Source organism: Lissotriton helveticus, chromosome 12, assembly GCF_964261635.1.
Source record: "Lissotriton helveticus chromosome 12, aLisHel1.1, whole genome shotgun sequence".
Taxonomy (NCBI): domain Eukaryota; kingdom Metazoa; phylum Chordata; class Amphibia; order Caudata; family Salamandridae; genus Lissotriton; species Lissotriton helveticus.
This window is the reverse complement of record NC_136073.1, coordinates 828,017,678-828,161,856: the sequence shown is the minus strand read 5'-3', so window position 1 is coordinate 828,161,856 and position 144,179 is coordinate 828,017,678. Positions and strand designations below refer to the sequence as shown.

General features: G+C 43.9%; 1 protein-coding gene across 4 annotated transcripts; it reads right to left on the bottom strand.

Moving 5' to 3' along the window:
* Positions 1-46,587: 46,587 nt before the first annotated feature.
* On the bottom strand, positions 46,588-140,795 carry ELAVL1 (ELAV like RNA binding protein 1). Of its 4 annotated transcripts, none has more exons than XM_078670415.1 (8): positions 140,635-140,766; positions 133,565-133,662; positions 118,164-118,347; positions 101,107-101,154; positions 75,832-75,950; positions 67,252-67,405; positions 61,648-61,873; positions 46,588-48,068 (listed from the first exon to the last, which is right to left on the bottom strand). In XM_078670415.1, exons 3-8 carry the CDS (start codon positions 118,333-118,335, stop codon positions 47,747-47,749), a joined length of 1,041 nt encoding a protein of 346 aa, XP_078526541.1. In that variant the 5' UTR covers positions 118,336-118,347; positions 133,565-133,662; positions 140,635-140,766; the 3' UTR covers positions 46,588-47,746. The 4 variants fall into 4 exon arrangements, with proteins under 4 accessions (XP_078526541.1, XP_078526543.1, XP_078526545.1 ...); XM_078670417.1 differs by having other exon boundaries at positions 75,832-75,935; XM_078670419.1 differs by lacking the exon at positions 101,107-101,154 and having other exon boundaries at positions 75,832-75,935; positions 140,635-140,795.
* Positions 140,796-144,179: the final 3,384 nt, after the last annotated feature.

Sequence of the window (144,179 nt, the reverse complement as noted above, 5' to 3'; positions counted from 1 at the left end):
CTTATTTGTGGCTTAGACCGTGTTGTAAAGTTACGCATTGGCCCGTCATACATCCAACACTATCCGTATCAGTATCATGAAACAATGAGTCCTGCACTGGGTCTGAATCGGAGTTAAAAAAGAGCCTAAACTCTCTAAGGATACTATCGTTGAAGCAGAGGGCTGGGTATGAAATCTGGTAGTATAACCAATGGTTGCACTGTTGTGATTTCATAGCAAGACTATGAGAAAGAGCCTCTTTTTGTAAGGTTAGCTCCCACTTTATGCCTGGTTTTGATGTGGTTTCAATTGTAGTGCACAGGGTTACTGCCAACCAGGTCCACTGTGCCAGTGATTCTTCCCTAAAACCATCCATTATTGGTACTTCTGCCCCCTGTAAGTCCAGAGTAAGTGGTACCCTGGGTACCTAGGGCCTGGGAGCTGAAGAGGGTCTCTTGGGACCCCCCCTCGCTGGGATCATGCTACTGCCCTTGCGTGCCCGTGAGGGAGAAAACGATAAAGTCAACATGGCACCCTACCTGGGTGCCATGCCAGCCAGCAATGCCTGAAGGTATAGGTTGAGTCACCCCTCTAGCAGGCCTTACAGCCCTAAGGCAGGGTTCACTATACAACCAGTGAGGACATATCTGCATGAGCAGATATGCCCCTACAATATTAGGGTCCATTCCTTAATATTGTAAGTGCTGGTGAAGCATTACAGAAGAGTACATGGGCTGGAAACTGGACAACTCGAGTTGCCCAGGACCATGAAGGCTGCACTGAACACAAGTGTTTGGTACCAAACTACTACTTTCAATAAATACACAGTTACCAGTGTGATATATTGTATCATTTACTCAGAGGGCACCTCAAAGCTGCCCCCTGAAAACCTATCAATCCTGGTGTGGTCTCTGACCGTCGGTAGAAAGCCAGCCACTACCAGACATGTTTTGGACCCCTGGATAGAGAGCCCCTGCTCTCTGTGACCAGAAACAATGCACATCCTGGGCAGAGGTGTCACAAATCCTACCCAGAATTGGCCAGTCCTCGAAGAGGGAAGCTTCAAAGTCCTGCCAGCTTTGTAATGTAAGCCCAGCCTCAGGTGGGAAACTTAGACTAGGAGGTGTGCCCATCTCTGCCAACTCCACCCCTAAGATGGGGGAGGCGATGTGAAGCACATCTTTCAATCACTGCCATCTTTAAAATGGGGAGACCCCTCCAATGAGGGCTAGGTCTATGCCACTCCCACAGGTGTGTGGCATAATAGAGGGTGTGTAACGCCAGGTAAGGTGCCCATTGGCCCTACCCGATACTCCCCTAAAACACCCCTACATTTAGCATTTCGGTGTCTCCCCAGACCTAGAAAGTAGATCTGCAATGACCTAAGAAAAAAGACGACATCCCAGCAGAGACGACTGAAAATGACTGCATTGGCCCCAGTCCCACCGGCCTATCTGTGAACCTCTGACCTGTCTTGCAGCCAGCAACCTCAAACCCTGGGAGAACTACTGCCTTAGAAAAAGACTCCAATTTACTGTGGACAGCAGACCTGTCCAGAAGAAACCAACTCCAAGGACTCCAGATCCAGGTGGATCAGAGTCTCCTGCTCACTCTGCGCCCAAAGCCCATGGCACCAGTCTGAGTGGATCACCTGCGCAGTGAAGTCTCCCCAGTGGTCCTTACCTCATGTCCAGCGTTAGCTGACCTCTCCTGATCTACACAGCGGCACGTACACTGTGAATCCAGAGGCAACCCCTGAACACGACTGGCTGCGACGTCGAAAGACGCCCCTGGGTCTTGGTGAGATGAACTGATGGTGCCCCTACATCTCTACTTCCTTCTGGAGTCATTGGTCTCCCTCCTGCAATCTCTGGTGAAACGCCTGCAGGATGTTTGCCAAAAGAAGAATCTCCATTGAAAAGCATTAGGTGCCCTACGTCAAATTGCACCCTGCAGCCCCTGAAGGTCTATATATGGTGCTGCTTTGTGGTCCCCCCTTGCTTAACCTATCCCCCAAAGCTTGGCACCTGCATCCGATATACTTATCTGCGAACAGTGTGGCTTTGAGCACCCCCAATCTCCACTGAAAAGCATTGGGCCGCCCCTGTGCTGCTGGGGGTGCAGTTTTGGTACTCACCTGACCCTTGCTCCAGCCTGATCTTTGATCCCAAAAAACTGTAAGTGCATTACTTACCCGTTTATCTGTAATATTGTTTTCCCCATGGGATAACATTGAACTATATTTTTATTCAAAAACGTAATTACCCGTTTGCAAAGATTTTGGTATTAAAATAAAATACAAAGTATATTTTTCTAAAATTGGTCTGGACCTCCTTCTTGAGTTGTGTGTCCATTATTGGTCAATGTTGTGCAATAAAGGTCTTACACCAATATTGGTCAATGTTGTGCAATAAATGTCTTACACCCCTCTGTGTTACACCAAAGGGCGCTTGCCCAAACTACCACCAATAGAGCACTTTGGGTTTTACATTGAGCTCTGTACACTTTAGGGGAACCCGTGGACTCTGTGCACGCTGTAACCACCTAGTGGAAATACCATATACAGAGCCAGCTTCTTACAGTGAATAAACCTGGGGTCGGCAGATGTCCGTTTCGGGCCAAAGACCAGCATTGAGATCAGATCGTCAAATGACGCCTGGGGTCGGCATCAGTACAGAAGGAACCGGCGAGAACCTTGGTAACAGAAGTTAAGCCAGTTCCAGATTTACACCCTGCAGCCCCTGAAGGTCTATATATGGTGCTGCTTTGTGGTCCCCCCTTGCTTAACCTATCCCCCGTAGCTTGGCACCTGCAACCGATACACTTATCTGTGTTCTCATGAACCTTTTGACGCCGTATGTCCCTGCAAGTTCCTTGAGATCTTTAGGTCAGGATCTAGCAGTGGTCCCTCGGTTTAAGCTCAGCCGAGCTGGAGGCCGTTCATTTCGAGTTCGGGCTGCGGCCCTGTGGAATTCTCTTCCTTTAAAGATTCGTGCGCTTGATAATCTCTTTTTATTCCGTAGGGCTATCAAGACTTTTTCATTTCTTTAGCCTGTCTGCCTCCTAGTCTGTTGTTTTCTTAGTTGTGTTGTGTTAGTTACCTTGTCAAGCGCCAGGACGCTCCTTCGCTGGAGCAGCTGTGCGCGTAATAAATTTTCATAACATAACCTAACAGTGTGGCTTTGAGCACCCCCAATCTCCACTGAAAAGCCAGTTCCAGATTTGAAACCGGCCCAGGCATTGGCTCTAGGGGCATCAGGGGTGGACTCGCTAGAAGCAGTGTAAATGGAGACTCCGCAGAAGAGACATCAGGAAAGTGCCATCTTAAATCAGGACACCCTCACATCTCACTAATTCAACTTATTTGTATGGCTCCTGGCCATGTTCCAGTAACTCGTGGTTGTTGGCTCACTGAGTGCAGTCCTATCTTGCGAACGAACAATACAATTAACATTGGAAACATGAATCCCTGAAAGGGTGGCTGTAACAAACAAGTAAATTACCTTCGGTAACGATATATCTGTAAGAAACATTAGTTAGTGGTAGATTCCTTACCTTAGAATAATCCCCCAGGCGTCAGACTGCATCCGGAAAGCTTTCGTCAGCAGTACCCCTGCGCTTCAGTAGGAGTCGTAGTACGGCTCCGCATACGTTACTGGCGGAGTCACAGAGAAGATGTCGCTGGAGCTACTTAGACGCACCCACGCGAGCCCGTCCTTTCTTGGTGCCCACATAGCCAACAAAGAGCTGGTCATTCACCCGGAACGGTTGTGTGTGATTCAGATAAAAGGAGAGCACACGTTTTGGGTCCAGACGGTGGAGCCTCTCTTCCTCTCTGGAAGGGTGCGAAGGCAGAAAGAAAGTGGGCAAGGTGATAGTTTGCCTGATGTGGAAGGCAGTGACAACCTTTGGCAAGGAGGAAGGATGAGTGCGAAGCACAACCTTGTCCGGATGGACCGACGGAAAAGGAGGCTTACAGGAAAGAGCCTGGAGCTCACTCACGCGCCTAACAGAGGCGATGGCAACCAGGAAAGCAGTTTTCAAAGTCAATAAACAAAGAGGACAGTTGTGAAGCGGCTCAAAGGGAGCGCACATCAAATAGGTAAGAACCAGATTCAAGTCCCACTGAGGCATAACAAACTGAATAGAACGGAAAAGGTGAGTAACGCCTTTGAGAAATCTACTTACAACAGGGGACTTGAAAAGAGAGGGCTGATCAGGGAGCCTGAGAAAGGCTGAAATTGCAGAAAATAGTCCTTAATAGTGCCCAGAGCAGAGCCCTGTTGGGCCAGAGAAAGAAGGCACAAAAGGACTTCTGATAGAGGGGTAGAAAAGGGATCCACAGCCTTTGCTGTGCACAATGACACAGATTTTTTCCACCTGCAGGCGTATACCGATTTAGTGGAGGGACGCCTGGCTGCCAGAAGGATATCACAGACTTCAGGAGGCAAGTCAAAGGGAATCAACAGTCGCCGCTCAATCCCCACACATGTAGGTGGAGGCTGGACAGGTTTGGGTGGAGGACCGCCACCCGCATCCCCAGTCGTGACTACGTCGGCGACTATGACGCCAGCGACGTACGCGGAGCCGTACTACAACGCCTACCGACGCACAGGGGTACTGCTGATGAAAGCTTTCCGGATCCAGTCTGACACCTGGGGGATTATTCTAAGGTAAGGAATCTATCACTAACGTGCTTCTTTCAGATACAGCTGTCTATTGTTGCCAGCCATTTTACTCTCCCCTTTAGCAAGTTTACCCGATGAGATATGGCCCTCCAGCTTCCTTTTCTGGTTGCTAGTATAAATAAAAGGGCTTGTGCCTCAGGTCTGGTGTCTAGTGCAGCTACGTCATGTCAGTGAAGAATATAGGTCTGGTATCATGTTCATTAGCAAAATTTTGGGGATCATACCCATAGTCCCAAAAGTAATGGCACCCTTTAGGAGAAAAAGAGTACTGCCAGATGTCTCACCTCTCCTATAATTAGGTATCCTCTTGTGGATAAGGAGTTTTGGGAGAATAGAATCTGCTGGTGACAACACATGCAAAGTTTAGTATTTTATCATATTTCTTTTTGTAGTATTTGTCGTCAAGTGTATCAGAACGATTGTGACTTGATAAATAAGATGGTGTAGAAATCCCCTCAACAATCAGTCCATTTGTCCCTCTCTGCCGATGCACTGGTTTCTATATTCCTTTTTATCATCAATGATGAACGTTGTCAGAAGACTACGTTTCTAAACTGAAACCATGGCAATTAGGCAAGGACAGTGTTACCATTCACGCGTTTAGGCCACTCTCAGATATAAGCCTATTACACACCTTCTTCACTATTAAATGCAGTCCTGTTTTACAGCTTGTAACATACATTAGCACAGGATACTCCTATAAGACAAGGAACGAGGCCGCAGACTTGATGAGCAAGGTAAGTCTTTTATTCTCAAGTGCAGAGAAGGGATCCCATGGCTGCGCCCTAGAAGAAATGAACCACTGTTCATCAAGAACATCGACAAAGAAAGCATAACATGGAACATAGATCGTACATAAACAAATCAAAGCTTGTATATGCAAGCGCGACACAAGTATATTACACACCATTACATATTTACTCTTCTGTAAAAACAAGAAATAAAAGACGAAAAAAATCTAATAGTAAAAACAACTAAACATGAATATGAGAACAGAATACATGCACACAACATAACACAAAAAGAATTAATGCAATTAATAATCTCTAGACTTAACAGGTATAGAAACTTTTTGATTAGGCCTCTGAGTAACCTAGATTCCTGCAAACTAGCAAAACTAGTTCTGGGAAAACCCTCCAATGAAGATGAACAGGAGGATGTGTCTTCCAAAACAGTTATCAATGCCAGCAAAGGCTGACCCTGCACTTGTCTGACCACATCTTCCCTCAAAGAAGGTGATCCTTGTTAAATAAAATAAAAAACATGAGTAACAATTGGCGAAGTAGCACGTTGATGGTTAAGATCACCGTTCACACTCCACAAGCCACAAACATGTGAATCACTACTACATCATCCATTTTTCTTCACATGCCAAATTTTCAGAGACTTTTCAGGAGATATTTTAAGGCATGTTCTGCTCCACCACACTTTCAATTCCAAAAACACAGCCCCTTTGGACATTCTGGATAATTTGCCACAGACAACAAGCTTACAGACCCCCCCTCCAGCCCCCCTCCCTTTTTATTTTTACTCAATTCGGCTTCTTTCCAAGACAAGTTCTTTGGCAACGTTTGCTTTTAAAGTACGTTTTTATGGTATTTTGTATGCTTTTGACTAAGTCCAAATCAACGTCTGAACCATCTGAGCTACACTTAATGTCTATAACCCAATCAGGGCAATAAGCACATCTGCCCATTCTATTGGGAAACTACCTGAATGGAGACTAAAATATGGTATTGTGGGGTGGTCACCACATAACACCATCCCTTCTTGCGCAAAAACACTTCCGCAGGTACACCTAAAGACAGAGCAAAACATATTCATGCACTCCACCAATCCATTGGAGGGGGTGGAGGTGGGAGGAATAAAGCAACCTGCGATGCTTAATCTGTAAATCATCCATAAGGTCCTTCTACAGCAAAAATTAACAGAAATATACTCACCTAGAAAAATAGTCTTCAAGGACCAACCTAAACTTTTTATAAGGCAATAAATCAAATTGTCCTGCAAAATCAAGAGCAACTTTTCCCCTCAAGGACCACTGGGTAAAGGAACCATGTACAACAGTGTCTCATAACTCTTCTAGTATTTGTCAGAAACAAGAACATTACTGCAGGAAGACACTCAGCTGTTAACCTCAGCATCTATGCCTGACCACCAATAAAACTACTTGATATTCCCAACTGTTGCAGGAACCCTAGGTGACCTTCGTGGACTTTAATCAAATAATCTCTTAACACGATTTATTTATTTATAGTATTTATAAAGCGCTCTGCAACCCTACGGGCATCCTGGCGCTGAGTGTAGCTCAGATGGTCCAAGTAGAGTAATTTGATACCATTTGCCATTGTGGCTTAATGACTATCACTTGTGGATAGTTTGTGGATAGTTTGTTATTATACTATGATGTCTTAATTCCAACCCATCGTTCAGTTCACTGTAAACCTAATTTGTTCCTGCAGCTTTTCTCAGTAGATGTGGGAAATGAATTTTGACATAAGCTGGCTTACCTCTGAACCCGATGTACTAAGATGTTAAGACAACTTCCAAGGGCTAGAGAAACTTCAAAGAGGCAATCTTTAGGAGAAAAAAAATATTAAAAAAAGAAAAAACATGCACCTCCACAGAGGTCTGGTAGCCATAAAGAACAAGCAAAAGTGATTTGCGCATAAAAGAAAATGTTATGAAGGAAATAGAGCTGAGTGCGATAAAGGAAAAGGATGAGCGGTTTTAAGTGGTGTAGTATCCCCAAGAAACTAAAAGCCATTCAGACTGACATACTAAGGAGTTAGCACAGATTAGGCAAAGGTTACTGTTCTCTAATGCTGCATTACACTGGAAGAGGAACACAGTGTGAGGTGGAAAAACTAACGCACAAGTTGCTAATTGTGTAACGATATATCTGTAAGAGACATTAGTTAGTGATAGATTCCTTACCTTAGAATATCCCCAGGCGTCAGACTGGATCCGGAAAGTTTGCTAGCAGTACCTCTGTGCGTCAGTAGGTGGCGTTGTGCGGCACCACGTCCGTCAATGGAGTCGTAAGCACCGAGATGAAGTTACGGAGACTACTCAAACGACACCCATGCACGCTGACGTCAGTTCTGCACACAACTTTCCGGGCCAGGAACGCAGAGCCATGCAAGAAACTGACCACTGGTGCAAAAAAACTAAGGCCCTGAAAGGGATGTCCTTAACCCTAGAAATCAGTGAGCCGAACAGGGAGGATGGGTGGGGCGGTAAGAAATATATCACTAACTAATGTCTCTTACAGATATATTGTTACACAAGTAGTAACTTGTGCATCTGAAAGAGACACATTAGTGATAGATTCCTTACCTTAGAATAGATACCACAGCGATGCCAACCCCAGTGGTGGGTCTGCAAACAAGATTACACGAAAAAGTCAGAGAACAGATCGGCCAAAGAAGCTGTCTCTCCGGATCGGACTGTCAAGGCAGGAATGCTTGGTAAACGTGTGCAGCGAGGCCCACGTAGCTGCCTGACAAATGTCCTGCAAGGGAATGCCGCATCCCAAGGCAATGGTGGCTGCCGTTGCCCTGGTAGAATGGGCACGCAGCCCCACAGGAGGCTCCTTCTTAGCCAACGAGTAACAGGCCTTGATGTAGAGAACGACCCACCAGGAGATGGTCCGTTTGTGCACAGCCCGACCTTTTGTGGCGCCTATGTAGCCAACAAAGAGCTGGTCATCCACCCCGAACTGTTGTGTGCGCTTCAGATAGAACGAGAGCGCACATTTTGGGTCCAGACGGTGGAGCCTCTCTTCCTCTTTTGAAGGATGCGGAGGCGAAAAGAAGGTGGGCAAAGTGATGGTCTGCCCGATGTGGAAGGGCGTGACAACCTTTGGCAAGAAAGCAGGGCGGGTTCTTAAAACCACATTGTCTGGATGAACAGAAAGGAAAGGAGGTTTAAACAAAAGAGCCTGGAGCTCACTCACTCTTCTGGCAGAGGTGATAGCTACCTGGAAAGCAGTCTTGAGAGTAAGAAGACGCAAAGGACAGTTATGAAGGGGCTCGAAGGGAGCGCACATCAGATATGTCAATACAAGGTATAAGTCCCATTGAGGCATGATGAATGGCACGGGAGGAAATGTGTGCGTAATGCCTTTTAGAAAACTGTTAACAACCGGGGACTTAAAAAGAGAAGGCTGGACTGGAAGCCGTAGAAAGGCGGAGATGGCAGAAAGATAACCTTTGATAGTGCCCAGAGCAGAGACCTGCTGGGCCAAGGAAAGAAGGAACAGAAGAACTTCGGAAAGAGGGGTAGAAAGGGGATCCACAGACTTTGCTGTGCACCACGCCACAAACTTGTTCCACCTGCAGGCGTATACAGTTTTCGTGGAGGGACGCCTGGCTGCCAGAATGACATCACAGACTTCAGGAGGAAGAGCGAAAGCTGTCAACTGTCGCCGCTCAATCTCCACGCATGGAGGTGGAGGTTGGACAGGTTCGGTGGAGGACCGTCCGCTGTTCCTGCGACAGAAGATCTTCCCGAAGAGGCAGTCAGATCAGGGGATTGATCGCCATGCTGAGTAGCTCGGGATACCAGTACCTTCGTGCCCAATCCAGAACCACCAGAATGACTTGGGCCCAGTCACGCCGAATCTTCTTCAGCACTCTGGGCAGAAGTGGTATAGGCGGAAAGACGTCGCAAAGTAAGGGGACCCCTGAAACTAGTAAAAAGTACACCTAGACAGAGAAAATACAATCATGTAAGCATTCTAGGGCTACTTCAAGGTAAACAGACCCCCTATAACATAATTGGGGGAAGCACAATAGTGACACTCAAATCAAGTTTCTTTTTAGAAAAGTACAAAATATTTATTAATCCAATGATATTATCTGATTATTTAATGTGTTAATAAAAAACATACAATTACATTGGAGAACAATTCTTACAGACATTTACTTCAAAGACTTTCACAGGCGCACAACATTCTTACCACTATCATTCAATACCATACATACTAGGCTCACACAAAACTAAATTGTCACAAATTATATAATGTAATTGATATACAGTACATATAAAGACCAAAACAATGATGATTTATTTGGATGAAGTTATTAGGTCTTTTAGTTGAAACGGGTGCAAGGCTGACTCTACGCGCGTTTCGACAAACACTGTCTTCATCAGGAGTTTCACCTCTGAACGTTGTGCTCTGGAAAGGATGATAATACATAAAAAAAACAATAATCAAATATACTCATAAAAAACGTGTCACTATTGTGTTACAAATACAATTGCATATATACAGATAAACCATGATATAAGGTTTATTACACCTTGGAACTGATTTGTTCTTATGCTGCAAATAATCATTTGGAAAGGTGCTCAAGATTCTTCTCTCTAGCTATGTTTTATTGTGTTTGTAATACAGGCCTGCAGAACACATTGCATTGTTCTTGTTCAAATAATAAAAAAGCTTTGCAGGGGGCTGAAGATTCTTCTCTGCAGCAACTTTAATCTTGGTTTTAATAATGAAACAGATTTGTGATTTCACCAGGAACTGTGACTGAACAAGTATTGATTACGACTGCATACAAATAATTTCAGTGAGAGACTTGACACTGCATGATGTCCAGTAATGCTTTATAATCTGGGGTGTAGCTTGAGAGGGCAACTCTTATGGAGTCATTGAAATGTTCGTCAGTCAGACGTGTGCGAAACTTAGATTTTATGAAGTTCATATCGGAAAATGCAGATTCAAAAAGATAGGTAGAGCCAAACAGGGAAAAAAGTTTCAATGCAGCTGCATGGATGTTCTCAATTTTTTCTGCATCTACAAGACTCCAGAAATTAATGTCAGATTGCCTTGATTTCAATTCAATGTCATTTTGAAGTGAGGCAATCTCCATTTCCATGGTGTCAGAGTCAAGGTTCAGAAGCACACTAATTTTCTCTGAAAGGTCACTAACATCCACTTCCATGAAGAGGTTTGAAGTGAACATCACACAGGGCTCCAGTTGCTCAAAATCACTAAACCTGTCACTGAACTTTTGATTAAGCCTCACAAGGAGGTTACTGTATTTTTGTATGTCAAGGATCTCAGCCTCAGTTTTATTTTCTGACAGGATTTGGAGCACAGAGGGAAAGTGCTGCATCTTTCTTTTCTGTACATGCTGTATGAAAAGGTTAAGTTTTGTTTTGAATGTTTTTACAGAACTAATCATGTTGGCTATTGTCTTGTTTTTGCCTTGCAACTCGTAGTTCAATACATTTAATTTCTCAGTGATATCTGTCAAAAAAGCTAACTCGAGCAACCATTAAGTGTTTGACAACTGTGTGGTATCTTCATTTCTAGACTCCATGAAAGCTTTGACTTCTGGCAATAGGGAAAGGAATCTTCGCAGTATTCTTCCCCTGCTAAGCCGTCGGATCTGAGTATGCAGTAAAAGGTCACCATGTTATTATGGTTCTTCTATAGCGCAACAGCTACTCCAAAAGGAGTGTCCCGGCGCTTTGGCGAAGGAAACCCTCAAGGACGACAACACGACACAACCATAGTCAGCTGTTAGTTCTTCAAGGAACAATTTGAAGGTTCGGTGCTGCTTGGCCTTTGCACAAATTGAATTAATAATTTTAACAGGAGTCATCACATGATCAAACCCCATTACCTTGGCACATCTTGCCTGTTGATGTATAATGCAATGGTAGTTTAATAACGGAGGGAAATCTGGATCTGCTTTACAATTGGCAATGAAGTCAAAATGGCGCCCTATCATTGCGGGTGCACCATCAGTTGCTATCGCCACTAACTTTTTCAATGAGACATTTTGTTTCACAAAATAATTTTTCACCTCATTGTGGATGTCAGATCCTGTGGTTGTGGTTTTCAGAGGCAACAGAGTTAAAAAGTTCTCTTTATAAGTGAAATCTTCAAAAACCATTCTAACAAAGATAGCCAACTGGGCAAGATCGCTTGCATCGACAGATTTATCTCATTGCAGAGAAAAATGTTTACAGGTCTTTAAATCCCGCTCCAACTGCTCTATCATGTTGACCGATAATGCAGATACCCTTCTTACCATAGTGTTTAACCCCAACTGCACATCTGAAATGCCAGACATAATTTCAGGGCTATATTTAAAGTCTTTGAATAAGGAGAGGGCTTCGTTCACAATTGCTCCACCTGAAAATATTGCTTTGTGCTTGATCAAGTGATGAGTAACTACGAAGGATGCTTCAGTTGCCGCAGTGGCTTTTTTTGTTGGCTTTCGAAAAAAAATTGTTGTGTCTGCAATGCAGATTTCAGTTCATTTACTTTTTGTGACCTCAGGCTGCTTCCCTTAGGGCACATCCTCTCAAAATGCATGTGCTGTGTTCAAAAATGCCTCTCAACATTGCTCTTTTTCCCCACTGCAACTTTTGCTCCATAGATTAAACACACGCAGTTGTCTTTGATTTGTGTAAATAAAAATGAGTTCTCCCACTCTTGATGGAAGTTGTAAGTCTTCGCCCTTTTGGAGGGACCTGGCTCTTCACCCATCATTGGTTGTTGAGGCTGTAGCAAGAGTAAAAATGTTGATGAAGTCCACATCCAATCCATAAAAGGGAAGAATACCACGTGGACACCTTTAATAATGCTGTAATGCAGACCATTAAATCAAGAAAAAGACTTTCAACCACACACCGAAATGTTGAAATATCACATTCACTATTAATGGTGGACCTGGGAATGCGTAAAAAAAAATGCTATGCCACCCCAGGTGAGGCGAAACAAGAACTACCTTTATTGCTTCTCTTTTAGGAGGTGCCCCTAAGCTGAAAATCTATGCGTAGCTCAGTGTGTCACCAAGTGCTCTTTTTGGCTTTATTACACTACTATTGATGAAGAGATCCCTTTTCAGAGACACTGCTAACAAGTACAAATTACAAAACGATAAAGTAGTACTATCACAAAATTAGCTGCAATACACCATATAATTTGCCTTTTTTGCTGCATGATTTTGTCAAACTTGCTGCATAATTTGGTCCCCCAGTGCAACATTCCAGTGGCCCTGAACCATGACTTAAGTCATGCCCCCTCAATCCCATACCCCTCTACTCCCCCCCCCCCCCCCACCCCCTGCCGCATCATGAGCTTGGCCTTGACTACTGGACACAGATAACTGCAGAGTTGTAAGAGGCAGTGGTACCCAAGGGCTTGTGGAAAGTGAGCAATCAGACAGTAGCACGAAAATCCTACTGCTGATCCTGGCTGCATCTATTTTTACCTGCCTGCCTGCCAAGTAACGGTAACCTATACACATGTGCCTTTCAACGTTTATTGTATTGTCTGTATTATCATTGTTGTGTCTGTGACTGCTGTTGTCTGTCTCCCCCCGCTGCCTGTAAGTGGTATGTGCCCCTTTTTCTTCCCTCACTTCCTCTCACTGTCCCCGTGCTCTCTCTGCCCGGTCTTTCCTTCTGTACCCCTCGCTGACCCGTGTCTCTGCCCCATTTTCCCTTCTGTTCCCCTCGCTGCCCCCATATTTCTGTATTCTGTATTTTGCCTCTGTGCCATTCGTTTTTTGTGCCCGTCTGCTCTCTGTGCCACTCGTTTTTACCTTGTTTTTGTGCCCCTTTTGCCTTCTGTTCCACTTTTTTTTGTGCCTTTCTGCCCTCTGATCCTTGTTTTTTGTGCCTTTCTTCCCTCTGTTCCACTCATTTTTGCTTCATTTGTTTGTGCCCTTCTGCCCTCTGTTCCACTAGTTTTCCCCGTGTTCTTTGTGCCCTTCTGCCCTCTATTCCACTTATTTTTCGAGCCTTTCTGCCCTCTGTTCCACTCATTTTTGCTTCGTTTTTTGTGCCTTTCTGCCTTCTGTTCCACTCGTTTTTTGCGCCTTTCTGCCCTCTGTTCCACTCGGTTTTTTGTGCCCTTCTGCCGTTTCACTCGTTTTCCTTGTTTTTTGTGCCTCTCTGCCCTCTGTTCCACTCATTTTTTGTGCCTTTCTGCCCTCTGTTCCACTCGTTTTTTGTGCCTTTCTGCCCTGTTCCACTCGTTTTCCTCGTTTTTTGTGCCCTTCTTCCCTGTTCCACTCGTTTTTTGTGCCTTTCTGCCCTGTTCCACTATCTTTTTGTGCCTTTCTGCCCTGTTCCACTCATTTTTGTGCCTTTCTGCCCTGTTCCACTTGTTTTTTGTGCCTTTCTGCCCTCTGTTCCACTCATTTTTTGTGCCTTTCTTCCCTGTTCCACTCGTTTTTGCTTTTTTGTGCCCTTCTGCCCTCTGTTCCACTCGTTTTTTGTTCCTTTCTGCCCTCTGTTCCACTAGTTTTTGCTTCGTTTAAAAAAAAAAAAAAATTTTGTCCTCATATGCCGTAAGGATATTCTCAGAATCAGTGATCCTAACCACCCTCTGCAAAAATGCAGAGGGGCCCCTTCTTAGACTCTGACGATCCTTATGGGTGCGCTTTCTGCAGATACCCAAGTGCGTCCATAGCAGAACTGCACTATATCTCTTCAATTCAGTTCTACCGAGTATCGAGGCCCATGAATTGATCTTAGGGTAACTCCGTCTGCAAAAAGGCATAATCATTGGACGAGGTTATTCACATCCTATCCAACCAATTAATTAATACATGGGTTCCAGAAATGCTTCCTTCTTTTCCAAACAACCTTATCTAAATTAAGTGTGTGTCTAACTGCCCTAATCCAATCAATATACAAAAGGTGATTTGCCACTCACCCAAAGTTTACATATTTCTCTGCGAGCAAGAATTATTAAATAAAGACAGTTTGTTGGTATCTTGAGAGAGTTCCTCATAATTACCAAATAATCCAAAGAAAACTAATAATATACTAACCTGTATATCAAAATTGAAAAGTGTTTTCATACCTTCTTCAATCTTGGCCCAAAAAAATCTTTAAATTAGGACAGGTTAAAAACATACGGAGATCGTCCGCCTTCTCCAACTTACACTTTGGACAGCATGGAATAGGGCCTTTAGAAAACTTGGCCAATCTGGCCGGTGACCAATAGACTCTATGGAGGGAAAAGAGATGATTTCGCTTTAAATTGGCAGGTGAGACTGTCAGGTGAAGTAAGTCAAAAGATACTTGCCATATAGTCTGCAAGTCGGCATCTGGGACATGATTTTTCCAAAGATGCTCCGGTAGGCAAAACTCTCCATCCTCTGCTTCTAAGATTGTCCAATAGAGCACCGATGTTTTAATTTTCCTTGCTTTATTCAATGAGAGTTCTTCCAAAGCCGACTTTACACCAATCTGAGCTAACTTATCCTGAGCCCAACTTTTGATTTGTAAGTATTTAAACTTGGATAAGTTATTGTCTGTAAGCGTGAGGATCTCCTCCCAACTCAAAAGAACTCCTTCCGGAATTATCTGGCCCCATGCATTCAAATTTGCTGCCCGTAGAGGCAATGCTAGAGAATCTTTGGTCCATTCTGGCGAGCCTGGTGAATCCCAGATTGGAGCCATCGCAGAGTAATATGAAATATTCAACGCCCTTCTCATTCTTGTCCACACATGGGCCATATCTCTAAGGACTTTTAACCAAACTTTTTTGAAAAAACGGACATCTCCGAACTTAAACAAAAATCCATGAGCTCCTTCCTGGAGCTCAGAAAGCATAATCTGGAACATATTATCTGTTTCTGTCATTGCTGGAGAATCGAATAGCCTGATTCCTGCCTTGATCAGTAAAGTCCAGGAGTACAGTTTCAGATCCGGTGCACATAGCCCACCTTTACATTTACGTCTACGTAACTTCTTCCATGCGATTCTTATGCCCTTTGAGGCCCAAATAAAAGTGTTCCATTTAGCTTGAATTTTATTTAGCCGGGCTTCACTAAAGGCATGTGGAACATTCTGAAAAATAAAGATTAATTTAGGTAACAACATCATTTTGATCATATTAACCCTACCAATCAAGGTCAAAGGAAGAAGTGCCCAGCCTTTCAATGCCTCCTCACTTTCCAGCTCTACTTTCATAAGATTTTTTTCCGCTATTAGATTTATATCCTGCGTAATTTGGATTCCCAAATATCTTATTTTCTGCTTTAAAATTGGAATATTTGGTAACGTTCTAAAATTCCAAATCATGCATTCTGTTTTGGCCTGATTAATTTGCTAGCCTGAAATTTGACCAAAATGAAACGCGGCACTGTAAATAAAGGGAATAGCATTAATTGGATCTGCTGTATATATCATCATGTCGTCAGCATATAAAGAGACTTTTTTTCCCAATTGTTGAATTTAAATGGTAAGATGTGTTGGTCTTGTCTTATATTTTCTTGCCAATGACTCTATATATAGGTCGAAGAGCAAGGGTGAAAGGGGACAACCCTGTCTTGTACCTCTGTTAATTTTTATGGGAGAAGATAGATTTCCATTAATTAATACTCTAGCAGTTGGTGCTTGATAGAATGCTGCGATAGATCTACAAAAATTCCTACCTAAGTTGCACCTTTCTAAGACCCTAGTCAGGAAAACCCAATTAACACGATCAAACGCCTTGGTGGCATCTAATGTTATGACCGCGAGTGGGTTTTTGTGCAGGGTAGCGAGATCGATTGAACCTACTAATGCTTGCGTTAAGTCTTGTATAGACCGCCCTCTAACAAATCCCTTTTGGTCAACGTGTAAGAGGCTACCTGCTACCCCATTTAATCTCTCTGCCAATATTTTCGCCATCAATTTGTAGTCAGAATTGAGCAGAGAGATGGGTCTATATGAATCACACTGTGATGGTACCTTCATTGGTTTGAGAATAAGAACAACTGTAGCCTCATTCCATGAGGGAGGAATTTGACCCCCTTCCTCAAAAATATAAGTAAAAAGCTTTTGTAGAACAGGAGTAATTATAGGAGCCAAAATCTTATATACCTCCACCGGCAATCCATCCGGACCTGGAGCCTTACTTTTTTTGGCGGAATTTATTGCCATCATTATTTCATTTGAGCTGATTCCCCTGTTTAAATTCTCCGATCTCTGATCATCTATCTGACGAAGAGCATATTTATCCATCCATGCCCGAATATTATCATGATCAGGGATTAAATCCTCATTATACACTGTAGAAAAAAGGCATGTTCGATATCTGTGTTGTTTTCTGTGACCTCAGCCATGGTATCTGTCTGAACTCCCTTAATAGTGTTCCTCTTCTGATCTTTCTTAGCTTTCCAAGCAAGCAACTTGCCACTAGTCTCACCATACTCAAAGTGGGCCAGAGAGCTAGCCTGCCAACGTTGTCTAAGCCTCTCATCCAAAACCTGTTCAAGTTGTAATTTACAGGCAATCAACTCTTCCTTAATATTATCTGAAGTTGCTAAGCTTGGATCAAATAGCCCACATTCTAAAGCTTTAATATTAGTCTCAATCTGGGTAATCTTTGCTCTATATATTTTATATTTAGCAGATTGCAGAGCTAATAATAGTCCTCTCAAAAAAGCTTTATATGTGTCCCAAACTATAGGAAGCGTAGCTGTTTCTAAGTTAGTTTTAAAAAACTCGTCTGATTCAAAAAGCAAAGTCGCTACTGTTTCTTTATCCAAAAGAATGCTCCTATCTAAGGTATATCTTCTAACCTTCTGTGTGTCTGGTAATTTAAGAGATAGAGAAACAGCCGAGTGATCTGAGATATGAGCACCTAAGTGCTTAACCTCTTTGACAGACTGACAAAGTTGCTGTGCTACTAAGAAAAAATCTAATCTAGATTTATGTCGAAGCTTCTTGTTATGAAAAGTGAATTCCTTATATTTGCCTGCTCTCTTCCTCCATATATCTTTCCAACCATATTGTTTTATTGCATTTAATAGTAATAGTCTCGTTTTAGGATTATGCAGAAATTTGAGTTTATGAGATTTGTCTAAGTGTGGATCTAAGACTAAATTGAAATCCCCTGCAAAAATTAAAGGATCTTCAAAATCTAGAAGCTCCACCAAGAGTTCTTTCAAAGGGAGTGTGTCATCTAAATTTGGCCCATAATATCCTACAACCGTAAAATTATGTGTGTTATATTTGATCTTAGCTATCACCCACCTCCCTTTACTATCCACTCTTGACTTTATTAAGGATATATCAAGATTCGCCTTGATCAATATAGCAACTCCTTTATTTGAGGTCTGCTGTGTGGTCGTTATCACATGCTGAATCCATTTCCTATTACTACACATATCTCTCAGCTCCTTTTCAGTAGAATGTGTCTCTTGTAAAATAAAGACATGTTCCGGCGCATCCTTTAAATATTGAAAAATCCTCTCCCTTCTATATTTAACTCTTAACCCATTCAGATTCCATGATAAGAACTTAATATATGCTGACGAAGTAACTCTATCCTGAGACATTTTGTCCTAATGAAAATAGACAGTTAATTATCCTATTTGGCATACTTGGAACTTTTTTTGTTTTTTTTTCCCCGAATACTCCCCACCCAGTGCCCCTTCCTCCCCCACCCCTGTCTAGATCCACTCCCTCCCGTGCTCCCCTGGAGAACCCCCCTCCTTTTCCTTGGCTAACTCCTGGCCATTGAGACTCCGTCTCCGATGTCCGAACGTCCGTAGTTTATCGATTTATATCCTCAGGCAGAAGATAATAATTGTTAAGTTTTTAGTTTATTAATTGTTCGCCCAGTGTGCTTTTACTGTCCTGTATAACTAGTTGGAGATACTCTTCAGCCTCCTCAACCCTTTTGAAGATTCTCATTTTGTTTTTATACATCACTTTCAATGACGCAGGAAACTTTAATTGAGCTGTGGCACCTAGCTGCTTAAAAGGATCCAAAAATGTGTCAAGCTCCCACTGTCTAGATGCTGTAATCGAGGACACATCTGATCTAATCTGGAAAGTGCTTCCTTCCGCTGACAATGAATTTGCTTTCAATGCTCTATTAAGGATCTCCTCTTTTATCATGTATGTCAGAAAATGAACTAATATTTTCCTGGGCCTAGTCTTGTTGGGGTTTTGTCTGAAAGGGTCTCTATGTACTCGTTGAATATCTCTTAATAATTCCTCTTCTGAAATCTCAATCTGGGTTGCTTGTTTTATCAATTTAACGACGAACACATTTATGTTTCCCCCTTCTGCCCCTTCGGGAACTTTCAGTAAGCGCAAATTATTTCTTCTTTGCGCATTTTCAAGTGACTCCAATTTATCTTGATATCCTAATTCACCAGGAGTGAGAGCATCAATTTTTCTGGTGTGCTGCACTGCGAGTAATTTAAGATCTGATACAGAGCTCTCCAAATCTGCTGTTCGTGTTGCCAATGCATCAAATTTCCTTTCCAGTTTTTCGAAATATACTTTTATATCTTGCTGATTTTTTTGAGATTCAAGGGAACCGCTTTTAACCTCGTGATTTAAGGCCTGTAGCATCAATAAGACAGACTGATCAGAATTGTCTCATCCCCCTATATCTGGAGGAGTAGCATTTAAGTCCTCCCCGCTGCTACTTCTTGCAATATTAACCGACCCTTCTGTCTCCTTACCGACCTCTTCATCATTTCCCTTGTTAACCACCTTCCCTAGAGTCTCCATCTTGGTCAGCTCTGAGACGTCTGACTGCTCCAGCCCAAGATCCTCTTCTAATTTTTCCAAGGGATGATATCTATTAAATGTCTGGAGGGCTCCTGCAGTTCCCTGTAAAGAGAGCTCACCAGGATACTTAAGTTCCAACACGGTGGGAACCGTCTTAAAGTACGCTTTCAGTGAAGGTGTAGACTTGACCTTTATCACTGCCTTCTGCGCCTTAGAGGTGTTCTTTTTCCCAGCCTTTTTAGAAAGTTTCGCCTTAGACTTTGCCCCTAGCAATGATGAAGTATCTGCGTCCGCAGTTGCAGTAACAGTGGCTGGCTTCCCCCTTTTACTCCTTAAAGTATATCCGGAAGCCAAGCTTCCTTGCGCCTCACTGCTAGACATACGCAGCTCTAGTACCGTAGGTGTTCTCCTAGCATTTACTGAACAAGCCGCTTTATTCTGATGCTGGTACAACACATTTCGCGGCTCAGTGCATTGTGGTTCATGTAGTTTTATGGAAAGCTGATTGTCTGATGCCCTCCAAAAGTTTGGAATCCTGTATCCAAGCCTTCTTCCTCTTTTCACCCCCCAAGCCGCCTTGGTCCAATGAATTAAACCCCCAGAGCTCTTGTAGTTGCTCCCATTTGTATTTGTATCAAAAAAGTACCTTACTGCAGCAACAGCGGTGGCTCCCGCCGTATCTGCTTGATGTAACTTCTCCAGAATGGATACTGCTATGGTTTATACTTCGGGGGAAGAAGACAACACAGCTGTAAAAAAAAAAGACCGAACCAACAGGAGCAGGAGCAGAAATGAAAGGCAAATGTCGTTTCTTTTGAGGCTCTTGCTGCAGTTGAAAACGCATTAACCCAGGTCACAAACTTGCATCCGCTGTTTATAATCCTTTGAATATGAAGGACCCAAGCTGACAAATGTCTAATTAAGCGGTATCTGACCGCACGAGCAGCCTGATTCAGCGCTACCGCTGCGTGATTGAAGCCGCCCCGCCCCGCCTGCTCTCTGAACTCGCACACCGAGTTCAGCCGTGCTCTCGCCGCTTCTCCCGTGTTTCGCCAGACATTTTCCGCCAGTTGAATTTATTGTCCTGAATCCGTCACAAATGCGCCATAGAGCGAGTACACGAAAAATAAAGCTGAAACATCGAGTTAGCGATGTGAAAACCGCCCAAACACCGGAGCTTCCTGGAGCCTACGACTAGCCACGTCCGCTAGCCGCCATGTTCTCTTTTTGTGCCTTTCTTCCCTGTTCCACTCGTTTTTGCTTTTTTGTGCCCTTCTGCCCTCTGTTCCACTCGTTTTTTGTTCCTTTCTGCCTTCTCTGTTCCACTAGTTTTTGCTTCGTTTTTTGTGCCCTTCTGCCATTTCACTCGTTTTCCTTGGTTTTTGTGCCTTTCTGCCCTGTTCCACTCGTTTTTTGTGCCTTTCTGCCCTGTTCCACTCGTTTTTACATCATTTTTTGTGCCTTTCTTCCCGGTTCCACTTGTTTTCGTTTTTTGTGCCCTTCTGCCCTGTTCCACTCGTTTTTTGTGCCTTTCTGCCCTCTGTTCCACTCGTTTTGTGCCCTTCTGCCCTGTTTCATTAGCTTTTTCTGCCCTCTGTTCCACACGTTTTTGCTTCGTTTTCTGTGCCTTTCTGCCCTCTGTTCCACTTGTTTTTGTGCCTTTCTGCCCTCCGTTCCACTCGTTTTTGCTTCGTTTTTTGTGCCCATCTGCCCTCTGTTCCACTCATTTTCCCCTTGTTTTTGTGCCTTTCTGCCCTCTGTTCCACTCGTTTTTGCTTCGTTTTTTTGTGCCCTTCTACCCTGTTCCTCGTTTCCCCTTGTTTTTTGTGCCTTTCTGCCCTGTTCCACTTTTTTTGTGCCTTTCTGCCCTCTGTTCCACTCGTTTTTTTGTGCCTTTCTGCCCTGTTCCACTCGTTTTTGCTTCATTTTTGTGCCCTTCTGCCCTCTGTTCCACTCATTTTCCCCTTGTTTATTGTGCCTTTCTGCCCTGTTGCACTCGTTTTTTGTGCCTTTCTGCCCTGTTGCACTCGTTTTTGGTGCACATTCATAAAAAAACCAGAATCCAACGTCACTAAACTATCTATCTGCTTACCTGCAGTGGAAGGCACGTCCCCTGGCTGTGGAAGTCACGTCTCCTACTGCTCCGCTCTGGCACCCGTCACACAATGGCAGACAGTGCGATGCTAGCGCGTTTTCAGTAGACGATGACATCACAAGAGTCAGACTCTCACGAGAGGAGTCTGCAGCTCCAGGAGAGGAGTGTCATCCTCTTCGCCCGCCCCCACCCCATCTTCGCTCCAATCCGAGCAGCGGGTTTGGGTGAGGGCGGGCAAATGGAGCCGGAAAGGCTGAAGGGCTACACGAGCTACTCCCGGGGTCTCCACGATCGACCGGTTGTAGACCACGGGACTAAAGTATTTCTATTGCGCCATATATGTCTAGCTGCAAAGTGATACTCTAAACTACAAGGCAACCTTGATGTACTTCATGCTGTTGTGTGACTTGCATAATTTACTGCAAAGTGGTGCGTTTGGCATACTTATTTGTTGCAAGTGTTGCCTAGCATATGGGCTTCCGGGTTACCTATTTGTTCCGGTGTTCCTTAGGGGCAGAGTCTCTCTTGAATCAGAGGCTTTTACTGCATTAGTTGCAAATTCTCATCCATGTCGGAGGGAGTGCCTGATCCCATACCCAACAGAGTGGATGGTCTATCTTAAACACCTGTAAGATCTCAATGGTCCCGCACCACATACCACTGATATGGTTATATGTCCATGTTACATTTGTACCTCGTCACAAGTCACCTACCTGAGTATAGCCACGCACACCTATTTTTGTAGATGCCCAGGAGTTTAGGCTTAAGCGGTGGGTGACCATGGGTGGCTATGTGTGATGTCATTAGAGTGTGTTTGCCGCATAGTAGTAGCGTGTGCAAGTCTTGTGCAGGATTTTTGCAATTATGCACTACATGCCACCACTGCTCTTGTGCTAATCTCATGAATACGCTTTTGTTTCTGTTGTGTGCAAGTCATGAGTAGACTTCCGACCTAAATGCACCTTTCTGTAGTTATGTCAAACATAATTAGTTAACTTGTGTTTTTAATCTTCTTAAAAAAAGCCACGTGTGTTGTCTTATCACTGGTGCATTCCCTTTAAATGTATCAGTCTCATGTAGTGTTTGATGTCAATGTGAAACGTAGGTTTCTGGAGCCCACTTCTTCAGTTGGGGAGTTCACTAAGGAAAGGGCTAAGCTAGTACCAATGCAGCTTCTGGTATGGTGCAAGGCTTAAGTCAGTTTTCAACCAATCTTCTAGAATCTAGTATGAGCAAGTCCTAGATAAAAGCAAGCTTTTGAGGGGCCAAATCTCAGCCTGCATATACAAAATACTGCTTTGCACCTGTGAGAACACTTCAATTAACATGTCAGCTTTTAGTCTGTATAGCTTTTGGTTTAGGAATCCCTCTGCAACTCCACATCAGAGTTTTGAATGTCTCAAATATCAGCGGGAGTGTAACTTTTCCTTTGCCAGAATGATCTAAAAAAGCATTTTTTTAGTCTATGATATTATATAGCACATCTGCTCTGTCAACATAAGGGCGGTCAGTAAGTTTGCCCCTTTAGGCTAGGTTTCCTTCTCAGGCGCTTGTACCAGTTCCTGAACTTTATGAAGGTAGTATCCAGAGACTTTTTGATAATATAATATCGTCCTGGTAATGTCATCAGACCCTGTAGCTTTGGGAGGGGTTGAATCCTTTGACTTCTTTTTCTGTGTGCTATGACCAAACAAAATGATACAAAAATACATCTGAGCTGAAGTTACATCTCAAATATACAAATAAGTCAGTGGAAACCATTACATTATGATCCATCTTTTAATTGGTAAAAATATGATGACCCTGTGAATATTATTTACATGGGGAAGATTTACTAACTACATGATACCAGAGTGCTTTATAGCAAATTCAGTCTGCAAAACCAAGCTTTAATATGGAAATTGGTATTAAGGAACACATTGACGAGTAGCGGCATGTAAGAAACTAACAGAGTTGTCTTAAAGAAAAGATTTCTATGATGCAAAGGCAAGCCCGTCTGCACCAGTCAGGGCCCAGGGGCCACATCCCCTGGTCAAAATTTAGTACCATATTTTACCTATTCCTCATCCCTACTTCATACTTTGAGACCTAAGATGCACCATGAATGTAACGCTTTACAGGTGGATTCTAACGGCCCTAGCCTTTACAGCCATTGCACCGTCTTTCTGGACTCTCCCCAGCTATGTCGTCACTATGTTCTTAGTGGTAAGTCTTCCCCTTCCTTTAAGTTTCTTAGCTTAAATTGCCAGTCATTACCGAAGCACAAAAGGGAAATTTACGACCTTCTAACAGACAGAACACCTGACGCCTTGTTCGTTACTGAGCCGTGGCTCCATGACGGCTTAGGTCCGGATATTGCCGAAGCACTGCCTTCAAACTATGCCATTGTTAATGTTTACAGACCAAACTAAATTGGAAGGGGGGGGAGCAATCGCTATAATTTTCAAATGTAATTTTCAGTGTATGCTTGAACCCATAACCTTGAGCAATTGCGAGTCTGCCCTTTTTAAACTAGCCCTTCACCCTAATTTCACCCTTACAGGCCTCTTAGTTTACCGACCCCCGGGTCCTGCTAACATATGGGCGACCCAATTCTCGGAGATCATAGCCTTGTTACTGGTGAATTCCAGTAACTTTCTGATTTTGGGTGATCTTAATATACATTTCAATGACTCTCGTAACACTGTGGGCAAAAACCTCATTGTAGATCTTGCGGCTATGAATATCAGATTACACAACCATGGCCCCACGCACAGAGGGACCACTTCTTGACCCAATATTCTCTCATTTCTCCTATATACGCTGCACTCCTGCTCTGCCCCTTCAATGGTCAGATCATTCATTGTCCAAATTCAATCTCACTCACCCTGTCATTTTGACTCCCGCAAGCCTCACAGCAAACATTTGCATTAGAGAATGGAATAAACTAGATATTGACTCCCTCAAACATGTCCTGGAGATGCATCTTCCCTCTGATTTTAGTGCAACCGACGATATGGAAGCTGCATCCATTAAGAATACTTGGCTCACTGAGGCCATGTCTCATAAAAAATTGAAAGCTCATAAATCACCAGCACCCTGGTTCAACGATTTGCTAAAATCGAGAAATCTAAATGCAAAAAGTTGGAGCGCATTTGAAGAAAGGATTATTCCCCAGAAGTGTGTGCTGCCTATAGGATAGAATTGAAGACCTACCATAAGTCCTGTGCCCTGACGAGGGCCAGTTACGTGGCAAGGACTATTGCCGCGGCAACCAAAAAATCTAAAACACTCTTAGGTTCGTTCTCCTGAGGCAAAACAGCCGGGAGTTGTGATTTTTAAAACTGTGATTCTGTGTATTTGTGTATTTTAAAAGCCTACCTTACCTGCCACAAGCACCTTGCACTTTACTCTTGGAGGGCGCCGTGTAGCGGATCCAGCGCTCACGTGACACCCTCCACTCGGCTTCCTTCGCGGCTGGCCACGCCCATCTAGAGGCCACGCCCCTTTTCCGCCCTACTTAAGCGCTGACCTACAAGCGCCCAGTTGGTTCGTTCTCCTGAGGCAAAACAGCCGGGAGTTGTGATTTTTAAAACTGTGATTCTGTGTATTTGTGTATTTTAAAAGCCTACCTTACCTGCCACAAGCACCTTGCACTTTACTCTTGGAGGGCGCCGTGTAGCGGATCCAGCGCTCACGTGACACCCTCCACTCGGCTTCCTTCGCGGCTGGCCACGCCCATCTAGAGGCCACGCCCCTTTCCCACCCTACTTAAGCGCTGACCTACAAGCGCCCAGTTGGTTCGTTCTCCTGAGGCAAAACAGCCGGGAGTTGTGATTTTTAAAACTGTGATTCTGTGTATTTGTGTATTTTAAAAGCCTACCTTACCGGCCACAAGCACCTTGCACTTTACTCTTGGAGGGCACCGTGTAGCGGATCCAGCGCTCACGTGACACCCTCCACTCGGCTTCCTTCGCGGCTGGCCACGCCCATCTAGAGGCCACACCCCTTTCCCGCCTCAAAGATTCTCTATATCAATGTGCAACCCCAGAACGCGCAGCGGACGTGCGCAGCGGGCGCGCCGTTTGCACGCCGAAGGCGCGCCCAAGGCAAGCCCGTCTGCGCCCATCCGCGGCCGGACGGGGCCAGGGGCACGTCCCCGCGCCAAATTTATTTGTTACTCCTCGTCGGAGATTACTTCTCTCCAGAACCAATGGCCACTTTCCGAATCCATCTGCAGGCACATTGCATCGTTAGATCTTACCCCCTCTCCTACCCCTATACTGGCGCCGCCATTGCCGGCCCCACCGTTGCTCTGCCCTTCCTTACCTGACCCCCCCCCCCTCTACCCCTCCATTATCTATCATCTTACTCAATACCAGATCCGCGGTCAAACACCATCATGAGCTGTCTGTTCTCCTCAACTTGGAGAAACCGGATATATTGCTCTTGACAGAGACCTGGTTTTGTGACTCGTCCCTCCCCGTCCTCCTGGCCACCCTCCCCCCTTCCTATGTTGCCCTACGCATTGACCGACCGGCGGGCAGGACAGGCGGTGGTGTGGCATTGATTGCTCGTGCGGACTTGAATTTTCAAACCCTTTCATTTCCCTCTATCCCCCCCTCTGAATTCCTTGTTGCCCGTTCCCTCTACTTCTCTCCCCCTATCACATGTCTCCTGATGTATCGTCCGCCCCAACCTTCGCCCCAATTTCTACCCGCGTTTCAGGACTTACTGGCCACCCTGGTGGTTAATTATGCCTCGCTCCTGGTTCTTGGTGATTTTAATTACTGGCCCTCTGACCCTTCCGAGTGTGCTACCTCAAAAGAATTCACTGAATCTTTTCTCTCCCTGAACTTCGTGTCGCATAATTCGGTTCCCACCCATTCTCATGGTCACATTCTCGACCAGGTGTGGTCCCTTAACCTCCCACTCTCCTCGGTGACTGTTTCGCCCTGTCCCTGGTCGGATCATGCCCTCATTTCCTTTTTCATCTCTATTGAACCGGTGCCTAAAATCCCACACGCCAAAAACACATGGGCCCGAAATTGGAATAGAGTTGACTTTCCCGCTTTGGCCTCTCTGCTCCGAAACTCCGCCCCGATCCTTGCTGGCCTCCCCTCTAACTCTCAAGCCGAGGCAATTAATGCCTGAAGCCCCCTTGCGCCGTATTTCCACCCGTCGACTCAAGGATTCCAATAGGTGGTTTGATGACAACCTAAAAAAACTTAAATTGACGGTTCGACAAGCAGAGAGACATTGGAGGAAAGACTAATGTCCTTCATTAAAAATCCTCTATCTCTCTGCACTTGCCAAGTATAAAAAGGCAATTCTTGATGCCAAAACCGCCTACTTTTCTACCAAAATCACATCAGCTGAAAACAAACCCAGGGAGATCTTCAGCATAGTGAATGATCTAGCTTTCTCTGACAGAGCCTCCCCCCAGATTCCTCCATCCCAGTCTTTATGTACTCAGCTTAACTCTTATTTCTTGGAAAAAATTGTTGCCAACATCCCCCCCCCCCCTTCCTCGGCTTTCATCGACCCTTCCCCGCCGACCGCCCCATGCTGTCTCACCTCTATCCCCCCCCTTACCCAGGAAGCCTTCCTGGAGATTCTCCCCAAAGTTAAATCGGGCTCTCCCGCAGATGTCTGTCCTGCACGCATCCTGCAACAAATTTATTCTTTCTGCCCTGAACCCCCCATCACTTTCCTTAACAACTCTCTGTCCCAGGGAGTCGTGACGCCTGCACTCAAATCTGCCACCATAGTGCCCATACTGAAGAAGCCTGGCGCGGACCTATCCATCTCAGCCAATTATCGCCCCATTTCCCTACTGCCCTATCTGGCCAAGGTGCTAGAGCGCCATGTCACCACGGTACTCAGCACACATGTAGAGGCAAATGGGGGACTGGCTTCCCGCCAGGCTGGCTTTCGTCCCAGACACTCGACCGAATCAGTCGTAGTATCGGTCCTAGATAAACTCAGGAAGGGAATGGATCACAACCAATATCAGGCGCTGGTGCTCCTGGATCTCTCCGCCGCTTTTGACACGGTGGACCATAACATCCTTTTGTCCCGTGTCAGGGCGGCTGGAATCCAGGGAACAGCCCTGGTTTGGCTTTCCTCCTTCCTCAGGGACCGTACCCAGGCGGTTCGGCTAGGAGACTTCACGACCACCTCACTCCACGTCACCTGTGGTGTCCCCCAGGGTTCTTCCCTTTCTCCTCTATTATTCAACCTGTATATCTCCCCTCTTATTTTTGCCATTCGACAGCTGGAGGTCACTGTATTTAACTATGCAGATGATCTCCAGCTTATCTTTGATCTTTCTTCCTCTTCTCTCTCTGTTTCTAACTTTCAGTCCATTATGATTTTTATCAGGGACTGGATGAACCATAACCATCTTAAATTGAACCCGGAGAAAACCGAGCTGGTCCTCACGGGCGGTCCATCCAGTCCCTGGAACCCCCTCTTTTGGCCCCCCACTCTTGGTCCCGCCCCTACCCCTTCAGTCACAGTGAAAACATTGGGCGTGAAAATGAAGTCATCTTACCCTTCACCCTCAAATCAGCTCCGTGGTCTCCTCTTGTTTCCTCACCCTTCAAACAATCCGTACCGTTTCCCGCTTCTTTTCTCCCCAGGTTCTTAAACTGATTATGGCCGCACTGGTAATCTCACGGCTAGACTACGCCAATGCCCTCTACAATGGCATCCCGGCATACAGTCTGCGGAGGCTCCAGATGGTGCAGAACCACGCGGCCCGGCTAATTTATGGCCTCCCACGCTACCATCATTCCTCACCCCTTCTCAGGGAGCTCCACTGGCTGCCTGTCAGGGAGCGCTCCCTTTTCAAGACCGCCTGTATGACCTTCCAGGCCCGGCAAGGCACTGCCCCGGCCTTCATTTCCTCGCTGATAAGCGAATATGTTCCCTCCAGAGAGCTTCGTTCCTCCTCTAAGTCTCTCCTCCAAATCCCACGTTTTAGGCGTAAAAAGTGGGGTGGCGCCAATTTTTCTACCTTGGCCCCCACTTTTTGGAACTCTCTGCCTGATCACCTACGTTTTGCTACCCACTAGGTCTCTTTTCGAAGAGACCTCAAAACGTTCCTGTTTAAACAGGCTCTTTCGGTATAAATTCACTCAACCCTGTAATCCTCAGAAATCGGACCTTCCTGCTAGCTCCAAGAAACCGTACGGTGGACGATGCGCTCTATAAATGTTTTAAATTAGAAATTAGGCCTAGTGAAAGATTTAGCAGGCTCACAGTCCACAGCCAAACCCCTCCCCTTGAATAACAACCAATGTGAAGAGTTAGCTCAGTTTTTTACAAACAAAATTGAAAATATCTATCAGGACATAGCGAAACATAACAGCAATGATCCTCTATTGCCACAAGACTCATGCCCGGAAAACACGCATCACAGTGCTGCCGACCATTCGCCTCTTACTTATGATCCTTTAATCTCCTGGCCAGACATTAACCCAGAAGTAATTGTGGAGATTCTGGGTAAAGTAAAATCGGGCTCACCGGCAGACCCTCTTCCAATCTCTATACTTAAATTATTGGATACTTCACAGCTTTCTATAATCTGCAAAGCCCTTAATCTCTCCATAAGAAGTGCTTCTGTCCAGGCTAGCTGGAAACATGCTATGGTGACTCCCCTTTTAAATAAAAAAAAAAAAGCCCACTGCTGACCCTAAAGTTCTCTCCAACTTTCGTCCCATTTCCCTGCTGCCGGCCTTCTCCAAATGTTTAGAGAGACACATTCATTTCCATTTCGCACAATTTGTCACGGCCAATGATTTACTCCATCCTTCTCAATCTGGTTTTCGTCAGGGGTGCTCCATGGAAACTACCCTGCTAGGTGTCACAGAATACCTCCAGCATCTCCTGGATAGAGGAGATACAGTGGCACTGATTCTGCTTGATCTCAGCGCAGATTTCGACTCCATTTCTCACACCATACTTATAAAATCTCTTGCTGCTATGGGCATTGGCGGCCTGGCTGACATCCTTTCTTGCCCACAGAACTTTCCAAATTTTCTCTTACTCTGCCACTTCTAACATTCATGTTTCCCCATATGGTGTCCCCCCCAGGGCTCTATTCTTAGTCCGCTTTTATTTAATTTATATGTCACGCCTCTAGCCTATATTGCGGAACAAAATGGTCTCAATCTATTTACATATGCCGATGATGCACAGATTGTCTTTTCTCTATCTCATTCAGATCAAGCCTCCACTTCCCTCCTCCGGTCAGGTCTTAAGAATATATCTCACTGGATGAACCAAAACCTGCTTAAATTGAATGGAGGAAAAACTGAAGTTATAGCGCTGGGCCAAAAACAAGACCTTTGGAGCACAAAGCACTGGCCTTCAGAGATGGGTGCCATCCCCCCTCCTTCTGAATATGTGCGTAATCTGGGGGGCCATCAACGATAACGGCCTAACCATGCAGTGCCAAGTCAACAAAGTGGCTTTACCATTCTGTGTTGGTTAAAAAGAATTATCTGGATGCTGACACCCAAAAGTCAGTTGTTAAGGCGCTGATAACATCTAGGCTACACTACGGAAACGTTCTTTATTTAGGGGCCAAGAAGGCGCCTCTAACTTGGCCAAAATGCTGCTGCGAGACTGCTTTGTAAAAGCCACAGAACTGACCACATCACAGGGCACCTTCGTGATCTCCACTGGCTGAGAGTGGAGAGCCGGGTCAAATTCAAAACTTTGAATTACATGCACAAAATGAAGTGGGGGACTGCCCCCCGGTATCTTCAATCTTTGGCCCACTCTTACACTGCTGCACGCTGCATTCGTTCTTAATCCCAAGGCTTTTCTCATGTGCCTAGGTATAGACTCGCTAAAATGGGCGGTAGGTCTTTCTCTTTTTTTAGGTCCAAAACTCTGGAATTCTCTCCCCTGCAACATTCGTGCAGAAAGCAACTATTTCCGTTTCCGTAGGGCCATCAAGACCTGGCTCTTTAATCAATACATTTTCCAGTATGTGAGTCACCTGCCCACTGTCTCCTCAGCACCGGGAAACCCAATGGGTAGCTGTCGCGCTCTACAAATTCAATAAATAAAATAAATGCACTAAAAATTGACATCTAGAATGAGAGTAAGTAACTAAAAAAAAATTCCATCCCCTATACCGTGACACACCCCAAATCATGGCTGGGGCATGGGCCATTAAGATTCTACTTAAAATTATCTGGGTCAATGACTAGCTACATAAATTAAGTATTGGCAAAGCAGTTTGATTTGGCCTTGGAAAGCTTTCAACGATTTTTTTTCCCTTTTTGGTAACTGTACAAAACCAAATGTAAAAAAAGTGGCAAAAGTACTGCCTTCTTAAGATGCTATGCATGTTTGAAAAAAATATAAATATCAACCATTGGAAGACTAAAAACATGAACTTAGAGCAGAAATTAGCTTACGTGCCAAGGCACTAAAGTGGATTACTATTTAGGAGCATGGTAAATGTATGAAGACAAATTCCTGTTATTCACCTTGAATAGAGCTTATGGTTGAGTTTGCTGAACCATTGCTCGATGCTGTAAACGGGTGTACACAAGAAAAACGTGATTGACACTTGAACAGATCAATGAATGAAGGGGTCTGACTTATCAAAAGCCCCTCTCCGTATATATGTGTATTGTTATTTTTGGAAACCAAGAGGTTAGTGGACATTTAAAGTGGTCTCTAAGCCAGAGGTAAAAACGTCAAGTGCCCTGGCATGCACAAAAAGCGACATCCATGGTAGTACACAAAAAGAATGAAATTAACCCTTTAAACTTCATAAAGTTCTTCAAGGCTGGAGGAAACCAAGTGAAAAGGCGATCATCCAAACAAGAAACGACAATCCTTCAAAATCTGTATGAGATCAGTAACATCTCACTGCAGGGAGAACGAAAAAAGTTTAGATATAGTAGGCTACATTAGTAAGCATCAGATCCCAGGAGGTGGTTATTAATGTCAACCGTTCATGGTCTCTATTGCTTTAATACAAGGCATCACATACACCACATTAGTAGAATTTCTAGCTGTCGCGGAACACAGCACAGAAAATTAGCTGGTCGAGCAATTAACCCTGGAAAAGACAACACACTTCATTTAAATTGAGAATCAGTCTTGAGAAACCCTGTATAAAAAAATGGAACAATTAACAGACATTCCAGATGAATGTAATTGCTTTATATTTAACATTGAAGACAAGTATTCAAAGAATACCACACCTAGATTCTTTTTTTATTTTTAAAATTTGGAAAGCAGTGTTATACTTTATTTAAAGTGAACCAATTTAAAAATTAAGAGAAGATGAAAAACGGTCTGAAAAATAAATTAATTTATATAAAATAAATCAATAACTTAACACATTATACAAAATGATTAACCATATACAATATGGGAAACAACTCATAAAAGTCTTCTGTACCACAGACTACTTTATGAACAAATGTTTACATGAAATAAAGGAAATGGATTCAACAAAATGACAGTTAAAACTGAATGAACAGTGTTTTTAAAGACTGATGAATATCTGTAGTACTTTTTTAGTTTAAAACATTACAACACATCCTTAATGATTAAATGAAAACGGTCTCAGTCAGGATTTTTTGTTGAGGAATGTAAAACAACCAAGAAACAAATAAGAATTACCTGTTATAATACAGGCATATGATAAAGACATCGAATGTATATACCACTATTAGAAAGGGTCAGACAACTCTCAAATGAAATCTGCATTCTTGAAACATACAAATGAATGTGAGATATGCATTATGGAACGTCATTATCGATGTGTGAACGCAATTAATTTGTTCTGTTGGAACTGAACTACACATGTTTCGAAACAGTATTAAAGGATCCTAAATGTAATTTACAGTAATGTCAACCTAGAAAATCGGATTGCATTGAATGCTCTGGAAACCCACATGATCACAACAAATGTTATTTATATTGTTGATGCATACATTCCAAATTGTGTAGTGGGTCACATACTGAAAAACACAGAAGGATAATAAACTGTATCCATATTAAACAGCAAGTGAGTACTAACAAAAAAACCAATAGCAGTGAGGCCCAATAAAGATACATTCTACTAAGCCCGATTCTCAAGACAATTGCTAAAATGCTCCTTTTGATATAGAACATGTTCTCATTCATATATTTCCTTTATAAAATAGTCCAAACAGCATTGAAAATTCGGAATACCAGAGGTATGAAACAGGTGTACTGTGTCCACAACATACAAACTGAGTTTCCGTTCCAGCTGCAGCGAACACTTCCTCAGTCATTGGTTTCATTAGTTATCCTAACACAAGATGTTTTGAGATAAAATGGCACTTATTGCTGGTGATGGAAAACTAACTACCTATGTGGGTGTGTACATACCTTTAAAGCCCCTGTATTAAATTACAATTAAATCGCACAGAAATCATTGTAAAAGCTCAGAATTGTTCAAACATAGCCAAACACTTTTAAAAGCTGTTTCAAGATCATGTTACAGAATAAAAAGAGAATAAGCTGTGATAAATAATTACTGTAATGTTAATTTCAACATGCCTGAAACCTGAGCAGTCAATATACACTACCTATCAAATCTTTGACTTGGCGGTTACAATCCAATATGCACCCATTATTGTTGGGTCAGCAAGAAGTTAACCGGAAACAAGTAAGCCATACTATTGGTTTCAAAACCAGAAAGTAGTGATTAACTCATTTACTTTAAACAAGAAGATCTTGAGTCCTTGGTGAATAAGACACAATGTCCGCAGAAAACAAAGGCAGGCCTTAAGTTTTAGCAACTTCAGATTACATACCACACTTAAATTGTCTTCTTTATCATTTGTATTGTACAAGATGAATAAAGGGCAGATTGACAGGAGAGGAGTGCAGATGAAACAGATGTAGCTTTCAGATTCTCACTGAGATGCAATGTGTCACTCTATTCCATCCAAGTGCATTTAAATTCACGTCTTGTGGTAAACCAGATGACTAAGTGAAAAAGGAAAGACTGATAGTGGTGTATGAAAATTGAAGAACTCAAGGATGAAGCAGCAGATTATCAGCGCGTATATATTGAGAACTGCGATTAAAAAAAAAGCTATTTCAATCTATACAATACAAATTAGATAATTCACTTTACAATCTCACACTGGAAGTAGTTAATTAAATAGTGATGTTACATACTAGCAAAAAGGGCACATAAAATGTTAGCTATTTGTTTTAATGTCCTCCGATATCAACTGACTCTAAAGCAATGTAACAATAAGTAATCTGATGAATAACAGATTCTAGAGCCTAAGGTGCTCAGTAGTTACCGGTCAACAATTTTATAGTAAGAGAGAATATTTATATCTCAGCCTGATAAATAGTTGGCAAGTGCTATTTTAACCCAACGATCAATTAAGTTATTAATAACCTTTTCAAGGCCTAATGAACAAAATGTAATATTACCATATCAAATACAATTTTATAATTTCATACCAGAATCAGAAGGAAAAAAGGGGTTGTAATACTGGCCCTGGATTTCAAAAGTAGCTCACATTCTACTGCATTTAGGTTTTCATGGTTTTAGTTTAGTAGCTTAGCCAAATCTGTTTTATAGCATTTTTTACATTTTGCTTAGGTTTTCTTTTGATGTTTTTACCTATTAATGAAATGCTACTGATGTCAACACAGGCCCAGTATAACTGGCTTGAAAGTGGGATCACATTTACTACTATGAAGTCCCACCACATTAACTGCAGAGGAACCACAAATTCATCAACGAAAAAAAATAAATGAAAATGAGAAATTAAACAAATATAAACTAGAACCCTAGTCAAGTTAAAATTACTGTACATAAAGGCTGCTCTCCTGTTCATCATAAGTGGGAATGAGTGACTCTAAATGTTGGGATGAGCAAGGCTGCAATACATAATTTGTTTTCTAAAGGCTGCACCACTTTCAAAAGTGTAGTGCAAAAAGCTGATCGGAGACAGATTGTGAATATAGTCTGTGTTCCTGAAAGGTTTCGATCAAACCGTCCACCATTTCCTGGTCAAAGACAAAGGCAAGGATATCTTGGAGAAGAAAACTATAGATAGAAACACACTGAAAATAGTTATTAACGATGTTGCATCTATTTGGGCAAATGCTGACACTACTCTCAGAACAGAATTCGGATATTACTGGACTATCTATACATACTAAAAAATGGGCACACCCCGAGCTAAATAGTCCAGCTAGGTCCAAGTCTCACATCTGCCCAAAATAAACCCATTTTCTATGTAAAGGTGGCTTTTTGGATTACTCAAACGAAGAGGGACAGATAGAAAGAAGCTTGCAGACATAAGTCAAGAAAGGCGGAATATTACATTTGGTCCATTTTAGACTGCAGTGCTCAGATACCTGGAATGATTCTGTGATCCACTGCAATTTGTTTTTCATCAAGGTACCTGCCGTAGTTCCAACTGACACAATCAGAATTTGCATGTTCATCTAGACTTTCGTAAATGCAATGAGCATTTTCAACTACAAGGAAAGTAGTAATATTTTCAAACCAAGGTTCCAAATGGCTTTATCCTTAACACAGTAAGGTTACCTTCTTAATCCCACCCCATGTGCCAGATGTACATGTACAATTTGAGTAGAAAGACTTGAGCCAATTGAAGACAGAACCTCAATAGTGAAGTTATAGCTCAGATGAAGATGTTTACCTCTAATGCTCAGAAGGCAAGAGTTTAAGAAAGACAGGTTTAAAAGGAAGCCTTCTCCAGTCACTAGGCCTTACACCATGCAATGTGAGCCACCTTATCAAATGAGATCTTTAAACCAACAGTTCAGTACAATCACATACCACAATTTCATGTCAGCCATTAAACTTCCTCGAGGGTCTAAGACATAACTCTGAAAAAGTACATTTGTTTCCATTCAGTTACTTACTGCTAAAATGTGCTGGGATCTCTTTGGCACCAAGAGGCAATTTAAACAGTCTAAACTCAACTAGCCACAGACAATTCACTAGCAGTCAACTAGCAGACAAGCAGCAGTATAGATTCCTCTGACAATGCCAGACCAATTTTTTCTGCCGACATACCAATTACTCAACTTTCTACAAACAATGAATGATACTACTGCTGCTGAACTTCTTACATGCTTAAATGACCTTGTCTTTGAGTAGTAGGGCACTCTGCTTAATAATCACGCTCGCCTGCGGGTAAATGCTCAGTTCTGAAAGATCCTACCATTTTTGTAAACCAGTTTTATTTTCGTTCCACACCGAGAATATAAAACGACCATAAAAATGACAGTTTCTCAAAAGAGCATGGTCTTAAGAGCAGGCATCCAGCTTGATATGTTATATGTTCTGCAAAACCTCTATTATACTAAGCAGCAAAGGACAAAAAGAGCAGTATATAACCCTGAACTATACAGTGTCAGGGCTTAGGAACACCACTGACACCGCATTTAAGTTCTAAGCAAGTTGTGTAGCTATTGTGCAGCCACACAATGAGCAGAGAAAGCAGGAGAATGTTCATAATCTATTTCCACCCGATGAAAAACAGATTCACCTTTGGCCCAAAAGTTTGCCTATCCTGCCTGAAGCTCTAAAGGGATTATGTTCAAGCTTTTGAAAAGACACAGGATCTCCAGAGGACTGCCTAACCCTCTTAGAAAGATTTCTGCACAGCTGATTCCACCAAGTGAACATTCTTCTCAGCCGCTTCACTCTGTGCCAGTCAAAGCCATCAAACAGTAATAATCTCACTGACGGACTTTCAGAGCCCAACAGGAGCATTTAGGACACTGATTTATTTCAGCCCTTGCAGATTGTAGTGTCCCAATAGACCAAATGAGCTTGAACATGGAAGGGAGATGCACTACTAAACCAACAAGTTATTTTCTAATGTTTCTCTTCTATCGAAAACCTGTATCATGAATCTAGTTATGTGGTAAGGAAAACTCCAAAATCTTTAGTTCTTTCTCCTTTACATTATATTCTGGTACTGCTAAAATACTGTGTCTTTCTACTGTGCCTGAAGCCACAGCTCCAGTATGGCTTTTCCAACTAGACAAACGCCATTGCTCTCAAGGTTTGTTAGTGTGAACTTTAACACACGTAAGCCATCTCAAATATGAAATTTCAGAAAGACTACATAGTGTAAGAGAAAGGGTCAGAAGAAGAGTTTTGACTGCTCTTGTCCAAGCAAGGCTTGGACATGAACAGTTCTATCAACCTTTCCCAGACACTTGGTGTATGCATGACCTTCACTATTAAAAATGAGGTCCACTGTATTACTCTAGTTCAAATGCAGTTGTATGTTGTGTTGAGATGCCGGTTCTTTATTTTATTTTTTAAATGCTAAAATGACAGTTAATCGGGACGTACTCATCCACACTACCAAGGTCCATTATTGCGGACGTACAAATCAATCTCATTCCTTGGAGTATTGGCAGCTTTCAATAGACAGTTCTGATTACATCACACAAAGATTAATGCATGTGGGCATAGAATATAGGACACTGGAACATTCCATCCATTATAGTTTTCTTTGCACTAGTCACTTTAGTGAACTTTTCTCAGTGCACACATTGAACTAGATGCATGTATAAGTTCAGTCCATATTCACTAGAACGTTAAAGTGCTCCTTTCCATGGAAAGAGTACAAAAAACAGTTTTGACAGTTAAATGGCAGTGGTATGAATTATAATTCGTTCAGTGGGGAAAAGGTCGTGAAAAAAAGACCTTTATAGACTTTTCCAGTTAAACTCTACCTCCTAAGGCAACCTTTTCCTCTCTACATTTCAATCCTCTGATATTTTGTCTGGTCTCAGAAATTAACAGAACACAAGCAGCTTTGCTCACAATAGCAGCAATGCCATAAACCATTGCACATTTCCACTGCAAAGGAATGTCCTTCATTTAAGGCAAGGCAGTACAGCGCTATTATTGTCTTTTTATGACATGCAAGAATTAGTACTTTTTGAGATGTCTTTACAATTTTGCCAGCCATGTATTGAATAAATTACTCTGAACTAGTGCCCCTTGAGGATTCAAAAACTGAATATCTAGGAAGTTATTGGGAAATAACTTGATTCAGGCATATTAATAATTTTGAACAGGGGTCTGTATAACCATGCCCTTTCTTGTGGGAGAGGTGTGGCGCCGCGGCCAAGGCGACTGACGCTGGAATCTGGGGACCACGGTTCGATCCCCGGCTCCGGCGGCAGGTTAGCCCAGCACCATGTGACTCTGGGCAATAGCTCGCTTAATCTTCCAGACGGCCCCCCAGCGCCTAGAGACCCTTACGGGTGATTGTGCGCTTTACAAATGTGGACTTTACTTTACTTTTCTTAGTAGAGGAAGGCATTGTTTAGTAGTGGAAAGTTACAAGCCGGGGGAAACAGGCACAAAGAAAGGCTTGCCAAGTTGTGTGAACATAATGGAAGTATCTGAACAGAACTTATTTCAACAAGCACATTTACATTGCAGGGTAGCCTCTGAAAAATAGGACTACATCACTGAAATAATAGCATGAGTTACTCAGCTTTGACACTGGATAAGTATCCTATACCAAACTTCCCCTCCAATCTATCATGAGGAAAATCTAATTATGTAACTATGTGACGAACAGGGAAGCGCTTTACCAGTAGTACTTTTAAAGGGAAATGGCCAGTTGACAACCACTATGGCTACTTGGGCTTAAGATCTTACCACAACCGTGTAAGAAATTTCAATCAATGGCAGAAAAAGTTTTAAAAAACAGTCTGGTCTAACACTTAAGTTCCTAACCTACTGCTTGCGAAAGTTCTACGATGCTGGAGAACAAATACCACAGATAAAGAAACGAATGAAAAGGAAACCAGGAAAGTACTAAGCTTCTTTATTGCAAATCAAATGGCTCCAGCGGTCAAACAGCGGCATGAAAAGTCTTAGTGCCTGAAAATATCAAATAAACCACCCCTTTATACTACAAAAACAAAACATTTGTGAGCTAACCAATGGAGGAAATCTACTGGGTAAAGTACAGTGTCACTAACAGGCAGTTGTTAATAAAGAACTAGATTTAATGGATATTTAGGAATATTCCCTAGGGATTTGTGGGGTCAGAAGAATGATTTACCTGCTTATTATATGAGGGGGAAGATAATACTGCATTTTGTTCCACTTTGGAGAACCATCTTAAATAGGTGGGCTAGCGATAAAATGTTTGGACATGCATGCACCCTGTGGTGAGAAGGATGTCCTACCGTCTATATTAGTTTCATAGGGTTTTGATTCAAGGTGTGCACATTGCCACCTACTAGAACAAAACCCATAGACTGTGGGTCTCTGAAAACACTTACATTTTGTCTTCTGCCATAATAAAAAAGCAAAACAATGCTTTGTTCGGTATGGTAGGCACTTATACAGTACATATTTCACACATGGAATTACAAGAGGGCAGACAGGAGAGAGTAAGTCTATAGAACTGAGGTGAGAACAAAATAGGAAGGCTACATGTGCCAGCCTAGAGTTCCCCATAGTTTGTAGGTATAACTAGGACAATACATCAACACTTTAAATGCTGGAGTCAATCAAATAAGCTCAGGTGTGTATATTTTACATTTTCAACAATGCCAGGTTCTACTTTGCTTACTATATTATTAAGGCGGCTCATGTTGCTGTGTAGCTCAATTTCTATCTTTATTTTGAGTAATAACCAGGAGAAAGCAGTAAAATCAAATAGATGTCCTAGAGAAGGTGGTGTGTGATGTGGGGTACAATTTGTTTACAAATGGACAGAGAAAGCTTTCCCACTCCCTCAGAGAAATGCCTCTGAAGGATGTTGAGAAATGCGGCCTCATTTGTGTTTTTAAAAAGGGCCATCCCTACCTTTAGTAGAGCAGGAACACTGCCACTGGTGCAATGGTATAGGGGTAAGGGCCTACTTTACCTCAATTAAGGGATGTGTTACTAGCACAAAGGAGGGTGGGGAGCACTTTTCCTGGTTAGCACTGGGGCCCAGATCACCCTGCTTCGTAAGGAAAAAGTCCCAGGCAAAAAAGGGGGTTGATGTGGGCATCTTCCTCCTTTCTGACACAAAGGGGCAGACAATCTGTGTTGGGCCTCAGGCACAGGAGTGATGGCCAGTGAAGTGGGCAGAGGAGTAGGTATCATTGGTGCAGCAGGCACAGGGGCCCAGGAGAGTGAGGGCCCAACCAAACCCCTATTATTGCGGCTGTACTACCATTCCTTGCTTGTATTGGGTGGCAGTACACCATTGCTGTGCCAGTGTTGCATTGGGCATCGGACCAGTGGTCCAAGAGAGGGGGAAATTGAAGCAGAGGAGACAAGCTACCTTAGGCTTCAGAAAGGTGGCAGAAAGGAGGACAGAATGGGTTTAACAAGGGGCAGAGGAGACTGCCCGCTTCGCAAGAAGTGGCTTTTATTATTAAGGCTGATGCAGTGACACTGGTACCCTCGAGTCCGAAAGGCCCACTGCATCACCATTATGACTATCTTACTTTACAATAGTGACAAAGGGGAGAGCATTAGTGTTGAGGGGACTCATGTTGAAAAAAGCTGGCAAAAAGAGGTATCTCATTTCTTCTGAAAGGGGCAGAGTCAGTTTCAAGATTGGAGTGATGGCCAGGCTTGGTGAGGGAAGAGTAAAACAGGAAGTCTGCTACTCGGGGCCACATATCATTCCTTCAGAATGTAGAGTTGCATTACGGCCCAGTAGTGTGAAGGCCTCACAAGAACCCAATTAATGAGTAGTGTTTTGTTTTCGTCTATTTCAGTCTTTTATGTATTCACTCTTTTAGAAGTCTCACATTTAGGGTGGGTTATGAGCAACTGAAAAGGTACCCCTGCAATTATCTCACAACTCCCACCTCCTGTGGATCATCCAAAGCACCTAAAGATAACTCGGGTGATGTGTTATACAAGAAAACCATTGTAGTAGGAGAAAGGGTATTTTGCCACTCCATCTCCTTGAACAAAACAAGCTAACAATCCTTGAAGTGAAGCACCAGAAACAATTTGTCTTGGACACTAAAGGCAATACAAAGAACAGCACCTGCCTAAAGGCAATTTGTTGTCAATAGGACGGCAACTGACTAGCAACAACTATCCTTAGTTCCTTAACATCAGCATAACAAGCAACTGTATGTAGGTGTGTGTTATGTCCCGTCTTGTGCGTAGTGCAGGTTAATGTCTGCATCCATTGTGTCTCCGACGTACCAAGGATCAGTGCGAAGGGGATTCCACCAGTCAGTTGCAAGGCTTCATTACTCCTATAGCTTTGCTTGCATCTACATATTCCTAGTGGGACTCTATTCTTTATACCCATTCCTGTAACTATGCAAAAGAAACCTATCTGAACCCACCAACTAAAGTGGACTTTCGTAGTAATAGTGAGAATGGTAAATAACTATTTTCGCCAACTTCAAAAGATCCAGGTAATAGCACCAGAAGCATGCTGAATGCCAACGTCTGAACTACAAGGAGAAGCATAGCAGACAGACAAGCTAAAAAATTGTTCTGAACTTAATTGAGCTTGGAAGCATTAATCAACAGAATTAATTTGTTGGCCCCAACATAAAAAAGCTTCAAGGAGACATGCACCAAGATAAATAGCACATATTGAATCCTAACCAGCCTTATAAGTAAAACACTTAATCACCATAGTATCTAGTATGAGACCTGAACGTCAAAGTAATAAAAAGCCTGAACATTTTTCTTAAAACAGCAATCACTGTTCATTTCTTTTTAATACAGGAAAAAAGAATTCAAATAAACTATACATGCCCCCTAAAACACTGCAAGGACAAATGCTTGCCACCGATTTAGAAAATCTGCATATCTAAGAAGCTGAGGCAGGTACAAGCCACATGATGATCAGAATCCTGCAGAATTGTAACTAGTTTGGAATTCAAGGGTTGTACAAAAACTATCTTCTTTCAACTGAATGCAACAAAGATATTGCAATTATTGATACTGTCTATTACAGTAATTGAGTCCTTTAACATCGAGAAAAAATGACAATCTCAAAGGATTAACGCGTTTCGGTTTCTGGTGAAGCTTTTGTAAATAGTTCAAGTGCGTCAAACACTTTAATTAATTTCAACTCAAAGGTAATAATGGTTATGACCAACAAAGAAGAATTAATGTAAATGGCCTACTGTTTAAAATAAATTAATATACCGTTCTACACAAAGTACTATATAAAATAACACACACAAAAAAAGAGGGGTTGAACTGTTGCAGCCCAGTTAATGAGCCCAGTGCAAACCAACACTCTGCTCCTAAGTTGCAAGGTGGTGTCCATGTTGCATGATGGACTGGAGGTAATAGAAACATTAGATGCACTGAATAGGACATTTAAAAGATTTTTTTCCGAATAACTGCAATTCAATAAACTGCAAATTAATGCTGAAATAAATGGACTCAAATTTAGAACGTGCAAGAAGTTCTCCAAAAGTTGCTATTGACTTCAATTTCAAGAGAGTTCAGGTACAGGAGAGGAAGCATTTTAAATGCTTTAGGCTCAACCAATGGATGGCAGATTGACCTGCTATTTTTTGCCGTTTTCAATCATGTGGAGGAATCTGGCATCCAAATTATAACTCTTATTATTTCGTCACTTTCACATGGCACCCTAAACTTGATTGGAATGCTGCTAACGTTGCGAAAAGGGCAAACAACTTAGAGGCTATTTCACTAGATGATGAATTTAAACCAAGATATTACAATCAGTAACACCTATTTAGGAGAAAGAAATACCCTATTGGGTTTATCCTTGTATTGTATTGCAAATATATTTATCAGCTCCAGAGCACAGACTGCATCATATTAAAACCAAAACAGGTTCTATGTCATGATTTCATAACTACATTTTTAAAACCACAACAAATCTAGAAATAAAAATTTGACTTAAATGGAGTGGTGGCAGACTTTGGTAATCTGTGGACAGAACTACCAAGAAGCAAAATTATCTGTGGAGGAATTTGGTCTATTTAACTGAACATAAACGGTGTGTCCGTTTCGGTGCTCAAGAAACACATTGAATGTGGTAATAATGGGAGCCTGACCTTAAATCATGCTTTAAAATAACAGGGCTAAAAGCATACCATTTTAAGACGTCCAAGCTTAACTCCCAATTAAAAGAGGAGTCGACAGCAGTTGCATCCTTAAACAGCTGGATGACTGCAAATGAAAATTACTAGAAAGATGTTTTGGATAGATCGAGAGGAAAGGAGATTTAGGAGCTAGAAAAACCGCTTTCAATTCCAATTGCAGTATATTAGCATTTTTGTTCAGAAATTCTCAAATCTATCTTGGTAAGTGGTCGACAACAAATACATCTAAAATAAGCTTCTGCAGAGGGGAACCACTTTACAGGTAAAAACGTTGGGCTCATCAAGCTATGGTGCTTTGAAGATGCAGCCATCTCATATCATTGCCAAGCAGTCCATATCCAGGGAATGCCGAATTTGAGATTGTCCTCATTATTGCTTGTAAGAAAGGGTTACATGAATGCAGTTATCAATCCTACAGTTATATGGAAAAACTAGAACTGCTGTCTTACAACCAGCATCAAAACAGTTCTAACCCGATATCTGGACAGGGCACCAGATAATAAGTTTGGCTAAGACCATACGATCATCCAAAAACAAAGGAGCCAATTTCAAAAGGACAAAAATATAGGTCAGTTGTTCCCTTGTGGCAGTTAGCTGCGATCACCCAATGCACCACTGCTATCAATGCGAGAACAGAGATAAATGATTTTTACCGCCCTACAAGTAAATTAGCCTTCTGAGATCTCTGTGCTAAAGCAGTAGAGAAATGGTAAATTGTTATTGATTCAGAGTCCTAAGGCTAGTGAAACCGAAAGAGTAAGGTGTCGTCAACTGTGTTGGAAGTTACTTGAGTCTTTAAAATTATGACAAACTGCCTGTGCAAACTGGAGACCTAGGAATTGTGAGAAAACAGGTTCCAGGCATTAAAATGAATTTCCCAGAAGAATATTAAGATGTTTAAAAAAAGGGAATGTTAAAGTATAGCGGACTGAAACTAAATGATTTTCAAACTGATAATTCCACCATCCCTACTTCATTAACAATTAGCTATCATTCACATTATTTTTGTAACAGCTTAGTGAATGGGTTGGAAAACAAACTCTTCGGCTTGAATGTTAGTTAATGTGATCAAGCTAAATGTTTATAGATCAAAATAGTCGCCTTTTTCCATTCTGTTGTATTTTATACCAAGGAAATAATATTTTGAGGATATATTCAAGAATGCCCTAACCTGCTTTTGATTCTAAAAATAAAAATGAACACAGAATGACACCATGGACATTCCCCTTTACAAGGGGCAGTGGACAATCAAAACATACGAAAGTACATTTTATTCAGAACTCAAACTGGACAGTCTATATACCCTTTCCATGCAATCTCTTTTAGTACCTATTTAATTTATATTAGATAGTGGGTGTTAGGAGGAATTCACATCACACAATATTTTGAAATGTAAACGTGGAACTAAAAGAATTGCACTTTTAACATCAACGCAGAAATCCTAACTTTTTTTTTGCAGGAGGTCCAACAATTTCAACTCCACTCTTTTCAATTGCTATCGGATAATCATCAAATAATGGATTAGGTTAGAAAAATTAACAGTTTATGTTGAAAACTGTAAGATTCAACATAACATGAAACTAAGCATTTAAGAACCAGAGCATAAATGCTACAAGGACTCTGGCAGTAAAGTGGACACGTTTTCTTGGGTCGGCATTTATGAGCCATTAAGTGTCCGATCTTTTATCGTAACAGGTTCCTAATTTTTGACATGTATAAAATTCACATCTAGAAACATTACAATACCATACAGTTATAATAAAACTCTAGATGGCATAACCACCAACCTAAAATGGGCTAGCAAGGCGTTTACTTGTCTTCATCAAACAAAGCCAACAAAAATGGTGCAGAATAGTATACTAATCATCAATTGAAACTGGGTCAAAATCCAAAGGAGAAAGAGTTTCTACCCTTTATTGATGCGACTCTAAACATGTGGGCTTAAAATGGTGAGGTGATAATGGAGATACTCTAGCTCCGTACCAGTATCTTCGCTATGGTTAGAACAAGTTATGGTGAAATTACTTCTTGCAAACTTACTTAAATAATTTTGTCTGCAAATAAAGGAAAATGTTACTTACTCTGTAACTATCATTCTGTAGTTTGTAGGGCATTAGAATAAATTGCTCAGTGGACTCCTGACATATAGTGTTAGGAGTGGATATTTGCAAGCTGTGTTTCTTTGAACTAGGACTTTCAGTTTTGAGAGAACTTTTACTTCTTCTCTGAAATACATATTTCAGAACAAAGACTTAACCTCAGATTATTTTCCCCCGTCATTGGGTTCAGATGCACTTCGAGCTCTGGGACCACTGAGCTACAATATTTAACCCTCGTAGCCAGAATCATTAGATTCGCAAGTTCCAGCACAGAGTCAATTTCAACACTATAGAATTCAAGGTGATTTGGTTTGGAGCGGGAGAGTAGGCATACATTTGGCCAGTTAAGGAGAACATATTATTCCAATTGTGCCCTAAATTCAATTTGAGTTCCCATCATCAGACCATCACAGAGTTTGCAAGGACTTCTTGCTTCAAATTGATTGGTCTACTAGGATTTTAATAATTAAGACCATCTGTTGTAGGAGAGAGCATCCGTGGAAGCATAATAAAATACATTGTTACAACTATATAAAGTCAACGCAGAGCTTCAAACCTGAAGACCTCAAAGGCACTTTGATGAGGAAGGCCAATCTGACCTCCCTACTGGCCAAGAGGAACTAACCCCATAAACCCTCTCCAGAGATATTAAGAAAGAACAAGTTTGGGATTGAACAGATGCAGACTGTGATGGAATTTGTGAATTATGTCTGAACCAGATGGCTGAAAAGGAAAACAATCAGAGATTCAGACTCTGTCTTGGTGCATGTACATTTTTCGAACGGTTCGCAAATAATCTCATAACTAAAACTTGTGTTGACGAGAAATAACTTGCAAACATTCATGCCCAATACTGGAAGGCAGGAGTGTGCAGAGCAGGATTAGCTACAGCAGCACACGCTACAAACTGATGTCTTACTTTAAATCCTTTATAGGATTTAAGATTTTATGCCAAGGTTAACGTAATGCTCAGATATGAATTGGACCACTGTATTAATCAGATTCCCTGGCCACAGCCTTTTCGAAAAATTATTTGAACCACTTGACAAAGCTTCACCTGCTTCACAATTTGTAACAAAAAATATTTCTACCTCAAAAAGATCAAATAGTAAGTCAAATACTGCATGTTGAATTCATTACGTCTATTGACACTGCAAAAGTCAGTGTCGCCATTCAACTGATTACTGTTTTTAGGAATTAAGGTAGTGAACATTTCAACCTGCTTGTGTTACTATCCATAATGGATGCATTTGATAGGAAATGGAAAGGAGGAACCCTGCATATGTATTCACTTTTTTCCATGCATACTGTCCGTTAGCTGTCAGGGACCACTTTAACATGTTTCAGAAGGGTTTGCTTTTACTGAACATAACTTCAATTGAGTGTTGTTGACTGGAGGGTATGGCAGAAGTGTGCCCACTTAAATTTGTTTTCTATGTACAACATTTTATAAACTTCAGATAAACTGCTTTATTGGGAGAGGTAAGCAGGAACATACTAACAAGTGGTCCTGTGTGTCCATAGAGAATAGGAGTTGGAAAAGTATATTTGCTTAATGTGTGAAGTTTTTATGTAAGAAACCTTCATTCATCAAGCACTAGTTTCAATTAATTTGTTTGAAGAAACGTAAAAGTAATTGGGTAAATAGGCCTTGGAACACGCCACAATTTGTCTCTCAACATAATTCAGTAACGTGGTGCAGTGCTTCCTGCTAAAATCTCAATGGCCCTGGTTATAATCAACACAGCTGACCATTTGTTATTAAATTGCACAAAACTGACAATTTGAACTTGTGAACGACTTGAACCAAATCTAAATCCATGTCTACTCCAAAATATGAATTGATAATCTGGAGGTAAAAAGTGAATTTTTTGGGGAAAAATTCATTTGATGTGACACGAGTGACAAACTGATTTTTCTAGATATTGCTGATGTGTATTAAATTGTTTGCGTTACCAGCTGTTTTTAGATGCCTTTGGATAGAAAGGTCATGTCTAACATGCATATTCAGAGCTATCAAGCTGGATAAATCTTAGTTGCTATTCCAGAAAGAAAGTGAATGCAACTCTTCAAGGCAATCAAGTAGTTTTTGGAGAACCTACTAAAAAATAATAATTTAAAATAAAAAACGAAAACAAAATTTGAGCAAAACAAAATCAAATTTAATGGTCTTATATGCAAAAGTAAAACGAACAAAAACAAACACAAAAAAGCAAAAGAAAATTAACAGAAACAGAATAACTCAAAATTCAAGGCAATCTGCAGAAAATTTAGGGGATTATTTTTCATATCTACAAATCAAATATTTTGGTTAATAACTTGAAAGTTCAGAATGTATCATAGGTAAAACATTATCAAAACAAAAAGCTATTAAAATAGAAAACTAGAGCTCACAAGGGATGCGAGTGACACAATGCTCAAATGTTCATGAAGTTTTTTACATTTTACAAAATGGAACTATCTTTATGAATTCAAACTATTTTTTGATCTCTGAAACCGTAAAATATCTTGAAGTGTTGCGTATCTGGTAGAAAACCACTGTTTGTAGCCGCTGGGTAGAGACAGGTCAGTTTGATTAGGAATCAAAATATCACACCTTGTAGTGTTCAAATTGTGATATGGAAACTTAACTGAGTTTCAAAGAAACTTTGGTCCTCCCCTTCCAAAAACTGGGATAATGAAAATATTTTAAAACTTGTAATGACAGGTAGGATGTTTACGCTTAGAGTAACCTACGTCATTCAATGAGTGATTAAGAAAAACTTAAACTGGCATGCTGCTTCTTACATGACCCTTCTTTTAGAAAGCCAAAGCATCTTCTGAGACCAATACTGAGAAAGCAATTAACAGCCAATTGAATTCTTGGTGATGCAAAGACTTTTCAAGGTATAGAGAAGGAAAAACTAGAACTGAGTATGCCAGAATAGCAAGTTCTATTTAAGTAACAAAAACTTTTCTAGTTTCTGAAAAATGCAATGTTCCATGGATCAACCTAAGAAGTCTTATAATTTAAAGCATGCGTATTTTTACCACCATCAATATGGTATAATTTATGTGATCTACTCATTTCATTTTTCATACTTAAAGTAAATAACTTAAGGAAATTAAAATTGGTCTAAAGTTGTGGGATTTCGCAAACATTTGAACATGTAAGTTGCATCCCAGAGTATAAAAAACTTTTCACTTTTCATTTAGACTAAGACAAACACGTGAAAATTGGCGCAAAATGAGTTTTACACTAACAAAAATTATCCAACTTATGTCAATCTTAATTCTTCAGTACAAAATGGACGAGCAGGTTATTTGTGAGATTTGCTGGTTTTGAAGGAAACCTGTAAAATTTTCTCTCCCAGGCGATAGCCATTCAGACTGGCTATTGCCATTGCAGCTTCGTCATAGTTTGTCATGGTCACAAAACCAAAGCCTTTGCACTTGTTGGTGTTGAAATCACGAATAACCTTCACATTGGTGACTGCGCCAAATGGACCAAACATCTGCCATAAGATTCCCTCATCAGCATCTTGGCCAAGGTTGTAGATAAAGATGCACCAGCCAGCGGTACTTCCTGGTACATTTACGTTCGATATTCCACTCATGTGATCTACTCCCATAGGGGAAAACCTATCAAAACAAAAAGATACATTTCACACAATTGAAAATCATATTTAAAAAAAATACCAATGAGTAGAACAGAAAAGAGATCTAAACAACTATTATGGGTGAGGAAGCACAAACAGCAGTATCACAGAGGAGGTAGTATTGGCAATTAGAGGTCCAATGTCAAGTTCTTAGAGAAGTTATTGCCCACCAAAATGCATGTGCGTTATCACAACTTAACCTCTGCTGCTTTAAAGAGCAAGGAAAAAGCTTACAGCATTCAACCTACAGGCGAGTGCCTCACTGTGCATGCACTTCAGCTTCAAAAGAATTAAATAGTTCAGAATTACTTTCAATCAAGGTAGTTAGTGGAACCTCACATTTCTCCCACTGGCTCACAACTCCAATATAATCAATGTAAAAAAGCCTCGCTCAATGCAATGGCATGATTTATCCAGAAAACCACTAAACTGCACAAACGTTCTAGCATTCTGGACTTTGAATTCCTGTCAACCTTCAGTCCCCAGGCACACGAAGATTGGTACTGGGACTATTTTTATGTTGGTGATAAAGGTTAGAATTAACTCAAACTTAATTTGCTGAAGATTGAGGATCACTAAATCTTAGCTACTCAAGTCTTTTCTCCTTCCGATCACTTCTTGTCCATCTCATTCCACCCTTTGTTTCAGTTACCCAGCTGAATAGTCATGGCATTCCTATACATCCACTGCTATCGCTGCACTCAATACAAGACTTAACATAAAGAAAATAATTTATTGGTCATCAAGTACTTTGCAAATGAAGTGAATGTGAGGGTGGAATTGGCTTTATCCACTGCTGCTTTGTTTAAGGCCCTATTAACTAAGCACGACATTGGTGCAAAGCACTTAAATGAGGGTAAGAGTTTGAAGGACATACTTGTGAGCTGGAAGCTTTAATTGCTTTGCTCACAGTGGTTCCAATATGAAAACGAGAACACATTTGCAAAATGTAACAATGTGGGACTCTTCATGATGCTCCTAAAGTGCTCATTTACTATTATCAATTACATGAAGAATCAAAAGGGTTTAAAGGAAACTATGTAAGAAAGCAGTTATGCTCAACTACCATGAAACCTGAGAACGCATCAAAAAACAAAATAAAAATGAACTTGGAGACCTACAAATGTATGGATAGTTGTGCTAAGGATCCTTTAAATACTGGTCTCAAAGGCATCACTGAATAAAACAGGTTTGATGGATGCCAATAGTTAAAATAGCAAATAAACTGACGGATGCCAATAGTTAAAATAGCAAAGAAACTGTCCAATTTTAATAGGCAAAATGCTAAAACTATCGAAAGTCACATAATAAAAAAAGTCACAGAAGTGCACCTGCATGTCTACACATTTACTACTTTCAGAAATACACACGTTAAAAGAAATAAAACTGAACATGCTAGAGTAGCAGTTTAAAAGGTGTGGCCAAAGCAAGCTTTTAATTTATGCATGTGTCATTACAACTGTAGATTTACTCGTTTCAAAATCAATTTAGCAAGTGCAGATTTAATGAATACTTGTTACTTTCCCACACAGAGAACCTTCTTTACCTACATAATTTTACTCACGCCTTTGTAAGGAGTACGTTTCTAACCTTTAACAAACTGGGGAGGAGGTGGAGTGAGCTGGTGAATACTCGTAGATCACAAGTTTGTGGGTGTACACAAACTTATTGGGCATTTCAGTTTTGAAACTACTACTTTACCTGTTTCCAGATCATGAGTAGATTTAAGGACACAACAATCTTGTGAGTAAAGTCTTTTATGAGAGCAAAACCAAATTTTGTGCATGTTAAGCAAAACTGACGCACAAAAAAAACCTTTAACATTTTCGACAAAAACCCTCAGACTCCAACAAGGCCTTGCAGAGCTCATCTTGTTCTAAAATGTAAATTTCTAGTCACTTAACAGCTAGGCAAACAAGAGAATAGAGGCACAGTGAAACCAAGTGATTTGCCCAAGATTTAAACAGTGTAGTTAAATGGAGAAGGTTAGATTGTGAGTGGTGACACTGACCCTCAGTCATCAATCTAGGCCTTGGACCACAAATATAAGGAAACTTGCTTATCCTGTAACAATCAGTTTGTAGCTTGTAGTGCAGGAGAGGACAATGCTCTGCACAAACCTGCCATGTACTGTTCCACTCTACAAGTTTTTTCTTCAAACGTTTTTTGGGCCAAGAAATTGTATGACTCCTCCCTGAAGCCCAAACTACACCAGGACAACTTCTCCACTTCCGATTGTCTCCCCCCCCGCCCCCCATCTACCCACCACCGAACGAGCATGAATCAAGTGGAGTAACACAAAGCAGTATATTAAGTGTGTACAGGTCCATTATGAATGAATTTATAACGTGAGAACGACAGGAACATGAGCCTACAACAGGGGAAGGATCATCTATACAATTACAATCTATGAACCAATATTCACAGATGAACATGTTTGGGTTGTAGCAAGTGCTGCTGTGGAACACATGCTGAGCATACACTAGAAAGCCCTGCATGGTCTTGAATGTGGTGGGTAACACGCAATATGGAAATTAAGCTTTAAGCAGATCCCAATTTGAGCCTTATGCAGAATGCATAACCACTGAATAATACCAATAAATGGCTGTGTTGTTGACCATATACCAGCCTCACATATATAGGTTAATGGTTTGTAGCCTAGGAGCCATTGGGACTCTTTGTCCAGGTAGAATGAGAGCAGCATATGGAATTATTTTTGCCTTGGCTACAACAAATTAATGGATTTAACTAATAACCTCTTATAGCCGGATTTGGAAATTAGGTTTTTAAAGTGAGGTTTTGTGCACATAAAGATGCTTTGTCTAATTAATGTAAAGCAACAGAGCTCTCGCAACATCTTATGTTTGTAAGGAAAATGCTACTTACCAGTATGAATCTGTTCTTGGCATGTAGGGCTGCTGACATTCATCTTAGCATAGATCGCCGCCTAGTGTTGGGACCGGATGATTGCACCTTGTTGTCTTGGAAGAGTCTTCGAAGTATCACGAGATAGGTGACTCGTCCCTTTGACTACAGTGCGCATGGGCATCCACTCCATCCTTAGATTGTTTTTTTCCGCCATTGGGTTCGGATGTTATTTTCTATACTCCAACTTCGGAACCGAAAATAACTACTCTAAGGCCAAAAGGCCTTCGAAATCGACAGTATTGTTCTCGCTCGGTACCCCTCGACTCCATCAAACGTTTCATATTGATCCGGTCGTCGACGCGGGCCGTTTGGCCTTATCAACGCCACGTGCGACTTCCGTCGATGAAAAGGAGTCCATTTAAAAGGTGCCCACAATGCCACTCCAAATTCCCGCATACTGACATGCATACAGTATGCAACAAGTGTTTGTCACCTGAACACAAAGAAGAAAATTGCCCAGCCTGTGCCCAATTCCCATCCAAGAAAACCATCAGGAATCGACGGGCTGCCAGACAAGAGATGCAGAAGTCGGCACCGGAGAATATCTTCGAGGGCGAACAAGATCTCCCAGAAGCTGCCGACTCCGATCTAGAGATCGTCCCCGTCGAACCCTTACAGCAAAGATTTTTCTTGGAGGTCAAGTGACAACTAAGTGCACATTAAATCGAATGCATGCTCCATTTTCCAGCACGGTTGAAGGTCATCTTCCAAAACAAAGTGGCGTTCTTCGAGACACCTGAAGTGGCTTGGTCTTGGCTGAAGAAGCGATCATCCTTCTGGCGGGAGGCACCTTCCTTGCACCCCCATCGAGGTAGGCCAGGGCAGGGGTTGGGGACAGCTGCTGCGCTGGTCCCGGCTGCACAACCATTTACCTACCGATTTGCCTGAACCTCTGGGCCCCCGGTACATGCCGCTCAATCCGAATATATGATTATACCACGATTTCAATTACCACGCATGGCTTTACCACGCGAATTTTACATCGCAAGTGGCTTTACCACGCTGGTATTTACAACGTAGGATTTTACTACGCCTAGAAACGTCTTACCTGCACGTCTTTCTCTACGAGCCCTTACTTCCATCCTCCATTGAAACAAGCGTCAAAACACGTATACCAAAATAAAAAAAGGACTGTTTTTTTGACGTACACGGCACGTCTTTGGGGGAGGCTCTTTCCTTTTTCTTTTAAAATTATGTTCGTTTTTTTTTTTTAAAGTAAACTGCTTGTTATTTTTTGGGGGGGAGACCCCCCCCCAGCCCCCCTCTGCCCACCGCTTGTTATTTTTGGGGGGGGAGACCCCCCCCAGCCCCCCTCTGCCCCCCAAGCCCACGCAGAACGACTCGAAGGAATACCACATCTCCCCCCCAGCCCGTGGTAAAGACGTCGTGGAAGGCACCCTGCGTGGAAGGCACCCTGCGTGGTAAGTGTCACGTGGTAAATGTTAGTAGTGGTAATGCCTTCGTGGTAAATGATGTTTCCCGCTCAATCCAGCTTCATGCCACAGAGGGTCAAAAAGCACAATATCAGGCGTCTGCATAATGCCCAGGCTTCCGCCTGAAGATTTCCAGGTGCCAATGCACTTCTTTTGGTCAATTTCCAAAAGGAGTTTGACTGTGCGGTGGGACTATTTGTTCTGCTTACTGCACAAAACTGTACTTCGTCCCAAATTTGTCAATAGACTACTACTGTGTGTTGATCTCCAGGCGAGGGTTAGGGTGGGAGGCTTGTTGTCCATCCCATTTCAGCTACATAGGGGTACAAGGCTGGGTTTCCAGTCGCGCTGCTGTTCGCAATAGAGATTGAATCTTTGGCAGGATGGCTTCCTGGTCGGGGGATGTGAGTGGGCCCCGGGGTCTCAGACAGGATCGCACAGACGTTGACGATGTCCTCATATTTCTTGATGATCCACAAGAGTCCAGGCCCTTGTGCTCTAGATACTGGGAGCCTTCGGGGCCTGTACGCGGCTTAGTCAAAGCAAAGTCCTCTGTTTAACCGAGAGTGCCCCCACCCGCCTCCATCTGCGCTTAGTTGGGTGGACAGCATACTGTTCCTTCGGGTGGGCTTCCAATATCTGGGAGTGTATGTAACAGATAGCCCTCATTGGGCCTGGGCATGCAATATCCAACCTCACTTGGAAAGAGTGTTATTAGGACTTTGGGTTTTGGGAGACACTGCAGCTCTCCATACTCGGATGCTCAACTACATACAAGATGGTTGTTCTGCCCCACCCGCTATACTAGCTTCAGAAGGAGTAGTTTCTGTTCTGTAACTCCAGTTCTGTAGTAGGGGTATCTCTGTTATAGTCATAATCTAGTGAATAGTCCCGCCCATGTGCGTGGACCCCGGCAATCAAAAATAATCTCTTAAGTTGTCAAAAAATTGCAGAACTGCAAAGACACTTAAGAGAAAATTTAAAGACAAATAATGCAGCCTATATCCACAGGCTACACTGTCCAGTACTTCAACTAGAAATTCCACCAAAAATCCACAAACAGCAAAGCCTGTCCAGATTTCCCTTGCTTTTACTGCAAAAACCCCTCAGAAATGATAGAGAGGAAGGCCTGGACAGACAAGCCCCATAGGCTGCCATTATGTGGCTTAAACAGGATACTGTGCCTTTAAGGAAACCTTCTAGAACCTTCTCCCAGTATCCCAGAATGCATAGCAGGTCCCACTGACTTCAGTTCTTTTTGAAGGCGTAAAAACGCCAGACCTGTAGCATTAATTACATGAACAATTCTCCACCGGGGAGGAGGGCGGGCGCTTATGACTATAACAGAGATACCCCTACTACAGAACTGGAGTTACAGAACAGAAACTACTCCTTCTGTAGTAGGGGATCTCTGTGTATAGTCATAATCTAGTGAATAGAATGGCAAGCCCATCCCCACACCAAAGCGGCGGTGGAGAAAAAACATGATGCCACTACTGTGCGAACAAATTCCGCAGCGAAGCCTGCCCAACCTGAGCGTCTGCCCTGGCATCAGAGTCCAGGCAGTAATGCTTAGCAAAGGTATGGACCGACTTCCAAGTGGCGGCCTTGCAGATTTCTGCAATCGGCACATTACGGAGCAAGGCTGTCGTGGCAGCTTTGCCCCTGGTGGAATGAGCCTTAGGCTTACCTCCTAAGGTCTTATTAGCTTTTTGGTAACACAATTGAATGCAGGACACAATCCACCTAGAAATGGACTGCTTAGAGGTAGCAAGACCCGTCCTGACTGATCCATAATTGACAAACAATTGGTCTGACCTACGAATATCTTTGGTCTTATCCAGATAAAATTTCAACACCCTCCTAACATCCAGGGAATGCAAAGAACGTTCCGCCGGAGAGGAAGGATTCTGAAAAAACGTAGGTAAAGTTATGGTCTGGTTGACATGAAAATCAGAAATAACCTTGGGAAGAAATTCAGGGTGAGTACGCATCACAACCTTAGCAGCATGAAATACAGTATAAGGTTCAGTACAACACAACGCCTGAATTTCACTCACCCTGCGGGCCGATGTAATGGCCACGAGGAACGCCGCCTTCCAGGACAGGTGCTGCAACGAAGCCTTGTGAATGGGTTCAAAAGGCTCCTTCATCAATCTGGACAGCACCACATTCAATTCCCATGAAGGCGAGGGAAGCCTGACAGGAGGGAACACCTTCTTCAATCCTTCCAGAAAGTCTTTGATCACAGGGATCTGGAAAAAAGAAGTCTGTGAAGGGCATTTCCTGTAGGCAGTCAATGCAGCAAGATGAACCCTAATGGAATGAACATTAAGGCCAGACTGCGCCAAATGTAAAAGGTAAGGAAGGATGACATCTTCCTTGCAGGTCGTAGGGTCATGGTTCCTAGACTGGCACCAGATACAAAACCTCTTCCACTTGTAAGCATATGAAGTCCTAGTGGAAGGTCTCTTAGACTCCTTCAGTATGTCCATGCAATCCGCGGGCAGATTCAGATGTCCATACTGCACTATCTCAGGAGCCATGCCGCCAAACTCAAAGACGAGAGGCTGGGGTGCAACATCCGCCCCCCGAACTTCGTGAGAAGGTCCAGCCTGCACGGCAACCGAATGTGAGGAAGGAGAGAACGGTGAAGCAGGTCCGTGAACCACCACTGCCTGGGCCACTCCGGGGCAATGAGAATCATCCGAGCCCTGGACCGGGCCAGCTTGATGAGTACCGCCGGAATCAGGGGAATGGGAGGAAAAGCGTACAGAAAGCTGTTCGACCAGCTGATCCATAGCGCATTCCCCAGCGACCCCGGCTGGTAGTACCTGGAGGCGAAGTCTCGGCATTTGCTGTTTTCGGCGGTGGCGAACAGATCTACGTCTGGAGTTCCCCACCTTGCGAAGACTTCTCCCAGCACTTCGTCGTTTATGACCCATTCGTGGTTTTCCTGAATGAGTCTGCTGAGTTCGTCCGCCTGAACATTCTGCACACCCGGCAGATGGGTAGCCGTGACCGTCAGTCCTCTGGCCAGGAGCCAGTGCCAGATCGTCTGCGCCTCCTGTGACAGAGTGCGGGATCTCGAGCCCCCCTGCTTGTTGAGGTAGTACATCGTGGTAGTGTTGTCCGTTTGCACAAGCAGGGAGCTGGTCTGGAAGGACGGAAGAAAGGCCTTCAGCGCCAAGTGAACAGCTCTGAGTTCCAGGAAGTTGATGTGATACGTGGCCTCCACTGGTGACCACGTTCCCTGAATCTGTAGAGTCCCGGAGTGCGCTCCCCATCCCAGGAGAGAAGCATCCGTCACGACAGTCTGCGTGGGAATGTCCTTGTGAAAAGGAACCCCTCTGAGGAGATTCTCCGCTGAACACCACCACTTCAGAGACTGAAGAGCATGCAGAGACAGTCGTATCCTGTCGTCCCAGGATCCTGTCCTCTGATCCCACTGGTCCTCCAAGCACTCCTGCAGCGGTCTCATGTGCAGTCGTGCGTGCGGCGTCAGGAAGATACAAGAGGCCATCGAACCCAGTAGAGAAGACACCGTCCTCACTGTTGTAGATGGAGTCGACATAAGAGCCTGAGCCTTCCGAAGGAGAGATAATCGTCGCTCTTCCGAAGGAGACACGCTTGCTGACAGCGTATCGATGGAGGCTCCCAAGTACTGTATGCATTGGACCGGAGTCGGGACCGACTTGGCCATGTTGATGTGCAACCCCAGCTTGTCCAAGAGAACGCACGTCTTCTGGAAGTGTGCTCGCGGTTCCCGAGAAGGAGGATGCCTTGATCAACCAATCGTCCAGGTACGGGTAGACAAACACCTTGTTCTTCCGCAGGTGCGCCGCCACCACCGCCATGCACTTCGAGAATGTTCTCGGCGCAGACTTCAGTCCGAATGGGAGTACTGTGTACTGATAATGATTGGTGCCGACTTGGAACCGCAGGAACTTCCTGTGTTTGCGCGCAATGGGCACATGGAAGTATGCATCCTGTAGGTCTATGGCACAGAGCCAGTCCCCTTGTTGCAACTGAGGATAAATCTGATGCAACGACAGCATGCGAAACTTTTCCCTGCGAATCCACTTGTTTGCCTGTCGCAAGTCCAGAATGGGCCTGAACTCGTTCTTGTCCTTCTTGCGAACCAGGAAGAACCAGGAGTACAGGCCTCGTCCCCTCTGGGACAGAGGCACGTCTTCTATCGCCCTTTTCCTTAATAGGGTATCGGCCTCCACCTGGAGCTCGAGCAGCTGAAACCGCGAGCTGACCGGAGGAATCGATGGAGGCGGGCTGGTGAACCGAAGACTGTATCCATTGCAAACAATATTCAGCACCCACTTGTCCTGAGTAATTTTTCTCCACTCTGCCGGAAAAAATTGGATGCTTCCCCCTACCGGAGTGGGTAACGGATCCGGGGGAAGTAAGTTCCTAGGGCCTAGACCCAGCCTGGCCCTTGGGCGTTGGAGCCGACTGCTGGCCTCCCCTGCCCCTCTGGCGTTTCTGGAACGGCTTACGGAACTGTTGTTGCTGTTGCGAATGTCCCGAAGCCTGGCCACGTCCACGGCCTTGTCCGCCGGACCGCCGTTGGAATGAGCGGTACGGCTTCTTCGTCTCCTTAGGCTTCTCGAGGCCCACCGCCATGAGCGTCTCGGCCTCCGCCTTCATGCGGGCCATCTCGTCGTCCGCATGCTGTCCAAAAAGAGACTTGCCGGAGAACGGCAGGTTGGCCACCCTCTGCTGTGCGTCCGGTTTCAGGGACGTCAGACGGAGCCAGGCGTGGCGCCTCTGGTTGACCCCATGGCAAAAACCATGAGCAGCCAACAGGGAAGAGTCCGCTGCCGCACTGATGATCTGGTTGGCCACCAGCATCCCTTCACTCAGCACTTCCTGAAAATCCTCACGCTGTTCACGAGGCAAGTGCTCCGCAAACCGCTCCAGGGAGTCCCAGAGGGAGCGGGCGTACCGACCCAGCAGAGCCGTGGCACTCGCAGCCTTCATGGAGGTGGCGGCAGTTCCACAGACCTTCCTCCCTGCCGAATCCATCCACCTGGACTCCTTATCCGGGGGAACCGTGGATGACGGAGCGGAGGCATGTTGTTTGCGTGCCGCCGTCACAATGACGGAGTCCGGAGGTGGTTCCGCCCTCAGAAAAGCCGGGTCCGAGTCCGGGGCCCGGTACTTCCTCAGCAATCTAGATGGTGCCGCCTTTGTCACCGCTGGGGTGAGGAAAAGGTCCATAGCTGGTTCCTCCAGGCCCGGTACCAGAGGAAGGAGAGGGCGAGACGAGTGTTTTTGGTGCAACGTCTCAAAGATTACGGACGTCTTCGGCGTGGGCACTGTCAGGGGAATGCCCAGCTTCGCAGCGCCCCTCAAGAGGACATCCTGGAACGCCACCAGGTCATCAATCGGGGACACCCTCGTATCCGGTGATCCCGACAGGGTAGGAGAACGATCCCTGGAGCCAGAGGATCCCGTGCGGGAGCGAGACTCGCGCCTCCTATGGCGGCGTCTAGACCGCGAGGACGATCTGTGCCGCGACCTGTCCCGTCTCCCAGAGCGAGAGCGAGAGCGAGACCTGCCAGTCCGTGGCCTCCCCACCGGTTTCCGTGGTGGAGTCTTCCTCGGAGCCTCCTTGGGCGCAGGTTTCGGGGTCCCCTTAGGAGGTACAGGCAAAAACGGCAGCGAAGTGGACCTCGGAGGAGGAACCTCCGGCTGCGGTGCCGGCCCACGCGGAGGAACCGGTGGAGGCGGGTCGTCCGCTGGAAGTGGAGGCAGCGTCGGCGGGTCCTCTCGAGGTAGAGGAGGAGGAGGAGGAGTGACCGCCTTCGGACCAGGTGTATGCGTCGACCGAGGCCGAGAAGGAGTGTACACCGCAGAGTACACCGTGCCCTGTGATCCTTGAGGCGAAGAGGGCTGAGAGCCCGCCCCTTCAGCCGGAGACCGCTTCCTCTTGCGTCCCCCGCTGGAAGCAGTGTGACTCCTGGGACTAGAATCCCTCTTGCGACGCTTCGGAGAGCCTGACCGACTCCTAGACGTCGACCTCCGTCTGCTCGACGTCGAGCGTCGCTTTTCCGGCGTCAAAGGGCGTTTCCTTGACTCCGGCGTCGAACGCCGCCTCCGCGACGTCGACCTCTCCTTCCTCGGCGTCGAACGCCGATCCCTCGACGTCAAGCGCCGATCCCTCGACGTCGACCTCTTTCTTCTCGACGTCGACCTCTTCCTTCTCGACGTCGACCTCTCTCTCCTCGACGTCGCACGTCTCCTCGACGCCGAACGGTCCTTCCTCGACGATGAGCGTCGCCGACGTCGTCTGGATGTTCTCGACGTCGAGGATCCCCTCGACGTCGACCGACGGTGTCGCCTCGACGGCGAGCGCCGATGTCTAAGACGTCGGTAAGAAGCCCTCGACGTCGACGATGAAGACGACGTCGACGGCGGCTTCGTCAGCGGTGGCTTCGACGTCGAGTCGTCCCGATGTCTCGTCCCGGAGCCCCGGGGAGAAGGGGAGCACACCGCCGTCATCCCTCTCGACGTCGTCGTCGAGGCTATCGACGTCGACGGAGACCGGGATCGCTTGCTGGGCTTCCTGCCTCTGGGGAGCCCCCCAGAGGCCTCAGCAGAGGCAGAGGGATCCTTCCCTGACTGCCCAGACCCACCTGCAGCCTGCAGGCGCCTCTCCTCAAGGCCAGACAGCCTGATCTTCGCCCTTTCCTTCAGAGTGCGAGTTGTAAACTGCTGGCAGATGACACACTCCTCAGGGACATGATCTTCAGGGAGGCAGACGATGCAGACATCATGGGGATCACCTCTGGCCTTCTTCCTCTCACATGCTGGACACTTCACAAAGAGTCCAGGCATTTCAGAGCCCTAAAACACCTGAAGCAGCACACAGAAGAGAAGAGAAAGCCAAGAAAGTAAACTGCAACACTTTTAGTATACAAAAAGTGCCAAAACATGCAATAACCCCTTGAAACAAGGGAGAGCTCAATGCCAGGGTCCTGTAAGCAGGAGCCGGAAAAAAGAACTGAAGTCAGTGGGACCTGCTATGCATTCTGGGATACTGGGAGAAGGTTCTAGAAGGTTTCCTTAAAGGCACAGTATCCTGTTTAAGCCACATAATGGCAGCCTATGGGGCTTGTCTGTCCAGGCCTTCCTCTCTATCATTTCTGAGGGGTTTTTGCAGTAAAAGCAAGGGAAATCTGGACAGGCTTTGCTGTTTGTGGATTTTTGGTGGAATTTCTAGTTGAAGTACTGGACAGTGTAGCCTGTGGATATAGGCTGCATTATTTGTCTTTAAATTTTCTCTTAAGTGTCTTTGCAGTTCTGCAATTTTTTGACAACTTAAGAGATTATTTTTGATTGCCGGGGTCCACGCACATGGGCGGGACTATTCACTAGATTATGACTATACACAGAGATCCCCTACTACAGAACTATTCCTTCCCGCTCCATCCCTTTTCTAAAAAAAAAAAAAAAAATGTGATTTATTCCTGCGGAATGTCTTGAAGAGTCACCATACGCCGCAGGTTGCACTCACCAACTGCTACAAATCCCCGTATGATGTTGGAATTGCGACTCCGGATCTACTTTCGTACTGCAGGGCCCCAATTCATCGTAACAAATGAATTGTTGTGTAGCATTGAATCAGACCCCACATACCATACAGAGAGATGGGCTATGCAGGAGATATCCCTCCTATATTTGCTATATGGGGTGGGGAGGGGCCTGATCTCATGTCGGCAACTCAAGTAACCATTTAGATATGGAGAGAGACTCAAGAGGGCTGTCAGGTGGGTGGGACGCATGACAAAAGAAACCCCACTCTGGTACGATACCTCGGTGGCGCAGGTCACAGCTCTGAAGGGCTTCAACTCGTGGGACATCATAGGGCATAGGAGGGAGACCTGGGACCCCACCTCGATGAGGACTGGAGAAAGGCTTAAGCATCCCCCTGCAAAACGTGCATTGCCTCAGTTTCACCCGAGTGGAAATATTTGCACAGGGTCTATTATAAACAGGAGAGGTTGTGGAGAATGGAGTTGGTGACCCTCCAGCGTCTGTGCTGCCTGACGTAACAAGCAAAACACACAAGTTGATGGACGGAATGTTGCACAATGGCAAAACATTCACCCCCAGTCACAGATCTGGGTTTAATCCATCGTTATTTTGCTCACCAAGCCACCCCAGTTCAGACATGGCCATATGCAAATCAGTCTTGCCCCTGTGCCTCATGGGAACAGTCCAGCCCGAACTGCCAAGCCAGGTCTTCCCTGGACCGGAATCAAGCATCCTAGGACCGGTTTCTAGCTATCAGCCGTCTTCAGCCAGGATAGCTTGACTCCAGTGACATAGTGAGCAAGGGACCCACGTCTGGGCATACCCTTCCCACATAGGGTGAACAGCAAAACACACAAGTTGATGGACTGGGGGTGAATGTTTTGCCATTGTGCAACATTCCATCCATCAACTTGTGTGTTTTGCTGTTCATATAACCTGAGGGGTTAGGTTATATCATCACTTAACTGTGCAGCATCACTTTAAAAAAAATGACAGGTCTCATGGGCGGAGATGAAAAAAGCACAATGAAATAGTACCCTAGTGAAAATCAGGCACAACATCATTGAATTCTGTGTCTGAAAAAGGTACACCAACAACAGACCTTCCCTTGAGAAATAACATGTCTTAATACCTAGCTTATGTGCAAAATGACCAATTTTTAATCAGCAGGCTTTAAAATAATTCCCATAGATTTTCAGCCCAGACAGCCCAAGAAATAGTCTTAAAAAAGCAACAAAGGTAGAAGTTGACTTTATGGAGAAAATAAACAGATGCACTAAGGTAGCTGAAGCACTAGTAATCCTGGTGAAACCTTGATAGTAGCATAAAAAAATACTCAATTGCAGATTTCAACCAGAGGTCTTCCTTAAAACAATGTGCTGTGAAAATCTGAAGCCGACTTGCTGGAGTGTGATTTAGGACAGCTCTTCAGTGGCTGGATTTCAATATATGCAAGTAGTGCATACTTAACTTACTGAGCAATTTTGCCACTTAATGTATAAAATGAGAAACTACATAGTTTCGTAAAGACATGCAATAGCTTCATTACAACAGCCACAACTTCACAAGTACAATCTGTGTACACTACTAAAATTCCAAAGCAGCAACATTTCTACCTTGAATACTCTCTTGGGTCTGTAAACATACCTGAACCTTTGGGCCTGGTGGTGAACCGGGCCTCCAAATCTTCTAGCTGGTGACTGGTATAGCTGAGAAAGAAGTGCCATGTTCTTATTCTGATTGGGATTGGCAGCAAACTTCACAGTAATAGGTTCTGATGCGCCAGGTGGCTTATGACCATTGTAAGTCGAAATTGCTTCTTCCGCTTCACCCCTTTTGTCAAATCTGATAAAAGCAACCCCTCTGGATGAACCTGTTAGAGATAAAAGCAGGTAAGGGTCCATGAGCAAAGTAATGTGCTAAAATCAAGCTACATGCATACTGAAACGCCTGCTCTAATATCTAAATATATTGGTTGAAGAACATCTTGAAAACCTCAAAACACACTTTTACATACACACCTCTTTGTAATCAGACCTTACCCTCTTTTTACAATACAAATACTGCCTCTTCAGAGAGTAGACGTTAGATTAGAGCAGAGTACAGAGGTTTGCTAAAATTCTTTTGGGAAAGACTGAGTCAAGACAATGATGAAGGGGCTTTGTAAAGTGTTCCGTACTGAACATGAAGTACTATCAGTATGAAAGGGTAATAAACTTCCATGACAAACAAAATACCAAGAGCACACAAATAAACATAGATGTTGAGTACAGCTCTAGAACACATTTTTGGCATTCATGTTTGAAAGAGCGCCCCAAAAACATCAGCAGTTATGGTATACAACAGACTATTTTTATTGAAGGACCCAAATTAAACAAACTACACAGAGAATTTATGAGTGGATACAGTGACGGGTGATCTTAAAAAAAGACCTCTGGTAAACTTAAATTCAAGTTTACTTCCCAGAGAACATGTAATTTTTTTACAGCAGTGTCGTAGGGTTGGGTGTAAACATTCGTCTTGTATCGAGATGGCTACCTCTAACAAGAGGCGTAGAAACAATGGTTTAAGAGACAGGTGATATGTTCCATGATTACGTCTTGATGCTTCCGTTTTTTTCCACTTATTCTACCAGGTAAAGTCTGCATGGTAGATAAATGTTTTTATGGATGGGCTAATCCGACAAATTCTCTTCTAGCCTAAGGGCAAGATACCAGAAAATTATGCCACGGAAGGCAAACTAGGAACCCAAAAAAAAAAAATGAAGATTTGGTGCAAAAGAACCATGCCTCATGTTATTCACATGGTATACTGCAACCCCTTTTTCATCAGCGTATTTCTATCCAATGAAGAAATGCTAGTCTCTGCAAAACATTCTACATTTGATATCACCTATCTGCACACAATAGAAAATATAGGAGACTTAATTCCAAGTACATTATCAACGTCCTTGTAGAAAAGCAAAACAGTTCTAAAAAAGGACTTCTTTAGGCATGCTTCAGTTAGTATAACTGGGCTGCACCGGGCAACATTGGCAATCATTCACAAAATGCTTCAGAAACTGCATGTTTATTTTAGGTGTTTGAGCATTCCATGCGCAGGTGTCTCTTCAGAAAACCAACAGAAATACAGCTTCAGCATGGTCTCTGTGCTTACGATATGTATAATTTGTTCTGCTGGAGGAAGGATGTGTGCCTGCTAAAAGTTCAATTTGCCAGTCTGTTAGTGGTTGTACCAATCTATTGTATTCCTGTGTTTCATAATGTAGGACTATCTCCTTAATTAAATATGTACAGCTATGACCAATAAGATGCTTTAAGTAGGGGTTTCTAGTGGTGTTGTACTACCGGATAGATGTATTGGCAGTCATGAATTAAACACTTAATCCAACCCTATAAGTAATGCTATTCAATGAATGAGTGTGTCTTTTGTTCCTGAAACATTATAAAAGGTTTTTGGGGGAACAGTCAATTTTTAGTTCATTTTGCTACTACTTGGAGATCAAGGAGCAGTGATTTTCTGGGCTTTTATTTACAGGGACGTTTTTGCCAGACTGCTAGCTAACTCACTTAATTTATTCACTAACTACTTTATTTCTGTCACGATACATTTTTTAAATAAAATATAAGAGGTTAACTTTAGAATCTTACGTGCACGTTTTAATAATAGCCTTGGACTAAGTCTACGAGAGACTAAGTCCCATACATGCCGAATGACCCTTTAATGAACTGTCAACATCCTCAATGCCGAAGAGAGATGGGGAGGCAAAGATGCCATCGTAGGTAGTACGTCCTTTATTACTGACAGAGGGGTAGGTCAAAGATCAAAGCAGTTCAAACTCATCTATTCCAGTTTCTCCTCCATTTGCTTTTTGCTCTGCCAAGATAGTCTTATCTTGTCTTCTCTTAAGGATCTATGAAGACCAAGAACGTCACTATTATAAAGTCTACACTAAAGACTGAGGCCCATACATTAAAATGTGCCCCAACCACTTTTATTGCACATTCATTGTTTGCTTTGTGATAAATATCTGCGTGTTAATTGTGGTCCATGAGGATTTGGAAAGGAGCCACATTTAATTCCCCGAAAGCTAGAGCCCTGCAATAATTACAGCAACCACAGAAAACCGAACACTAAAGAGATGATTGTAATTGGACAAAATAATGGGCAAGTCCTATGGAGAACCTAAGAGGAATATGTCTCTTGGGAGGGAATGGAGGGGAGCACATTTCAACACCTTGCAGTTTAAACGTATAGTTTACCGGTCGGTGTAGTTTTGCAGCTTGGAGGGGAGCACATTTCAACACCTTGCAGTTTAAACGTATAGTTTACCGGTCGGTGTAGTTTTGCAGCTTGAAGACTTTCTGGATTCACTATGCTGTGCATTATTCCACCATCTAGTGGTTGGGTACGGAATTGTAGTTTTTTTTTCCGCAGCCCAGGTGGTACTCTCCACCTTCTGAGATGCGCTGCATCCACGGTCATCACCTACCTGAAGACTTGAGATGTGAAAGTAAGACCAAATGGAAGGACCAGGTTTAGGATCAGACGCTAACAACCGTCCTTTCGTTACCGACCAGTATTTGGCTACCTACATCTGGCCCTTAATCTCCCCGTGCCTAAAATGAAAGTGTGCCCTCATGTAACGTAACTGGTGTATGTAAAGCGCTCTGACAACTGATTCGGTTCTAGTTCGCGCTATATAAAACTGCAAAAAAAAAAAAAAAAAAAAAAAAAAAAAAACAGGACTAGCATCCCTGACCCAGTTTCTGTTCAAATCCACTGAACCCTTTTGAAGCAAGGATTGGACCTCCTGTAGGAGAGGCAGAAGATGGTGTTCGAATAAGAAACCTTGTTCGGGCAGAAAGGGTGGGGGAAATTCCTGGCAGGGTAAGGCGTTCCCCTTTTCTACAGTATTTAATACCCACTGTTCCGATATGGATTTCCACAGTTGAAATTGGCAAACCCATTCTCCCAGTGGTAAAGCATGCACTAGGATGGGAAAACTAACTAGAGCTGCTTTCTTGTGATGTTCGCAGACGAGGAGGAAGATGGTGGAAGGGACACTCCTCTGCTGTCTACTTCTGTAATGCCCTCTATAACTTCTATAGAGGGGATTGGATGATTGCCTGGTATGGCTACTTTCCACAAAAGGAGAAGTTCCTTCCAAAACCACGGAACCTCCTTAACTGTATGTAATACTTGGGCAGAGATGGAATGGCCAAAGAGCTGGTTGTTGCCTTGCTATCTTTATATGTTGTCATTCATCAACGAGAGGGGGAGAATGAAACACCAAGTTCTTGAAACCAGAGTCTCAGGAACATTATCTTGGGAGACCCTCAACCACACATTCACAGTTTGCGGTGTAAATTAGCTCCACAGAATGTGGTTTGGTGGATAGTGTCATCATTGGGTCTGTCACTTGAGTTTCCCGTTTTCCAAGTGACATCATAAACTCCACAAGGAAGGAGACTGGATGTTGACATTGGTGGGCAAATTAAAATCATCTATCCTGTAGGTAAATACTGAGGGAGGAAAATAAGGAGAAGACTAAAAACAGGTCGGTGTTATGTGGATGGGTCAGTGATCCACGGCAACTAGTGGTCAGGTCGACATGCTTCGGCCTGGAACTGCCCATGTGGATCTATGGCCTTCGTCACGACCGGAAGCACGAAGGCCTTACACTTTAGGACTTTGTTAGATGTGCAGATAGATGGGCCAACTCATCACTCTTCCTCAACAGCACACTTTGCTCAAGACAGAACATGGTTATATGGCGCCATCTCTGGCCTAGAACTAGGAGGAAATTAGAAGAAAAAATTAATAGTAACAGTTATATATGGCTGAAAGCCAACTCACCTAGTGAGATACTAATAGAAACTATAAGTAATGATATCACTGTTAATGGTTTAGTGGTACTGGAAAAACATGCATGAGTGGGGAAAAAAGGCTGTTAGCCCAAGGCTAAAGGACACATCGCGACTCCCCTTCTAAACAAACCTCTAGGTTTGGGATCAGTGTATGGTAACATCTCTTATTCTGGACTGCACACACCTTAACCACATTGGTGCTAAGGCAATTCCCGCTGGGTGCTGAAAAGCTTTGAAACCCATTGATCATGACAAGGTCAACTCGTCATTAGCACAGCTCCAGTGTGCCTCATGACGAGCTGACCTTGTCATTAGCATAGAAGGGGTTAAATATCTTATCGGTTAAGGACATTAAACAGAAAGATAGTAAGTTCTTAGGTAAGGTCTCCCCAGACCATTCTAAGATTCGAGTGGAGATAGGCAAGCAGCAGCTCTGTGAAGGACAGTTTTAAGCCAAGTATGTATAACTGACAGGAAGTGTACTTGACACTCAGTGGCTCTTATTTATATATTGCCAAGTTTAACTTTATTCTCCCTAACTTACCTGTAGGCTAATACACATGTCCTTAATCCTCCATTCCATGATTTAATTTGAATGTCTGCGTAAAGTAATAACCCATTTTTTTTACCAGACGTTTTCTATGTTTTTTAAAAACAGACAGTAGTTTCTCTCCTGCCCAAAATAAGACAATGTGCTAGCAGACATGAAAATTCAGTGAGGTCAGAAAAGATATTGAAGTAGTAAGAGCAGGATTTTGATGGGATATAGTTTAGCAAGAGGTGTTTTAGAAAATATGTTGTATTGTGGCATTTGAGAATGTGGTGTTCAGGGTTCTGGATGACAGCTGGCTGATGTTTAGATGTTTCTCACGGAGGATGTTGGATGTTTCTCACGGAGGATGCAGGATACTAAAGTGACATTGTTTATAGGCCTCACAGGTATTTATTACGGCATATTGCTATCTAAAGGTTACTTTGGTACTCCCAGATGTATGACAAGCAATGAGTCAAACAAGTGAATCTTTAAAAGAGCCAATGCAGAGAACGTCCTTCAAAATACTCCTAAAGTGTTAATCAAACTTTTGTTAATTTAATGTTTTGTGTACACATTTTAATCTATATATTAAAAAAATGAATTTAATTCAGGAAAGACCTCATTGCAAGTACAGTTTACTGCTCTTAATAGATCATAAAGCAATTATGTATTGGTAATCTATTACTTTTAATCATGAACATGATGGGAAGCACACTTCAACTCATATATAATATATAAATACAGTACTCTGAAGTGAAGATTTAATAGAGTGACGTGCCAAAAAACTCAACTTCATATTTAAAAACTGCTATGCCATTTTCCAAATTAACAGTTTTATGAGCTTACCTGTGGCTTGATCTACAAGAACACGAGAGTTAATTATACGTCCAAATTGTGAAAACATGTCTTCCACATCCTTCTGTGTCATCGTCCTTGGAAGGCCACTAATGTACAAGTTGGCATCTTTGATATTTTCTGAACTCGGACGGGCAAATGACACCTTGAAAATAAAGTGTCAAATAAAAACTGCAAAACTTGCAAGGATAAAATTACATGCATGATTTGGATTTTATTAATACCATCTTTTTATTTCTACATTTTTCACAATCACTGGGCAATGTGCTCCCTCTCATAGCACACAACTGCCATTTCCCACTTCATTTAGTGAGAGCTTTACATAGAATGTTAAGGAGACATTTCAGTGGGTCAAAAAACAGCAGACACCTTTAAAGTAAAGCAATGCACTGCTGTGGCACATATTCTAAAGATCGGGCTTATGTGTAAGATTTCTGTAACCATGTTTTGATGGGTGTTTTAAAACGGGGTACTTGTGTACCACAGCTATCACCAATGCTTAGCCTTTAAAACCTATATATAAGTCTTTAGTTTCAATTCATCCCAGCAGTTTTCCACTGTGCTATTTTTTTTTCCTAAACATTTTTCCAATTTCATCCTAGAATTTGAGAAAAATAAGAGCAGCAGCTATTGGCAGTCTACAGTGCTTGTGCCACAAACTCTAGCGCCTCATGGACAGGATTCTCTCCATTAGCAAATATGCCAGTTACCTGTAAATATAGTTTTGTGTGTTACTCTTATAGACTGACTTTGTGGCCATAATTCAGCCACTCAGTGGTTGGTTTTGGAAGAGTATGTATTTTTTCCCCTATGGGCAGCAACTTGGGTGGAGTCATATGGTTCATTAAGACTATGACCCAAACAAGACTTCCATTTAAACGTTTTTGCATCTTCTCCTACCATCACCAAGTTGGAGAGTCACATTCAAATCTAGAAGCTTCAAGTTACAAACCATATTCATAAGTAACTGGTGTCGTTTGCAGTATGAAATCTCTTCTAAATTCACATGCTTGCAGAGATTATGTAATAGTATCATCTGCCCTGGCGGAGAGTCTAATAAGTGACTTGTGCTAGATAACTTTACAATGGTCTGGCCTACTATGAAGTTGTTTTTGCTGGAAAGTCTACTCAATGTTTTGAGTTTGGTAGAAGTGTAATTTGTCGAACATGATGCATCATTACGAATGTCTTATTGAAATTGCCAATAAAGGCCAATATCACATCTTTCTTCATGTAGCATAAGCCTTTATTTCAATTTCCATTTTGCAACCGTACCTTTGTCATCTAGAGATCCGAAGTAGGGCCCAGTGGGGAGGGGGCAACAGAAAAACTGCATTTATAAAATGTCCAGCAATGAAGTGCACTACAAGGCTGATGCTTCTAATACACTGAACCAGGGTACACCTTGAAACTATGGTCCTTTGCTTTCAGGATAATCTTTTAGAAAATAATTTCTACAACTTAAGTGCAAAGAACTTGTGCTCTGTTTAGAAGGCTTCTGGAAGAAGTTAGTTGAAGCCAAGCGCCAGTGAACAATAAATTATAAAAGGAGTGCAGCAAACCAGTCCTAGCTAAATGAAACACCTATTGGGCTACAGTTTATTCCTAGCAAGAGACCGAGGTGCCCATGATCATGGCTGCAAATACAAAGCAAGCAGTCCACAATATTGTGCACAACAGGCTTAAAATGCTTTGTTAAAGGATTTCCAGAGCCTGTTCTATAAAGGTGAGTTGGATTCAGATTTAGCATGTTAATTTATGTGCATAGTAGACATGCCTTGAAACAATCTGAGACATGCAACACTGCTTAACTCTAGGTCTGTTCTGCTAAAGGAGTATGACACACCAGCCCTCCAGAATTGCTATTACATACAACCGGTGGTTAAAATGTACAATGATGTGCTGCACTATTTGGATCAGAGAGCAGAGCTGGCTATGTAAGTTCTTAAATCTGAGTGAGCTACAAGTCTCCGAAATATAAAACTGAGGTTGCGATCAGATTCGCATGTCAAATTCAGTATTTTGCTGACACTGGGCCACATGAGGAGATTTTGATCCAGTCCAGTCGAAACTTATGGTTTAGTATGTCTGACATTCATGCAAAGGTTTCTTTACAAGACAATAAAAATCAAGACGCCTAATGGATGGAACAGTGTTTTCAGCATTGAAGAAAACATGGGATACTGAACCTACTTAAGAAATGACTGGCATCAGTCTGCAAATGGGAAAAGCAGAACTTAAGGTGCCTATGCCCAATCCCACAAATTGCACATTGGTCTAGAGATCAATTAACATTGTTTCCCAATTTGTAGAATAACTCAGATGTGACTAACCCAACATCGTCTGAAGGAAAGTCAGGATGTATGTCCTAAAAAAAGTCACCACACATTTAACTGGTTAACTTAAAGCAACTGTAAAACTTCTGAAGATCCTGTGAGATTGTATTAAAGATATGCAGATATGGGTATTATTATCCTTGTTTAAAATGACCAGGAATCTTTTTGACTGACAAAATAATTTTTCCATTTGGATTCATTTGTTCAGATGCCTCAAAAAAGAGATTGTCTTTGAGATCTCATTACTTTTTGCCCCAGTCCTGATAATGCAACACATCTATAAAGCATTTTAACAACATAATTCAAAGTGCTTCTTGCAAAAGTATTACGATGTTATTTTGACCCTTGACCCCAAAGAAAATGCCAATGCTGATAATTATCAAATAAATGAGACAGGCTGAGGTCTGTTTTAACCAGCGATGTGGTGGAGGCAATTGTTGGTCTTCCGGAAGACCATGTACCATCTGTGTTCCAGTAGGGCTACATTCCAACAACATTTTTGAAGCAAGATGGTCTTTAGACCCGAAGAAGTTGCAGTGGTAGTCATTATCCTTAGTATTATTTGTCAAGCGGCATTTGACATTGATGGCTGCTCAGAAAAAGGCTAATTACACATAAAAGCTGGGTCTGTTTCACTGAAGACAGCTTTGCCAATGCATGCCCAAACATTTATTTGTGGCACTATCATGTAGCATACTTGAGTGGTATGATCATATACAATACATGCAGGGACTGCATATAGTTCGTGCTGGAGCAATATAAGCATTAGTCTCAACTCTAATCTTTAGTAAGAACTTTTATCAATTTCTGCAGGTGTTTTGGAAGGTCAAGGTAACCACACCCATGTTGTGAACATTTAAAAGACACTTTCCCTGTACAAATCCGTTAACACTTGAATGAGGGTTTTGTACTGAGCTGGTGCAAACTTGGCAGCAGCACTTCCTTCAACATTTGTGGTTTGTGCCCATGAAATGTATGTCATAGGGAAGTAATGGGTATACTTTTACAGTCATGCTACACACACAAACACACACACATATATATATATATAAATACACACACATATAACACTGACATGGTTACAGAATCATACCGCTAGTGGTTTAGGCACTAAACACTCACACTAGTAAAAGATTAAGATTCAGCAGAATACATTTCTTGTACACAGTGATTAAGGTTAACCTTAGTATGGTCAACTAGGGATCTCTCTTGACAACCTCCTAACCCTTAAGGTACACATCAATAATTCTGCCAAAGGAGCCCTCTTCACTCTCCGCCACCTTAAGAAAATCAAGCCCTTCATCCCGATCGATGATTTCAAACTAGCAGTCCAATCCCTTGTGCTTTCTCGCATCGACTATGGCAATGCCATTCTCACCGGAATTCCCAAGATCCACCTAGCACCTCTTAAATCTGTGCTTAACCTTGCAGCTAGGCTTACCTCAGACTGCAAGCGATTCGACCACATATCCCCTGCCCTTAAAACCCTTAAATGGCTCCCCATTGAAGGTAGATCCACTTACAAAACAGCCTTCATTACACACAAAATTCTCCATCAGAATACACCGACCTACCTCGCTAGCAAACTCACTAAAGCCGGTTGCTCCCGTTCCTTGAGAAGTACTAACACCCTCCTTCTTATCCCCCCCCTTCTAAAAAAGAAAACCACCCAGTCTCGATCCTTTTCCGGCAACGCTCCTTGCATTTGGAATGCCCTTCAAACTGACCTTCGCTGCAACCCTTCCAACTCTAGTTTCAAAAAAGAACTCAAACTACATCTCCTCAATAAATACTGGGGACCCTAATCCATATATGTTCTTTTCCACTGGCTACATCTGTTCGACCCTAGATGCATTCGCCCTCTTTTTTTTTTTAGCCTTACTCGCCCTTCCTCCTCGTCACTTCCCCCTCCCTGTTTACCACCTTCACTCCTCCTTGCTCCCCCCCTTCCCTTGTCCACCCTCAGCCCGCATCCCCTCCAACCCCCCCCTACTTCTGCCCCTCCCGCTTCTCTTCCTTACCAACCTAACGGACCACTAACCTCCCTATCCTGACCCTGCAATTTTTCCGGCTCTTTTCTCAATTTGTGCCTTTTGATATTTTTGATTGATCACATCTTACACATTTTGTTGTGCTTATTTCCCATATTTATCATTTTGAAATGTCAGGCGGAGACTTATATGTTGTTTATATACATTGATGCTATGTATGTCCCCTGTCTTATTGTCTCTAAAATGTAAAGCGCTCTGATACCCCCGGGGTCCAGCCAGCGCTATATAAAACATCTAAAATAAATAAATAAATAACTTGGTCATGGAATGTTAGCTGTCGCCTCATTCCCAGAGAATTTGCCTGGCCTGCTATTGTATACATTTTGCAGAGGTCATGAATAATTTCCCCCATTATCCCAGAGTGCAAAAGGCAAGGATTTGCACTTATACAGAGAACATTAAGGATTAACTTATTTTAAGATGTTGATGTTTCTGCTTTTCTAAGTCTATATCTTCCATGGTTCTGGTATTTGTTGTTTTCAATTTCAAAAACTGCTGGAGAAATTGTGGACACACCGACACAAATACTGGTCTGTCCAAAACGTTAGGCAAAGAAGAGAAGTTAATCAAATTAGCAATAGAGACCACCTAAAAAAAGATCCTGTCCTTATTCAGAAAACAAGCAACGTTAATACACACTCCGAATATTGGTAGCAATGCAGCATTAGCATCTAATAGTGAAAACTCTGTCTCAATATTTTCCCTTGCTGGTTAAAATTGTTGGCAGGGATCAGAGTATGGAGAAAGAAACACCTCTTTTTTAGGTCGAATCCTAGCGTAAGACTGCGCACATGCCCAGTCTCGCTGGCGAGATTTAGTGTCATCAGGAGGGTTCACTAGCGGGCTTTAAGCCCCGCCCCTCTTTCCCATTGGCCGGCGTCACCGTTCATGCTAAACGGTGGCCAGCCATTGGGAAAGAGCGCCCTCTGATGTACACTTTTCTCTTTTTTGCCAGTCCCACTTGGACTGGCTGCCCAGACTTACTGCTGGCGTAAAAGGTTTGTTATCTTCTTTATAGGTCCAAACAGATGGCCGCATAAAGAAGATAATAAACCTTAAACGCCAGCAGGAAGTCTGGCCGAGCCCGTCCAAGTTGGACGACAGAAAAACAGAAAACTCTGGGTCATGGCGAGCGCGAGCAGTTGTTAAAATAACTTGCTCAGCGTACGAAAAAAATCTAACTTCTTATTTTGCATCTAGGAATATACAGAATGTTATTTTAAACGATTCTCTTACCCAGTTCTCTTATAATAACGTAACTATATAACGCAGCAATTACGATGAACCTGAGCGACTGATTTACGACAAAAATAGAGAAATCACATGAATTTCCACTGAAAAACGGCACAAGCCTATGTGTAATACTTCAATGTAGAGCCGTTAACCAGTGGCTAGCAAGTCGATCCTCTTGGTGGCCACCTTCCTGACTGGCTGCCGGCCCATGGGGGCGGAGCACCGGGCGGCGAGTGAGTCCTTTCTCTGCGTCGGCGGCGGGGCTGCCGGGTTCGATGCTCAGACCTACTCGCCCTGAGCTTTCGGGATGGCGGAGGCCGGAGTGGCCTCTATATGGAGAGGAGTGAACCCAGCCGGGCAGAGCGGCGACTACACGCGGGCATTGAAATCCATAAACAAAAGTAAGAGCAATAGCTGTCCAGTCTCCTTCCGCGCACCCTCCCTCCTTAAAGCGACGTGTCCCTGCAGTCCCATACTCTTAGGAGGATTAGCACCATTTGCACCTATCTTATATGAAATCCTTACACAGTCATCATGAGCCCAGGCGCTCATGACGAGGCGCTAACCTTTTAAACAGACACAAGTTTCACCTTATTGTGCCGAGATTCATGTTTTTGCTTGGTTCGTTAATTATGCACAAACGGGGAGACTAAGGCGGCCTTGGCGGGAACTTTATTAAAATCACCGGCGCGGCCGACGTTCTTCAAATATAGTCTTCCTATATTTATCACATGAGGTGATAGAAGGCTCCGTTACTCCGAGAGGACTGGAAGGGCGAGGGACACAGGTGCTTAGAAATGAGAAAGTGGCTAATTATGTTCAGTATTAGATAAAGTGAATTTCATCCGGGATGGATGTCACTTCCTAGTTGTTTAGGTAACGTGGCCTTACCGGTACCAAAAAGCAGCGGAGCTTGAAAGAGCAGTTTCTTCTCTGTCCGGGGCCCTAATACAGAGCTCCACGCAGGCTCGGCGCTGCACCTTCCCGTCCCACCTCCCTCTCTGGACCCCACAGCCCCACGAACCTCCAGCTTCCAACGCATCTGCCCTGCTGCCGGCCTCCCCCGATGGGACGGCGCTGGCCTATGGAAGCCTGATGATCATGGCGCTGCTGCCCATCTTCTACGGAGACATGCGGAGCGTGACCTGCACCAACAGCAAGGTATGGAGCTTAGAGGGGTATGGTGTGGTGGGAAGAGAGTTGCCTAGCCATGTGTGTGCAGGATATAAATAAAGGGGCAGTCCAAAGATTGGGATGTGGGCAGAGTTAGCCAACAGAGAGAGGTTAGGGGGGGAAACCTGTGTGGTTACGGGAGGAATGGTGTGTGGGTTGAATCAGACAGTGCACACAACTGTCCTCCAACATGCAGAAACTCATTCCTCATGTGGCCTTCGATTGGAGGCTATGTGGTGGCGAGCTGCTTGCTGCGCACACCAATAAAAAGAGCTAAAATGCTAAAAGGCAGGTAAGTGGTTAGTCTGATAGACTTCCAGCGATGAGCACAGCCTGCCACAGGAGTATTCAGCAGGTCAGTTTCCTCCATTTGGGAATGACAGCTTGGCAGAAGACCCCAGGAATTCTTTGTGAGCCTCCCAGTCTGAAATTCAAGTTGACAAAGATTTCTATTCGAAAAACTTCCTGACAGATAGGTTTTTGGAATTAAGGGCCAATTCACTAGTCTGAGGTTAACCCCTGGTAAACCCCATACACGACTTTCAACCCCTCGTTCTCTCCTAGATCCTACATCCTCACTTGATCTGCCACGTCGCCCCAAGGTAAATCTTAAAAGCTTCCTAAATTCTAGTTATTGACAATGAATTCAAGGAATTCTCTGAGGAACAAGTTCCAACAGCCACAGAGGAGGACAATACTGCGTAACTAAACCGCAGTGCTAGTTAATTAGCCTCCTTGCTGTCATTAGATTGGAAGAAGGGAACAACATGAGTAGAAAGTATTATTAATAGTCGTCCTTTCCAAGCAGCAAATGAACACAAGGCCTTAGTGTCCTCCGTAACATGGTCACCATAGCTTCCAGAGGGTACGCTTGCCCATTACTGTTCCTCCTTCATGTTGCTGTTCCCAATTTTAAGACCAATCAGAAAGGCTACTATGTAGAAAAAGCATTGAAAATGCAATAGGTCTCACCTTTGATTAAGTTAAAGCCATTTGCTAATGGTATTATATAGCAAAGTAAATGGCTTTAACTTAATGAAAGGCGAGACCTATTGCATTTTTAATGCTTGTTAGATACATTGGATGCCTTCAAACATTGTTACTAATGCTGGGCAGCATATACACCAAAAAAGCATACCCTGCGTCTACATGGAACTCGATACTTTCATAGAAGAGGCTGGATAGCCTTATAAATACACTTCATAATCAAAAGGTTGACAGGAAATACTGTACACAGCCCATGCACTGTGTAAAGTGCATTAGAAGAGCAAGTATGGAAAATGGGGTGTGTAATTCTAATATTTGGGATGACTTCCTGGAAGGGTATACTTAAGAACTAAACAGCACTGCTCATGTGCCAGAGGATGGGTCAGAGTTTGTGCCAAAGACTGAGGACCTCTAAATACCCAAAAGAAGGGGAGTGGAACTGGTGTGAGTGACTCAACTTTCATTTTGTTGTGGATTAAAGATTTTTTTTTTTAACAAGACACTTCCTGTCCTGTCTGCAGATCCAGGTATTTAACCACTGAGTGGATGGTAGAGAATAACAGAGGTCCAGCAGTAGAAGGATGGTTGAGAATACAGCCTATCAAAACGTCACTACTTGCACCACAACGGATGTTAGAAAATAAAATCAGACTCAAGAATGACCACTTACAGTTTTGAAAAATAGAAAAGCACCATGTCAGAAAACTGCATCTACATCCCAAGTTTAAAAAAAATCAGAATGGAACAACGCATTTCCAAATTTTATAAACAAAATTTGCGTCACTGGTTACCTTTATTGTCTTTGACTGAAGTCTCAAGCCATTCAAGGTGTTAATTGCTCTTTCAGCATCTTTTGCATGAAGATAGTTCACAAAGCCATATCCAAGGCTGTGCCCTGTAGGGGGGAAATCTACGAATTAATAGATTAATAGATTGGCAAAGGTTGTCCACCTACGGTTGCAGAATTGTAGGACTAATATGCACATCTTTGCACTTAAGGTGAATGCAGTATAGAGATTCACGGCATAGGTTTGTGTAAATCTATGTATCAAGTAAAGACAAAATGGTACTTAAAGCACAGAAAACGTTACTTTTCCATCTACATATAAATATATGAAAGGTTTAAAAACCCTCTGATGCATGTATGTAGCAGACTGAAAATAAGGGCAGTTTTAAAGCCCCTCAAAGACATGGATTAGGTGGAGCACTCACAACAGTACATGTCCAAGCAAAACAATGCTTACTAAGGGCACAGCAGCCTAAATCTAAAAGTAACCATAACAAAACAAGAAAGAAAAATGTAGTAAAGTAAAATATTAATAATGAGCAAATTTAAGGAGCAGGACATTGTCCAATGTAAACTGACTCCAGACCACAAGAAGATCAATATCTAGTTATGTAAGTGGTGTGTATAGACATGAGGCACTGCTTATACAAATAAGCGCATACCAAATGAAACAAATTAAACACTTGCCTACTTCAGGACACTTACTAAAAAGGTAAAGCCACCTCTAAGAGCAGATGCACCACGTAAAACAAGCAAGAGCGTAGAACAGCAATGCAAAGACAAGCATTGGCATAGCCAATAGGTCTCGCTTTTGAGACCTTACAAGTGTTTAGACAGAGATATTGCCTTTGTTCATTTCTTTAAGCTGTGTTGTATAGCATTGTGAATGTTATGCTGCATGTTAAAAAGTTAAAATAAAAAAGTGTTATAACCTTTTTTGTCACCCTATATATAACCAATAAAACATTACATACAACTGAACTACCCTAATTAAAACAGAGCACAAATAATGTGTTCGTTTTCCCCCCCATGGCAAATGGCTAAATAATAAAGTAATACTATCACAGAATGTGCTGCATTATGCCGCATCATTTGCCTTTTCTTGCCACATAATTTACTTAACCCTGCAGCATAATTTGGCCCTCTCCTGCCGCATAATTCCAGTGGCCCTGCCTAGGAGGTTCTCAGTGTGATAGGCTTCTCAGTCATTTGACAAAGTCTTTGAACAATGAAAACAGAACAGTGAGTCTTGTTAGCTGACCAATGGAAAGAGTAAAAGCCCTCACTCCGGCAAGCAACTCAAAAAAGAGAACGCCATAGGTTTTTGGGGATAATGATACAAATAGTTTATTGCAGTATTCAATTTGCGGTCAATAAATATTTCCTATTTTGCAGAAAAAAAGATGTTGCATGACGTTCCAAATAAAACATGAAATATATAAAAAAAAAAAACACGAGGAACACGTCTTATGGTCCAATAAAGGCATTGCCATGTTCTAGTGATCTAAGTCACAACAAATCTGGCTCCGAGGCCGATAATGAACTAGTGAATGACCAGGTGTCTTCTCACTAGAGAGAGGGTGAGAAAGAGGCGAAAAAGAGGGTGAAGGGGGAGAGAGAGAGAGAGAACAGAAGGCAAGAGACAAGACGGAGGCACAGGCAGCTTGAGAGAGCGAGGAGGAAGAGACCGTGAAAGGGGAAAGAAAGGAAGATGGAGATGAAGAGAGAATTGATTAATTAATATGCAGTCCGGTGGGGAGACGAATAGGTATTTTCCTGCGAGGCGCTCTCATTCGAAGACTCCGAGATCCCTCGACCCCCACGGTCCATGAGGCATATTAATGCTTCATTATAAATACTACGTGATTAAGTCTTGATCGTATGTATGTTTTAATGCATGCTTTATAGTTGCAGTGTTCATTGATTTGTCTAGATTGCCTTATTTAGGCTGATTAGGAGTGGCAAACACAGGGCTGGTCCCTGTGTGGTTCTGACGAAAAGCTTGGGGTAGGCTCGAAACAGGTTGATGCATACCAAGAATCTAATAGTTTCTTACCTGTCGGTGTAGTTTTGCAGCTTGAAGATCTTTCTGGATTCACTATGCAGTGCATTATTCCGCGGTCTAGTGGTTGGGTCCGGAATCGTAGTCTTTTCTTTGTGTTTTTCCCGTAGCCCAGGTGGGCGCCGACGTCCCACCTTTTGGTGTACTTCCTATGACGTCGGCACGCTTCCTGCAGAAGCTCCCACCTTGGGGTGCCATCTTCGGATTCTTTTTTTCTCGTTTTGTGTTCTGTTTGCGAATCTTTTGGCAATGTTCAAGTAAGTGATTTATCCGCTATGTCCTTCAAGGTGTCTGTTTCTGTATTGTCCTTGTATTACCACCTGCTTCTCCAGCCTCATCTTTCTGGCGGAGGTGGGGAATTTCGCTAGTGAATCCAGAAAGATCTTCAAGCTGCAAAACTATACCGACAGGTAAGAAACTATTCGTTTTGCAGCGTGAATCTTTCTGGATTCACTATGCTGTGCATAGACTTTGTAGCGGTTTGTTATGCTTGTGGCGGCTGGGTGGAAGATGACCGTTGGTTGTTGAATATATGTTGAAGCACCTTCTGTCCTACTTGTGCTTCCTTGTTCATTTGTATATCCACACTGTAGTGCTTAGTGAACGTGTGCACTGAAGCCCATGTTGCCGCCAGGCATATGTCTTGAATGGGTGTGTTAGCCAGGAAGGCTATCGCTGCTCCTTTCTTCCTAGTAGAGTGGGCCTGTGCCCCTTCTGCTTGTTCTTGGTCTGCTTGCTTGTGGCAGAATTGTATTGTTTGTGCGATCCATCGTGCGATGGTTCCCTTTGTTACTGGTTTACCCAGGAAACTGGTTGCGAAGGACACAAAGAACTGTTTTGTTTTTCTGTGTTCCTTGGTTCCTTCTATGTAGTGCATTACTGCCCTTCTAGCGTCCAGAGTGTGCAGTGCCCTTTCTGCACTTGCGGTCAGTTTCTAAAAGAAGCTTGGTATTTGCACCGTCTGGTTGATGTGGAACCTAGACCCCACCTTTGGCATAAAGTGTGGGTCAGTTCTCACCACCACCCATCATTGTGTATTTGGATGTAGGGTTCTTGCAGAGTCAGCGCCTACTTAGTTTTGCCTTCAGCAGGTGTGTGAGATACCTTTGCACCGTTGATTCTCTTGTCATCTTTTTGTGTAGCTTCTTCCTGCTGCACAATAGAGTAAACCTCTTCCATTTTGCCACATAGCACCTTTGTGTGCTAGGTCTCCTTGCCTCTCCTAGTAACGGTAGGGTGCTCTCAGGTAATTTCAGGTGCGCAAACTCTGTCTTCAGGAGCCACACCCCTAGGCTGACATTCTCTGGTTCTGGGTGTAGTCCTTCTCCGTTTTGCATGGAGAGCAAGTCTTTCCTTTTCCCGAACTTGTGGGGAGTGCCTTGTGCCATTTCCATTATCTGCGAGTACCAGGTCTGCCTGGCCCACTGTGGTGTCACCAGTATCAGGGTCATGTTGCTGGTTCTGCACTTGTTGAGTACTCTGTGTATCAGGGGTATTGGGGGATAAGCGTAGGCAAATGTCTTTGACCAGCTTATCCATAGGGCATTCCCCAGGGATCCTTCCCCTGGCTGCCTGGATGCGAAGTTTCGGCATTTTGCATTGTGGCGTGTTGCAAACAGGTCTATTGTCGGTGTTCCCCACCTTCTGAATAGCTTTTGCGTTTCCTGTGTATTGAGCTCCCACTCGTGGGATGCCGATGTCTATCTGCTGAGCCAGTCTGCTTCCACATTGTCCTTCCCTGGTAGGTGTATGGCTAGCAGGTCTATTTTTAGTGGGATGGCCCATCTCCATATCTCCTGTACTAGGTTTGATATTGGAGCCGACTGTGTTCCTCCCTGCTTGTTGATGTAGAACATCGTTGTTGTGTTGTCTGTTTGGATCAACACTCTCTGGTTGTACAGTTTTGTCTGGAAGGCTTTCAGGGCGAGGAACACTGTCTTTAGTTCCAAATAGTTGATGTGTTTGACTGCATCCACTGGAGTCCACAGACCCCTCACCCTGAGCTTGCTCATGTGTGCTCCCTATCCCTTCTGGGATGAGTCTGTGGTGATGGTCACCGTTGGGGTTGGTGGTGTTAAAGGTTTCGCCTCAGTTATATTTTCCTTGTTCCACCACGACATCTCCTCCTGCACTGCGTGCGTTACAACCACTAGATCTTCCCAACTTCTTGTAGCTTGTGACCATTGTTCTTGCAGCCATTCCTGGAATGGTCTCATGTGTAGCCGTACATTTGGGACCAGATGTTTGCAGGAGGACATCATGCCCATGACCTTGCTCGCTGTCCTCACTGTCAGAGCTCGCCCCTTCTGGTAGAGGCGCGTCTCCTTCAGCAGGGTCAGTGTCCTCTTCTCGCTGGGGAACACCTTGCTCTGTATGGTGTTGATCTGTGCTCCTAGGAAGATTTTTACTTGTTCTGGTTCCATGGAGGATTTCCCCCAGTGAATGGAGAATCCCAGGTCCACCAGCGTATCTGTCACGCGTTGTGTGTGCTCCATGCATGTCCTGTGCGAACTTGCCCTTATTAGCCAGTCGTAAGGGTATACATGGATCCCTTCCCTCCTTAGGTGCGTCCTCCTCCTCGAAGTTGAAGGCTTCTTCCTCCAGATTTTCCAGAATCTCAGGGCTTTTAGACGGTCCTTCGCCGTCAAAGTCCTCCTCCTCATCTATTTGGACGACCAGCGTCTTCAGTTTCGACTGAATTGAGTATTTCTTAATTTTCTCGTCGAACTCCTTTTTCCTCTGCAGGATGTTATCCATCTCGGCCTCGAGCCGTCTTTTCTTTCTCTCCATTTCAGCAGCCTGCACGGTGTCGAAATGTTCAGCCGTTCTCTTTGATGTATACGTCAAGACGGGCTTCGGGTCTTTTGTCGACAACGAAGCGACCTTCGTGTCCTTCTCTCTCTAAGCCGAACGTTCCTTTTCGGGGACGTGCTTCGACGACCTTGGATTTTCGCCACCTGGGAGTCTTTGTCGAAGGATCCACTGGGCTGTTTGTCCTTGGATGCAGCTGCGGCCGACGTTTTCAGCGCCGGTGCTCCCTTCGAGGAATTAAGACTGATTTTCGAGAGTCTGGCTCAGACCTTCGAGTGTCTGTCAGGGCTTTAGGGGCCGTCGAGCCTCCTACCTCTTTAGAAGTCTTCTTATCGGTCTCTACGACCGTGTAGTCGTCGTCTTCACCTTTGCACTACACAAAGTTTTCCACAAAAGTGCTCCTACGTAAATCTCACAAGTCGCAGCACGCCTCAGTTCGTAGAGAGCCGAGATGGCCCCTATAATGAAGCTCGTCACCGTGGTGAGTGAGGGGACTCAAGAAAGACATTTTTCTTTCCTGTTGGCGTTTCCGGATCTCATTGATTGGAAACCCGATCCTAGCCCAGTGGCTAAGTTCTTTACCCGACACCTCAGGTATTTGTATCCAGAGAGAATTGATTTGGAAGACTGGAACGTGAAAAGTAAAATCAGTGAGTGCACGAGAAACAGCATAAGGCTAGATTTACCATCAGCGCACAGACTAAAGCGCCTCAACACAGATTGGTATCCACAGTACTGTTTGCCTGAAATACCTGTAACAGCGTCCTCAAATGTCATTTGCCGTGAGATAAAACACTTAAATTGTATATGTTATCAAATCCTGTAATGCCTATTCGTTCGACTTAACTAGAGAGCTCTCAGTCGATCTGCATATGCCCTGCCCTTCAAGGGGGGGTTCCAAAATGTAAATATCCATTGACAAGGTCCCTTTAGGACACCTCTTTAAAGTAATCTATTCCTGCGGTCATAAGCAGGGGCGTTGCGACCAGTAGTGCAGCAGGAACAGTGGCACCGAGGCATAATGGGCTTATAGCCCTACCCGGCCCTGATGGTTCCTGAATTTCGCTGCCCAGACTGCAGTCAGAGACCAGTGGTTTCCTTGCTCTTACTACGGCGCTTGACGTGGATTTTTACGGCAGTGGTAGCAAACGCATGTCTGCGTGCACCACACTTACAATGAGACCTCTGGTGGCACATTTTTGGCCGTAGACACGCAGTTCTGTGAAAGGGGAGGGCCCAGGCCTTCGTTTGGCAACACACTGGGGAAGTGTAGGGGGACGGTGAATGCCACTAACAGCCACGAGGTGTTCGGAATACACGCTTGAAAGAGATTAGCAATGGATGCCCCTGGAGGAATGTGTGGCATCGGGTAGTGTATACGTAGCAGCAGGGCGCAAACGAATAGTTTTCTTACCTGTCGGTGTAGTTTTGCAGCTTGAAGATCTTTCTGGATTCACTATCCTGTGCATTATTCCGCGGTCTTGTGGTTGGGTCCGGATTCGTAGTCTTTTCTTTGTTTTTTTTTTTTTTTTTTAGCCCAGGTGGGCGTCGGCGTCACACCCCTTTGGGTGTATTTCCGGTGACGTCGGCATGCTTCCTGCGGAGGCTCCCACTCTTGGGCGCCATCTTCGGGTTCTTTTTTTCCGTGTTTCTTTCGTTTCCGAAGTAATGGTAATGTTCTATTCAGGTGATATTTTACCGCTTTGTACCTTCAAAGTCTTTTCCACTTTTCTATTTCCACCTCTTCTCTCTCCAGCCTCATCTTTCTGGCGGAGGTGGGTGGGTTCGCTAGTGAATCCAGAAAGATCTTCAAGCTGCAAAACTACACCGACAGGTAAGAAAACTATTCGTTTTGCAGCGTGAATCTTTCTGGATTCACTATGCTGTGCATAGATTTTGTAGCGGTTTCTCATCTCTGTGGCGGTTGGGTGGAAGATGAGCGTTGGGTATTGAATATGTGCTGTAGCACCTTCTGTCCAACTTGAGCTTCCTTGTTCATCTGTATGTCCACACAGTAGTGCTTCGTGAACGTGTGCACCGAAGCCCATGTTGCCGCCAGGCATATGTCTTGTATGGGTGTGTTAGCCAGGAAGGCTATTGTAGCCCCCTTTTTCCTAGTGGAGTGGGCACGTGTCCCCTCTGCTAGCTCTTGTCCTGCACGCTTGTGGCAGAGTTGAATTGTCTGTGCGATCCATCGTGCAATGGTCTTTTTGGTTACTGCCTTTCCCATGTAACTGTTGGCGAATGACACAAAGAACTGTTTTGTTTTCCTGTGTCCCTTCGTCCTCTCAATGTAGTGCATGACTGCCCTTCTGGCGTCCAGGGTGTGCAGAGCTCGCTCTGCGGCAGTTGTCGGTTTTTGGAAAAAACTCGGTATCTGTATAGACTGGTTCATGTGAAATTTAGATACCACCTTCGGCATGAAGTGTGGGTCAGTCCTCATCACAACTCTATCATTGTGTATTTGTATGTAGGGCTCTTGTAGCGTCAGAGCCTGAAGCTCGCTTACTCTGCGTAAGGACGTTATTGCAACCAGGAAAGCTGTTTTCATAGTTGGCATCTTTAAGGACGCCTTGTGAATTGGTTCAAAGGGCTCCTTCATGAGTTCCGTTAGGACTACGTTTAAGTTCCATGCAGGTGGCGGCACCCGCTTGGGTGGTGCGATCCTTTTCGCTCCTTCTAGGAATCTCTTCACCACCTGTGATGTGAAGAAACTCCTGCAAGTTTCTCCCCTTGTGTAGGCGACTATCGCTGCCAAGTGAACTCTCAAGGAGGATGAGCTAAGGTTCTTCTCTAGCAAGTGCGTCAGGTACTTTAGCACTGTGGAGTCCTTCATTTTATTGTGAAGTCTTTCTTGTCTGCACCATATTGTGAACCTTTTCCATTTCGCAACATAGCACTTCCGAGTGCTAGGTCTTCTTGCCTCCCGAAGTACCCTCAGGGTACTTTCTGGCAATCTTAAATGTGCGAACTCTATGTCTTCAGGAGCCACGCTACTAGGCTCATGTTCTCTGGCTCTGGGTGGAGCACCTCTCCGTTCTGCATGGAGAGTAAGTCTTTCCTCCTGCTGAATCTGTGGGGTGCACACTGTGTCATCTCCATGATCTGCGAATACCATGTCTGCCTCGCCCACTGTGGTGCGACCAGTATCAGTGTCATGTTGCTCGCTCTGCATTTGCTCAGTACTCTGTGCATCAGTGGTATCGGGGGAAAGGCGTAGGCAAATGTCCTTGACCAATCTATCCATAGGGCATTCCCTAGTGATCCTTCCTCGGGCTGCCTGGATGCGAAGTTTTGGCATTTTGCATTCTGGCGTGTGGCAAACAGGTCCACCGATGGAGTTCCCCACCTGTCGAATAGGCGCCTTGTCTCCTGAGCATTGAGCTCCCACTCGTGGGATGCCGATGTCTGCCTGCTGAGCCAGTCTGCTTGTAAGTTGTCCTTCCCTGGCAGGTGTATGGCTAGCAGGTCTATCTTGAGAGGGATGGCCCATCTCCATATCTCCTGCGCCAGCGTTGAAAGCGGGGCTGACTGTGTGCCCCCCTGCTTGTTGATGTAGAACATCGCAGTGGTATTGTCTGTTTGTATCAACACCTTGTGTTTGTACAGTCTTGTTTGAAAGGCTTTCAGTGCAAGGAAGATTGTCTTCAACTCTAAGTAATTGATGTGCTTTGTCGCATCTGTTGGTGTCCACAGACCCCTCACCTTGAGCTCCTCCATGTGAGTGCCCCATCCCTTCAGGGATGCGTCTGTGGTGATGGTCACTGTTGGCGTTGGGGGCGTTAGAGGCTTTCCCCTTGCTATGTTCTCCATGGTCCACCATGTCATCTCCTTCTGGACTGCGTGCGTTACAACCACTAGATCCTCCCAACTGCCTGTAGCTTGTGACCATTGCTCCTGTAGCCATTCTTGAATGGGTCTCATGTGGAGTCGTACATTCGGTACCAGGTGGATGCATGATGCCATCATCCCCATGATCTTGCTCGCAGTCCTCACTGTCCGAGCTTGTCCCTTCCGGTAGAGGCGAGTTTCCTTCACCAGCGCCCTCGCCCTCTTCTCGCTGGGGAACACCTTGCCCTGTAAGGTGTTGATCTGTGCTCCCAGGAAGATCTTCACTTGTTCTGGCTCCATTGATGATTTCTTCCAATGGATGGAGAACCCCAGGCTTATGAGCGTGCTTGTCACTGTATGTGCAGCTTGCATTTCTGGTATGAGTTTGCTTTCACCAGCCAGTCGTCCAGGTAAGGGTATACGTGTATCCCCTGCCTTCTTAGGTGCGCTGCGACTGCTGCGAGGCACTTTGTGAAAACTCTTGGTGCTGATTTTAGACCGAAGGCCAGTGTCGTGAACTGGTAGTGGCTTTCTCCGACGGTGAACCTGAGCATGTGCTTGTGCTTTCTGTTCATTGGAATGTGCAGGTATGCGTCTTTGAGGTCTATTGTGACCATGAAGTCCCCGATCTGCAATTGTGGGAGCACCTCTTGCAGGGAGGTCATTTTGAATTTTTGCGTTCTTATGAATTTGTTCATGAACCGTAAATCGAGAATGGGTCTCATTGTTTCGTCTACTTTTGGTACCAGGAAGTACGTTGAGTATACTCCTGTGTTTCTTTCCTTGAAGGGTACCCGTTCTATGGCCTGCTTCTGCAGGAGTTCTTTTGCTTCTTCCTGAAGGCACTGCAGCTGCTTGCTTGCTAGTGGCTTTCTTTTTGGTTTTCTGCTTGTTGGCCTCCCCTCCAACTCTATGCAGTATCCGAATTGGATAATGTTGAGGATCCATTTGTCTGATGTGATTTCTCTCCACTCTTGGAGGTGGAATCTTAATCTTCCTCCCACTGGTGTCATGTGGTCGTAGGTGTCTAGTTTGTCTTGACCCATCTGTACGTGCTGCCCCCTGGGGTCTTTTTTGTGGGCGGGCACACAGATTTTTTTGAAGTCACTTGGAGGTGGGCTGCTGCCCCCCTCTTCTATTTTGTCCCCGTCCATTTCTCCCTCGAAAGGACTGGACTCTTTGTTGGTACTGCCAGGACTGCTTCTGATGACCCTGCTGAGTCTGCGAGTCTGCCTGGTGCGTTTGCTGGAAAGCCTGGTGTGATGTACCTGGCTGGTTTCCGCCTCTCCCGCCGGGCCTCCGTGACGGGGTGCCCCTCTTGTTCCCTCTGAACTGCAATGCTCCCATGGATCTTGCTGTTTCGTTATCTTTCTTCAGTTGGCTGAGCGTTTCATCAACTGTTGATCCGAAAAGCGTGCTGCCGTTTAACGGTGTGTTCAGGATGCTGTGTTGCACCTCTGGTTTGAAACCGGATATCCTGAGCCAGGCGTGCCTCCTTTCCGTGACGCCCATCATCATGAGCCTGCTGGCGGTGTCTGCCCCATCCAGGGCCGTCTTAAGGCAAGAGTTTGCCGCGTTTTTTCCCTCTTCAACCAGCTTTTCGGCTTTCTGTCTGGCATCCTGGGGCAAGTCCTTCACCAACTGCCCCAGTCCCTCCATGATTTGGTACATGTGCCTGTTTATCAGGGCGTTGGAATTAGCCATGCGCCAGTGGGTCGCGGCATTCCGTTCGATCCTTCTGCCCACCAGATCCATCCTTTTGCTCTCCTTATCCGGTGGTGGGCCCGAGGTAGTGGGTACGTTAGCCCTCCTCCTTGCTGTGGCCGTGATAATGGAGTCTGCGGAGACCGTGCCCTGAATGTAGGCCGGGTCCTTAGTGGCATGCTTGTACTTCTTCTCAGTTCTGGGAGTTACTGCCTTGCATGTTGCGGGCTCCCTGAAAGCTTCCTTCCCCTGAGCCAAGACGCTCTCGAGCATTGGAAGGAACTGGCTCCTCGTTTGTGTTGGGAGCAATGTTTCTAGAAGGAAGTCTGCTTTCTGCTTCTCTTCGTCGAGCTTGAGCTTGAAAGCTGCTGCGGCAGCCTGTATCACTGAGTTGTAGGCCCCGATGTCGTCCGGCGGCGAGGGCCTCCGGGCTGTCGGTGTCGACATCTATGTAATCTACCTCCTGTAGGTCAGAGGGTGTCGAGTCTGCGTCTGTCCTGCTTTCTTCCTCCCCATAGTTGTAACTATCGTAGGGATTCTCGTACTCCTCCTGGTCGTTGATCACCTCGACGTCCTGGTCTTGTTCCTCGACGACTTCGGCGATCTCTTCCTCGACTGCCTCCACCACCGGTGGCTTGGTCTTGTGAGGGAATGTGAAGGCCTTCATCTTTGCATCAAAATCTTTCTTCCGCTGCATGATGTTCTCTATTTCAGCCTCGAGGCGCCTTCTCTTCTTCTCCATCTCTGCCGCGTGTTCCGCGTCGAATGGGTCGGCCGTTCTTTTCGGCGGATGGTTCGTCGCCGTACCTTTCGGCGTCGAAGTTTTCGACGTCGGACCGGATCTTGGGTCTCTGGTCGTCGTCGTCAAGTTTCGGGTCTTTCTCCCTCGGCGTCGATCGATCCTTTTCGGGGGACGATTTTCAACGTTTTCTGCTGATCAGCAGCCCTCGGCGCCGGGGACTCCTTCTCGGAGGATCCGCTGGGCCTGGGAGTAGTCGCGGACGCCACCTTTTTTGGCGTCGGCGCTTTCGGGGTCTTGCCCTCGATTTTTCTAGACTCAGAGTCTCTCGGGTTCTTGGGGGCCGAAGAGTCTCCTACCTTGTTAGAAGTCTTCGTGTAATCGGTCTCTACGACCGTGTAGCTGTCGTCTTCGGCGGCAGCGTTGTCTTCTTCCTCGGAGGACATCCCCAGCTCGTAGAGGGACGGAGTCGGGGCCTTCCCCTGCAGGGTGGCGTGTGCTACCCTCTGACTCTCTCTCACACGAAGGGTCTTCGGGGCGAAGGCGGAACAGGCGTTGCAGTCTCCGCTTTCGTGGTCCACCGGTAGGCAAAGGTTGCATACCGGGTGCTGGTCCTTCTGCGCGTACTTGTGGTGGCAGTTACGGCAGAACTTGAACGGCGTGTTGTCCATCATCGAGCGTCCAGGGCCTCTCTGGTCGCGTGTTCGTCGACGGTCGTCGATGATCTCGATGAAAAACGCCTTCTCCTCGCCGGCTTTTCGTCGATGAAGTCCCCTGTAGTCTTCAGATTACTTCTCCTCGTCTTTTCTGTATTTTCTTTCTTCTTTCTCCAAAAATGTCTGGAGCCCAAACGGGAACGATCCAGACCCGACCTCGGAAAAAAAGAATCTGAAGATGGCGCCCAAGAGTGGGAGCTTCCGCAGGAAGCATGCCGACGTCACCGGAAATACACCCAAAGGGGTGTGACGCCGACGCCCACCTGGGCTACAAAAAAAAAATAAAATAAAAAAAAAAAAACAAAGAAAAGACTACGAATCCGGACCCAACCACAAGACCGCGGAATAATGCACAGCATAGTGAATCCAGAAAGATTCACGCTGCAAAACTAACCTATTCACAGCTTTTGCTCAAGTTCAAACGGTCGACCTTGTTCCTTTGGATAATGAATATCACAACAGGTGCAGATTGCAGCCACATCAAAGCGTGACAGTGTGGTCATAGTTGGAAACAGATGGTGCCAGGAATGCAGTAGGCACAGTGTGGGCCGCTGCTCGCTTCCGAGCTCCCTAGGCCAGGAGAGAGAAGGCGGGATATGCACCCACCTTTGGCCAATTGCGTGTCGTCTTTCTTAGAAAGGACGCACGCAAAGGCCAATAGCGTTTGAGCAACAAAGAAAAAAAGCACACGCACGAGCGTGTGGTCCGAGTTGAAAGTGATTACTAGAAGCCTCACAGAGCAGCCCATGCGCACTGGCTCAGGCGAGACCTAAAAAATCTAACCAAAGAGATGCATTGAAAAAGTCAGATTTTGTATTCCAGGAAGTCCTCAGGGCAAACGTGGAGAAAGTGACTGACAAACTAGCCTACATAATACCTGAAGATAGGACTGGTGAAAAATCACAAATGTATGGTGTATCCAGACAATGAATGTTAATCGGTAAATAATACCAGGGATTCAGTTATTCGTTGTATCAGAAGTCTTTATAGTTCATTGTAGGCTAAAGTTAGTTTCTCATGTGCAAGACGACGGCTCCGTCTAGCACGTATGCCCTCTTCAGTTTCTCAACCACAGCCTGCAGGATGGAATACTGACTGGACAAGGAATGGGATAGTAGAAAAAACGGTCATACACAGTGTATGTGTCAGAATAAGAGTTTAATGATAAGACTTGGAAGGAAAACATTACTTCTTTGTAACAATCGGTCTGGGGCTTGAAGTGTTGTAGAATAACTTTAAAAAAAGCTCATTAGTAGTTTGCCAGCCCAATAATCATTACATCAACTCACATGTATGCAAGTTCTACATGTTGCATTCCCTTTATTGGGGGTGGATATTGCCTTCCTACACATACGTGTATACATATAACAGTAAATGATGTAAAGCATTTGGTGGTAAGCACCCACAATTGTAGATCTTTTGTCCTCTTTACCAACATAAAATAGAACCAGGTACATGGACAGGTTCATTTACATATGTCCCTAATCACCCTCACCACTGTACTGAGTTATTCTATCATATGCCACACATCACATCTGTCCAGTATTCATTCTTTCAGGCACTACACAACGATTTTTTGGAATGGCGGTAATGGCCACCTTATGTTAACGTACAACGTTACACTCCGCTATTAACAGACATGCCATACAGACCTCCCATTCTACAATAAGTCCCCTCGCAAAAACTCCTCCATATCTGCCAATACCTGCCTTTGTTTCATTCATGCAGGGTTGTTTACCATAGCAGTTGGCTTCAAGTGTCAGTAAATGTGTGTCACATGCCCGTATTGGGGTTCTGCCACCAAGTATTTAATTTAGTTGTAATTTCTGAAATAGGCATTTTCGGCAAATCCTTAATCCACAATTAAATTAGGTGACATGGAGGTCTTCCACAACATGACTATATGCCTTTTAATCGGTACCACCAGTAAATCCACAGACCGGTTTACCGGCTTGTCTTTTTGATTTGGCCATGAATCCTAGCAAACACCAATGGGTCACCCACTATTATTTTCACTTTTACGTTCACTATACCTCTAAAGCACTGTCATAGCATATGATAAAAGTCTTAAGAATTCCAAAAGTTCATACATGCACCTTCAAACATGTGACCTATACGCTTTGGGTAAGATAGGTCTGGTATATATAATTCAACAGAGTACATTAAAGTCTTGGTTTATCTACAACTCCTATATATACACTGTTTGGCAAATGCTTATTGCCCGTCAGTAATTTCTCCACCTACCTTTTCAGATCCTCTAGTCCAAATGCTTATCTTGTTGATATGCTGCTAACAATAATGTCACCGCCTTTTTACCACTGCGACAAGTAAGAGTAGCAGTGTGTGGGCTCTTGCCCCAAAGTTTTATATAGTGTAGCGGTCATAGCATTATACATGAAAATGGCTGGTGGCGAACCCTTAAAACTCTTTAGAAAACTTTTTGGGGAATTGGAGTAGTATTCTGTGTTTATACAAGTTCCCCACTGTCGTCACTCCTACCTCCTCCTAGATTCTCTTGTTTTGTATGGCAACCAGTGTTCTAATGTCTACCAAGGACCACAATGGCATCATTGAAGTCAAACGGCATTGGCGCAATTTTGGCTTAATGTACCACTTTCAACAACACTTGACAATGTCAGCTAACTCGTTCAACATGTAGGATTCAGAATGTACCCCCTCCATCACTGGCGAATGGTGTTGTGCAGCCGCATAGTATAACTCATAACCTGGGGCCGTTATATAGGGGCATGACCCTTTCTCAGAACTTCCCTCTTCCGCCCTGAGCCAGTTATAAATTTGGATAAGGGAATTTTGTTTTTTAATAAGCCTGTATAACATTTCACAGATGGTGAAATGATTGAAGTGTATGATAAGAGTTCGTAGATGCAACAAGGAACAAAAATATCTGGTAATATCGCTTGGAGGGTTTGCTTCCTGAAACAAGAGCAAGTGTGTACAAATTGTTTCCAATTATCCTTATAACATCATAAGCCTGTGGCTTAAAGGCTCCTTATTAATTTGCATGTTCTGTTTCAGGAGCTGAGGATCTCCAGACTCAGACTTCAGGTGCCAATTTGTAAGATTCATTGTCCTGAAGAGAAGGGTGTTACAAAGGACCGTGATATTCTGTGAGGAGGCTTGAGTGTGGAGGCAGACGTCCGTTGAGATGTACAGACTTATTCAGTAGCTTTGAGTACCATATTGCCTCGTCCAAGAGTACTTTGAAAGTGAGTCTCATGGGTGCTCATGTTATTTTGTTCTCTACATAGGGTGTCAGTGAGTGTGGAGGAAAAAGAACTGTCAGACAAGATAATTTACAGGGTATTAACTGCGGATTGCGGGTACCTGGAGGTAGAGCTTCGGCGTTTTGTATTCTCCCCAGTGGCTCCTCAGTTGATAGACCAGTATAGTGTCTCCTAGTTAACAGTATTGCTGAATTACAGGGCATTCCTCTCCCATTCGTGTCTTTGTCGATGTGCCCTACTAAGCAGGTCAACAAGTTTCTTGTCTACGCTCTGTAATACATTGCCCGGGCAAATAAGAACTGTTAATTATTGCACTAATATGCAGACTGTGTTGCATAGGAGAAAATTGGCCCGGGATTGTCAGTTGACCCAAATGTGCTCACACCCACTCAAACAAGACTGTTCACCTACAACTGGTGGTCGAGAAACGGCCTTACCCATCAACTAGGTCCTAATGTTGCGCTATAAGTCTGTACCCAACTATGGTCTTGTGTAAGCATAAGACACAAATTATGGATGGAATGCGGAACAAATCAAACATTCACCCCCAGTCAATTGATCTGGGTTAAATCCATTGTTCTTTTGCACACCATGCCACCCCAGTTTAGACCCAGCCCTATGCAAATCAGTTTTGACCCTGCTCCTCATGGAAACAGTCTAGCCCTTACTGCCAAGCCAAGTCCCCCGACCCAGAAACAAGCATCCTGGGACCGGTTTCGGGGTATCACCCCTCATCAGCCAGGCTAGCTTGAATCCAGAGGCACAATGAACCTGGGACCCACATCTGGGCACATCATGTGCACTTAGGGCGTGTAAGGCGTCACCTCAGAAAGTAGTAAACCTTTAGGCGCTACTAACTCCCACTCAGGGGAGGTATCCAATCCAGACCAACTCCACAATTTCACCGTCATGCTCTTCCTGATCGCTCCGCTTCTAATAGCTTTTGTGCCTCCCTACGGGATCTGATTCTCTACATCGGCGGCTTCAAAGGCGGCCCCTGTGACTTCGGAACTGGCATTACAGGAACATTCAATGGCTGAGTCGATGGAGCCGGTTGTGGATGAACCAGTGCCGGATCGGATCCAGACGGTGCTGGGGATTAATCATTCAACAAAGGATCACGCCCTTTCTGCAAAGGAATCGGCAATCTCTGTGCCGGAGGAGGCAAGGTCAAAGGAGACGTGGGCTTGAATGGCAAGACAGAAGCCTGCTGGAAGTTAGGTGGGAAACCAAGAGAATAAAGTAACAGACCCATGTGGCCTGCGGACACACCAGTCAGGAATGCTTGATAGACCGGATCCTGGTTCAAAGAGTCCAGCACCATACGAGGAAGCACCAAATCTGAACGAGTTCTCGGCTTCGGTGCAAGAGGTGGAGTCACAGACTTTGTAGGTGTGTTAGCTCTCAGAGCCGGAGACTAAGCAGGAGAGATCACCTGAGACGGAGTCAGAGATTTCATCTCTACGATGCAGTCTTGGACTTGGGGCACACCAACTTCAGAGCCCCGCCTTTAGAAGAGTGACGCAGAGACCCATGTTGCCGCTTGTTATGCCTTGAAGTATGAGGCGACAGCGATCCGATTGGGAACTAGATCTTAGATGACCCCTCTTTTGCTTCTTGGCCCTAGCCATAAACGTAGCCTACCTTTCTTTCAAGGCCATAGGATTCATCTGCTTACACAATGAAGAAGCTTCAACGTCGTGGTCTGATAAGCACCAGAGGTAGTCCTCATGCGGGTCTGTAATGGACATTTGTCCACCGCATTCCCTACACGGCTTGAAATGCGACTTCCTTGGAGGAAAGTTTTCGTGGAATGCTGAAAATTGGGATAATTCAAAAAGGTGAGAAATCCACAGGCAGATTTATCCATCAGAATCAGGAGAGATAATAGCCGGTAGGAGCAGACATACAGTGGGTCCCGGCCTGGCTTGGGCAAGACCACGATTAAGGCTTCTTGCAATATGTCGGGGAGTGCCCTATCGTCCTAGCCACGTTGAACATCTCCAATAAATGTAGAGCAATATGGGCTGAGAGAGTGGCATACTACTCGATTGTCAGCTCATCTGTGCCCAGCGTCTTGTTCCGGGCAATTTGGGCCTTTGCAACCCATATTTCTTCCAATTGAAGAGGTTCATCTAGGTCAGCCCTTTGCAGAGGGGGGGGGGGGGGGGGGGGGGGGGTAGAGAGAAGAGACAATTTAGTCAGTGTTAAGTCACGAAGAAACCCATGTGTCTGCTTTGGAGGTGGAGTGTCCATCTTGTACATCGATTGCTAAGAACCACGGAACGGCGTTGATGGTCACCTGCGCTGTGATCAGCGATCCCTCGTCTGTCCTAATTACACATATCGATGACAGTCGTTGATCGAGCTTCACAAGCCAAACTAGTAGCCTCCCCGAGCAGTCTCCCTCTATGTGTGACATGGTTATGCGCAGCTTATAAATCGCGCCTCTGCTTCATCCTGCATCTTAAAACCAAAATAGTCTACTACAGTCCAGCAAAGAACTCAAAACCTGGTTATTCACTCATAGTAAACTGGCTGGTTGAATTCTCGGTTGCCCTCCATGGTAGCAAGCTCTAAGACGCCACGGCATACATGCGCTCTATAAAAACCTACATTTCATTGCTTCGTTTACACATCTGGTGAAACTGCTCTAAGTTGCAGTTCGGTTTGCCACCTGTTTCCAGGGGCCGCAATTCCCGTTTAAGAGCCATCAATTCTCCCTATTGGTGCCCCCACACGGTTGCCACACAGTGACCCCACATGACTTTTACATTCCACTCTAGTGCTCAGTAAATGGGAGCTCTGACAGCGCTTTTATTTGCCTTTTCCTTCTGCATCTTCCAAGTAGTTATCCTCTGCAGCAGCCTACCCCACTCCAGGGTAACCTGTAGGGGGCAGTTATCCAAGAGGGTACGTGGCAAGTACTCCAATAGTAGCATTCAATCTAGCAGATGCCAGTCTCCAAAAACCATGGAGGTATTGCTGTGCCAGCCATTTGTTTAAGTGTTAAGTTGTGCAGATGCATGGAGCATTATGTGGAGCTGTGTTGACCGAGTGCTTATTGGTTATATCCGGACACAGCTGAAGCCAAACATCCCCCTCCCCCCCCCCCACACTCCCCCAACTCCCCGGGAGAGAGAATCTTGGAAAAGTACAGGGGTGAGCATGTCTAGAAAGCCATAATGGTTAACACCATCACCAGTGTGGTCTCCTCAAGGTGTCCTTCCGTTATAACAAAAGACCCACTGAAGTCGTCCCGGTGGTGGTCTACCACATAATGGACCTCTGTGGCATTTCAAATGAGCACTCCATGGACATACGCTGATGCGCATGTGCCATACACTTGCCCCCTCCAGTTCATGCAGAGCTTTGGCAGTTCAGCTAGTGTGAGGAGTGTTTCTTGTAGAATGCAAAATGTGTGTGGCAGCATTATATTGTGGGGTGTGATCATCTATGTTGGTCCCCATGTTACATGGTGATGGTGTGCAATGTATGTGAGGCACCTGTGTGTCTGTGCTCAATTAATACATATCCCTGCATAAGGTGAGCCCTTCCCTCGCAGTCAATTGCTCCCTGTGATGATGCCTCGGAGCTCAATGGCCCCAGAAAGTAATTTCATGAAAGCAAGAACAAGAACGGTAACATCAAAAGGTCTAAGTAGCCATTCCCCTCCCAGGTCAGGAGACTCGTACTCCTCTGTCCCAAAATTCCCAAACTGTATATATTAACTGTGAAAACACAATAGCAAATAAAAAGAGTACTCTTTAGAATCTGTGCGGGGCGTGGGTCCTGTGGAATCAATGACTGCTGTGGGCTGGACCTACTGCCTGGAACAGTGTCCGGCCTGCCAAAGTCACTAGGTAGCAGACGTGGAGCTGTTCTCCCCACGTGCTAAAATTCAGTGGCAATCGTAGGAGGACATTTACACTAAGTCAGTCCCTGCTCATGGTGTAAGCTACGGTCCATCACCAGTGCTTACAGTCGAGATTCCAAAGTTGGCCTTATCTGTCCCCAGAGTTAGAGGCAGTCTGGACCGCAGGAAGGTGAAGAAATGTGGGCTGTGTTGTGAGTACGTTGCTACTGCTCAAGCCCATTCTGCAGCTGCCTGGTCTAGGATGGGTCTTGCTCTGGCGTGCCCAAGTTTCCTGCTGTGTCTTTGGCCGTAAAGTCAGGATAAGCTGCAATCACTACATTTCCATATTGTTGCAGAATTATGTCTTGGGCCCTGTAACGGAGTAGTGGGTAGATGAGTTGTCGAGGAGGTGCTCCGGGTGGTGGCGGTCTGCCAGGGAAACGGTGCACTCGCTCCAAGAAGCACATTTTTGGGGCTTTATTCTCCAGGACCGTGGTTATCAGCCAAGTTTCAAGGTTTAGCTGGACAACTGGGTCCTTCTGAGCACTCCGGGAAGCACTGGAAACTGATATTGTGGCGCCTCAAGCGTCCTATGCCCGACGTTATAACAAGGCCACCTCTTCTTTCATGGTACTCAATTGTGTTTGTAGTTCTCGGACCGTGGGGTGCATGGATGTCAGAGTGGGTTCCGCATTGCCTACGCGGTTCACCAGCTTACAATGGTCCACCCTCAGGAGGTTCATAGAGGAGACAGCATCTATATTTGCCTTTGCCACGTCTTGGTGTCCATGATGGCACAGAGAACCTTCTCTAATAGGGAGCGTGCATTGAGGGCAACTCCTATTTGCTGCAGGGTACCCACTTCAGTGTCTGTGGAACCAGAGGGCGGCGTTGGTTCGCCGTGACCAGGGGTCAATTTTTGTGGATCTAGGCTTCCCCATCATGATCACATTCGATGGAGGAGTGACAGCTAGATCACAGGAGGACTGTCCAATTTTCTGGTCTATTTTTCTGGCATCAGAGGGGCGATCAGTGGAGTCAGAGGAGAGGATGCTGCCCCCAGGGCCTTCCCGCAGGGTTATTGGTCAATGAGAGATCACCTGTCAACTAGTTGCCCAGAGTCAGATGCGTAGCTTGTACATCAACAGTCTTGTAGGGCATTGCCTCTGCCTTGGCCCTGCAGTCCGAGCCACAACTGTGGGGGTTGGTGAGGGGGAAGCTGGACTTTGTTGGTGCAGGCAAATGGCAAGTTCTGGAAAATCGTCCTCCTCGGGCCCTCGCACAGGTAGCACCAAAATGCCAGAACAGGTTGGAGCATACATCTGACCTATCCAAAATGTTCTTGCAGGTGCAGGAGTGCGCAGCTGAGGTCTGATGTTGGAGGGGGAGCGCCCCAACGTGTCTCAGTCCACCACCCCAACCCGGCCACAAAGAGGTATCTGAACGACTTGGGGGGAGGGGTCGCTGTACTTTCATATCTTGATAGCTGGAGGGCCCACTCCGGGTATCATGCGCTGCAGGCATCCCTTCTGCAGGGCTGTCAGTCGTCCCCTGCACAATCTCGAAGACGATCCAGCCGCCACCTGTGCAGCACAGGGCCTTCGCAGCGAAATATTTGGCAGGCCTCGCATGATTATTGCACAACAAATCATGGTGTGCGGGCAAAGTACACCCCTGTGGTCAACACAAGCTCTGCCTGCCCATTGGAAAACCGCCTCAATCAGTCTGGGCCCCAGGGTTCTTCATGGCGCAAAGTCGCAGGCAAACCAGACGTTGCTCCCACTACCAGTAGGTATTGTGGCTCCAACACATCCTCATGGTTAGACCGGTCCTAGGCCCCGGATGTTCATCATTCCGCCAACTGCAGCACTCTGGCACCCACATGTACTCTGTCCTGGGGAGGACTGCTTCAGGCAATTGGCGAAATCGGCAAGCTGGTTGGCCTTGATTCAGCAGGATTATCGGGCCAACTCTGAGCTCACTTAGAGCCTCCGATACGGCCGCCATCTTGGCCACACCCCCATGACTCCTAAGGTATTTATGGCTAAACAAGACTAACTTTTTTTTTATTAGATAAGCAACATACAAACAGCCAATTTTTTAGGGACTTTTTCACAACCGAATGGACATTTACATTAAAGGCAGCATAGTTTTAAATAACCAGTGAGGAGAAACTGCACTAGGGAAATTTACAAGCAAAGCAGACAAAAATGACGTCAAAGAAAGAATTTTTTTTTTCGAAAGAACTCATGCACAGCCATAAACAACTATATACACTGTCCATTATCCTTGCACAAATACAGACGATTTACTGAAGAAAGTAGGAGGACTTGGAAAGCCTTTTTAATCGGACTGAAATTAACTTGGAAAATACCTTGTTTTATGTTTATGCATAGCTGCAATATTTTATGACAAATCTTAATATAGAAATCTAGAATATCATGGTCACGTTTAGTAACCAAGAGGGATACTTCCAGGGGAGGCTTCAAATAAGATTTTTTTACCTCAACTCTAGCTCCAATATGCCTATTCATTAGGATATGCATTTATTACCAACTTCAAAGAATGATTACAACTCATAGGAAATGATCCAGCATTATTTCAACATAACAGGTTGAAAATAACCCAAAATCTTCCATTGTAACTGGAAAATGGACGCAATAGTTGCAGAACAAATGAAAAATGTTTAGAATGTAAATATCTTTGAGGTCAAGCCAATCAAAAAGTACGATACATTTGGGATAAAGAAATTAGCATTGGTAAAGTCAGTTAAAAAAATTCATTCAATAAATTCAAAATACAAGCTGAAAAGCAAAATCATTTTTATGGCATCCTGCAACTCTACGCTAAATTCAAAACTTACCAGAAGGCACAAAACTAAAATAATGAATAAGTGTCAGAATGTAATCCCTTGCGTGCTTATGACGAGCCCAGCGGCCCCGCACCGCGGGGGAATTACAACCGCGGCGAAGGGGTTAAAGGAAAACTGTATCCAAGGTCTAATTTACTTTCCTCATAACTGAAACACATGCTAGCACTGTTTGGCCCTCAGCAGCAGCCAAGTGAACAGATTTACAGCCCTCCAGAAGACACATCTTTGCAGTCATGTTTACTATAACTTTAGCATCAAAGGCCAGTTATTTGAGAGCAGCTGCTCAATTTTCCCCCAGTACCATAAATGCTGCCTTTGTGGTCCAATGAATGAACTTTAATGCAACAGGTGGAATGCAGGGGATAAACTAAAATAACAAGCATTGGCACTGCCAATAGGTCTCGCTTGTGGGACCTTATAAGTACTTAGTTTTGCAGCACAATATCCGATTATGCAACAAGGATATTGTGCTGCAAAACTAAATACTTATAAGGTCCCACAAGCGAGACCTATTGGCAATGCCAATGCTTGTTTCCTTCTGGTAAATGAATCGGTAAAAATCATTATCCAATACTCAACAGCACGAGCAGAATCAATGCTAAAAGCGTGCTTCAAGACACAGAGTGGCCAGAGTAGCCCAACGCTTCTGACATGCTGACTGGCTGCAGAGTGCACGCCCACTTCCTGCCTGCACGTCATCTTCCGCGAGGGAATGCCATTTCAACAGTTTATTAGGCAGTGGAAGCAAGCTGGATAGAACATGGATTTTCTAACGCAAGTAAGAAAATAAATATATGCAGACTTTGCCAGTCCCCACAAAAACGCAATTAAAAGCGGACACGAGAGAGCAACAACAACAAAAATATTAGCAATGTAGGAACATGTAGGAACTTGCTAATATGGTCATTGTTGATATTTGCTTGCGACTGTCATTTTAACACAACGTTTCTTGTCAATGGGATTTTTTGGCGGAAGAAGGCCTATCGTACACACATTTCCTGGAATAATCGAAACACCGCTCGGGGCCATGCAGAACTGACAGTAAATGTGTTGCGGTTTCAATTCGGCCAAAGACAACTTAGTTTGTCACGAATCGGGGACTGAGAGGAGTGGTGGGGGAAAACCAACACGTACATGAAAATGCAGAGCGGGAAACTGAAAGTACGGCCGGCCTGCGGCCGGTCATGATTCAATTAGGGGAGATTCAATTAGGGGAGGAGAAGCCGCAGAGCGCACGCTGGGCGAAGCCCTTTGATGTGCTGTGCGCCAAATGGAGGGAGGCTGATGCGCGTTCATGTTTGAACACGTGGTTCACATGAACTTCATGAAAACGCCAGCAAAAAGCTGGTGACTTCATGAAGATTTTCGCTACTTGAATTCTCGCTCCGCTCGATGCGCGCAGCGCATCGATAGGTCGCGAGACCTAAAAACTATATAATGTGTGCTTTTTTTGTCAAACCCTGGTTAAAATAACCATTTCTGTGCATACGAGTTGGAAGGAATGGAGAACAACAGTGCCTAAGAGGTGGCGATGTGATGGGTGTACCGCACATGCAGAACACTTGCTCTCCCATTAAGAAAAATAAAAAAGTAGTTCCCTGAGAGCCATAGAAGCAGAGCAGGCATCCAATCAAAGGATGATTAAAATGCTATGCTCCAGGGAAGAGACCAACAAGAGGAGGAAGGAAAGCCACTGAATAAGAAGCACACAAATGAGACTGACAAGCCAACTAATTACAAGCAATGGGCTGACTTAACGCGCATTGGTATTGTCCGCAACAGGTCTTTTCAACCAGATGTAGCTAACAACTGTCGACAGGAGATACCTAAAAAGCATAATACATATGGATGCATGGAGTTACAGTAAGTCTTGATTCCTAGGACCTACCCCCCTCCCTCATCAAAAAGGAATTGTCCTTCAAGCTCCTATTTCCCTTATTCCTAGATGATTTTTGAAGCAATAGAATTTGTTGAACTTTCAGCACAAAAACCACCTCGTTCTTGGAAAACGATGCAGTGCAGGAGAAAGACTGGTGCAGCTGCTGCCTTAATGCAAATACAATAGTCTGTAAAAAATAAAAAATGTGCCGACTATGCCTTTAAAAGCTTCGAATAATCAACTTTTTGCTCATGAAATGTTAGAGTTCTTGAAACTTCCAGGTTTGGCTTAGTTTCCACCTTCTGGTTGTTTATGGTAGAAATTTTGGTGCATGAATGTGTCTTTAGAACACTAACATATAATGATATGTTACAATATGTTTAAAAAACATTATTCACACCCCAGCTTTCTAGAGTCAGTTATTTTGTGTTGTATGGTTGGCCTTATGGTAGTGGACAGGGTGTTCAGAATAAACCCACTGGTACAACCTGACTTCTATATAGTGGTCACTGTCAAATCGGCAAAAACGGGTTATTTCAAGCTTTGAAGAGCACAATCGAAGCTGTCCAGGTTCGTGACAGTTTCTCACAGTATACAATCTACATGGAGACAGTGAGAGTGTATTTTAATACACAATTGGTGGACTGAGCACAGATTAATCCTTGGAGTCTGGGAAGAATCTCTTTTACCCATCATAGAAAGCAAGGTATTTCCGACACTGTACTAATAAGTACATTTCTTGTGACATTTCCGGTCGCAGTTCACCACATTCGAAACAGCGCTAGTTCATCCAGGGTGCAATGACCTGGAACGTGCTGTCATCTTGATGTTAAAAATTGACTTTCTATACCTCCAGTGAACATCGCTAAAGTAAGTCGAAGGGCACTGAAGAAAGAAAGGAAAATCAAGTTTCCTCCGATGTGACGGTAGCAAAACCATAAGGTTAGCCAAGTCACAGGCGTTATAATTTGCAATTCCCTGCGAGTTTTTCAGGTTAACAGACTCAACTGTAGCAAGGTGAAATTTCTGTAAGTTTCGTGTAATTTGGTGTTTCAGGCTTCATGAGTTTATCACCAGGTTGAGAACACTACTTCATTTTTTGTGTCTATATACTTAATTCCTGGAACTACTTTTCAGAGTGTTTGTGTAGAGATAGAAGTAAATCGTTAACCCAGTGGTGCATTTAGGTCATAGCGAAGTAACATTTATGAGGCACTTCTTCCTTAAATTTTGACTGAATCACTTTATCAGAAATACTTTTCAAGTGGATAGTTTTAGTAACAATACTGGATATCAGATTATACTATTTGGTGTTTGTCTAGTTTGAAAGCATTATCTGCTTAATTTAAAACTGGCAGATAAGTTCAAAATGGAAAACTATTACAGCACCACGCCCTGTTTTTAACGTCTCCTGGAGAGTCTCCACTCAAATTGAGGAAATGGGAGAATCTTTTTGGTCATCATACCTAGTTGTGGGGAAGAAAGGTAAAGCCAGAGAAAAACAATTTTAAGGACGTTTTGATAGGGAGCAGACAGGTAACTTTGTTTTTGTTTTACAACTTACCCGATCTTTCAACAGATGAAGGTGCAGATGTGAACGAACAATCTTCGACTGCAGTCATTTGAGAATGAGGAGACAAAAGGAGGGTGACAAAAGGAGGGTGAAACTATGAAGGTGTATCCTACAGTTCTCAGGAAATTATGCGCACTTTTGGGTCATCAACCGAGGAACGTATCAGAGATCAATTTATGTTAAAGTAGACTTTGGATAATGTCCATGAACTACAGCTAAAAGATGACCTATCGACAAGGAAAGTTTTAACCACTGTAAAGGGGAAGGGTTTGCTCATTTGCTTATATTCACAAATCAGAGGAACAGACAACAAGGTAAACATAAAATCTGTTTATATTAAAACCAAGGATCTAAAAAAGTAGAGATACTCAATCACACAAATGCACATGCTTTCGTTGTGTTAGTTGGACAATGGGAAAATAGTAAAGAATGGGCAGTTCTGGACTCAATTTATAATGCTTGCAGCAAAAGGTGACATTAGGAGGTTTGTGAAAAGAACATATTGCATGTGGAAAATGGTAAAACATGGGAATCATCCTAACAATTTTATGACAATTGAAATTAGGGAAGTAGAATAAGTTATAGATTTTTTTTGTGGAGTTTTATGTTAAGCTATGTTATATTAAGGTGTCTTATATAGCGCGACAGCTGGCCCAGCAAAGGGGCGTCCCGGCGCTTATGTATCGCAAACTAGACCCGAAGGTATCAGACCGTTTTACATGAGCACCAGTTACTTTACAGACGGACACATTCATTTTAGTTTTAGGCACTGGGAGATTAAGTGATTTGCCCAGAATCACAGAATGTTGAGCGTCCCTGCCGACAGTCGAAGCAGATTGCCCACCTCAGAGGCCGACCACCCTAGCAGTTTGGCCACATTCTCTCCCCGATTATAGAGTCTTGATGACATTTCAAGGGTAAAAGGTCTGTAGAAGATCTGAAACCTAATGTATGTCCTGGGTAAAACCGATAGGATTGCAAGTTTTTTTGTGTGTGCAAACATTGAGTTGAAAGGTTAATGTGAAGAGTGCTAATGTGCTGGGGTGGTCACTTCAAACACCGTTAGGAATGCTAATAGACCATACTACTGATCTGCTGGTTTGAGTATAGGCCAAGATCCAAGGAATAACCAGGTGGAGTTTGGCATTGTTCAATGTAGTAAACTTGTATGCAAGATAGTTCCATGGCATTTTCAGCAAGACTCATTGGTGTTTACATGGGTATGCCCATAAAATAAATTGAAACACGCATCAGTTTCCATTATTAGCAAGATGTGTGCTCTATTTTTGTTGAGGGGGAGCCATGCCTCCAGACCTGAAAAGCCTCTACGATGCTGGGTTTATCGAGGCATGTCAAGATACAGACTTTTGTCCTAGCGATGCAGATAGGTAAATCATCTGGAAAGATGTTTGTGTTTACCTACGTTCTCTCATCAAGTATCATTGTTAACTGCTTCTCAATCAAACATTTCTTAAATAATATCTGATGGCAGGTGCAAAGTTCTATCCAGCCAGTATTTAGCATCGACCTGCCATGAGCCTAATCAAAGGGTCTCATGGGATTTATAGCCACCTTTTGGGTAATACAATGGCCTTTTGCCTCCCATCAGCAGCGTTGGTGTTTTAAATAGGGAATGGAAGGCTTTCATTTCATTGACATGAGGGATTAAATATTACCATGATAGCATTCTGGACTTATGGAATTACTGAAGAACAGCATTATCAAGGCCACTGAAGTTCAACAAATGGCATTAGACCAACAGGAACAGTTGGTGACCTCTATTAGAGTAATACGAACACCAAACAACGTGGAGGTATTGCTTTTCCTAGGAATTTTTTTTTTTGTTTTGTTTACTAATGTATAGATCTGGCTAGTAGAACAGTACCCATGAAGGATTAAGGAAGAGTAGTTACACCTCATTGGGGATCAATGCATGTTCAATTCTTTGAAGATGGATCTTAAGGTGGCAACAGGTTTTCAGAGTGTTAAATCATCACTGCAACACTATGATTAAATAGGACACATGAGGTTATGTAGTTTTACATTGAAAAGGAATGGGGGTGACAAGACTATAATCTTGTGAATTTAGGAGACTTGGCGGAAGTTAGAAGTATTCCTCTAATATACAACATGAAGCTCCGATTGTATTTTTGGTGGTTTAAAAACTCCATTTGTGGGGTGCAATTTTTAAAATGGACAGGTCAAAAATCTTAGCCTTCACGAAGAAAGGTTTATATGACAATTCTTCAAGAATAAGTAGATGGAGCGTGGTCTTATAAGATCATGATTTCGAAGAGCAATATGTTCCAGGAATTTATAAATCAAACTACCGATGATAGTCTTGGTCGGTGACAAAAGGCGTTCTGGATTATGACTGATGTCTTCTACAAGTCATGCTGAAACTTTTTTCATGTCTGATGGAGACCTATTTATACAAACATGGGAGCAAGAGCTAAAGGACACCTTGTTGCTAAAGGTAAGTGATCGAACAGTAAAGGTTGGGGACAAGAAGTGTACCCTTAAAAGGGTAGGATACTGGATGGCCAATGAAGAATTGTCAGAGGCTGGTATTTATAGGAGAATGCACTTAATTCCCATTTCTTCTGCAAGAAAAGGCTATTTAAATCACTCACGAAGGACACTATAGGTTGAGCTAAAAAGGATTTTAGAATGCTATCGGTAGCCTGTGTTAGATTTTATGTGTAACAGATCTCTTAAGAACCAGTTTCTTAGCAAAAAAACAAAACTTTACCAGCAATGTCACTAAATGGTAGAGAAGGTCAAATGCTTTTTTTTAGCCATGTTGTACAGCAGCACTGCTAAAAAATAAATAAAACAAGCATTGAAAATGCAATAGGTCTCGCAATAGAAAAGTTTTACCTTTTGGTGTTGCAAATGTAAAAAATGTTTTGTTGATGTTTTTTCAAATTATAAAAGTATTAATTTTGTTTTTTGTAAAGTGAAAAGTTATAAATCTACCAAATGTTACATTTATAGCATTAGTAAAGTTACATGTTTAGTTTTGTCCTTTTTTACATGTAAAAACTTTTACCATTAAAAATTAAAAACAACATTAGGTCACTATCCTTTATTTATAACATTTTACACAAAATTGTGAGTTTTTACATCAATACATGTAAAAAAGGACAAAACTAGTAAAGTTACATGTTTAGTTTTGTCCTTTTTTACATGTAAAAACTTTTACCATTAAAAATTAAAAACAACATTAGGTCACTATCCTTTATTTATAACATTTTACACAAAATTGTGAGTTTTTACATCAATACATGTAAAAAAAGGACAAAACTAAACATGTAACTTTACTAATGCTATAAATGTAACATTTGGTAGATTTATAACTATTCACAAAAAACAAAATTAATACTTTTATAATTTGAAAAAATATAAACAAAAAATAATTTACATTTGCAACACCAAAAGGTCAAACTTTTCTATTGCGAGACCTATTGCATTTTCAATGCTTGTTTAACATTAAGGTAGCTACTTAGGGTTTGGTGCAGCGTAAGTATTATCAACCCACAACAGAACTGACAATTCTTAGTTCCAGATAACAAACCTTGGCCGCATCTCACTTTGAAACAAGCTCTTGGCATTGCTGGGGGGGGGGGGGGGGGGGGGGGAGCGCATTGCAATGAAGTCTGATGGCGTGCGTGATGTCGTGGGACGGAGGGAACGACCTGAGCCGCATTTGACAAACTGAAAGTCACCCGGCAGCTGCGTCCTGAAAAATCGAGCTATTTGACCTATTGCATTGTAAAGTATTTTTTTACGCGGATGGGTGGGCGGATCGTGGAAGGTACACGAGAAAAGGAGGTGGGTAACAGCAATATGGGGAGGTAACAGCAACATAAGAGGGGGCCCAAAACCCAACTTGGGTGGAGAGCTGGAGGGGCCACATTTGGGGAAAGTAATGAAGAGAAACACACCAGCAAGTGAAAGAGGGAGAATTTCTTGCGAAACCGCAACACAGAGTGCATGGAGTGCTTGACACAAAGTAAACAAATGAACTGCAGGGAGAGAGAGGGGAGGTGCTGGCGGCTGGGGAGGGGTGGGAGGAGAAATGCGAGCCTGGCGGCCGTGAAACTGCAGGGAGAGAGAGGGGAGGTGCTGGCGGCTGGGGAGGAGAAATGAGAGCCTGGCGGCCGTGAAACTGCAGGGAGAGAGAGGGGAGGTGCTGGTGGCTGGGGAGGGGGAGGAGAAATGCGAGCAAGGCTGTGTTCGGGGAGAGAGAGGGGAGGTGCTGGCGGCACCAAGCTGGGGAACAGATGGCGAAGACTGGCGATTTGATGCTGTTCACGCGCACTTTAACTCATTGCGCTTGCGCATTGAGCTAAAAGCGCACATGCACTGCATCAAATCGCCAGTCTAGTTAAACTCTGTTTAAGCCCCTATAGTCTCGCTCCGCTCAATGCGCATTGACAGGCAAGACCTAGAAAAGCAATAGAGCTCCTGCGTTGAACCAGTCAGCGCTTTTTTTAGGTCTTGGCTAGACAGCGCATGCGCCCGAGACATTTTCTTTACATAGTTTCCTTCCACTGCTCATTTTAGAGCTACTTTTACTTGTGCTCCAGCACTCCATATGCTTGTGTATATAAATGGCGTGAAATATATTTAAAAAAATATGGAATAATGTCTCATCAGCTGGAACGGATGGCAGCTATTGTGTGTTACTTCAGCGTGCTTTATAAAACTACACAGAAATGTTAAGATATTGTATGCTGGACTGGCTGTACCATATATTAATCACTTGCTTCTCACATACGAATTGTCTGTATCATAAAGTAATCAGACGCTGCTCAAGTACTGATGTGGTCAAATGCTACCATGGGAGAGTTTGTCAGCTGACTCCAGAGGAGGGGGCCTGTGTGTGCAGGGTTGGCTTGGTGACTTCCTCTCTGGTTCTTTGATACAGATTCGTGTTTTAGCCTCATAGGAAAGATCGCAGGGTCAAGCTTGGATATTGCCCTTCTGTGGTGACATTGTGGCTATATGCAAATCAGTCTGACACTGTGCCTCATGGGAACAGTCCAGCCCGAACTGCCAAGCCATGTCTTCCCTGGACCAGAAACAAGCTTCCGAGGACCGGTTTCTGGCATTCCAGCCGTCTTCAGCCCGGCTTGCTTGAATCCAGTGGCAAAGTGAGCAAGGGACTCACGTCTGAGCATACCCTGCCACACTTATGGCAGCCAAAAGCGGTACAAAAGGGGGTGGTGATGGACGGAGCATTTGAATCAATCAAACACTCACACCCAGTCAAAAGATCTGGGTTTAATCCATCACCGTTCTTTAGCCCACTCTGCCACCCCAGTTCAGACATGGCTATATGCAAATCAGTCTGACCCTGTGCCTCATGGGAACAGTCCAGCCCGAACTGCCGAACTGGTGAATGTATGACATTGTTCTACATTCTGTCCATCAACTGTGTTTTTTGCAATTTTCACCCCGAGGGGGCTGGGTATGCTCAGACGTGAGTCCCAGGCTCTCCACACCACTGGAGTCAAACTATCCAGGCTGATGAAGGCTGATAGCCAGAAACCGGTCCTTGGATGCTTGATTCCGGTCTGGGAAAGACATGGCTTGGTAGTTCGGACTGGACTGTTCCCATGAGGCACAGGGTCAGAGCTGATTTGCATATAGCCAGTGTCTAATCCAGGGTGGTGTGGAATGCAAAAAACCGATGGATTTAGGCCCAGATCTTTGTACTGGGGTGAATGTATGACATTGTTCTACATTCTGTCCATCAACTGTGTTTTTTGCAATTTTCACCCCGAGTGGGCTGGGTATGCTCAGATGTGAGTCCCAGGCTCTCCACACCACTGGAGTCAAGCTATCCAGGCTGATGAAGGCTGATAGCCAGAAACCGGTCCTTGGATGCTTGATTCCGGTCTGGGAAAGACATGGCTTGGTAGTTCGGACTGGACTGTTCCCATGAGGCACAGGGTCAGAGCTGATTTGCATATAGCCAGTGTCTAACCCAGGGTGGTGTGGAGTGCAAAACAAACCGATGGATTTAGGCCCAGATCTTTGTACTGGGGTGAATGTATGACATTGTTCTACATTCTGTCCATCAACTGTGTTTTTTGCAATTTTCACCCCGAGTGGGCTGGGTATGCTCAGACGTGAGTCCCAGGGTCTCCACACCACTGGAGTCAAGCTATCCAGGCAGATGAAAGCTGATCGCCAGAAACCGGTCCTTGGATGCTTGATTCCGGTCTGGGAAAGACATGGCTTGGTAGTTCGGACTGGACTGTGCCCATGAGGCACAGGGTCAGAGCTGATTTGCATATAGCCAGTGTCTAACCCAGGGTGGTGTGGAGTGCAAAAAAACGATGGATTTAGGCCCAGATCTTTGTACTGGGGTGAATGTATGACATTGTTCTACATTCTGTCCATCAACTGTGTTTTTTGCAATTTTCACCCCGAGTGGGCTGGGTATGCTCAGACGCGAGTCCCAGGCTCTCCACACCACTGGAGTCAAGCTATCCAGGCTGATGAAGGCTGATAGCCAGAAACCGGTCCTTGGATGCTTGATTCCGGTCTGGGAAAGACATGGCTTGGTAGTTCGGACTGGACTTTTCCCATGAGGCACAGGGTCAGAGCTGATTTGCATATAGCCAGTGTCTAACCCAGGGTGGTGTGGAGTGCAAAAAACGATGGATTTAGGCCCAGATCTTTGTACTGGGGTGAATGTATGACATTGTTCTACATTCTGTCCATCAACTGTGTTTTTTGCTATTGAAGAAGGCGGCATTACAGTAAAGAAGTTTTTGTTGTTTTGTGTAAGCGGGCTGGTTCCATCTGGTTAACACGCATGTTTCTGTGTGGTGTGATCTTCCAGAGTTTGGTGTATTTTTAAAAGAACACTGGAAGTATTTTAGCGCAGACCTGCCTGCTAGTGGAGATCTACCTGTTGACCTGGTTTTCGACAGAAGAATTCTTATAGTGGTTAACAAAGAGCTAAGAATCAACTAGCTTGCAAAAATACATTTCGAAAACTAATAGCACTAGAAATACTTGGCTACCAAAGGAATCTTCAAGTTCTCCAGTGTCTTCCAAGTTCTGAAGAGTCCTACTGCTTATGGAAATGTGAAAAAACTTACTAAATCAGTTGAACAGGAGAAAATCACTCAGATGAGTTCTCAATCCCAAGGAAAAGAAAGCCTGAGGTACTTCGTGTTGGAGGCAAATAAAATTGTAATAGTGATTGAATTACCCCAGGAATCGTTTAGCGACTAAGGAATTTAGAAAGACACCCCACCCAATCATTTAAAATATAGACATTTTCTGCTAAGAAAAATGGTCAGTACTGCAATACTTCCAAGTTATCCAGAATTAGTCCATACATTTTTAAGATGATAACATTATATAAATATATATTTGCCATAAGCTAATTTTTCTTAAGTAGCTATTACGAAAACGTAATATCCATCATAGAGAGAACTGCCATCCATCCAATGAGATCACAAGACTTTTACAAGTAATCAGTTAAATGCTTGGTAGATCAGGAGTTCCACACAGAATACTCTACTGTAGAGTACAAGACAGAAGGGACTCAACATTTTGGTGCCAACAGAGAAAAGCTGGACGGAGTCAATATCGAACCAGGCTGACATTAAAAACTTTCATTTTCAGTGTTGGAATATTGGCTATGAGAATTCTAAAATCTATGAAGATAGTCTTTTAAGGCGGCTGTCATCATTAGATGAATGCAAAGTTACACGTTTAGCCTGAGATCATATTTATTTCTGGAGTTCACATTATGGGGTTCAAGGACACATCTACCACCACTGTTTTGTTTCAGAAATTAGTAACTGAAGCTTCTTCACGCTGATTGAGAAATCATGCAGCATATTGTAGCCCACATTAGGTAAAGGCTTCAAGTTGCAGGCACAGAAGATTGCCAGTTTTCTATTAAAAGCAAATAGACATTTCAAGAAGGTATTTAAGGGATATAACAAGGCGGGCAATAAGCCTAATTAAAGCAACAGCACAAATACAGCTAGCCTCCTATTGCAAGCATCACAAACTAGCAATGCTCTTTACGGATGGTAAAATTAATGTAGGGATCATGAGGAGCACAAACTTTAATCAACCACCAATCATAATTGCTTCCCTAAACTTGAGTCGAGACACAAAGTACAACAGATGGACATGATGAATTTAACAGTTGATTTTTTGGGTGAAAATGAAGGCCCAGGAGTCCACATTCAGGTGCATTTATCTGGACTTCTTGGGCTTGTTTGACAAATTTTCCAGTTGCAAAACAAAACTGGAGTCAAAAAATAAAAGTTTGCGTTATTTCTCAGACAGGCACAAAATGTTGGGCGGGAGCTGTATAAGAGGGGAGAGCGGAAATGCTAACTCCCCACTTGGTGTATGCGGCGGGGTAGGCTGGAAAAAAGGTGAAAGGAGGTGCGATAAAGAAACTGCCACAAAGTAGGCAGAGGTGGGATACAGTGCCACAAGGGAAGAACAAGCAGGAAATTGTGGGGAGCAAGTGGGCGGTATGTATACAAGAAACTGAGCAGTGGCCTGTGTGAAGAGCAGGAAGACAACTGCCAGGGAGCAAGCAAATACTAACACGGAGTAGGTTGTGGCGGGGGAAATTAGTGTGGGGGCCAGAAGAAGTCTCTCCTAGTGTTGGCCTGGCTGCTTGTTAAAGCTACATGGAGGCGGCTCTGACTTCACAAGGCTTGTTATGGCATCACAGGCTATGCAAAGCAGGAGAGAGAATGAAAACTGCTCTCAGGTGCCGAAACCCCTCTTGTTGACCATGCATAGCAGGGCAGGAGCAATAAATACGAAGATCAAACCAACTTCAAAGTTGCTGTATTTTTTTTTAATTAGCTTTATCACTGGATAATGAAATATATTGCAGGTTAACAAAGTCCCAGTTTCACAATGTTTCTGCAAATCCTGAAGGGTCAGACTAAAAAGGGATAAGCCTGACTGCCTACTCAATTTGCCCCAGACAATAAATGGTTTATTGATCCTAGATCGCAAACAGAGTTGGAAATGAAAAAGTGGGAATACAGTTTAGTCGTGGTAGGTGAAATTTAAGGTTCACATTACCCCCGTATTACCAGATAGATACTAGTTTGCAGAATGCAAAATTGCATTCTCCCTTTAAGAATCCAGATAAGATGGCCCACTTCATAGCATTATGGTACATGAAAGCTGAATAATAAAACAAGAGCTCCTTTAATTTTGAAACACATCAGGGGAACACCAAGCTCGATGCGGATCACTTGTCTGAAAACTTTAATGACATGAAGTATTGAACAAGTTACTTACCTTCAGTAATGCATTATCTGGTAGAGACACGATCAAGCTGCAGATTCGGAAACGTCAGGTGGTTCTGCACGACGTAGTTGTCGGTTAGGACACTGCAGTCACTTATATAGGCGCGCGGACTGCAGTTACTTTTCACTTGTCCTTGTCAGAAGCGCGCAGCCATGAAGTGAGCTGACTTGTGCGGGTCACAACTAGGGCCCTGAAAAGGAAGTAACCCTAGTCCTATCAAAGGAGCCCGCAGAACGGGGAGGCATGAGTGTGTCTGTAAGGAATCTGCAGCTAGATATTGCCTCTACTAGATAATGCGCTACCGAAGGTAAGTAACTTGTTCATATGATAAACTTCTAGCTGTAGACTCCTTACCTTTGAATAGATACCCAAGCCATACCATCCTGGTGGTGGTCTGCGGACAGATTTTCTATACTAAATGTAATGCAGGACCAAACAGGAAAAATGCTGCTCCCGGTGGACCAGACTGACCAGGCATTAGTTCTTGGCACAGGTGTGCAGAGACGCCCACGTTGCAGCCCGGCAGATGTCCAGGAATTAGATACCACGAGCCAACGCGGTGGTCACAGCTTTTCCCTTGTTAGAATGGGCCAGTAAGCCCTCAAGAGACTGCTTCCTAGCCAGGGCGTAGCTTATTTTAATGCAGATAACGACCAAGCGTGAAATGGTTAGTTACTGCACTGTCCAACTTTTTTTTTTTTTTTAGCTCCCACGTAACCCACAAAGTGTTAATCAACCACCCAGAACTCTAAAGTGCAGTTAACTTAGAACAAAAACTTCTTTTTGGGTCCAGATGGTGGAGACGCTCCTCTTCCTTAGAGGGATGCGGGAGAGCAAAAAAGGTGGGCAGTGTGATTGATGGAATGGGGTTACCACTTTTGGTAAGAATCAAAATCAAAGCACCACCTTATTCACAAAAGTCATCAAGTAGGGAGGCCTGCATGATAAAGCCTGTAATTCACTCACCCTTCAGACTAATATCGCCACCAGAAAGGCTGTCTACATGGAAAGCAGGACAATTATATAAAAGGTTTGAAAGAAGCACCCATAAGAAATGTGAGGATCAAATTAAGGTCCCACTGTAGCATGACAAAGGGCGTAGGTGGAAACATATGAACACGCCCATTTGAGAACCTATTTCCACCAGGAGACTTGAATAAAGATGGCTGGTACGGCAGCTGCAAGTTAGCATACAGAGCAGAAAGATAAACCTTGAGAGTACCCAAAGCAGAGCTCTGCTAGGCAAGGGTAAGAATAAAAAGAAGAACATTAAGAGAAGCAGAAAGCGGTCAATAGACTTTCTGTACAATATTTTACAAATGTTTACCAACGGCAGGGGTAGGTAGGTAGTGGAGGGCCTCCAAAATAACATTACATACATTGGGTGGGGGAGGTCAAAAGCTATCAACTGTCACAGCTCAATCTCCACGCACGGAGGCAGAGAGTTGACGGGGTTGGAGGAGGACCCTACCCTGCTGCTGCAACAGAAGATCCTCCTGAAGGGGCAGCCTGATCGGAGGATCGATGTTCATTTGAATAAGCTCTGGATACCATACTCTGCAAGCCCAGTCCAGAGCTACAAAAATAATGGCGGAAACGCGTACAGGAGGCCTGAGCTCCACTTGCAACAAAAAGCGATGCCGAGGGTAAGCTGCTTTGGAAACACCAGCGTGCAAAACTGCTGATATTGCGCGTTCTCTTCAGAGTCTAACAGGCTTATCCCACCGCTGAAAGAAATCTTGCGCTACCTCCAGCTGGAGCCGCCATTCGTGATCTACTGGCATAGATGGCTGAGTTAGCCCACCCTAGCCTTCAGAGACCTTCCATGTGTTGAACTGCCTGGGTTATACCCTGCTGTTCCAGCCACGTCCAGAGATGTGGGGCCTCTTGTAAAAGGGTCCACGACCCCACCCTGCCCCGCTTTTAGCGGTACCACATGGGGGTGGTGTTGTCCTTGACCACCTACACTAACTTCCCCTTGACAGAGGGAAGAAATGTTTTTAATGCTAGTCGGATCGCAAGAAGCTCCAACAAACTGATGTGGCGCCCCGATTCTGCCAGAGACCAGTACCTCCAGATCTCTACTTCTCCCAGATGGCCACCCCTTGCCAGAAATGCCATATCTGTCACTAGTGTGAGATCTAGTTGGAAGAGGGATCTGCCTCCGATGCAATCGCGGTTCGTCAACCACCACTGCAGATCACCGCCATCACCTCGGTGAACAGCCGACGGGCGCTGTTAAGGCCAAAGGAGAGCAAGAAGAATTGAAAGTGCTTGTGGCCTACCTTAAACCGCAGGTAACGCCTGTGGGCAGGCAGGATGGGGATATGAAAATATGCATCCTGTAAGCTTAACGCAACCAGCCAGTCTCCTTGGTCTAGGGCAGACAAGACCTGAACCAACTCAACCAACCTGAACTCAAAAAATATTTACACTTTTAGCAAAATAATCTCTTACAAGAAATTATATATACATAATTACATTGAAGATCATTCTCAGACAAATCACAATTCATAAATATAACTTGTTGCTGCTCCTTTTGAGGAATAGATTGACGGTTCTAAGGTCTAGAATAGGGTATTAGAAAGTAGCGGAAACAACCACTGCCTACTTCTGAATCAGAACCTTCCCTAGAGCTCTATTTGCCAGGAAACCTTTGACTTCCTCTTGGAGTAATGCTATATGATCCTACTCCAGCTCTTCTTGAGTAGGCTGTGAAGGGGGGGGAAGAAAAGAAAAAAGGAAGAGAATAGCCTTCCTGAATGATCTGCAAGATATCAGATGTGTTGTATCCTGAGCAGTAGAGGTCCAAAGTATTAGGTACAGTCCAAAATAAGTGTGTCCAGAAATGTACGTTTTCTTCTTTTAGTTCTCAAAACAGCATTCTCTCAGATCCTAGCCAACATGGATTTAGTCTTTGAGCGAAATACGCCATAGACTTCCTCAGGGCAATGATCGCACAAACAAATTCCATAGGCCAGAATTCAATAGTCGCACTGTATATTGTAGTGTATCATACAGAGCTTCAAGGAGGAGTCAGTCAATTTAAATAGAAAAAAATCCAAAATAGACAGGAGCAAACGTCCAATGACCTCCTGTGCAACGCGTATTCACAGTAGATCTCCCTGTGTAAACAGACTGACCTCACTCTCATGAGATTCGTGTCGAACTCAGGAATAAAGTGATCCAATGCGTGGCGCCTAGCTGTTATCTATTTTGGATTTTTTTCTATTTAAATTTACTGATTTACTGAAGAGGACTTGGGGCTCCTGAAGCGGTCCCACGACCTTCTCTTAATTGAAGTGGACCTCTGAGGAGTCGCTTTAGACAGTGTTGACTGCCGGGCCGCAAGGAGCTTCAAGGAACGCTCCCACAAAGCCTTTGGAGCCATGGCCCGGCAATCCGAGCAAGACATTGTGTTGTGGTGTGGTGTTACTCGAAGCACAAGCAGACGAGGTGGGGGTTTGTTACAGGACATGACAGGCTCGCCTGTCTGTCAGGATGACATCCTTGGCACACAAGATGTCAAAAAACTGACAGAGTGATAGCTCTTCTTTGGATCAGCGTTTAACTGGCGTGGAAAGAACGGCCAGCCGCATACCAGGGTGGTGCCTATGTAGGTGACCGCAATGTCATAAAAGATGATAAAATCGCCATCATGCAGAGCCGAACTGAGCCACTCTACGTGAAAGGGGTATACTGCTCACACAAACGTTTCCAGGTCCAGTCTGATGCCTGGGAAATTTAAACGTATGGAATTTGCAGCTAGAAGTCTATCAGATAAAGTGTTACTAGAAGTAGCAGTAACAGAGACTATTTCTAAGAGCGCAGTATTAAATTTCAGAGCAGAAGGCCAACAATTACAAAAGATGAAGACAATATCATCCACATCAGCTGGACTGCTCGAAGTACACTGACAAAGGCATTCCAGTCAGAGGATTACTGCCCAATTAGATAATTGGCGAAAGCCTAGAATATTGACTTGAGAGGTTTGTGACACGTCACATATTAAATGTTTACGGGGCAAGCACCCTTCCTTTTAATTCTTTTCTGCCGTATCTTTATATGCAGTAGGAAAGGCAATGTCTATTCTGGCTAGCAGATAAAGTTGATTGCATGCATTAATCTAAAAGGGGTTCAGAAAAATGGATATGGCCTACGTTTGTTTATAGGCATCCCTTCTCCTGAAGGTCACTTTTTTGTTTTAGAATCTTTAAAAACTATTGAGCATCCAATCATCTGGAAAAAAAACTAATATGAAAATGATCCCTGGTTAAAAAAAATACATTAAAAAAACACAAGAAGCACGGGGTATACCACAAAAGGTGCAGCGCAATTATGGATTGTTTGAAAAGGAGTGTTGAGTCTTCCAGCACAACACAGTGTGTGTACCTAGTGAGCAGAATCACGTATACTTTGCATAGAGAAAGTCCTTGTGGATAAACCACAAAAATAGGTGCCACAGGTAGAAGAACAAAATATCAACTCTACAGTACATGCATGGAATTAACTTAAACCCTTCGCCGCAGGTGTAGGGGGGGGTGAGAGTGCGGCGCACCCTTAATGATGACGGCTCCACACCGCCATGAGTCACAGGTTGCGTGTGCGCATGACAACGTGGAGCCCTCATGACTCCGCCGGCTCACTAATTCGCCCTTCACAGGCGGGGAATTAGTGCTGCGTGGGCGCAGCGTCAGTTGGATGACGCCCCCGCCGTCATGAGCACACGCCACCCGTGGCTTATGACGGCGAGGAGCGGTCATGAGCACAGAAGAGGTTAAATGTAAGCAAAGTAGATCCATTGGTGTAGCTAGACATAGAGCAATGAAAGAAGTGTGGTTGGCCAGAATTCCCATCTACGAGGAGTAATATGCCCATATCCTGCTGGCTAAGTAATGCAAGTAAGCATGTAGGACCTCATTTTGATGCCGCTCGGACCGCACACCGACAGGCCAACAATGCCAGCAGTCGGAGACAACAGTCGGTTGGGGTGGAGGCGGGAGTGTTGGGGTGGCGGTCGTAATCATATTCCTAAATTGCAACACCGGCGGGATTACGATATGCCTTTGACAGCATTTTAATGTCGGGAAGAACGCCATGAAAAGAATGCCGGAAAAGGAATTTGGGTCCCTGAACAGAGCCCCGTCCATCTTAGGCCACTGTAAAGTGGCCCCACTCACCTTCATGCACCAGGTGCCATGCACGACATGGTGCATGGCACACGGTGCATGGAGGTGCTCCATACCACAGCGGCTTGTGCTGCGGCCCTTTTCCTTGGCCCTAGCACAAGCCACCATGGTATGGAGCACTTTCCGAATGCCAGCACGGCGGTCATATCATAATGCAGCGGTCCGACCGATGCATGCTTGCCGGGTGGTCTGACTGTGGCAACAGCGGGCGGTGGTCCGATCGCCGCCATTGTAATCGGCCAATTGCCTTAACTTCCAACAAAGCACTGAAATACTAAGCATAGTGGTGGAGTGTACACACTGAAAGTGCAACCAAGTATTTCAAGGTCCGCTTTGTGCTCCTCCTTCGACAAGGGCTTCTAGGTTTAACTGGCCAGAGCTTTAATAGATCAGCTCCTCATCACTATAACTGGAGGTTAGGTGTTTGCCTGATTAACATTAAGCAGCAACAATTACCAAAGAGGGTTCTCATGACACCCAAGGAGGGATTCGGTATCTTGCAGAAAGAAATGTATGGACAAAAAAAAAACACCCTCAATTAACAGAGAATACAAATTACATCATAACAAAAACAATCGCATATGCAAAACAAAAGTCAAACACAATGAAAATATAAGAGGGGACTTCATTGGAAAGGCACCCTGACACTGTTCTGCAAATAACGTAGATCATATACAGCATGAGGACTCTAAACCAAGCTTTACATCTGCTGACGATCGTTTCATAAACCTACTCAAAAGTTAAGGATCTAGGAGTACTTCCCAGTACCTCTGCAATATATCATAAGCCAACATTTAGATAGTCCTTAAATGTGTGACCGGTTGAAGGGGCTTCAAATCTGAAAATCCCAAAAGTGGTGAAAACTACAGATGCTAGCATGATACGTCATACAATAATTACTGTAAAATATTACTAGGCTATGGTAAGCTATGTTTATTTAGGAATGTGACCATCTTACTCACACATTTCTAATATATATATATCTTTCAAGCAGACACCCATAAATTTTAAACATTTATAGTACAGTCTGGTATAAGGTGTAGTTAATGGCTAAAATATTACTTGTCCATCTAAGAGAATTATAAGGGTTGCCGGCACACACTCCTCAATGGGTCACTGTATTACAACTGATACCAGTTCGAGGGACTTGAGGCAGTGAACGGCCTCTAAAGTACAGTGCCCATAAATTGTGAACAGCACAGAGGCACTAGATATCGGCATCACATTTTTCATGCCCGCTTTAGGGATGAATGACACTGTTGTGCTAAGAAGTAGGTTGTGTGCCTTTACACTTAAAATAGGAACTTTCAATAGGCTGCAATTTCGGATGCATTATATCAAATTTACAGCCCTAGACACATTTCAAGATAATTTACCGGAGATCAATACCAACGGTCATTTTTGAGAGAGTATTTTTTTTCTAAAGGGCTTACGATCTACAGAGGGCTATCACATTTTAACGGAGAATGTTCTTTCCTATTCTGTTCCGAACATGTAGCACATAGGTGTTAAGGCAATTACCATTGTGCCTATAAGAACTCACTAACTTCAGCATGATCAAATTGCTGTAATTCAGAATTAGCACTATTTCTTGAAGTCTGAGGTTGCAGAACCATATCTAATAAAAAAAATTGTAATGGAGTAGAATTAAAATTCTTGACCCAGGATACCAGAAGCATAATGCTTTTGAAAATGGATAAATGATCTGGAAGAGGCACATTCATATTTAACAGACATTACGCATTTGCCAATGCCAGTAATGAAATCAGTCCCAGGACATTGTTATCTGACCCGTGTACTTCAAAATTAGATTGCAACCTCAAATGAAACAGTGGTTAATCCATTCATTAGCTAAAAAAATAAAGGGAACCATCAGTTGTTCATTTATCAGTTACGAGCTGATCAACTGTAGATAGCTATCATAGGTTATGATCAGTAGAAGTTAAAGGGAGAGATCCTTTCTGGAAAAAAAATCTGTGGAAGCTTTACCAATCAGGCCAGATAAAACATGAATAGCGCCTACCACATTAGGGATGGAAAAAGCACCGGGTTACTGGCACATGTGAAAATAAAAAGGGAAATAACACAATGTTTATTTTGTCACATCTTGGCAGAATGGGCCATGCACACGAGATAAGTGCCAGGTCATGCCCACATGCACAGCTGCCAGTTGTGTTAAAAGTTTTCATATGACTATGAGGATACGACAGACTTAAAAGTAAACTTTCAATGTGTAAAGGCTCAAAGGAGAGAACCAAGCAACCTATTCAAATACCATGCCAAAACTCGACTGATGGCTGTCTCGTGGTAGATCTACACCTGCTAACTATTCCTTTGGCACATTTTTCTTTATACTATTTGAGAAGCGGCAGCTGCTAACAGTTTGGAAAGCATTTCACTGTCTACTATCTTCTACTCCGGCTTTCTAGTTAGAATTATGTAATCTAAACTGGTATTGGGATAGCGGCCTGAAGTACCCCATGAGCCTAACACGCTATATAAATCCGATAAATAAAATAAATAAAATAAAAATACCTGCAACTTTGTCCCGTATAAGCTTTGCAGATTCAACTTCACCAATACTGCTAAAGAGACTACGCAATTCATCCTGAGTCATATTCTGAGGGAGGTAGTTAACAATCAGATTTGTTCTACTCATATCATCCATGCAATCTTCAGCCATGTGATCCTCATAACCGTTAGACATTTTATAAAGTACCTGAAAAGATAAAGGTCTCCATTAAGGTTCATTTTATTATGTATGCCAAGAATAAACACTGTTTCCCAAGTCATATGAAGATACAGCCTCGTAATCCAACCGCAATAAGTAACAATGTCTTCGGTAACCGGTTACATTTTTCAGGTTTTGTAAAAGACAGTTTTACATATTTCATTGCCATGATCGCCCAAGTTTGTTATTAATAGGCAGGTATTTCAGAAAAATAAGCATCTCAGTGCTTTTAATACTGTAATAAGGTGTGTGTAGGGAAAAAAATGGGAATGAGGGACTAAATCTTCTGCACTCACAATTCCTAGGTGACTGATACTTCTTATGAGAAATCACACTGATTTCCAAGCAACTATTATACAATTAAAATAACTAAGCACGGGAATATCAAATTTCATGGAACTGATTGCTTAAAATGTTAAACCCATAATGCATGTAATTTTAATGCAGAAACAATCCCGTAATAGTTTAGAAAGAGCAATAGACAGTGGCTTAGGAGATGTACCGATGACATTTTATAATAATGTGCTTTTCCAATTCATTACAGTACATAAGAAAACTGATTAAATCAGCTTAATAAGAGAAGGAGATTTTTTACTAAAAAACACTAGTGCTTTTATGCAGAAAGACAAGGCACATGAATATCACAATTTATTCAAAATCTCAGACCGCTTCTATAGTGGACACAAGGATGGTGAAGATACTGAGAAACCAAAAAGTGATTGAAGAGTTTCTACACGTAACAAGAGTGCTTAACTAATGTTATCCTAATATAATTTTCAGCAAACTTCATTCAGGACAGGATAACGTATGATAAAAAGCCAAACATTAAAAAGGAAACGTTTGACCAAAGTTGGGAACTGTCAATCAGAACACAATGCACTTTAAGGAGAATGCAAGCTATGAACTTACAGTAATTCTTCAGAAAGTCTGTCTATTTTGACATAATAGACCACTGCATTTGATAAGCCATTAAAAATAAACCGTGTCCAGTCTTATTATGGTGAGTCCGATTATGGTGTATATCTGCATAAATGCAGTCTCTCAATACTCCACCCAACCCTATAATGGTTCATTGTGTAGATGAATAATTTGTTGATGACCGGTGAATCAAAAGAGTTTCAAGGACAGGTATTGTTTATGTCAAGTGGGTGGATTGGGGTGGACTGGAAGTAGTTTCGAAGACCGTTATAGCTGGACTCCAAGGTCCTGCCTTTTTTTCTTCTTTTTTTCAAGTTCATACATGAAGGTAGGCTCAGTCTGAATACCTGCAACATAAGAGTTGCTGCTGGTGGGCCTGCATCATTTATTATCGCACAACCAATCAAATTACGATGGTTCCAAGATTAGTATTTCCATGTCAGTGAGTGATCAACAATGCCCAATGATGATGGAGGTCCAGGCTTGACTGATCAGATATCGTATTGTCATGCATTAAAGATTGCAATTATGAGTAAGAACCAACTGCTTCACTACAGCTTCGTTATTTTTAGGTTCACATTTTAAGTGTTGCGTTTCAATCTTTGTAGGGGATTCTAAAAAGATGATATAGCCACGTTTTAGGTTATTAAAACTACGTTTTCTCACCTCATTTAGTTCCTTGCCTCAGTCATTTCAGATTGTAGTTCCCGATTGATACCATCCCATGTACGCCACTGAATAAAATTAGTCAACCTGAAGTACTATAATTTGCAGTGTCTTACTGCACTGAAATTCGAGCAGCTCAATGGAGAGATTAAAATAATCACCATTGTAACACGTTGGGTATTAAAATAAATACAGTTGACAACATCATTTAGCCACTAACTTGCCACCCTAAGAATCGACTTTATAAATGTACACTTATGAAACACCACTAAGAAAAGTGACTGGTCAAACATCAGGGTGTAGAGTCAAACATAAGATGATCTAGTTCAATAACCACATGGTATATTCACTGTCTCGCACAAATGAAAAATATCATACGCCACGAAACATGAACAAAAATAAAGGAATTCAATCCAAAATTAATCTCCAAGGCCCTTCTAGTGCCACTGGTATATAATTAAGTGAAAGGCAGTATTTCTACACTAATTACAAAAACCCTTTATGGTCCAAGTCTACCAGACAGCAAAGCGGTCTGAGTAAGAAAAGACATTTTGGGGACATTCTAAAATGCTTCTAAGTAAAGGCATTTCACCCATTGCTTACCATTGGCTTTGTGGTTTGTAACTCACATTTGCTAGCTTTCTATTGGCTGGCTTGGTTTGTGTTAGGCTGTCCAGCTTGTCTTTATCCCTCCGTGCAGCATAGCCTTTACCATTGCTCCTTGCATTCTTTTACGAGTGTAAACAGGCCTCTAAATGTTGTTCCTATCTTGTCACATATCCTGTGTATTCAAAGTCAGGCAAAATCAGGCTCGGTCTTACAAGGAAGCTTGGTGTTTACTTTTCTTTTGCTGACTACAAAGTGAAAGGATTTATGTGACAATCATGCTGGAACTTTTTTCTAGCACAGAACAAAATTTAAATGTCTGTAAATTAACTGTGCAAATATTTAAGAAAATATAATAAATAAAGCACTTTTATGTAATTCTGAAGTCTGTGGAAACATTTTAATATAATCAAAATAAATCAATACACTAGGTGATGCAATTTCACTTTCACACATCATTTGAGTGCTGAATAGTTTTACCAGCAAAACTGTACATGCAAATGTAAGTCATTCCAACTGAAACTGTGTCCATAGCAGCAGTGCACTAGAATACAATGCATAATTCACTTTATGCCACTCCACAACACTACTTCACTTAATACCACTCCTCTCCACGCCACTAACCTCAAGCTACAATGAACAGCAGCTATGCTAATTTACAACATATCTAAAACACATTTGCAAAGCCAGTAGCTCTTTCTAGATTAGACTTACTGCCTTTGACCAAGCTTGTTTTAAGAAGTCAATCTGAGTTTATTATGCATTGTCAGCCAACAATCATTTCATACATAGAAATACCACCATTTATAATGGAAGATTCAATGACAAAATATTCTATCACAATTTACCACAATTGGCTTTTTCAATGCATCACAATATTAAGATAGCTAGTGGTGCGTAACATTACTGAACATAGCTATCTGGTTTTCCAGCTTATCAAGAGTACACACGGGTTCTGGTGATGTATTCGAATCACAGATTCCTGATGTTTAGAATATCTCTAGGTGTCAGACTGGATCAGGAGAGCATTAAGCACATGCCGGCCGGTGAGTCCGTATTGCTTTACGAGAACACTAAAGCCTACCCTCACACTTCCTCTTTCTTCTCTAGGAGCCTAACCCGAAAATTAAATTTTAAAATGGATCAGAAAAAATAAAACTCACAAAGCAAGACTGCTATAGCAACTACCTCATCACACACGAAAATGAAGTAGTATATAAAGTATTGTGCTCTCAAGTTTGAGAATGCATATAAAGCTGTTCTAAAGGTATATTGGCACGTCACGGTGGGAGCGTGGGACGGCCGTCCAATCTGCGCACGCGTTCAATTCAGCCGCACACCGGCAGAATGTGCGCCACGGCGAAGCGGTTAGGCTACCAATGAGATACGCCATGGTTCCCAAGAAAAACAGCCCCACTGGACCCCTGTTGTAGGACATAAAGGGTAGGTCTTTGTTTTCGAATATAAAAGTCTAAAAAGAAGGTTCCTTTAGCTATTGTGTTGTCTTTTCACACATGGATTTAACCCAGATCACGAATGGGGGTGAATGTTTTATTTGTTCACCATTTCGTCCATTTGTTTGCGCAGCACTTTTCACACAAAGCCACATAGCAATCATGATATTTTCACCACCTTCTTCTAGGGTCAATGGTATCAACCAAAGAATGTCATAAAGGGATCAGTTAACCGCTTCCGTGTGTTTTTGGCCAACGGCCGTCGCGAGCACAACCTCCGTAGTGCTGCGCACGTCCGTTGGCTGCCGCGGCCCCGCCCACTTCACTAAAACACCGTCGCGGTTAAGTGGTTAATCAAAGGATTTGAAAGATGGTAACAAGAGTGCATATATGCTTGTTTAGATACAAATTTGCTTTTCTGCAAATCACAATCTTCCGTCAAAAAAAGGCATGGAAGAAAAGAAAGAATTTGAGCACCAGAAACATAAATAAAAAAAAATACAAACACTTAGTTCTGGAATGCATATGGCTATGGTGAAGGTTTGGTCCTAATCGGAGACCAACCAGAAAGATTAAAAAGTCTGGGCAACTTTAAAAAAAATATATATTTATATGTTATAATGTTTTTTTCTTAGGTCAACCAACACAAGGACGCCAGAACTTAAATGGGGATTAGAATTGACTGTATCCTGGGACACACCATTCCTCCCTCAATTTAAAGCATACTTTATGCTATCTCAAAGTGCAAGAGACATCAAATCATATCGCTTCCATTCTAAGAATCCTACAGTGAGTGCCCTGTCAGGCCTACATTCCTTTCTCCGCCTGCCGTATAACATAAAAAGCAGCGAGGAACAGGGTCAATCATCCCACTGTCTGGCAACAAAAAAAACCCACAGAATTTCGGACAGTCAATATTAAACAGAAATAAGAATACAGCCAGGCAGAAAATGAAAAGAATTTTCTAGTTCATGAGAGAGAATGTGGAGAAAGTCATCAAGTAGACATCAAGACTCTTTAATGCTAAAGTCCATTTATCAGTATATCCCCTCTGACTACTACACAAGAAAGAGCCCAAGACCAATCTTTAAGAAACTCCTGTTACTAAATGCTAAACAAGTTACTGATAAGGAGCTTCCCAGCCACACAATTTAATGCGAAACAAGGTTCCCACCGGTCACCCTATTGGCACACACAAACATGAATCGTTTAGACTACAGCCTAGTGAACAGTACTTGCATGTTAGCGAGCTTAGATAGACACATACAAGCATAGAAAGATAAGCCAATATTGTATGGATAAGTTACAACTTTCCCAATTGTGTCATATTCACACACGTTTATACTGGCTAAGATTTAGATTTACAACACCATCCTGACCACATCTTTGGCTGGTACAAGACACAACAGTAGAACCCTGAAAAGAACATGATCATTGCTGAAAAAAATATTTGATTGTAGTAGGACTTTTTAGGGGAGGTAATAGGTTTACATACTCCTCAGATCTATAGGGAATCCAATGGTTATACCATACCACCGTATTTGCAATTTTTTCTAATACACCGTTAACCAGGATGAATGTCCATAAAAGAGCCAGCAGGTCACAGTGACTGCTGCCAGGCCCTTTCGGAGGAAAGGTGATAGCACTCATTTTCCCTACCAGTGTCTGTGATGTGAAAAGTCTGGCGGCTGGAAAATGCACACAAAAAAAAATGCCCCCCACAAGCTGGGTGAAAATTCCCTAGACATTGGGCTATTTTATTTGCAGCTAAGAGGCTGGCAGGGATCTAAATAAGGCAGATGCTACTGGCTACACCAACCTGATGGCCCGCCTAACAGGGCCTAAGTGACCCATTCCAAATATTGATAAGATGCATATTCTTTCCACCAATCAGAAGGTGATGGAAGGAATTCTTGCAAACTGTAAGCTACTCGCAATTGCTTTGGATAGCATTTCAACCCATCATTTTTCAAATGTACTATTCCAGACTGCAGCCTGCGTCATGAGAAGCAGTTTGGATTAATATAGGCCAACAGTCCATCCCAAATTGGCAACCGAGTCCTCCTTCCAAAGGGGAAAACAAGCAACCCCAGACCAGTTTCTGACTTATTAGCTGACGCCAGCAAGTTATAGCTAGGCAACAGTGCCACAGTAAGCAAGACACCCACACGTTTGGGAATAACCATCAACACTTATGAGGTTACATTAAATACACAAAAGGTGATGGGAGGAATTCTTGCAAATAGTCTAATCTATTGTCACTTGCTCCAGGTAGCATTCCAACCCTTTGTGGGTTGGCAGCCTTTCAAACTCAGTTGCCCTCGCCCTTTAGTCTATGATTGCCCACCATACGGTGGATTACTTATGATGCAGATATAGGGGAAAACATTTATACCGGAGTCATAGAAAGCATGAGCTGGGGTATAAATGATGTTCAGCCTACCTAGATTTTTATATTTGGGGAATACTAAAAAATCTATCCTGCTCGATTAGTCAAGTAATATAGCGTTGACTTCGTTTATTGGCAAACAACAAACCCACAAACATGCAAGTGGTTGGAACCGCCTTCAAGAGTGGCATGACACATGAGGGTTTAGTGGTTGGGTTGTGCAACCAATAGTAGATATGAAATCTTCTAGTGATCCGGCAGTGTAGGTGGAACTCATCATTAGAGCACTAAAATAAACTTGAAGTTTATTATGCAGGTGAAATCATCCTTCAAATCACAAAAATATAGAGCACAAGTTATCCAGCCCGTATGGTAGGATGCCATTAATGGTTTCCTGTCACTAAATGTCAATATTTACATCTGGCTAAAAACCATCTTACTCCAGTATCATGCCACATTTGTAAATGGGGGCACTGCTTGTTGAGTAAGGTGCAGAAAAGGAGCTACATTCCCTATGACAGTCACTAATTAAGTCAAGTTTGTTTTCAAATTTTGTATCTATGAAAAACCTTTACAGATACCCCCAAATAATTTGGAGAACGTACATAGCGGTGCTACCATTGGGATAGACATCAGAAACTTAGCACAGTATGAGTTGGCATTTTATACATACAACTCTCCATTGTTTATTACTATAGTATATTCTAGACACTAATCAAAGCCCTAGGTGGGCGCATGTTTATGGACCATTTAATGGTTTTAGATGCTATTCAGGAAGACTATTTGAAACAGTGACAAAAGAGTGCGGCTATTTCCCTATGAAATGACTTGTGTTGGGTTACAAAAAGTTATTTATAGAGACTTTTATATAGCACAAACGTATCCCGAGGGTATCAAAGCTGTGCAATTTAGGAGTGTTAATTTGTATAAAAGTATTTACGGAAGCCGTTCAGTGTTTCACTAAAACTTTTATATACATTTGTAAAGTTCACTATGCATTGTCCTTTACTAGTTCGACTGCTGATTTGGATTATGAATTTTGAACTATTTGAGGGGTAGTTAGTTTGCAGAACTATGTGCTAGGGTCCATTCTACAAGTGATCCGTATGTTCCGAGGTCCAAGCATATTCAGTGGGTTGTATTGACTATACTGTGATGCCCTCCGGAGTCGAAATGGTCATTCCAGTTGTAAGGACATTAAGATCATCATTAAGTACTTGGTTGATCAGTTTGTATGAATTTCCGGTGGACTAAAGTTCCACACCCTTTTTCTTTGTTGAATTTCGGCGGTTCCAGAAGAAGTGAATCTGCGCTCCTGAGTGCCTGATGTCTCGAGGATCACTTCAGTTTTTTTCTGGGTATTTTAGGGCATCTCGATGCGCGCTGTGTGTTATGCAGGTGGTTTTGGGAATAAAGGTTTCATTCTTAGCCGCTCAAGTCTTGAAAGAGTCAATGTGATGTGGTCATGACTTTTCTGTCCCGAGATAAGTCTGGGTGCTATGTTGAGTGTTGCTTTCACAGGGGCTTATTGCCTTTTGGGTGTACCAGTCAAGGATGCGTTCCCGTGGTCCAGTCTGTATTAACACAATGGCCAGAAACACGTTTTTTTAGATCTTCCTCTACAATTAAAGGTTTCATCTTCTGGAAGAGTTTTAGATTAAACATGGCATTTCTTGCTGTGGTGGTTGAGTTTGTGGTGAGGTCTAGATAGCTAGTGTTATACTTTAGTTTCTCGTCCAGGGGAGAATGTCATTTGGCCAAGAGATTTTAAGGCAAAGCTGTGTACCATCTGCAGAGAGGTGGTAATTGAGGATGGATTATTCCAGGATTGAAGTCTGCTGTTGCATACAGAGGTTGAATTAAGTGGAGGGTAGGATTGAGCTTTGTAGTACGTGTTGGTTGACTGGGAAACTGTTGGGAGCGAGTCCTTCCATTTCACCAATTGTGAGCGCCTGTTGAGCTATGAGATGAGCCACTTCAAAATATTCTTTGATTCCCATGCGTTACACATGGGTACTCACAAACTTTCTCTCGGGGGCCAAATTTACAGTTTGGTTTGTGTCCGAGGGCCGCATCGGTGGGGAGCGGGGTCAGTGGGGGAGGGGGCGGGGCTAGAGCAACAACATAAAACTAACCATGAGGTTGATCACAGGTCCCTGTAGCGGACGCCTTCGTCCACTGAGCCATCCCAGCATACACACATCTCTCTCTTTCTCCCTCCCTCTCTCTAGCTCTCTCTCCCTCCCTCTCTCCTGTCTTCCTCTGTCTCACTCCCTCTCTCTCACTCCCTCCCTCTCTCTCTCTCCCTTTCCATCTCCCTCCCTTTCCGTCTCCCTCCCTTTCCCTCCCTCTCACTCCCTCCCTCTCCCTCCCTTTCCGTCTCCCTCTCCTTCCCCTCCCTGTCCGTCTCTCTCCCTCCCTGTCCGTCTCTCTCCCTCCCTCTCCCTCCTTCTCACTCACTCCTTCTCACTCACTCACTCCTTCTCACTCACTCACTCCCTCCCTCCCTCCTTCCCTCTCCCTCCCTCCCACTCCCTCACTCTCCCTCTAAGTCCCCCTCCCCCTCCCTTTCCCTCCCACTCCCTCTGTCACCTCACCCTGCCTGTGTGCCAGCCGGGGCACACACACTCACAGCCGCACCCAAGCACTTCACAGGTCTTCAAAAGACCATTTGCATATTAATGAGGCCTTTGTATTTCACCTCTTCTTAGGCCCCTGCAGCTTTACTCTGGCCATTGCTAGGATCGCCCGGCGGGCAGCCCCCACAGAGCAGCAGAGTCTCTCGCGCTGCTGCAGACACTTGGGCCGCCAGGGAAGGCTTGCCGGGCCGCCCCTGGCCCGCGGGCCGTACTATGAGTACCCCTGTTCTAGGGTATTAAGTAGTGTTGCGGGGTCCACTGTGTCGAAGGAAGATAGGTCTAGAAGAATTGGCAAGCATGAGTTCCCTGTATATGCCATCAATGACATTTGTGATAGCGGTTTCTGTGATGCAGCCTTCTCTGAACCCTGACTGAAGTATGTCGAGAAGGCTGTGGTATTTCTTCTATGCGTTGACCGAGCTGGGCTTTTGCTAGAAAAGGTAGGTTACTTACCAGACAGAAGTTGTTTAGGTCTTTAGGGTCGCCCCAGCTTTCTTGAGGAGCAGAGTTATTTATCTTAGTTTTATGCTGTTGTCCCTGTAAGTTGAGTAGCTGATGAAGTTGGTCCAAATAGCTACTATGATATATTTGAGTTTTGATTAGTAGTGATGGGAGGGGAGCTGTAATGGTTTTCGCTCGGCTAGGATTTTGAGGAGTTCATTCCCTTTTAGTGTTTTCAATTCTTACCATGCTGTGTTGTTCTTCGTGGATACTAGAGGTGGGTGTGGTACAGTTATTGGTCATGTTTAGCCTTTTCTTTGCTGCTCTCAATCTCTGTTGCCTCAGAGAGCAGAATGCATTTATATACACATTACTGTGCGCATGCGCAGTCTTTGAATACTGAGACAGGCGAACGTGGTCTGATCAGTCTAACTTTACATTTCTAGTACAACAAATGATGGGTTGCACATTTCAGACTGACAGGATCAGTAAAGTACAATCTACAAATGTTTTTATACTTGAACAGGCATGCCATTCTCAAATGTGAGCTTGTGTGGGAGCAGAAGTATGCCAGTGGCCGGTTAGCTCAGTTGGTGACAGCGTGGTGCTAATAACACGGAGGTCTGGTGGATGACTGAATTCGCACCAGTCAATCCACCTTTTTGGCAGGACAGGATCATCCCAAGTTTAATGATATTCACCCTCCTTAAAAAGCAACATACCTCCATATAGTAACATTAAATCACCCTCTTTGCAAACTTGCATTACCTTCCAAACAAGCATTGGCATAGCCAATAGGTCTCGCCTTTGGGACCTTATAAGTATTTAGTAATGCAGCACAATATCCTTGGTGCAACAACATTAACTGTTGCATGGCTAAACACTTATAAGGTCCTAAAGGCGAGACCTATTGGATATGCCAATGCTTGTTTTTTAAATATTTAATGAGCTGTGACCACATGCACAAATGCAAGCTTTAAAGATCTGCATTTGCAAATGTTGGCTTTTGTTCTTTTATACGTTATTTTAGTCTTAGACGTTAGCATCTGTCATTTGCTTTCTTGTTTATCTTTTCTGCCCTCTTTTGCAACCTGCTGCAAATTTAGAGCGTCTCATTGAGAGTCGCAGTCTTACTGGAAAAGCATGGAATGTGTTTGCATTTTTGAATGATGGTGGGGTTCACTGGGGTAATTCTGGACCTATTTTAGAAAAAAAATCATTGTATAGGTTTCCATCACAAAGTACTAACTTCATGTCGGCGACAGAGTCTACACATTTGAGCAACTTTTTCCACAGTCGGTTTGTCGTACACCAGTCGGTTTACCCTTCATGTTCCTTAAACATTCGCCTCCTAAAAAAAAGAAATGAACGTTTATTCCAAAAATAATAGGTGCCATTGGGTGCATTGACGTTTGCACTGTAGCATAGGCAATGTAGTAGACTTCCTTGCGACTGGTATTTGTGTGAGGATGACACCTGATGCTCCTGGCCGCTACGCAATAGTTAGCTCGCACCTTTTTGCATTTCTGATTTGAGCGCATAGCCCAGGGTGCATCAGTAGCAGTTCTCAGATGACTGCAGTCCCAGGTTCATAACATTGTATTAATATGAATTGTACGTTGGCAGTAATGCCAAGTTGGCTTAGCAATGTCAATTGGGGGCTCGTGGGACGCGAGCTGCCGGTGGGTGTTTTGGTTCCGGTTTCGAGCAGTCATTTGATGCAAACCCCTGTGCCTGCAGTCCACGCTGAGAGTTTAACAGGCCTGCAGGCCGAGCGCACTAAAGAAAATGATTGAATTCGGAGATTGAGAGAGCTGACAAATCACTAAAAGTACTGTCCATTAATCACGCGCCTGACATTTTAATCATCCAAAGTACTGTTTTGAATTGGGCTGAGGAAGGAAGAAAGTCGGGAAGTAACCTGAAATTTTGTGGAGAAAGATGAGCTGTGACTTAACGCACAGGCCGTTTGAAATGCATTCACTTGCTTGAATTTGTGTGCGAGATTTTTTGAGGGCATCCTCCTTCTTAGCTCCAACCGTTGCTTCTCTGTACGTGCTCACTTCTCCGATGACATGCTTGTGGGCGCATCGTTCAATTTTAATTTTTTATAAATGATTTGACTTTCAATATACCGCTCATGCTGATCTAGAATTGTCTAACTTTGGGGTTGGTCAGGGTGGCGGGTCGGGTGTTAGCGGGGTCACAGTTCTCTAGGTTATAAAACCTCTGGAGTTGGCTGTGCAGTATGACCAAAAGTTTAGAAAAAAGAATGCAGGCAGGTCCTTTTTTATTTTTAAATATAATTAAACCGAAGTGAGATGGATCGTAACTAGCCATCCAAAGACATGTCTTGTAGAGGGGGAGGAGGGAGGAGAAATGCTTGTAAAAAAAAAAAATGCATGCGCCGGGAAAGGAAGGCAGAGAAGGGGAGGGGGGAGGAGAAATGCGAGACGGCGGGCAGGGGAGCGGCGAAAATGACTAATTAGGGGAGGAGAAGCCGCAGAGCGCACGCTGGGCGAAGCCCTTTGATGTGCTGTGCGGCAAATGGAGGGAGGCTGATGCGCGTTCATGTTTGAACACGTGGTTCACATGAACTGCATGAAAACGCCATCAAAAAGCTGGTGGTTTCATGATGTTTTCGCCGCTTGAATTCTCACTGCATGCGCATCGATAGGTCGCGAGACCTAAAAACAGTGCTCTATTTACATCACCATCACAAGTTTAGGGCTAAATTCTGATCATTTTACAAAGGTGTTCAATAGGGGTTGGAATTATGAGTTATAGGATAGTTGTCGGAACCTTGCAGTTTTAACCTGGAAGATTCTGACAGATCGATCCTGCCCATTCGGTTTTTTTGCTTATATAACCGTAAGTCAAGGATAAAGACATCATTCATTCCTTCCAGGAATTATTGCTTTGCGTTCAGCTGCTCCCCTGCCATCCCAGTCTCATTTCCAAATGTTTTTAAAACTTTGTGCTTTTTTATGAGCTTTTGGCATCTGCAAGGTGGTGCTGGGTTCTTCCTTTCTCTAGAATACACAGTTGTGTCTTTCTGTTTTTTAATATACAGCCCTAAGACAAGTGTCCACCCAGCAAGGTTCTGGCACTGGTGACTATTCTTCGTTTATGAAAAACACCAGTGTGTGAAGCGTTAATATCACTGTTTTTAGATTGTTTCTGTACTTTTGCAGCACGTTTGGTTTTACCAGCCAGTTGTCTAGGTGAGAGTATATTCCTGGTCTTTAGGTGTGCAGCAACTGCTGCTAAGCACTTTGCAGGCACGCTGGGTGTTGGTTTGATTCCGAATGGTAGGTCTCTGAATGGATAGTGTTTTCTGTCTACAAAGAAGTAGAAGAATTGTTTGCGCTTATGGTTCATTGGAATGTGTGGACATTTGTTAAATGTGTGGACGCCATATAGTTTCCCCGTCGAAGCTGCAGAATGACATCTTGCAGCGCTCTCATTTTTAATTTGTGTCTTTAATAACTTGTTTAGGAAATGGATGTCTAGTATAGGAATTAAGATCGGTCTTGCTTTGGTATCAGAAATATGATGATCAGTTTCCCTGGTTGAGCTCCTTCCTGGGCGCACTCTCAATGGCCTTTTTCTGTAGCAATTCTTTCAGTTCTCGTTGTAGCCAGGTCTCTTGTGGGTGTTCTTTTCTGGTCCTCGCACTGGTGGATGTTTGACCAAATTATGTGTTGTGCTGGATGATGTGGAGTATCCACTTGCATGAAGTGGCCATCTTCCATCCCTGAAAGACTGCTTCTCCACTCCCCCCCCCCCCAAAAAACAGGTATTTCCCAGTGGATGTTTATCTTTAGGTGTTCGGTGTTCTTTCAACGTCAGCTGTTTCCTTTTAGACTTTTTTTTTTTTGCAGAGTTTTATATAGCGCGAACTAGAACTGAACCGAATCAGTTATCAGAGCGCTTTACATAGCACCAGTTACGTTACATGAGGACACACTCATTTTTTTAGGCACGGGGAGATTAAGTGATTTGCCCAGAATCACAGGGGTTTTTTGGCGTCGTTACCAAGACTCGAACCCAGATCCCCAGGTCGAGCGCCTTAGCCGTTAGGCCAACCCCTCTCCCCTCTGTTGCATTCAGTGTAGTGTAATTATGTGCTGTGTAATTATGTGGCACTGAGTGGTATTTGGAGTGTATGTCGGATTGAGTGCAGTGTAATTATGCGGTGTGTAAATATGTGGCACTGAGTGGTATTTGGATTGGGCCTGTTCCTTCAAACCAGGTTGTCTTTCTCCTCACTCGACAACCCTAGGTGTCTCATCTGCGGAGTCTCCTTCTGCCCCTGCATGGCACAGTGCGCTTGCCTTTGTATCTCTTTTGCTTTGAAGGTCTTCGGTTTGAATTCTGTACAGGCCTCACAATTGTCAGTACTGAGGTCTCTTGGAGGACAAAGGTTGCACATCTAATGGTTGTCCTTCTGTGCAAATGTGATGACACTTCGGGCAAAATCAAAAAGGTAACTTTTTCTTATCACAAGAAACAGGGGGCCCCTGCCAGTGCATTCCCCTGTTTTCTCTATGTAAAGTCTCTTACTACTGTTATTTCTTGCACCTCGGATCTGTGTCAACAGTTTTTCTTTACAACTTCAGCGTTTTGCTCGACATAATTTTGAGATAATCTTTCGGCGATTGGAGAGTCTTCAGCAATGCTTCCGAACACAATGGCAGGAAAATGAATCTGAAGATGGCAACCACGCGTTAAGGCTTCCAGGGAGGGGTGTATGGCGTCATGAGAGGTTGGACTAGCCACCAATGGTTGGGACAGCCGACGCTCAACAACAAAAGAGGCAAGAGAAGGACTAATACACAAGAGGAGAGTTCTGACCCAACCACTAGATGCCGGAATATAGTACTGTATGTGAATCGAGAAAAGATGCACGCTGCAAAACAATGACACCAAGGAAAACTGATATTTTAATGAAAGGTCCGGGTCCTCACATGTTCTGAAGATCCTAAAAATACTTAACACGCCGAGCCTCAACACAGTCCTATGTGTTTTAGTTTCAGGGGCTAGGAAAGGAATTGCCTAGACAGTTACTTTCCTTTACAATGTTTTCTTTGCCACTGTTCACAGGCTTTATACTTGTGGCAGCTTCCTTTGCACGGGTCTACTTCAATGGACATGTGTATACAGACTATTACTAGCAACTACAGGTAACTTTAAAGATTAAGGACCTTGAGTGGGCTGACACCTGCCACACCTCCACGATAAAACCCACAGACAATACAAATCCATGTATGCTCTCTACATCTTTAGAGGTACAGCCTCTTGTTGGGACAGAATATACAGGTACTCGGGACTGTTGCCACAAGTATAGGACAGTGATTAATGTTCAGCTATCTCCAAGGCAAGTCTGTAGGCAGACCTGAAGATGACAGGGCAGTGATTCTATAGCCATTTTACCTCACTAAAGGCACTATCTTCCAATATGATGACCCTATAACCTTAAAAGAAGCAAGAACATGCAGTTTGTATCATAATGCATGTTAGAACACTATTTTCAGATTAATGTCTGGATGTGGCATTTCCACTCATTTAGAATAAGCCCATTCATTACACTGTTATTGCGAATCAAGAGCAACAGCAAGAATTCCAACTAACTTATTCATCAAAGCCTGCTTTGCTAGAAAGTGCTTCAAAACAGCTACCAAGTTTAGTCACTCAAACTTCCCTGTCAAAGTTGTATTAACCAAACTGTAGTTTTTGTACCATAAGTTACTGAAAGCATGCAATTAGTGTTTTTGTAAGCAAAATTAATTAGCCTTACATCCTAATTAGAAATGTACCCACCGCCATGCAAAAGGGAACTCAGATCAAGAAACTATTATTCAAGACAACCACTGCTCAGAGTGATGACCGGACTATAGAGGGCATTCAGATAATAGCAAGTTTGTGTTAAATAAAGATTCAGCCAAGTGAAATCAAGTCTCTAGTTTATTTTTTTATTATTCCCTTTTGGTTGAAACTATATGTAGAACGTTGCACTGGGAGATGCCCAGTTTTTCCACATAACTTTTCAAAGGAATGAATCCGATTAAGAGTCCAAAGTCCCTGCTTACCGTGTAAATTGTGACAGGTCTCTTGAAATGTAGATTGTCTGTCCAACAGGGCCACTGTGTTCTTAGGTTGACGGAAGCCGTACAGCGTTTGGGGGAATCTGTTAAAAATAATAAAAAAATAATTATCCACACACACTTGTCACAAGACCAATATATCCGCCTACTAGACGTAGGTAGACATAGGGCCTCACAAAAAATATTGATGTAATGTGCAAAATAAGAGCCAAAAACGAAAGGGTAAAAAAGCAATTGTCACGGTCAAGAAGAGTCAACAAGGTGTTGCTCACCAAATTAACCTTGACATTCAACATCTAGGGAGCTTTTTGATAAAAATATGACAAAATGTGCTTGGTAACGTAAAAGGATAAAAAATACATTACAAAAATAAGCATAAAATCCAAACCTCTCAATCATACGTTGCTCCCACGGACGTCGACTGTCCTAAGCCACAACCAAATTATTTTTTTTTACTCTCCCCAAATGCATCAGTACTTTTGTTTCTCCTAGTAGTACTAATGTGGTTGCTACTGTTTTCCCCGGTAGATGAGTTGTAGTTTCCGTCATTGCCACTCTGACGGCAGTCTTCCTAGCCATTGTGGCCGCTCTGGTCAGTTAAAAAGTTTCTGCTGGTTTTGTAAATGTTGTGGTAGATCTGTTTGCTACTGTAGTTCCATGCTGAGGTTACAGCTGGGGGGTGCAACTAAAGTCTATACTAGTAGGATACCCTGTCCCCACTGTGGTCTTATGTAGCAACTGTCACAGCATTTGGACCTGCCCTTGTGGTAGCTGTTCCGTTTGTGTTGGCAGCTACAGTCTTTGCTGTGCGTGCAAATATTGCTGCTGTGGTGCAGCTACGGTCCTTGCTGAGCATGCAAATATAGCTGCTGTGGTGCTGACTGATCTCAGATGTTGCTGTGGTCCCTGCCATGATGGAAGCCATCCTTAGTGTTAACAGCTCGGGGGGGGGGGTATTCTGGTCCCTGCCACTGTAGCACATGTAATACCTGCTGAGTTTGCAAGTGTTGTATGGCAGTGGGCACTCCAGTGGTAGTAGTGCTGGTAACAGCTCTTAATCATACTGCCATGACTTCTCCTGCCCCTCTCATGGTTATTATTGCAGTTACTGTCCATGACTTTGTGGAAGTAGTTGCTGATGTTCTTCCAACTGTTGCTCCAGCTCTTGTGGTCACTGCTATAGTTTCTGCTATCACTGGTGCTATGGGTCCATGCCACGGAGGTGTGGTGGTAGTTGCCACTGTTGTGCTTATAATGGTGTTGGTTGGTCATGCTGTTCAGGAAGCAGTTGACAGTTTCAGTGATTGCTGTAATTTATGGCGAAACAGTGGGTATGTTTATGGTCTGATGCCACCGTGACATCTGCTGCTGCTTTTGTGGGCCCTCCTGTGGAATTAGAAGAAGCTGCTGCCCCCCAATTATCACTAGGCCTTTCAAAGGAAGTAGTATATCATCAACTTCGAGAGTAAATATAATCCTCTATCGGGCATTAAAACTAATTAAGTTAAAAAGCATGCAGCTCACCAATACCCATTGAGACTTTACAACACCTACTTTCCGAGTTAGCTCATGTGCTTCATGGGAACAGTCCAGACCGAACTGCCAAGCCAGGTCCTCCCTGGATCGGAAACGAGCATCCTGGGACCAGTTTCGAGGTATGTCACCCGTCATCAGCCAGGCTAGCTTGAACCCAGTGACAGAGTGAGCAAGGGACCCGCGTCTGGGCATACAATTGTAACTGCAACAAATGATTGATGGAATGCTGAATGATTCAAACACTCTTCCCCCAGTCAAGAGATCTGGGTTAAATCCTTTCTTTTGCCCACTACACCACCCCGGTTTGGACCCAGCCATATGCAAATCAGTCGGGACTCTGTGCCTCATGGGAACAGTCCAGACCGAAATGCCAAGCCAGGTCCTCCCTGGATCGGAAACAAGCATTCTAGGACCGGTTTCGGGGTATGTCACCCTTCATCAGCCAGGCTAGCTTGAATTCAGTGGCACAGTGAGCAAGGTACCAACAGGCCTGGGCATACCCATCCCACTGAATATGGCTGGGTCCAAACTGGAACGGCATGGTGTGCAAAAAAACAACGGATTTAGCCCCAGATCTCTGCACTGGGTGAATGTATGACATTGTTCTGCATTCTGTCCATCAATTGTTCTTTTTGCATTTGTCACCCCGAGTGGGACGGGTATGCTCAGACGTGGGCCCCGTGCTCTCCATGCCAGTGGAGTCAAGCTATCCTGTCTGATGAGGGTTGAAAGCCCAAAACCGGTCCTATGATGCTTGTTTCCAGACCAGGGAGGGCCTGGCAGTTCGGGCTAGACTGTTCCCATTGGGCGCAGGGTCAAGACTGATTTGCATACGGCTGGGTCCAAACTAGAATGGCATGGTGAACAAAAAAACGATGATTTAAGCCCAGATCTCTGTACTGGGGTGAATGTACGACATTGTTCTGCATTCTGTCCTACAATTGTTCTCTTTGAATTTTTTAATTGCAGCCAATAACAGAGGGATTGGGTGCATGTGTGCTTCACATGCCCCACTTTATATAAACTTTTGCTGTAGAATATTCATATCAGTAAGTAGGCAAGGACAAGGTCAGGTAAGGCCAGGACCTTTAGAGGCACTGTTTGGTATGTAATCTCCATCAAGACAAGCATCTTTAAGTAAATGTTTGTTCATAGCCTTGTTGGTCACCCCACACTTTCCAATTCTGCAGCTAAGGAAATCCCCCGAAGCACCTAATTTTGAATCATTGGTGCATAATATACAGAAGGGTAATTAGTGGGAAAGTTGTGTGATCAGAGAGTTGGGTCACTAAGAAAATATGGAGCTGGGGGTAATGGAATAATACGGGTCTAGGAAAAGTTTTGGATTTCTTCTCATTATGGATATGGCTCATAAGGATTTAATCAGTTTAAAATGTTTTGATGTACTGTATGGAAAAATTTCCCTTTTGTTTTGTCCCCCATTTGCCTTCTGATGAATTAAAAAAAGGCATGTGGTGCAATTAACAAGCGGTATGGATGCAAACATCGACAGGAAGGGTTGTGGATGCAAGCAACAAATTTATTTATTTTATTTATTTTCAAAGTTTTATATAGCGCGAACAAAATCTTCGCAGATATCAGAGCGCTTTACATAGAGGTGTACATGAGGGAACATATTCAACAAATAAATCATTAGATCACACAGTACAGATATGTGGCTACAGAGCCCATCACGTGAGTAATAAGACAACTCATACAAATAAGTAAATGGGTCAAACAAGTAGTACAGATCGGTGCAGGGTGTTAACAGAGTTCGAGATAATAGTTCAAGTGTATTTAGCCATGAGGATAGCTTTTACTTCTTTTTTAAAGAGTGTAGTGGAAGAGATAAGCCTGGTTTCGGGAGGGAGTGAGTTCCAAATCCTAGGCGCCATTCCTGAGAAGGAGCGCTTGTATGTTTTTTCCTTCCGGAATCTTCGAGGTTTCAGCAGAAGATTGTTTGTGCCTCTCGTGTTTCTAATTCCCCCAGAGATTGTCAGTTTCTGAGCGAGGTAGCCGGGTGAGTTTAGGTGTACCGCCTTGTGTGTCATGCAGGCGATTTTCAGATGTATTCTGGCTTCAAAAGGCAGCCAATTCAGGGATTTCAGGTCAGGGGTAATATGGGAGTGCTTTTTTGACCCTGTGATGAGTCTCGCTGCAGCATTCCATGAAGCTTTTAGTGGTGCGGTTGTAGTTAGGGGGAGTCCGCAGAGGGCGGTGCTGCCGTATTCAATTCGTGGGATGACTAGCGCTTGTACTGCGGTTTGGAAGTCATTGGCTGGGAGGTAGGGTTTAAGTTTCCTCAGAGTATTGATCTGGAAGTTCGCTCCCTTTGTTGCCTTGCTGATATGTTGCTGCATGTTGAGATTGGTGTCGAGTGTTATGCCTAAAGATTTTGCTGAGTCCACGATGGTGGGTTGGACATTGAGTGCGGTTAGGAGTTTAAGCCAAATTTGAGTGGTGGATATCTTCGCTGGAGGTGAGATCAGAAGGAACTCTGTTTTCAGGGCATTGAGTTTGAGGTGATTATCGGCAAGCCAGGATTGGGTGCATCTGATCGTTGAGTTCAGGAGCAAGATGTCATTGGGGAATTGTAATTTGAGGTAAAGTTGGGTGTCATCGGCGTACATGTGAAAGTGTACATTGGATGCTTGTAGCAAGGTGGTGAGAGGTTCCATGACTAGGTTGAACAAAGTTGGGGATAGAGAGGATCCTTGGGGGACGCCTAGCGTTACCGGTATTGGCGAGGACATCAGGTTGTTACTCTTGAATTTCTGCGACCTATTGTGAAGAAAGGAAGTGAACCACTTGAGAACAGTTCCAGATAAACCCATTCTTGTGTTTAGTAGTTCTAGAAGATTCTCATGTTTAACGGTGTCAAATGCTGAAGAGAGATCAAGGAGGATGAGGAGGCAGGTGTCGTTTTGGTCTAGCATTTGAAGTGCGTCGTCAATTATGTGAGTCATAGCAGTTTCTGTGCTGTGTCCTGCTCGGAAGCCTGACTGGTGAGGGTTGAGGAGATCAAATTGTTCAATGTGTTTAGTCAGTTGTAGTTGTGCGCATTTTTTCAGCAGTTTGGCGAGAGTGGGGATATTGGTAATGGGACGGTAATTGTTGAGATCAGAGGGGTCGGCTGTAGCTTTCTTTAGTAGAGGTGTGACCTGACCAACTTTGAGGGAGTCAGGTATGCTTCCTTGTTGGAGAGAGCTGTTGATAATTTTAGTCCAGAGAGGGAGAAGCAAAGGGGTGAAGTCGTGAATGGAAGGAGTATGCAAGCAACAAAAGGAAGGAGTATGCAAACAAAAACAAAAAGGTGGGAGGGCAAACAACAACATAAAGGAGGGTGTGTGCAAAAAGATGGGAACTAGCCTGGTGCCAGCAACAACGAAGAGGAAACTAAGGGGGGGAAAAGTACCTGAATACGAGCAGCGGAGAACACTAACCATGCAGTTAATCAGTACTTAGTCCATGCTCCATCGAAGTGACAAACACACAAAGAAACTTTCACGTGCCAACGAACGATAAAGGAAAGATGATGGCAACCAATAGTAAGTAATTGACAGCTCTAACTTTCACTTAAGTTAACGAAATATATATTTTAAGAGTGCTGCTCGCATTTTGCTGTGCTTGGGTTCTACAGACCTAGATCCAAGTAGGCTGATGGAATTAATGTTACTTATTTCAGTAATGCCTTCACAAGTAGCTGGGGAGATATATGGTAAGGCTTGTATGGGTACATGCTGACTGTCACATCCCTGCATTATATAATTAAATGCAACGAGCTCTTTGCTGGACAGCACCAATCAAAGAATAAATGCCACTAAGAAACAGGAGGTAACACACCCTTTTCCCTCTGAATGGGATTTTTTTTTTAAAATATACCATCAATGCATATTCTCAAGCAATGTAAACCAGTTCAATAAACTTTATTTCGGTCAACATGACCTTAAAAGTGCAATCATAATACATACAAATACATTTAAAAATGCATTAAAAACAATTGCATGTAGTAGAGAGCAAATAGTGAAAACAATGTAAACCACTTAAGCCGGTCCTCAGTTTAAAATGTCAGTATTTGTATACGTTTTATGGAACCACATCTTAAGAGCAAAATGTATTACTATACGAAACGCTTGAGTAGAGCTGCTTTATTGGTCTCAACTATGGAGAAGAGTGTACAACAAATATTAAAATTCTATTGCGAAACTTACTTCTCTGTACATGTACCAAGACTGCAAGGTATCGCCAACAGTAAATAGAATACTAATTCAGCGATCAGGACCTTCAAGACAACCTACGGCCCTCTCCGCCATACTTCACATGCACAAAACATTTCGAAATATGAGCTCCTTTGCAAAGACCGCGCTCTGTCGGACAGCATCCCTAGCAACAATCTCCTTCTGATCCTTCAAACTTTAAATTATCGAAAAGAGCACTCTCGCTATCGTACTACAGCCAAATCCCTTGACCTCAAGTGCTGCCTTATCCAGCTAGAGGACCAAAGAGGCTGAAGCGCCCCGGTATCTTGCTAACAATACATTCCTATTAACCTTAGCAACTCCTAAATATGCTACGTCTGTTCGAAATCCTATGGACTTAATTAGTACTAAACACCAAGCACTACCCAAAGCATTGGACGAAATAAAGCAGTGATATGTATCAAACTCGTGTTGTACCAAAACACCACGACCTTCTAGTTTTACACAACTCCCTCTACTCCGCTCGTAACCGTAAGTTTTCCAAGGCACAGATCTACAAGTTCTCACTTTCAACTCTTGATCTTGTCCAAATCAAGGACGTGAAATTACCGTCTCTGTTTCTAAAAATGTAAAGATAAGATCCTTTCAGTTGTAGATCACCCAGTGCCATCTTTATTTCCTCCTCACGTCTTACCTGAACCTCCCTCAGTTCCGGTCCCAACCATGTTTCCGGACGACTTCTCATCTCAACAGTACCATCGCTATACACGACCCTTCCCACTTGTGGTTTTGCCTGGACAATATCTAGTCCTGTTCGTATCCCTTTCTAAGATGACACACATGTATAATGCCATGATAAACAGACACGATCTATAATATGCAATTGTGGCGACCACCATCGCTATGCCCACGCCCCTTACTTGTAAATAAGGCAGGTGAAATCTCCAGGGAGGCAGGGCTCCTGGTGCACCGGTAGGGACCCAATGTTTAACTTCGGGTGTGAAAGGTATGAGCGTGCTCCAAGGCCCCACGGTCCAGCTCCGCGAAGGCCCGCACACAGGCTCTGATTTTTAAAACCACCACACCCCCTACGGCGTCTGCACTTGGTTGCAATAGACCATAGAACCAGTCTTCCCCTATACACAGGATACGCTATACCCTACGTTCGTCCGACTAGGCCGCAAAGCGAGCCCCGGTCTCGCTTGAAATACCGTCGGCGCTGCCCGGTACCTCGGGTCAAGAAACCTCGTGCCCGAGCGCCCGGCTTGGGACGCGGCCTCCTCGGCGGACTGTATTAACCGCTCCCCCATGTCTCCTTACCGCAACCCCGCTCCTCCGGACTACCGCAGCCGCAGTTTGGATCTCGTTTTCGGTTCGGAGTGGACGTTCCAGCGCAGCAACGGCTTCACCGACCAAAAAACACCAGGCGCGGACCCAAAAGGCAGATCACGCCCATTGTCGCTGCCATTGGTCCAGCTGACATAGCGCTGAATTGCCATTGGAAAAGGATAACGCCCGTCAAAGAGTTCGGCTACTCAAACCGTCCCACCGAACGTCACAAAAACCGAGTCTCTCCCTTATTGGTTCCAGTGAATCCATGACTACTTTGTATTGGTTATTACCGCTGCCGCTCTATTTTCAGTGCACTGTAGTTACTTATCAAAACATACAATTGGTTCGTCGTGATGCACTCTCCCGTTTCATTGGATAGAAGTGCTGGCTTTCAATCCCCAATACAGAAGTGACTAGCTCTTCGGAACTTCCTCCATGCTCTAGGGAGGTCATGGAGATGAAGGAAGGACGAAAACTGCAGTACTTCTAGAACTGAGAGCCATCTTAGAGTGGTAGAATTCGAGTCACGCATTTGTTGTTACAAAATGGAAACACCACAACTATGGACGTCAGTACTCTTAATGGGAAGGTAGTGTCCAGAACCGAGTACACGCACTTTTTTAATGTGAAAAGGAGAGCAATACATTTAATGGGAGAGTACCAGCAATTCTCAGAAGTAAACAAGTACTGTTAAGAGTGAGCGAGTACCTGCACTTCTATAGTTCCATTTTAGGCACTGGTGGACATGATTGAAAAATTGCCAAGTCAAGATATTATAAACGAACGTTTCAATTCGATTAATGGCATAGAGGTGAGGATTGAACTTTCATTACTTACTTCACAGCAGCCAAGAAAACAAGCATTTGTAATGCAATAGGTCTCGCAGTTACAAGAGTTTCAGCTATTGGCATTGTAAATAACAATGCCTTTTACATATGTTTTTAAAACAAAAATAAAAGGCATTATTATTTGCAATGTCAATAGCTCAGACTCGCGTAAATGTGAGACCTATTGCATTGCAAATGCTTGTTGTTGTTGGCTTCAACATGATGGCCTGACTGCGGCGCCGCTTGATGCTTAGGCTGTGTTTTGGCCTGGCTTTACCTTGTGTAGGTGTGGTGCACCGCTGGGGTTCTAAGCGCACTGTAGTTGGGTTACCTGTGGAGGGGATCTGTGATGGTTCCTTTCTGTAGGTATACAGCCTCTCATAAACTGGTGGGAGGCATTGCTTAATGGTGTTGGGACCAAGCACCCTTACCTGGGTGTCTCGATGTTGCTTCTGGCTAGGGGGTCTCTCTGATAGCTTCCCGGTGGTGAAGGTAACCAAATCGGGCATTAAACACCACACAGGTCTTAAATAGGGAATACACAAGTCCTCACTAAATGTCTGCAGACAAGCCTCCCTAGGGTACACTAAATCTGTCTGTGTGGTCTAAGTGAATTTTATCTTTGCAATGACTGGTCGGAGCAAATGCCTTTTTTTTGCACTAGAAAGAAGATTCAAAAGAGCATTCAACGGTTGCAGAATTATTTACTTAATTATTCAAAATTAAGTATTATAAAAAGGTATTCTGCTGCATAACACTTACATACCTTTCACCTACTCTCAGACACCACTCACCCTGCACACACACAATTCTCATTCTGCAATGAACACACATCAATCACCATGCAGTTAGGCACTTTCACCCTTCACTCAGACACTTATCAAGCTTCATTTATGCACCACTCACCATGCACATAGAGCACTCTCACCACTCTCCCTGCACTCACCCTCTTATTATTAATCCATTGACAAAACCTAATGCATTTAACAATGCTTGCTAAAAAAAAGCCAGTGCTTTTGATGCACAATTGATTCCATCTTGTATAAACCTGCCTGCTGCATCCACTCCCTCCTTATACTTTCAGATTCTAATAAGACCTTGGGCACACCTAGTGTGAGAAGTTAGCCTGGCATATGATGTCCACTAGTTCTAGTGGGCACCTTGCACCAGTCTAATTGACCCTTATTGATGGTTGTTGTAAAGTCAACCTTATAGAAAGCTATCCTAGTGGTAGCATGGACCAGCAGTCAATAGGCTAAGACTTCAGAGAGCATGTGAAGCAAGTTGTTTTACCAATTATAATCCCTTGAATACCAAATGAAAGGACACCACACAACGTATAAATCAAATATATATGTATTTATTCTAAACACAACTCCTCTGCACTCTTTATGAGGTCAGAGGTAAAAGCACAATACAAGTTACTCAATTAGCATACGATAAGTTGCACAGTATACGTTTTGCCCTAGGGTCCTCACAAACCATATACTAAAATGGTGGTATAAGAACCACGTCTGGAATAGAAAGTGGGCCTAGGGAATCCCTGGGGCTACTCTAAACAACCAAAGGTTAGGAAGTAGGCGGCCCACGGGAGACGCGTACAGTATCTATACACAGCCGCGAGTTACCATTGACTTTCTATGGGAAATGTAGAAGTTACAAAGTTACTGTTTAAAGGCACTTCCGGATGGACTACGACAAAACCCCTTTAGACTAGGACACTTCGAGAGTCAAGACCCATGGGAGCACCGGAGTACTCGTGTTACCTCACACAGGGAAGCCGGGTGCATAGGTGCCTTTTGGTGTCGGGTTTTGTCGTCATTTTCAATGGAGATCTGCAAAGAAGTGCTGCAGGCGACCAGAGGAAAAGTGTCCAGGTGGATCCAAGGGTGGATCGAAGATCTGAAGAACCTGAAAGCAGAAGGGACAGAGTCTGGGTCACTAGCCAGTGACCAGGAAGGAACCAGGAAGGAACCAATCAATGTCACGTTGATCTCAAGTGAAGAGGTGAAGCTTGTCTCTGCAGCCACGAGGTCCAGGAGGTGTCGACGACAACCAGGAGCTTGATTCGAGCTGTCCCACGAAGGATCTAGTTGACTGCGGTGTCGGCATCCGGATTGGACCCAACAAGCCTTGGCCAATGCAATCCACGCAGGAGATGAAGATTGGCTTCGGTGCAGACCAGCAAGGTCTGTGGCGCTTCTCCTTTGCAGGGAAGCTGGAGAAAGCCTGGAGCAACCGGGAAAGCAGTTTAAATTAAAAAAGAAAGTCTTCAGGAAGCTCACTAGCCAACGGACTAGGAACCGGTAAGACGTGTAAAGCTGAAATGCGTTAAGAGAGTGTGGAGGGCTGAGCTTCGGTGCAAATGGTGCTCGGGTCTGGGGCTTCTCGTACCGCAATGCACAACTGCGAGTTACCTCAGGAGTCAATGCAGTTAGCAAAATGCAGGATGTCCAGGAGTTCCGGTCCCACGTCTCTTGTGTCCGCCACATGTCTCAGCTTTGTTGGGTTTGTCGAGCAGGGTCAGAGATGTCTGGAAGTTTGTGTCCTGTGTCGCAGAGTCTTCGAGTTCCGGCAGGAGCCTCGACAATGCAGACTGGCAAGTTACTGGTGGTGCCTGTTTGCACAGGGTGGTCACTACTTGACCACAAGGGAGATGTCTTCCGTCTTCCAGTCGAAATGGAACGTCGTAGGTCTAGGATTTGT

What these genes read in the sequence shown, in the direction of transcription:
- ELAVL1 (XM_078670415.1), bottom strand. Translation starts at nt 118,335, where the DNA reads ATGTCTAACGGTTATGAGGATCACATGGCTGAAGATTGCATGGATGAT. An exon ending in TATACGGGACAAAGTTGCAG is followed by an intron (nt 101,155 to 118,163) that starts GTATTTTTATTT and finishes AAATGACTGCAG; the next exon opens with TCGAAGATTGTTCGTTCACA. An exon ending in CACCAGGCCCAAAGGTTCAG is followed by an intron (nt 48,069 to 61,647) that starts GTATGTTTACAG and finishes TTGTTTTGATAG; the next exon opens with GTTTTCCCCTATGGGAGTAG.